Source organism: Cupressus sempervirens, chromosome 8 (assembly GCF_028749045.1).
Source record: "Cupressus sempervirens isolate cs-2001-9-10 chromosome 8, ASM2874904v1, whole genome shotgun sequence".
In the NCBI taxonomy this organism is placed as follows: Eukaryota; Viridiplantae; Streptophyta; class Pinopsida; order Cupressales; family Cupressaceae; genus Cupressus; species Cupressus sempervirens.
The window spans coordinates 665,991,883-666,136,061 of record NC_143125.1 but is presented as its reverse complement, the minus strand read 5'-3'; the positions used below and the strand labels follow the sequence as shown (position 1 = coordinate 666,136,061).

Below are 144,179 nucleotides of genomic sequence, written 5' to 3'. Positions count from 1 at the left end.
TAGTTATTTGATAGTGAGTTAGGGCTAAGTGGAGGCTCGAGGAGAAGTGGTGGTGCGGGGTTGCAAGGTGCGGTGACAGCGGTGGCAGGAGGGCATGTACACCAAGAGCAAAGGTTAATGCAGAGGGAAAGGTTACAAGTCAAAGTGGTGCATGGGAGAGGGCTGGTGTGAGGCATGCGAGGGAGGGTTGGCATCAGCAGAGTGGGGGAAGTTTCATAGAGAGTGGAGGAGATGGATCAGTAGCAATGGGAGTTGGGTTTTGTGGGCATCATCGGCCGATCGATAGGGCCGCAAGTTACAGGGTTTAAACACCAGGAGAAATGGTGGCGTAGGCGGCCGAGGGGCCGAGGGAGTAAGCGGAGGCCAGGGGGTCATGGGAGTAATAGTGGGATGAGACATAGGTGACGTATTAAAAGAAAGGGCAAGTGGTGGTTAGCAAGGTTTGGTGGAGGAGGTGATGGGGGTAGCGCTCGCAAGTGCAACTGCTGGAGGCGTCCGCTGGTGCTAATCCTGCAGTATGAAAAAGCCGACTGTTTAAATATTTTATTTTATATATGTTTTTTTTTTTTTTTTGTTTTTTTTTTTGTTGATTTTTGTACTTTTTTAAAAAATTTATTTTTTAAATATTTCTCTACTTAGACTAAGTTCTAACACCTTTTTTTAAAAAATCTTCCTCCCTATTAATATGTAAATACAAATGATTTTTTTTTTTTTAAAGTGTACAGACAAAATGAAATGAAATGAAAGAAAAAATCCCCACTTTTTTTTTAACCTATTTATCTATTAACAAAGGAGTATTTTTTTTCTATCAGCAAAGAAATATATTCAATGTATATACACTGTTAGAACTTGAAAATAGAGCAATAAAAAATAAAATATAGAGTGTTATGTGTCAAAAAAACTTCCCTTATGCGCTCCAAAGACGATGATGGGCTTTATGGCTCAATTAGAGGCTATTCGTAATATTTGATCTCCAAGTGCTTCCTCAACCTACAAGCTCACAAAATACTCAAAAACACATTAGATAGTTAGTTTGAACCCGTGAGGTGAGTCCCACTGGGTGTGCCAAAATGTATTGTATAAAAATGTAACCAAGCAATAAACACTAAGAAACTAATGACTATTCCTACATGATCATGCAAACCTCAAAATATGGAAGATAAAAATGTAAATAAGCATAACATGAAATCAAAATAGCTTAATCTACTAATGCAAATCTCACAAAATCACCAAGTGGTTGATGATTTCCTTGCTTATGGGATGTGGTTGCTCACAATTCCTGTAGCATAACAATGAGGTAGATAGTGCTTGTATGAAATGAGGAGAGAGCTCTCCTGTTATAGGAAATTAGATGCAATGGACGATTGAGATTAAATGCAAGATGAAGGGCTAGGATCTCTCAGGATCGATGAGGTTTCCATGAGGTGGAGGCCAAGTAGACTCCATGTGGATTAGGGTTTTTGACCAGTCAAAGGGGGAAGGATGCTCACACATATGTGAGCAACCTTTGAGGGTGATAGGTCAATGACTGGTGTAAGAGGTGTGAGAATCATGGCTTCTCACACATGTGTGAGATAACTTGACTCTCGTGCAAGAGGACAAGTGTGCAAGAGGTGTGGAAGGCATGAGGGGTGTGAGAAGTGTGAATGTTCCTCACACGTGTGAGGATTCCTCACACGTGTGAGGATTCCTCACACGTGTGAGCACACACTTAGGATTAAAAGTGGAATTAGCAAGATGATTAGGAAAAGTAAGTGGGATTAGAAAGAGAGTAGGCTTAGAAGGATGGGTTAGGTTAGGAAAGTGAGGTTAGGTGAGGGTTAAAGTTAGGATCCATGTGCTCAAATAAGATTAAATGTAATATTTAATTCCAAGTGGGATTAGAAAAGGATTAATTAAGTAAACAAAGTACTTTACTTAATGGAAGGGAATGGATTAGGATGCAAATGGAAAGGCTAAGATTTAAATAAACCTTAGTTTATTTAAATCAAGGAAAGGAGAATATAATTAAATAAATGTAAATTTATTTAATTAAATGTAGGGTAATTAAATAAATAATAAATATTTATTTAATTGGTCAGCTTAAGGGTATTTGGACAATTTTAGGTGTCTATGAGCTACACATTGTACAAGGATTTACAAACATACAATGAAGTATGCACTCGGTCAAGAGATTTATCAAAGACAATAAATTCTACCCTATTAAAGGATTTGACCGATACATCTGTTAGGATGAACCAATGGCTATTCTCTGATTTGCTAATTGAGATTCCTTGTGTTATAATGATCACCTGACTATGATAGATAATACTTTTTTGTCCCTTATACTTCTTGTAGCCTTCTCCAATTTTCACTTCTACTAATCATATACTATTTTCATTACATTTGGATATGATACAATACATTACATATATACCAATCCAAATTATAACTTACTAGATATGATACCAATCCAAATGATACAATACCAATTACATCATAATCCACAAAGTTGGACCAACTACTATAACTCAAGTTCTGAAGACAAACTTGGTTATGTTTTGATACATGGAAAACACTGTCAACACTCAAAAATCTTTGGCACTCAGTTCAACTTGAAGCTTGGTCCATACTAATCACTTCCATGTAGCTTGAATTCAGTTAATACTGTGTGACTCAGTGAACTCTAAAAAATTGGGTAGCAACTGGATCAATCAGTTGACACTATATGACTCAGACTTAGTCAACACTAGATCCACTTTGTTAACTCTAAGAGCTCAGTAGATACTATTGGACTCAGTTAATACTACGATCTTCTTCACTTATACTAACTAGCTCAATAGCCTTTTTTATGCCCAATTTGCACTGAACTTGGTCTGTAAAGCTCAGTAAACACTGTGTAGCTTGGTAGACAATGCAAACTAACTACTTAGCTTAGTTGCAACTAAATCACTTGGTTAACACTGCAAACTACATGATAAGCTTAGTAGAAATTGTCGAGCTTGGTAGTAATGTAACCAATTGACTAAGTGTTGAGTCACTAATAGACAAATTAACCTTAATGTCAACAATCTCCCCCTTTGGCATTAGTGATAAAAACACTTATCAAAACTAAAGTATGATAAATCAAAATTGTAGGTCAAAACTTCCTTTGCCATAATTCTGTGTCTTTACTTGGTTTTGACTTACATCTATTGTAGCTCGGTAACATAGTCGATTTTTTAATTTTTCAAAATTGCTTTTATAAAGGTATTTTCTTTTCTTATATTCATACTACACTATACTACTCTCTCATATATATATCTCCCTTATATACATACAAATGGAGTATAGTATACTTCTCTATTCATATACATATACACTTCTCCCCCTTTTTGACATAAATGCCAAAGGTGTATAATATATATATATATATGTTAATACCAAAATGTGACAAGAATTCAAAATGTACCTGTTGGACTAACTACTAATGTTCCTCTTCAAAATTCGTGGCATGGCTTAACCACCTCCTATGTTCTATAAGTCTAGTGGTGTATTGAGCATTAACAGGTTGATCTTTTGGCGTAATAGCAACCCTAGTTTGTAACAAGTGATATTAGAGCTTGGTCATAGGTTCAAATCTCCTTGGGAAATGTTGAGGGGGGGATTGTTGTACTAACTATCAACATTCCCCTTTAGAATTTGTGACATGGCTTAACTACCTCATGTGTTCTATAAGTCTAGCGGTTGTATTGAACATTAACAAGCTGATCTTTTGGTGTAACAAAAGCCCTAGTTTGTAACAGTACCTTTAGAATAAGTACCATTGCCTTGTCCCAATTTTCTTGTAGCACCTTGCTTGCATGCAATGCAATCTAAACTTTTGTTGATAATTCCATCATGTGATCAGCTATTGAGAAGTTGTTATCATGGATGAGTGTCTTTGCATGTGCAATATGTTTTTGTAATGCATCCATGTTTGGAAGAATCATGGCTTGAACTTTTGCAGGTGTGGCCCTTATCCTAGCTTCTTCCTTCAATAATTTTTCTTTCAAGTTTTTTAGATATTTGATCTTTGAATAATGTGTAGAACTATGGCTTGGGTCAAGTGATAGCTGATGTGCACTTGTCTTCATGTCTTCATCTATCTTGTATAATTTTTCCTTGATATCCTTGGTAAAGATAGATATATCACTTAACTTGAAAAATAATGACACAACATTATTAATAGATGTCTCTAGTGTACCAAGAATAGTAGCTAACTCTACTTGGTCTATTGCAATTCTTTGTGCATCTTATTCTAACACTCTATTTTCAAACTTCCTTTCTGCTCTTTGAAGTAGCTTTTCCTGTCCATTCAAGTCTTCATTGAATTTGTGGACAATATTTGCTAATTGATTCAAAGTAGCTTGTGTTCCATCAACCTTAATACTCAAAGAATTAACAAATATTCTCTTTATGTCTTCAAAGACTTGGTTTTCTTTCTTCTTTTCTTCTCTAATATTTTTTTGCTTAGCTCTCTTCTTTAGTAATTCACCTATAGAGTTCATTTGATTAGGAATGAGAGTAGAGATATCCCAAATCAAAATAACTATATCCTCATCAAGATCAATAGCTTCATTTTCTTTTCCCTTTTCTTTCAAAATGGTGGAAATAATTTGTTTCCCCTTATCTAGGACTTCAGTACTCGGTTGATATTGGTTCTGAACTATCATTTTACTAGCTATAGATATACTTGGAATAGAAGTAACTGTAAAAATGATGGACTAGCAACAAAAGTTGAAATAGCACTAACAACATGAATACCTTGTTCTTACTTAGTCAAGCTTGATGATGGAGGACCTTGTTGCTCGATAGATGAAGTGCTAGGAACTTTTATCATTGACACATTCAACTGAACAGATTTAGAACTTGGTTGGATGCTTGATTTAGTAGTGTTATCCACAACCAACTTGGTAGAATCTATCTCTAAGCTAGATTGCACTAAGTTTGTGCTTGGAGAGTGAGAAAATGAGGCCATGATTGTTGCTACAATTTTATCTGCATCAATCTCCTCAATACCTTGTATCTCTAGAAGACTTCCTCTAGTAACTTCCCATTCTTCCTCCTCGTCATTAAGATTGACATCATCAAGTTCATCATCTTTTATTTTTATGTCTTCTTCCTCATCTTCTTCATCTTTTTCTTCAACATGAACAATGAAGTCACTAGGTTGATGTAAGTGATAGATGTTATTCCATGTTGTTGTAGCTGACTTCACCACATATTTTATGTCCTTTAACAATATCATGCATGTGTCCATCTTAAGAGTGAACTTTTTCTCATTTTTCTTCCATGATTCTTTCATCTCCTTCTTACTAATATTAGGCATGAGCTGTATCAAGGTCTGCTCAAAGATGTCTTTGACTATCTTTTGTGCATTTTCCCATATTGGCTTTATTACTTGCATAAGTTCATTAGGTTTCTTCTATACAAGCTCATCTAGAGAGTACTTCCATCTCCCTAGATTGGTCATAACAACAACCTCAATCTATCTTTTCTCATCCTCATTCCTTGTCTCATACTTGAGGAATTTGAAGTTTTCCATGCCATCTTCTTCTTTCATTTTGGTCAATATTTCTTGAAGTGTAGGTGGAGATCTCTTGAAAATTATTTTCTTGGCTTCATCTTCACCTAACTTCAATTTCTTTCTTGACTTGGTTGCCCTTCTAGTGAACATAGCAGGGGATGACTTGGCAAGTTTGGTTATGATAACCTTTCATTTCTTCCTAAGAAGCTTGTCTCCCTCATATTTTGCATCTTCTTCTTCTTCATCCTTTGGATCATCTTCTTTAATATCATCACCTCTTCTCTCAGTTAGCATTAGAGGGAAACCTACTTTCTTAGTGCCTTTCAATAACTCTTCTACTCTTTTTCTACATTTATTGACTACTTGAGGTAACTTAATCTCAAGCTCTATTCTTACCTTAACTTCATCATAGGTGTTAAAGTATGTAGCTTTATGATCCATGGGCTTATTTAGCAAAGCCTCTATGACATCCTTAGTGTCATCAATATTAACCTCTTACTCTGGAGGCTTAACCAATGCTACTCTAGGTCTAACTATTTGAATGTACACTTTGTCATAGTCCACCATTAACAAAATATCATCCTTGTAGTCTTCTACAAGCTTCTTCAGAATCTCAAATTTATTATTCATCTTTTCTTTGAATATTTCAAAGTAGTTATCCATGATACTTTCAAAAAATTTAACCATCTTTGCTATATACTGATTAATTTGATACAAAATAGGAACATCTTTCCTCCAAACTATTGTACCTTTAGAAGGGAAGAATTTCTTAACAAAGAAAAATAAACATGTAAGAAGGGATCTGAACTTACATGAGTTATTCTTTGATTATTTGATGCTCTCAATATTCTTGTTGAACTAGTTCAATAGTAACTCGGCAAGATTGAAGGATAATTTTTTCTTCATGACCTTGTAAGAAAAATTGATAGCTTCACATGATACGTTGTTTAGTCTAATTGAACTGTAAATTTTATGTGTAATGATCTAAATGCCAAATTTTAGTTCCATGTCAATTACACTATTAATCTTCATTCCTATTCCATCCCACTCAACAAGAGTTTTTTTTTCCAGTTCTACCTGACCTAGGGTTTTGATTATCTTTGATTTATTAAGCATTGGGAACCCATTTGATTCTATGCATCATTTTCTTTATTATTTGAATAGGTTTCTTTAACCATAACTATCCATTATGTACATGTCTTAGAATATATATCATCCATTTGACTTGGAAGTCTCTTGGCATATGTGATATGTGTATCAATCCCTTGGTTTCCAAATGTTGATGTTCGTGTTTCAATGCACCATCGACACATATTTATTTCTAGGGTTCCAAGTTCCTAGATTGAGAAATGATAAAAATAATAGATTTTATGCATGAATAATACCTTAGGTGGAATTTGTGATTGGGCACTAGCTGGGTCAAGCACTTTTGCAATCTTTGGACTCAACTTGAAGGTTTGTGCCTTGCAATTGACTCCTCGAACTAATGTCTTAGACCCTTTCTTGTTTTTTTTGCTAGAGGATGTCATTTCTCAGTAGGGTTTTATTGGAAACTTCAAAAAACTTCAACAACAAGTACTCAAATTTCTCAAGGGCTCTAAATTCGCTCTTCTCAACTAGCTCTAGAATTTCATGGTGAAATAATGCATTCAATTTCTTCCTTTTAACTAATTTCCCTTTTTCAATCACCATTAATGCTTATTACATACACTTTCTTAGTGAAAAATCTTTCTCCACTCAATTTTTCTTTTAATGCTTGAGATATATTCATAGCTTGGTAGAGTCACCAACATCTCTATAGGAACTACCAACTTAAGTCTGCAAAAATATGTAACTCGATCTTGTTCAGTAAGGTCTTGTGACCCAACCTTGCTCGATAAGGTCTCCTTATTTTCATTATTCTTGGTGATCCCTATGCATCTCAAATGCTAATTGGATTATTCTTTCTATTGGCTAGAACTAATATTAGATTACTTCCTTTGAATCACAATTCTAGTGATCTCCATAGGGAACTAAATTGAAATCATTAAACCACCCAACTCATTGACTTGGCTGTCATTCACTTTATGATTTTGGTATTCATTATCTAGAGATTTTGGTACCCATTGCTACCTCATTTTATTCCTTATATTGTCATATTCTGCTTTCTTTTCATCTTACATTCTATTTGTTTTCATACAGTTCTTGGCAAGATGTCCAAGTTCTATATAGATAAAACATCTACTAGTAGTGTCTCTTTTTCTCATATGATGTTTCACACAATTTGTTCCAATGTGTCCAAATTCACCACAGTAGTGACATCTACACCATGTATTGTAATCCCATCCAAATATTTCTTTCACAACTTGTTATGTTAGGTTCCACTACTTGGTTTTGCATAATGAAGATTTGTGTCCTTCTTTCTTGCAATTGTGACATTTACCTTCAAACTTAGGTTTCTCTTTACTTTCACCTGCTCTATGACCATGCTTATTACAATTGTGACACTTTCCATTTAATTTTTCTTTTCCATTACTCCAAAATTCATTTGATGTATGACCTATCTTACCACAATGACTGCAAGTAGGTCTTTGATTCTTTTGAGCTCCTTGCTGAGATTATTCATCTTCTTCTATGTATCCTATTCTAGCTTTTCCTTTGTGTCTATACTGACTTTACTCATTCAATTGATTCATTCTTTCTTGAGATTTCATCATTATTTTATAGGTTTTCTTTTCAATATTGAGATCATTCTATATTATTTCATTCTCTGATCTTAGATTCATAAGTTTTTCATTTGCATTGGTGAGTCAATCAATGAAGTCTACTTGTTGAAGGGATAATTGATAGATTTTATTGTTCTTTTCTTCTATCTCTTATTTGGCTTTGTCTTTTTCTTTCATGACTTTACATAATCTCATTGATTGGATTTCTTGTTCTCTTTTCAGCTTTCTAACTTCTTCTTGAAGATTGGAATTCTTTTCTAATAGGCCTTTGATTTCTTCATCAGCTTCATCTCATGAATTTATTTTTGGATAATTATCTTCATTTCTTTATTTAGTGTAGATATTGTCATTCATGTGTACTGCAAGATCTTTCTTTCTTTTCAATGATTGAGAGAGTTTCTCCTTTTCTTCCTTTAGTTTCCCAATGGCCAATTCAAGATCCAACTTTTCATTGTCAATAGCCTTATCTAGCATGCATACCTCTATTGCCTCTAATCTTTTCTCAGGTTGTTAAACTTTTAATGTGAGAACCCAAAAAAGATTTGATATGAATTGTTGGAAATATTAGGTAGGAAAGGTTACTAAGAGGGGAGGGGTGAATCAAGAACCAATAAAACTTAATCTTATTTAATCAATTAATCCTTCATATAATATTTTGATCTAATTGCATGCATGAAAGAATGAAAGGAAATAAAAATTCATAGCAATTTGACACAAGATATGTTGACCTAGAAACCTTCCAATTAGAAATTAAAACTAGGGTGGAGATGATACCCAAAAGCTTTAGTACTACAACATAAGTTTAACCTATTAAGGCTTACATTTGACCACTTCTAGTGATCTACCCTATAAGAAGCAATACAGATTGTGACGTCCACCTTGTACAAGGATTTACAAACATACAATGAAGTATGCACTCAGTTAAGAGATTTAGAAAAGATTGTTAAGTATAACCTGTTAAATTATTTGACTCATGCACTTGTTAGGATGATCTAATGGTTGATCTCCGATTTGCAACTTTGGTCTGCTAGTTGAGATTCCTTGTGTTACAATTATCACCTAACTGTGATAGATAATACTTTCCTATCCTTTATAATACTTGTAGCCTTCTTCAATTTTCACTTCTTCTCATCATATACTCTTTTCATACATATTTGGATAATAATACAATATATTACATATATGCCAATCCAAATTATAACTTACTAGAGTTAGCTACAATACCAATTACATCATAATCCACAAAGTTGGCCTAACTACTATAACTCAATTTCTGAAGACAATCTTTGTGATGTTTTGATACATGGAAAATATTGTCAACACTCAAAAATCTTTGGCACTCAGATGAACTTGAAGCTCGGTCCATACTAATCACTCCCAAGTAGCTTGAACTTGGTAAACACTGTGTGACTCAGTGAACTCTGAGAAACTTGGTAGCAACTAGATCACTCAATTGACACAGTATGACTCAGTCAACACTAGATCCACTTTGTTAACTTTGAGAGCTTGGTAGATACTATTGGACTCATTTAACACTACAGGTCTCAATTACCACTATGATCTTCTTCACTTCCACTGACTGGCTTGGTAGCCTCTAGTATGCTTAGTTTGCACTAAATTTTGTCTCTAAATCTTAGTAAACACTATGTATCTTGGTAGACACTGTAAACCAACTACTTAGCTCAAGAACAACTAAATCATTTGGTTAACACTACAAACTGAATGATAATCTTGGTAGAAAATGTAGAGCTCGATAGAAATGCAACCAATTGACTAAGTGTTGAGTCACTAAGAGACAAATTGACCTTAATGTTAATAGCTCTCTATGGAGATTACTAGAATTATGATTCTTGAAGGACATCTAACATCTATTCTAGTTAACAAGAAAAAGATCCATATCAACATTCAAGATGCACAAGGATCACCAATGAAAGATAAAAGTTGAAGACCTTACTGAGAAAAGTCAAGTCGCAAGATCTTACCAAGCAAGGTCAGGTTGCAAGACCTTACAAAGTTTAGAGTAGGTAGCACAGAAGATAGCTATCGACCAAGTAGAATTATCTACTATTCTTGCTATACTTAAAACATCTGTAAATGATGTTGTTTCTCTATTTATAAAGCTAAGTGATCTATCTAAATTTTCTAAGGAAATAAAGGATAAACTATCCAAGATAGATGAGGACATGAGGGAAAGTGTACAATAATTGTCACTTGATCCTAGTTGCAACTCTACAGATTTTGTGAAGATCAGGTACTTGTTAGATCTTTAGGCAGAATTATTAAGGGAAGAAGCCAAGATAAGGGCCACACTTATAGATATTCAAGGCATGATCCTTCCTAACATGGATGCAATGCAAAAACATATTGCACATGAAAATACATTGGTCCATGATAATAATTTCTCCATAGTTGATCATTTGATGGAGCTTTTAGCAGAAGTGTAGATAGACTTAGATGCATCAAAGGTATTGCAAGAAAATTGGGACAAGACAATGACAATCATTTTGAAGGTACAAAGTTAATTCTTGTTACATTTTGGTATTAACTTGTAAATATTTTGTACCTTTGGCATGTATGTCAAAAAGGGAGAGAATATTATTGATAAAAGGGGAGAATATTATCATACTCCAAATATATATATATATATATATATATATATATATATATATATATATATATATATATATACATGGGGGATTTATAATAAGAAAGGAAACACATGTACAAATAGAAGAAAATATGTTTACAAAAGCAATTTTGAAAAATTAGAAAAATAGAGTAAGAGGTTACCGAGTAGCAGCAGCAGACAATAGTCAAAACTGAGTTGAAGACCAAGATTGTAGACATAGGGAGTTTTGACTTGTATTTTGAGCATTAATATTTTTTGTATGATAAGTGTTTTTGTCACTAATTCCAAAGGGGTATATTGTTGACCTTATGGTCAAATTATTTCTTTGTTAGTGACTTAACGCTTAGTTAGTTTCATTGCTACTAAGCTCTATAGTTGCTACCGAGCTTACCATAACCCTAGCAGTATTAACCAAGTCTTTTAGTTGCTACCAAGCTAATCAATTAGACTATAGTTCATGATGAGCTTCATAGTATCTATCAAGCATTTGAGAAAATTTATAGTGTTAACCAAGCTCTATAGTACTAACCAAGTATATTAGTGTCTACCAAGCTCATAGTGTTAACAAAGTGAATTTAGTGTTGACCAAGCCATGCAGTGTCAACCGGGTATCTTAGTATCTATCAAGTTTCTTAGTGTTCACCAAATCATATAGTGCTAACTAAGTTCCTACTACTTGAAGTGATCAGTATGGATTGAGGTTCAAAATCAACTAAATTCCAAAGTCCACTAGGTGTTGATAGTGTCAGTCGAGTTCCAGAACATCATTGAATTGTCATCTAAACCCAAGTTATAGCAATGGGCTGATTTAGTGAACTATGATAATTTTGGTATTATAGCTGACACCAAAAGGTAGTTAAGTGGATTGGTATATATGTAATGTATTATATCATATCCATAATAAATATGTGAACAAAAAAGAAGTAGATGAGTGTGAATTGAAGAAGGCTACAAGAAATATAAGGGAAAACAAAGTTTTATCTATCACAATCAAGTGATCATTGTTATTCAAATGAAACTCATTTAACAAACTAAGTTGCAAATCAGAGATCAACCACTAATTCATCCTAACAGGTGCATCAATCAAATCCTTTAACAAGGTGGAATTAATAGTCTCATTCCAAATCTTCTTAAAAAGTACATACTTCATTATATGTTATAAATCCTTTCAAAAAGTGGACCTTATAGTCCTTATTTCTCCTAATAGGGAAGATTACTAGAAGTGGTCAACTATAAGCTTTAACGGGCAAACTTAATACTGCACTAATAAATCTTATGGGTATCATCCCCACCCCAATTTTACTTTCTGTTTGGAAGGTTTCTAGGTTACCAATATTCTGTCAAAGTGTTATGAATGTTTCATTGCTTTCATTCTTTCATGCATGCAACTAGATCATATTACATGGTGAACGTTTAATTGGTGAATTAAAGTATAAGTTTTATTGATTCTTGATTCACCCCCCTACCCCCCTCTTAGTCACCTACTCTATATTACATTTCCAACACCTTTGTGAGAATTTTCTCTTTAAGATCTAGCATATTTTTTGCCATCAAGCGAGGATATCACACTACTTGCCATTTATCATACTCTTCATTGATGCACATTTTCATCCATGGCTCAATGATGAGGTAGATGCATTATATTAATAGAGATAACATTATTTATTACAAACTCAACATCTACAACATTCAAATGTTGAAAATCCTTATTAACAAGGATTTCCACACATGAGGTGAATATTCACATTTATCTTTATTTCATTTATGCATTTTCATTTTAATTCCAAGTTTGATTCCTCAATCAAGGATTGAACAATGAAATACCTCATCCACCCAAAACCAAAAACAAGATTTTTTTTGCATTGGAGAAGGTTAGCTGAATTGTAAGTATAGATCTAGAAAAAAATTGTTGAGCCATTTTCGAAGAAGTTAGGTTGGCATTGTTATGGAATCCTGAGAACACAATAACATTTCCATCCTCTTCTAGAACATGTTGACATTTTTTACATCTTCCTATGACCCTATTAAAAAACAACATTTTCTATGTTTTTGGTCCTGATCGTGAATTTGTAGATGGAAGTTCTCTCACAAATTCAAATTTGTGGTTTTCAAAGTGAAAGAACACATTCCTCTAGATATTTCAACATGATTAGTTTATCATTAATTTTATCTTTTTTTTCTAGACCTATTTTTAAATCTTAATTGGTTGACTGCTTACATTTAGCACCTAGACCTATCTTACACTTCTCATTAAATTATTTGCACTCATAATCTTACACATCTTTAAATAAAATTTGTATTGCATGAAACAGGATTTCCTTTTGTACATCCTTTATTTTAGCATTAGCATCCCTTCATCTCCTTAGTTTTTTTTCTAATCAAATATAGATTATATGAGGAGTTATATTTTGAAGCACCTCTTTCTCTTGTATTGAATGGCTTAATTTGAAAGTGGATAGTTAAGGAATTCATCTCATCTATTTAACATCATTAAATTCAATGATTCACTTTTTCCCTAAACAAGGAAAATAATAGAAAATATTTATTTCCCTTGAGGTCTCAACGAACATGGTTTTTGGAAGGAAATTCATCAAAACCCTCACTAAAAGTACTATAAAGAAAATAACATTTATTGAAAGATTCTTAGTCTCCAATAATAAATAGCATAAATATTTTCACCTAGAGATGTCAAAATATTTCAATTGAGATGCCAAAATGTTTTAATTTTCTAGTTTTCCTCTTCATTTTCCAAATCATATCTTCTCTTCACTCCTGCTAAGCTTCTTGATTTTTCTATACCTCTAATAAAATCATCAATTTTGGGTACCTTATTCTGCACTCCTCTCTTCTTCAATTTAGATACTTGTTAATTTGATTCATGTTCAATTTTATTAGGATTATCTTGAAGCTCATGTTCAATTTTAACCAATTCATTTTGCATGTTATGTTTTCCTCTTGATAATAGTATTTATTTTCCAAATAGAGCTCAACAATAAGAATATTTTAGTACTTCACGGCTTCCCTCCCATAGGATAGGCATTTATTTATGCTTCTTAGGATATGAATACCATCTAAATAGTTTTGTTGTTTAAATAGTTCAATATTTAGTTTATATAATTCTCCTTTATTGGTGATTGGGGAATATTCCCTACTTTTCAAAATTATTTGTATGATAATAAGATAGTCATCTGATAAAGCTTTTAGTTCCAACTAAATCTTAATATTTCTCTCTTTATTAAAGAGAAAAATGTTTGTATTAGCATAAGAAATGTCTAACCTTCAAGAGACCCTTTCATAGAAAACCAAATTCTCTCTCTCCTTTTTCTAACCATCTAGACATTCAACAAGTTTAGCAGGATTATCATTCTATCCCAAAAGAATCATTCATTTCCTTTATAAGCCCATGGGTTACCTCCTAGCTTGTCATCCTTATTTGTAGTCATGTTTTAAGTCCCCTAAAATAATCCAACAAATGTTGGGGAGGGAAGTTACTTTCTACTACAATAGTCTTATCATTTATTTGTATTTATTAGGAATATATATCGAACATATCTTACATTTTATATTGTCTCTTTAAACCTTTATCCATAAGTATTTCTATATGTTGAATATCTTGTTCTCTTTATGTCATTTTTCCATACAGTGTTGATAAGGATGGCAATGCCCCATTTCCCTCTTAACTTATTAGTATGGAGGAAAGTAGTGTGTTCCCAAATAAGCCCCATATTATTGATAGAATTTTTTCACCTAACTTTCTATATTAGTAGGAAATCAAGCTTCTTAGTTTGATAACATAAAGTCATCTTCATGTATTTTATGTCTTAAGGCCTAAGTATCCTTATGTTCCATCTAATACACTTAAATTGTGAACATCAACTTGTTGTTCTTGAATTCCCATTTCTATACAATCTATCAAAATAATTCATGAGAACATTACATTTCACTTCTTTTGTGAGCTTTTGTGCACAATCAGTTCTCCTAGTAGTTTTCCTATTTCACTTTAACTTCTTTAATGTCAACCATGATGTTTTATTTGTTACCCACAATGTTTACATCCTATTAGGGGATTGGATTAGTTTAGAGTAACTATGACATTTTTGGGATCACAATTAAAAGGATTTTCCTTACAAATCTATCGAGTTGTTATGTGACAATTATATCAACAAAGGGTTAAGGTTGAGATAGTCTTTATTTGTGACCATTATTATATCATTATCATTGATGCAATGATTAACAATCATCTACGACTTGTAATATTTGATATATAAATCATCCAACTTTTTAATCCCTTAAAGCCTAGTGTATTTGAAGCATCTAGCGATCTAAGAATGCGTTCTTGATATAATAGGATTGGATATTTTCTTCCAATTCATCAAGCACCTTCATGAGCATTTTTCTTATGATTAGAGTTATTAAGAACACTTGTCTTTCCCTTAGCCATTGGATCTTCTTTCCCCCCTTTAAAAGGACGTAATTGATCAATTCTTTGGCAATGGAGCACACGTCTCCTATTATCTCTGACTCAGCACCCTCAAATATTAATTCACCATTATTTATTAAAAGTATGTCCTTCCCTTATCCATTGGCTCTTCTTTTTCCCCACTTTATAATGGAGTCATAGATCAAGTATTTGATGATGGAGCACATTTTTCCTATTGTCTCTTAGTTGGCACCCTCAATGATTATTCCACCCTTATTCATTGAAATTTCCTTTGGAATAGATATTTGAAGGCCGTCTAACATTTTCATCATTTTAAGAGTCAATAATAGGATGATGTTGTGTTAGCTCCTCTAAGACCAATGAGACATATGACTTTTAGCCACATTAGGGGTATAAATGTTATTGGGTTATGATACCTTGTGTTATTTATTAATATTAAGGTATTCTCTCTTTAATTGACCATTTGTCTTACACAAGAAATAGGACTTGAGTCCTAAAACTTTAATTTCACATGTGCCAATTTTGTCTTTCAATGATAATTCAAGATTTATGGGTATTTTTACTCCCTAATTGAATGGGATAATAATCCTTGCATTCATACGATAGAGAGAATCTCAAGTATCTTCTATTTGTGGGGTCTTAACAATAGGCTTAAGCGAGGTGTGAGTAATCAACCAAATTTGAACATGGACATTTTCAAACATTGCATCTTGGGTTGGGGAAAAAACAAGAATTCATTTTGATGGACATTTAGGATCCAAACAAAGATTAACCAATGTTCCAAAATTTATTATCTATCATTCTCTTTTGCATGTTATTTTTTTCCTTAAATGTGATAGAAAAAACAATCATCAAAATAACATTCAAGTACGAAAATCATCACTATCAAGACATACAAATAAATAGTTTTGTTTGTTTAGTTTAATTTCTTATTTTCTTAGGGCACTAACTGATATTTTGTTAGAAAAAATCTTAACACCCTAGACAAAAGAGGATTTTTACCTCCTTTAACTTGGTTACAACTATCTACCCCCAGGAAAATAGAGAAACACCTCTCTCTAAAGCACATAGAGAAGCACCTCTCTCTATCTATTGTTTATGTTTCTACCCAGCATGGTATTAAATTTGTGCAAAATTATGAAATTGTTTCAAAATTGGTAAAAAATTATTAAAATATATGCCCCTTGTGTTGATAATTATATTTCAAACTTCATTTAGTTATTTTTAGTTCCTATATCAGTATTTCCATTAAGGACTATTAATGTTTGTAGTTTATGTCGGATAATGTTTCAATATAATTAACTTTATAAGAAATATATATTTTATGATTATTGGTGTCATAATATATAATATGTAAAAGTACAAGTGTAATATTTATATTATATGATACATTAATAATAATATTATATTTATAATATTGTGCTTATTCTATTAACTAATTCTTATCTCAAAATTTTATATTCCTATCCTAACCATATTAGCTTGAACCAACCTCATTATGTTGAGTCATGCATTGGTATATGTGCAAGATAGTACAAAGTACTATCACTATGCTTAGGAATATTTAAATTCCTATCATACTTGTGCATTGATTGTGACTTGGGAGGTTATTACCCTATCTCACCAACACCCATGTTATCACTGGCCCCATCTCTATTTGGTCATACTCCTTAGTGGATATTTGGAGATACTCGCACATGATCAAGTGTACAATATGAAGTGACATGATCAAGCATGTCAAGATACACATTGTTAGCATGAAAATAGATGGTATTCCTTTGGGGTAGTATCCTAAGCATTGGAGAGATCATTTATGATTGACATGTTGCATTCATGATTGTGTTTGTCATTGATGTCAACATAGCAGTATTTTTGTGAAGACTAGTAGCATAGTAAACAAAGAATGAGGTCGTACGGATAGAGAATTGATGATCAAGTCAAGTATGATTCAATACATGTTCAACACTGTGTATCGATGACAAGGTTATGTGTACATGAAGTAAGTCAAAGACATGCACAAGATATACTTGATTTATAGAGAGCAATATACATATAGGGTTCCTAAAGTAGTTTTTGATGCTAAGATTGTATCTCCTAACAGAGATAGAATCATGATATGTGAGGTTAGAGAGTGATAGCTAATAGTCTAATGGTGATGTTAGTGAGTGCACAAGGTCTAAAGTCACACGTGTAAGAAGTTGTAAATATTATGAGTCTATAGTGTCATGTAATTGTAATATAATTAATTATCTTAATATAGTCCTATTATAATTAATTGGAAAACCCTAAAGGCCAACTCATGAATTTTTTTTTGAGGACATGGAATAAAGGAGGGATAATTTCCTTTTGGAAAAGTGTGAGTGGTGAACATATGAAATGTGATGTGTGCGAACATGAGTAGGGTATTTTGTAAATGTGAGTAAGCGATCCAAGGGATTATTGGATGTGAAATTAGTGATCTGGTATCAAGATCAAAAGAAGAGGAGGCAATCTAGTTGATAGGAGAGAGGAAAAGGAAGTACAAGCATAGTACATTTCTATTATTCTACAAGGAATAATACAAAGATCAGTTGGATAGTGAGTTTAGTGATCTTGCTCTTGAAGTTGTTTGGAAAATGGGTCCATTTTCCTTTTACAACTACTAATAGAGTTGGAATCTCCTAAAAAGGATTCAAAATCTCCTAATAGGGATTGATATGTACTGAATGTATTCCATTGGCTCCTAATAGGATCCATCCTCTAACAAGGAACACTTATATTAGTACATCATTTTTTTGGGTACCATCACCACTAGGGTTGTCCCTCTAATCAAGGGTTTTCCTAGTTAACATATCTAGTGTTATTGTGTATGAGTATCTTTTTGTGGTTGCTAATTATATTTCTCATATGGTTAAGGATTTATAAGGTTGATAATTGTTATAACAATTGGATAACTGATTTCAAAACCGTCCCCTCGCCAAGTTATATTATGGACTTTATTTTCTAACAATCAGTATCAAAGCCTCAAGTCCTTGAAGAGAAAGCTTAACAACTTTGGGAGATCGATGGTGAGTTATTTCAAAATAGAAAGACCTAGGTTTGATGGAGTTAACTATGATAGCTAAAAGGGAAAGATGAAGACTCATTTTCCATGCATGGGTCCAAGATATTAGCTTTTGACAAAGAGTAGAAAGAATATTGTGGAAGAAAGAAAGATTGAGGAATGCAATGAACAAGAAAGAGATATGTTTATGTGCAATATGCAAGCTACAGAAGCATTATTGATAGCTCTACCTAAAAATGAATACAATTAGGTAAAATCACTAGAGACATTTCATAAATTTGAAAAGCTTTAGAACCCACTTTTGAAGGAGATAAATATGCAAAAATAGTAAGATTATAGAATTGGATATGTTTGTTTCAAGATGCTAAAATGATGGAAGATGAATCAGTGGGAAGCTATCTTGGTAGAATATCCAAGATTGTTGTAGGAATTAAGTCTTGTAAAGGATCTAAAGAGGACGATGAGATTGTGTGGAAGATTTTGAAAACTTTGATGCTACCATTCAAGAAAGTTGCACAAATGATTGAACCTTTGATACCTCTTAGTTATATTTGTGGACTTTACTTTCTAACACACATCAGCTTTGTATTGTATTGTGTCGTGTGTTAAATCCTTGTTGTCTTTTAATGTGACAATGAGTGAATAGATGTATGTTGGGTCACACCCCTTGTTTTATATCATATATAATAAGGGTAAGTTACCCCTTTCAAAAACACATTAAAATATTCATGTGCAATTACAAAGGAGAAACTCTAAATTTAATGCATACAACAAGCACATTTTATTCAATTTCCTTCATAGTATGTACAATATGCTCTTGCATAGTTAGAACAATCTGGTATAGTGGAGAACTAATATAAAGGATAAAATTGCAAACTAATATCTAAAGTCTCACATATATATATAGACTAAAAAAACCTTGCGCACAATTTAGTGAAACAAATGAATAAATCTTATCAACAAATATAACATGGTATCAAAGCAGGTCTAAGAGATAATCAAATTTATTTATTCAATGCACTCAAAGATTCCTAAAACCTTACATCTACCAAAATGGTAAATGATATGAGACTAGAGGAAAGACTCAAACGTGACTCAAATTTTGTAGGATGCAAATTGTGATTGAGGTTAACTTTGAAGGAGAATGGTCTCAAACAATTCATTGAGAAATATAACCAACCACCCAAAGGGAGTAATGAATTGGATGAATGGGAAAACAATAACACTAGAGCCATGAAATTAATTGTGAATGGTGTTAAGGATCATCTACTTCTCATCATCACAAAGCTAGACACAACACATGAAATATTCAAATCTCTTGAAGAGATGTTTGAGATTAACAATAACACCCGAATTATCACATTAAGAGACAAACTCTCCAACATCTAGATGAATAAAGGATCGACCATTACTTTGTATTTCATGAGGATGATAGGACTAATGATTCAACTCTCTATAATTGGTCACATCTATGATGACAAATAATTAACCATGATAGCACTAAAAGGACTGTCACCATCATGGAAAATTTTTAGACAAGGAGTTTGTTCTCGATCCAAGCTTCCTAAACTTGCTCGATTGAAAGTTAATTGTTTACAAGAGGAGTGTATTTAATGTCTCAAGATGATACTTCTACTAAAGTGATATTTAGATTCTCACAACTCAATTTGTTGAAAGGAAGAAACTTAAATTCAAAGAGAGGAAACATATAGATATTTCTAAAATGCAATGTTTTAGATGTGATGACTATGGTCACTCATCATTTCAATGCCCTAATCTTCTAAATCATCAAGAATCCTTTGCAAGTCAATAATTTAGATAAATATTTAGAGAGAGATATATTCTAAAATAATTTCAAAATATCCATAACAAAACTGAAATATTGGATTAAGAGGGAGTTCTACATTTCCTTATCATCTTTATCAAACTGCAAACTAAATGTGAAATGCTTTCAAAGTGAACTTGGCATGGTTACAATTTTCGAGATGGGGTCTTAGAATACTAAGTTATGTAATATATATTTTACATAAATCTAACTTTAAAATCATATTTTTTTTAATACATACTATAGGAGCTATGTGACTTGATCTTTTCCTCTGAGAATGTTATTGCAGGAAGAGGGAGTCTAACATTTCTTCAAAGGTAATCTTGAATGAGGAGCTTAGATGATTGATATTCAAAACGATTTCAAAAGTCCTTATGAGTAACTATGATTTTAGTGGGCCTCCACTGTGTACATCATGAGGAGGTGATGACTTCCAAATGATCATCACTTGTATTTGGAAATTTGACAATAACTTAATTTTTTATTATGATGGATATCTTACGATGTTTATGCAAATCATGATAGATTATACTTTGCATAGTAGATGTTTATATGGTACTAAAGGATTTGATCAATAAAAATCCACAAAGCCCTCAAACACCTACATGTTAAAAACCTATCACAAAAGAAAAAGACGAGAGGAGGCAGGGGTTTTGCTCTAAAAATTATGAAAATGTATTCTCAGAAATGAAAGATATAAAAACTAATTACAAAAGATCAATCCTTATAAAAGGAGATTGAAACCCAAAAGGGTAACGTAAAAAGTTACAAAGGTTAACCTAAAAGGGAAAATATATTTAATAATTACTAATTAATTATTAAATAGAGATGCAAAAGGAGCATAAAGTAAAATCTTAAGAAGGGAATAAAGAGAATTTAATAAATTAAATTAAATTAATACTTTACTCTAACATGCCCCCTTAACATGAGCAAAAATGCAACTACAAACAATGTAGAAAGAGCAAGGAAACTAAAATGCAATGCTGAAAAAAAACCTGAGTCCTAACAACAAGACCTGATGAGGTACCCAATCACAACTAAATCTCTATGAAATGGAGAAATAGAGAAAACCTAGTGGGAAAAACTCTACTCCAAAGAGAGATAGCAATAAAAAGAAGGAAGGAAGGACTCATCACTAAGACCCTCACCCCAAGCATAAATGCAACTGAAGATACTGCGGGGATGCAAAAGGTTTAGTGAAGATTTCTGCAACCTATTCAGTAATAGGAATGTACTCCAAGCTCAAGGTGCCATCTTGAATGAGATGCCTAATGAAGTGCATGTGAAGCTCAATGTGCTTGGTTAGTTGATGCTCAACTAGGTTGTGTGAAATGTGTATAGCACTCTGATTGTCACATCACAGAAAGGTGTGACTATCAGGAGAAAATCCAAAATTTGTCATCAACTGTCAAAGCCACAAAACCTCTTGACTAGCCAATATGGTTGCCCTATGTTTTTCCTCTATAGATGATAATGCATAAGCATGTTGCTTCTTGCAAGACTATGTGATAAGACTAGAACCAAGACAAAATACAAAACAAGAAGTAGACTTGCAATCATCAATATCACCAACCCAATCTGAATCTGTGATGCAGGAGCATCCAGAGGTATAAGGGCAATCCTGTGTCACCCAAAAAATGTACTTAGCCTTAGTTTTTGTTTAATGTGTTTTCATTTCTGGATACCCATTTGGGTCAAATAAAGGTTCCAACTCTCATAGTTCCACTATCAGTGTTCTAGGATAGAGTATTTGAACACTTTGGGATACATGTAAATGTCAAAAAAATAGGAGTATGTAATTGGGTCATCATTTTGGTGAACTAGAAGGTGTAAATTGGCTAGATGAATGTAATTGTAATTTAGAGCATTCCAAAAAAAGAATTAGGTCAAAATGCCCCACGGTTTGAAAGTTATCAAAGTTTTTCAAGTTCTAGAGACCTCCTAAGAATGCTTCAAAGTCAGGATAGGGGCATTAAATGACCTTGAAAAGGGCCAAAAAATGGGGGATGAGTGAATTTTTTCCATAGGGCTATAGAGAACTTCGAGAGCTTTTCGAAAATGTAAACGGTTTGTCAATCCGAGCTACGGTTCAAAAGTTATGCCTCCCGAAAGTTTGGTTACCATTTCTGGATTCTTCTAGATTCGCGTCAACTTCTAACGCAGCTTCTGGAGCCTTCTATTTGGTCGATGGATGCCAACTAGCACTTTTTAGAATGTATTCCTAGTCCTTAACCCTCCAGCATCTATTTAAGGACATTTCTGGCATTGTAAAAGGCAATTCAGAGTGGAGTTTGAGAGGAGGTACTAAAAGAAGAAATTATCTCCTGATTTATGCTATTGTAAGCCCATAGGGCATGTTTTGAAGTCTATTTTCTCTATACTGAATGTACTAGCTTATTTTCATAGTTAATAAAATTTCCCTTTTCTTGTTGTGTCTATTCTGTGCTTGGGTTGTGTCCCCATCAAGTGGTATCAGAGCTGGTTTTCCTGAGTGTGTAGACAGAGCGCTGACTGTGAGGCAGTTTGCACCAAGACTGTGTGGTTGTGGGTTTGAGTTAGAAGATGCCTCCATGAAGAGAGCATGGAAAAAGGCCTAGAGCTATTAATCTTGAGGAGGTTAGAGCCCTCAAAAGGAAGGTACAAGCATTGCAGGAGGAGCTTCGTAGAGGAACAAATGTGGCCGCAGGGGATGAAAGTGAGGATGATAATGAAGAAGAAGAAATTGGAGTAGAAGGGGAATTTGACGGGGAAGTTTTGAATCAGGTAGAGGAAAGGCTTTTTAGGGCCATTAGTAAGTTTGGGAAAAGACCTACAATTGAAGTGGGTGTATTTTCAAGAAATTTGAAACCAGATGAGTTGATCGATTGGATCAACGAACTAGAAAAATACTTTGAGTATGAGGATATTAGGACCCAGATAGGGTTAAGTTTGCAAAGGCCAAACTGAAAGGCCATGCCAAAATTTGGTGGCAAGAGGTTCAATTGGAAAGAAACAGAAGAGGAAATGAGAAGATCACAAGGTGGGATCGCATGGTGGACAAATTGAAGAAGCAGTTCATTCCTATAGACTACGAGCTTGATTTGTTTAAGAAGATGCATGGGTTAAAGCAAGAAGGAAGATCAGTCCAAGAATATACAGAGGAGTTTTATCGACTCTGGATTAGAGTAGGGCATGCAGAAGCAAATAAGGAGAAGGTTGCTCATTATATCAGTGGGTTACGACCTAGCATCCAGGAGGAATTAAGTCTGGCAAGAATGACCAGCGTTGAAGAGGCATACCAGTTTTTCCTACAAGTTGAAGAGAAGCTGAATAAAAGGTTTGAAGGAAGACAAAGAGGGCACGGTCAAGGAGGAAGGGGAAGCGGTAGGTCATTTGGAGGCCGCAATTAAACCCAAAAGAAAAATGAATATGTGGGTACTTGCAGGAACCAGAAAAATGAGGGTTTCAACCACTCTCGTGATCAAGACTTTGGAAATCAGAGAGGAAGAGGTAGAGGACATAGACAAGGAAGAGGAGGCTTTCGTGGTACCTATTTCCATTGCAATGAAGAAGGTCATCGTGCCTTTGAATGCCCTCAATGACAAGGAAGGATAGATAGAAGGGCTGAGGGTCAAGCTAGGGTTGCTCATGTGGATGAGGATGCACAATCATCACATTCAGAAGATGTAAAAAGAGGAGAGACCTTGGTAAATGAAAGGGTCCTACTAAGTGGTGAGATAGAACCAGGACAAAGGAGGAGTTTGTTCCGTACCAGATGCAAGTGTGAGGATAAATGTTGTGACGTGATCATTGATGGTGGTAGCACAGATAACTTGGTGTCAGAGGAGATGGTCTCTAAGCTGAAGCTCAAGAGGGAGAGACATCCCCAGCCCTATCAGATTGCTTGGGTGACAGATGGTCATAAAGTCCTGGTAAGTGAACAATGTTTAGTGAAATTCAAAATTGGGGGTTACCATGATGAAGTTCCCTGTGATGTTATTCCAATGGATGTTTTCCATCTTTTGTTGGGTAGACTGTGGTAGTTTGATAGGCATGCAGTACATGATGGTCATGTAAACACATACTCTCTAACAAATGATTAAGTTCACCACAAACTGAAGCCCATGAAAAAGGAAGGTGAAAAGGTATGTAGCAATGCTAGGATTTGTCTTGTTGATGAAAGAAAGTTTTTAGATGGCATGAAACATCAGCGTATGTGCTATGCTTTGATTCTTAGGAAAGATAAAGAAGGTAGTAGTGAAATACCACTTGAAGTTTTAGATTTACTAGGTGAGTTTGGAGATATGATCTCTGATAATGCTCTAGAAGGATTGCCACCAGTAAGGAAAATGAGTCATCAGATAGATCTGATTCTAGGAGCTAGTTTGCCTAACAAGGCTGCTCACAAGATGACTCCTACTGAAATAGAGGAGCTAAATAGACAGGTTCAGGAGCTATTGAGTAAGGGCTTGATTCGGAAGAGCCTAAGTCCATGTGCAGTACCTACAGTACTCGCACCAAAGAAGGATGGAAAGTGGAGGATGTGTACAGACTCTTGAGCTATAAATAGGGTAACTATCAAGTACTAGTTTCCTTTGCCAAGAATGGATGATCTTATGGACTGCTTGAGTGGAGCTCAGTACTTCACAAAGATAGATATCAAGAGTGGTTATCACCAGATATGGATTCGAGAAGGAGATGAGTGGAAAACAGCCTTCAAGACCAAGGAGGGTCTTTATGAGTGGTTATTCATGTCCTTTGGATTGACGAATGCCCCAAGCACCTTCATGCGGCTCATGAATGAGGTACTTAAGAAGTTCTTGGGAAAATTTGTTATTGTTTATTTGGATGTTATTTTAATTTTCAGCAAGACTTTGGAAGAACATTTATTGCATATTCGTAGTGTCCTTGAAAGGCTAAGGGAAGAGAAACTGTCAATTAATCTGAAGAAGTGTATCTTTGCAAAAAGGGAGTTAGTCTATTTGGGGTTTATTATATCACCTGAAGGTCTCAAAATGGATCCAAAGAAGGTAAAATCCATCTTGGAATGGCCTACTCCAAGGTCTACTACTGAGGTAAGATCATTTCATGGTCTGGTTAGTTTTTACAGGAAGTTCATAAAGAATTTTAGTGGCATATGTGCACCCCTGACTGACACAATAAGAGGGTATAGAAAAGAGTTCAAATGGACTGTGGCAGCTGTGAGAACTTTTGAATTGCTAAAGAAGAAGGTGATAGAATAGCCTGTGTTGGCACTCCCAGATTTTAGAAAGGTGTTCCAAGTGGATTGTGATGCTAGTGGCAGCACTATTGAGGTTTTATTAAGCCTAGAAGGTAAGCCTATTGCATATTTTAGTGAAAAAATGAATGATGCAAAGAAGAAGTATTATGTTTATGATCAAGAGTTCTATGTGTTAGAATCTAAAAAGATTAATAACCTAGAAAACTAGTGCAAAGAGTAAATATCTAAACTGTGAATGCAAATGATACAAAATCAAAATAGCAACACAGAGTTAGTCTCCAAGAGAGTAATGCAAATGCTAGAAGCAAAATAGCATTAAGAGGATGCAAAAATAAGAGATACAAATACAAACCAGGTAGCATGCTTATATAGGCTAGGAAGAGAGAGGAGGTGGCAACACCAACCAATGAGGAGCAACCATCTATCGGACTAAAGATAGCAAAGTATCTTCCCAAGATAGCTAATGGATGCTCACATGTAGGAAGGTGACACCTCACAACCATTCACCTAATAAGACATGCTTTATTAACCTAAGCGAGATTATTAAAAGTGTAGGAAAAACCTAGCAAAATAGGAAAAAATAAAAAACTACACTAACACCCCCCCATAAGCGAAGCTTAGGTGGATGTAGAAATGGGTCTCGGCAACGAGGCCATGTTAGGTACCCAAGTACAATGCAAGAAGATGCAACCTCTGAAAGCAGGGAAAGAGAGAAAACCACAAGGGAAAAACCCTCCCTCAAAAAGAGGTAAGAACCTAGTGAAGAACTGAAGAAGTCTCCCGCTAGGGAAATTGTCCCCTAAAATAGGAACAAGGAGTGATCATGAAGAAGCAGCATCACTGAAGCATGAAGAACAGCAAAACTCTGTCAAAATGCTGATCTGTAGAACCCCCATGGAAATAGAAGGCACGAACCATCAACCAAAGGAACCTCAATGGAAATAGAAGGCATGAACCATCAACCAAAGGAACCTCCATGGAAATAGAAGGCACGAACCATCAACCAAAGAAGCATAGAACAACAATATAACCTCCCCTTAAGGTAGGTGAGGTGACAGGCAGCTGAAAAGATGGGCCAAAAAATCTCCTACAACACAGGAGCCAAACTCATCGAGAGTGAGGTACAAACACAAATAAAGGCATGTGTCGTCGACACTGCATGAGGAATTAGAGAAAGAGAGCCTATAAGCGGCAAACAACTATCCCCCCCATGGCACTTTATATAATAGTGTGAGTACAACGAATCACAATGATGAAAAGGATCCCGAATCGCAAGAGTGGCACTTTATCTCAGTGCGTTGCATAAAGATGCTTACAGTGAATATCAACAATGATCAGAAAAAACATAAGGCTGAAACAACAGAAGGTAAAGCCCAAAACGAAGCAACTGAAGCAACAAAATTGATCTTCGAACCTGAAACAAACAGAATATCCACCAGAATGCTAAAATGCAAAAGACTGAATAGGATGTGTCTGGAATAGAATCTGGAAAAAAAACCAACATCACTGGAAAGAGCACAGAAAGAGCTTTCCAGCGATATAAAGAAGTCCAAAAACGGAGATCGAAAGCTCAAGATACGCCTCCCAGAGTGCAAAATAGAACATCTGACTTTGATTGCCATAATAGACAACCAAACTATATCAAAACTCAAAAAAACCTATACCAGTATCTCTGTCTCAGAACCAGCTTTTCGACGCTTCTTTCGGATCGGAAAAATACCTCCATATGAAAAAGTTATGGCCAAAAAACCACAAGTAGGTCTTGATTTCAATGCATTACAAACCCTCATGAAGAGCATATGTTAAAAGTGAAACTTGGGCACAATAATCAAGGGAATGAATAGCACCACTGCGATCTACTCGAAAAATCATGCACTTTCAAAAAAAGAATCGCCTCGATATGAGGTCGTATGAGAAAGTTATGATCCTCCGAAGTTTCCAAAACAAGAACTGTGCACAGTCACGGCTGAGAATCTGCAATTTCTGAAGAATTCATGCATGAAAATCAAAAAATAATTCCAATAGTGGATAGAGCACAAAAAAATAGCCAAGTTCATAACAAGAATCATCAAAATCAGAGTTCGTATGAGCAAGAACGAGACATTTGAAAACTGCATTCAAATCTGCGACTGCCAACGGAGAGGGGTATGGCTGTGGCTTTGCATGCTCGATCCTGAAAAATATACAGCTTGCATGCAAAATCTAAAAGATACCCAGATGGTTTTTCGGGGCTGCAAACAAAACCCAGAAAGCATTTTTCTTGCTGATGAACAGAAAATGTTGTTGTAGTGTAAATCAGACACCTTTAACAGTAAAAAATGGCTCCAAAAATCAGAAAACGGCCCCAGCAACCAAAATATGACATGCAAATGTTGGATCAGCTTCTTAAGTTCATCAATGGCATGTTGGAACCTGCAAAACTGATTGAAAACTCCAAATATGCAAGTTGGTTGTCAGATTTGAGATTGAAACCCCAGAGAAAAATTGTTTTTGTCAAAACTTTTCTAATTCTCAGGATCATCCAAAGATGCAAGAGAAGAGCATACTTCATTTTTCAAAAAACTACAATAAAGTTTATTTGCCCCCCTTGAATCTCTCAAATAAGGAAACTAAAATCTACTCTTGCACATAGAAGAGCTCTGATACCATGTTAGAATCTGAAAAGATTAATAACCCAGAAAACTAGTGCAAAGAGTAAATATCTAAACTGTGAATGCAAATGATACAAAATCAAAATAGCAACACAGAGTTAGTCTCCAAGAGAGTAATGCAAATGCTAGAAGCAAAATAGCATTAAGAGGATGCAAAAATAAGAGATACAAATACAAGCCAGGTAGCATGCTTATATAGGCTAGGAAGAGAGAGGAGGTGGCAACACCAACCAATGAGGAGCAACCATCTATCGGACTAAAGATAGCAAAGTATCTTCCCAAGATAGCTAATGGATGCTCACATGTAGGAAGGTGACACCTCACAACCATTCACCTAATAAGACATACTTTATTAACCTAAGCGAGATTATTAAAAGTGTAGGAAAAACCTAGCAAAATAGGAAAAAATAAAAAACTACACTAACACTATGCAATAGTTTAGGCCTTAAAGAAATGGAGGCATTATTTATTGCCAAAGGAATTTTTTTTGTATACTAATCATCAGGCATTACAGTACCTAAATGGCCAAGGTAAATTGAATAAGAGGCATATGAAGTGGGTAGAGTTCTTGCAAAGCTATACATTTGTGTTGAAGCATAGAAGTGAAAAATCTAACAGGGTTGCAGATGCACTAAGTAGGAGACAGTTGTTACTTATAGTAATGCAAGTTGAAGTAGTTGGGTTTGATGAACTCAAGAATCTGTATCCTGAATATCCTGATTTTGCTGAAGCATGGAAAGCTTGTAAAGAGCCTGTTGCTATAGACAGAACTAAGTGGTTAGACTATCTGATTCAGGATGGTATGTTATTCAAGGGCAGTTAATTATGCATTCCAAGGAGTTCCATGAGGTAAAATTTGATTAAGGAGAAACACAGTGGAGGGATGGCAAGACATTTTGGTCGAGATAAGACCATTGCCATTCTTAGAGAACATTATTTTTGGCCTCAGATTTCAAAGGATGTGAAGAATTTTGTACAAAGTTTCCAGGTTTGTCAAGTTGCCAAGGGATTTAGCCACAATACTGGACTATATCAGCCATTGCCTATTCCATCAAAGCCATGGGAGAACATAAGTATGGATTTTGTTCTTAGATTGCCGAGGACACAAAAGGGTAATGACTCAGTATTTGTGGTGGTTGATAGGTTCTCCAAAATGGCACATTTCATTCCATGGGCCACAAAACTCATGATGTTGTCCATATTGCAGACTTATTTTTCAGAGAGGTGGTGAGACTACATGGTCTCCCAAGGAGTATAGTTTCTGATAGAGATACTAAATTTGTGGGGTATTTCTGGAGGACATTGTGGAAGAAATTGAAAACAGACTTGAAATTCAGTTCCACACATCACCCATAGACTGACGGTCAAACAGAAGTCGTAAATAGAAGTCTGGGCAATTTACTAAGATGTTTAGTTGGAGATAAGCCCAAGGGATGGGATTTGATTTTACCACAAGCAGATTTTTCTTACAATAACTCTGTAAAATGGAGTACTGGAAAATCACCATTCCAAATTGTTTATGGAAGTAACCCAAGGACTGCACCAAAATTAAGGAAGATAGAGCAAGGGGAGAGGACAAGTGTTGAAGCTGAAGAATTTGCTGAACATATCAAGCGTCTACATGAGGAGGTTCAAGCACACATTACCAAGATGAATCAAGAGTATAAAACTAGGGCTGATCAAAGGAGAAGACATAAGGAATTCCAAGTAGGGGATCTAGTCATGGTACACTTACGAAAAGAAAGATTTCCAACCGGTACTTACAACAAGTTGAAAATGAAGAAATTTGGCCCCTGCAAAATTCTAAAGAAACATGACTTAGAAAATGCATATGAGGTGGAGCTTCCAAATGGTATTCACATTTCTCCTATTTTCAACATTGTAGACTTAACAAAGTATCATGATGATGGTGCAGATGAGGAGTTGGTGTTAGAGCCATGTCCAATTCTTGTTTCTAAGAAGGAGGAGATAGAAGACATTCTAGATCATCGTGTGGGTAGGAGTACCAGAAATAGGTAGTATGAAGAGTATTTGGTCAAGTGGAAAGGATGGCCAATCGAGGACTCAACTTGGATTTCAGTAGCTAAGGTTTCCCATTTGGGATTTCCTCTACCATTCATAAAGTTACAGAGTCACTTTTCAATCTACCCTGGGTGTCTGATGCAGGAGCATCTAGAGGTATAAGGGCAATCCTATGTCACCCAAAAAATGTACTTAGCCTTAGTTTCTATTTCATGTGTTTTCATTTCTGGATACCCATTTGGGCCAAATAAAGGTTCCAACTCTCACAGTTCCACTATCAGTGTTTTAGGATAGAGTATTTGAACACCTTGGGATACGTGTAAATGCCAAAAAAATAGGAGTATGTAATTGGGTCATCATTTTGGTGAACTAGAAGGTGTAAATTGTCCAGATGAATGTAATTGTAATTTAGAGCATTCCAGAAAAAGAATCAGGTCAAAAGGCCCTACGGTTTGAAAGTTATCATAATTTTTCGAGTTCTGGAGACCTCCTAAGAATGCTTCAAATTTAGGATAGGGGCATTAAATGACCTTGAAAAGGGCCTAAAAATGGGGGATGAGTGAAGCTTGTCCATAGGGCTATAGAGCGCTTCGAGAGCTTTTCAAAAATGTAAACGGTTCATCAATCGGAGCTACAGTTCAAAAGTTATGCCTCCCGAAATTTCGGTTACCATTTTTGGATTCTTCTAGATTCGCGTCAACTTCTAACGCAGCTTCTAGAGCCTTCTATTTGGTCGGTGGATGCCAACTAGCACTTTCTAGAATGTATTCCTAGTCCTTAACCCTCCGGGGTCTATTTAAGGACATTTCTGAGATTGTAAAAGGCAGTTCGAAGTGGAGTTTGAGAGGAGGTACTGAAAGGAGAAATTATCTCCTGATTTATGCTATTGTAAGCCCATAGGACATGTTTTGAAGTCTATTTTCTCTCTACTAAATGTACTAGCTTATTTTCACAGTTAATATAGTTTCCCTTTTCCTGTTGTGTCCATTATGTGCTTGGGTTTTGTCCCCATCAATCTATGAAACCAACAATGTGACAATCCCTTGATGTGCAATGAATGCCATAACATTGTGCACCTATAATATACCTCAAGATACATTTGGATGCTTTCTAATGACTCTCATGAAAATCATGTAAGAATTTAGAGAAAATTCCATCCACAAAGGAAATATCAGGACATGTGTGTGTGAGAGGTACAAAAAACTACCCACAAGCTATCTGTATAGAGTGGAATCCACTATAGGAGTATAGCGAGTGGTAGATGAAACAACACCTGACTAAAAAAGTGTGGGGGTAGGCTTTCAATCAAGCATGTCAAATCTTTGAAGCATATTAAGAGCATACTTTTTCTGGAGTATGGATATCCTATCTGAAGACTAAACAACCTATAGGCCCAAAAAATAGTGCAAAAGTCCAAGATCTATTATCTCAAACTATTCTCTCAATGCTTGTTGAACACCCTATATCATGGATACTAAGCTTCTTGTGATGATGAGGTCATCAACATAAAGCACAAATATTAATAAGCCAGCCCCATGATGTTGAGTGTAAACTATAGGGTCAGAATGACACCGAGTGAACTGTGAAGCAAGCAAGAAGGAATCCATTTTCTCATACCAAGCCCTAGGGGCTTGATTGAGACCATATAAAGACCTCTAAAGCCAACATACCAATGAAGAGTCCTACACAAAACCATGAGGTTGCTCCATATAGATTTCCTCATGAAGCTCTCCATGCTGAAAAGCACTCTTCACATCCATTTGAAAAATTGTCCATCCATGTGAAGCTAATAGAGAGAGTACAAGGTGAATAGAATTCATCTTGGCAATAGGGGCAAAGGTCTTGGAGTAATCAATACCCTCAACCTATGAAAAAACCTTTGCAACAAGATGTGCATTGTACCTATCAATAGAACCATCTACAACATACTTGGTATGGTACACCCAATGGCACCAAACCAACTTTCTTCCTTTTAGAAGAGGAAAAAGATCCCATGTGTGGTTCTTCATCAAAGAAGAGTACTCCTCATCCATAGCCATATCCCACTCTAAGTGTCTTGTCGCCTATGAAAAACTTTGAGGATCATCTGAAATGGCATGACTCAAAAGGCCACTACCTAAAGTCTGAGCACAGGTGTGACAAGAATCTATAGGATCACCTACCAAAGGTATAGCTGCATTAATAGTATCACGAGCCCACTTGGGAACTCGCAAAACATCTATTGGAGGTGGTAAAGGTGGATGAATAATAAGATCTTCCTTAGAGGATGCATAATCTTGTAGAGGAGTAGAGGAAGTACTAGGTAGTGAAGAAGAAGCTAAAGAAGGAGGATCCACTGGAGGATAATGCTCATCAAACTAAACATCTTGTTAAAAAAATACATCTCTAGAATCAAGATCAAACAACATGTACACCTTCACATCCTCAAAGTAGCCAACAAAAATGAGTGGTCAGATCTTCTTCTCCATGGCTTTCCGCTGAGCATCTGGAATAAATGCCCAAGCCTCACTACCAAAAATGCAAGAAGTAGAAATATCAAGTTGTTAGACTAACTACTAGCCTTTCCCTTCAGGCTGCTCTATAAGTCTAGTGGTTGTATTGGGCACCAATAGGTTGACCTTTTGGTGCAACAACAACTCTAGCTTGTAACAAGTGGTATTAGAACTTGTTCATAGGTTCAAATCTCCTTGGGTAACACTGAGGGGGGAATTGTTGGACTAACTGCCAGCCTTCCCCTTCAGGATTCATGACATGGCTTAACCACCTCGTATGCTCTAGAAGTCTAGTGGTTGTATTGGGCATTAATAGGTTGATCTTTTGGTGCAATAGCAACTCTAGGTTGTAACACATGCTTGACATGAGTCCAAGCCTCATCAGGAGTCAATTGTCGTAATGCCTTGTGAGGTATCCAATTCTGAATATAGTTGGCACAATTGATAGCCTTGGCCAAAATGAAGAACTCTTAGCATGAGACTATATCATACAATTGGCCATCTCCTATAATGTCTTGTTCTTTCTCTCTGCAACCCCATTTTTTTTGAGGTGTATAGGGAACAAAGAACTGATGTTGTAAACAATGCTCAGTGCAAAAATCTCTAAAAGACTAATTCATATATTCCCCCCTATTTTCAATGCATATACGCTTGACTAAAAGACAAAACTTCTTCTCCACAAATGTCTTAAATATTTAAAATGAATGAAAAACATCAGACTTGTACTTTAAAAAGTACACCTATGTCCACCTAGAGAATTCAACAATGAAGGTGAGCACATATCGAGCACCTGAAAAAGATGGAGTGGGAAATGACATAAGATCATTATGTATCAATTTTAATGGTGCCTTAGCACATGTGGATCTACATGCTAGAAAAGGATCTTTGTGATGTTTATCAAGTGCACAACCTTGACACACACCGTCAGTACAAGAGATCTGAGGTAACCCAATCACTAGCTCCTGTGTACTCATCTATTGTAGATATCTATAGTTGACATGGCCAAAATGCTCATGCCAAAGCTTTCTCATTGTGTCTTCATGAGCAATGAGAGAAATGCCTATAGAATCAAAGCTCTCAAAGCCATCGAACTAGTATAAGTGAGACTAAAGAGAAACACTCCCTGTAGCAATAACCAAGTTAGGATCATAGAGGTCTGGAATAACCACATCATGCAGTGAGAACTCAATTGTCTTTCTAGAGCCTGAAAGAAAAATTTGAAAGGTGATAGGAGGTTCATAGAAATGGCTACAACCAAGAGAAAATCTTGTAGTGAACCACCTTCTAAAGAGATTGTTCCTAAACCTATGACTAAAAGCTGAGAAGGCTCACTAACTACAATTTGTGTAGTAACACTCTGAGCAAGTGAGGTAACCAAATCAGGTGAGTGTGTCATATGATGGGAAGCTTCAGAATCAAGAATCCAAGAATTTGTAAAAGACAATGTTTATGCAGAAAGAGCATGTCCTTTCCCTATAGGTGGAGGTGGAGGCTTTGGAGAAGCAATACTAAAATGTTTCATGGCCTCCTCTAATGCCTCAAGATGTTTTCAACACGTAGAAACTAGATGTCCTTCCTTGCCACAAAAACTACAAGGTTCACCTAAGTACTTCTTAGTTTTGGAGGAAGACCCACCAAACTTAGAAGTAATACCCTTGTGAGAGGGCTTCCGAGCATCTAGTTTGGGAGAAGGCTTCGATGAACTCTCATTGCCTATTAAATATGACTTATGCTTTAGTTTCTACTTCAGCTTTCTTGTAGATGTCTGAGCTACCAATGCCTTTGTCTTAGAACCAATCATAGTATCCAAATATGTAAGCTTCAACTGCTCTCTAGTCAAGTGATCACAAAAGACCTCAAAAGAAGGCATAAAAAATCTATTCTTGAAAGCATCTTTGGTGGAATAGAATGTCGAAGAAAATATCTAAAAATTCCCTCGAAGCTAAGAGAGAAAAAAATAGATGCACTTAGCATCAGTCTTCGTCTTTCCACAACTATGCAACACGGATCTCTATTGATTAAACTTCATCAAGAATTCATCAATAGTCAAAAAGGAATCCAACATAAGTGAGGTAAGCTATACCTCTATCTAAAGTACCCTAAACTCATTCACAGTACCAAACAAGCCATGAAGCTTGGTCCACATTGCTAGAGGAGTATTGCACCCATCCAAATGAAACTATAGACTATCTGATACATGTATTGCAATCAATCTGATTGCCTTATCCTTTTTTTTTAATGTTGCATGATCTCATAAGGCCTCTAAAAAATAGGTTGCACAACATCTAAACATGAACACAACCCTTTTTATTAGAGAAGTCAAGTCATTGAGGTCTTCCAAGTGTGATAATTGTGAGGGTTCATAAGTTCTAGAGAAGAAGTGGTCTTGACCATTGTTTTAGAAAGGGTTTTTTAAGTTTTATGATATACTGATATAATGTTAATACATGTAGCTTTAGTCTAACATTAAGAACATACGTATGTATATATGCACAACAACATGATGCACACATTGTTATGCATACATGCATACATACATCTTGTTGTACTTTACATAGTCTACAACAAATGAGACATATATATGTTTCAAGATCATTTAGGCATGATCAAGATTATTGTTGTTTCCTTTGATGTTTAGATCATGTTGGTCTCAGATTGGTTTTAACAATTGAATTTCAACACACTTAAGAAAATTCTAAGGTTGAAGTTGAGTATAATATAGATGTCAAGCTACAATATGTGTCGAGCTAGTAGTTCAACAAGTGCCAAGTTATTCAAGTGTTGAGCAAGTTTAAAGTGCTAAGTGAAAATTGATGCTCACTTAGTATATGTGCCAAGAAAATTATAGGAGCTAAGAAAAGTATAGGTGCCAAGAAAGACAGGGTTGCTATAGGAGTCAAGCAAGACAGAATTGCTATATGTGTTGAGCATCAGTAATCAGTAAGTGCCAAGTAACACAGAATCAGCATATGAGTTTATGCCTTCACAAACTCAAATGTAAACCATTTTTGAGATGACTCAACATGAATATCAAAGGATCTAAAAGATAAGATCAAATCTATTACATTTCCTATATAATCAGCATGCAACCAATCAGGAAATGTGGAAAGAATTGAGTAGGAAATATGGATGAATATTCATTGTAGATTCATACCTAACCCTAAGTCTCAAAAGCCTTTATAAGGAGGATAAAACCCCATAGTTCAAAGAGAAGAAAAGTGTAAGAAGTTGTGTGGGAATGCATGAAATAATGCTAGCAAATTTTTGAAGGAAGCAAAAGGGGTGTAAGGACTTATAGGAAGAGAAACACTATAGAATCAAGTTGATCAGAATAGAGCATCAGCACTGTGAATAGAGATATATCAGATCAAGAAGGATCAAATTAGATTGGATAGAACAAGGATCTAGAATCAACAATTGAAGATTGTAAGTTATCAGGTCAAGCTATTCTACTATAGTTTCTAACCATTGTATTAGGAGAATGAAAATCTTATGATGATAGGTTGGTTTAGCAGCCATATTGTAAATCCTTAATAGTGTAACATTACAAGTCAGTGTTTGTAAATCCTTTAACTAGGTCACTTTTAATAGGGTGTAAAGCCTTTAATAGTGTAGACTTTTCATAGGTCATACCATAGATGGTGGTCAAACTTTCTAACCTTAACCAGTTACATATTATTGCAGTGATAAGTTGTGGGTGTCATCCCCACCCCAGTTTTACCTTCTCATTTTGAAGGGTTTCTACATGACCAAATCTTGTGTTATCTATTTTCATTTATTTCTTTACTTTCATGCTAATTAGATATGTTAGATGCATGTGATTGATCTTAGTTAAAAGTTTTAGAGGTTAAAGGATGTTACTTCTGATTCATCCCACCCCCCCAAAAGTAAATCTCCCCACTTGTAAATTCCAACAATTGGTATCAGAGCCAAGTTCTCAGAAGGATAAGCCATGTAACTTGGAGAAAAAGACATAGAAGTGGAAGTCTACAAACTTGGGAAGATCATAGAAAACTAGGAAATTGAGATACATCTCATTCTGCATTCTCTAGAAGAAGCTAGGGAAGAATTGAGGAAATCCTTAAAGAGAAGATGAGAGATTGTCATAGCTAAGAATGATACACAATAAAAGGATATTGACACTTAAAAAGTATTTGCAAATGGATATTCCAAGGAGTTTGATGCAACAATAGAAAACCTAATGGAAAAGAATAGAGCCCAAGCAGAAGAGATCAGAACTCTCAAGCTTGAACAAGAATCTCAAGCCATGATGCTTTGTGAAGTGACTGAATAGAAGAAAAGAGCCATTGAAGATAAGGTTGTGATAGAAGATGACAAGATAAAACTTTCCAATAGATTAGAGGAAAAGTCAATTGAGCTTGCAAGAATTTCCAACATGTAGCTAGACACCCTAAGCCAGATGATGAATGCACATCTTGAACTAAATATTAAGGACATTAAGATATCCACACTGAAGATGCAAAATGAACAACTGCAAAATGACCTAAAAAGAGAGAAGGGATTTCAAAGAGCTTCAATAAACCCAATGAAGCCATCAAGTACTTTGAATAGCTACTGAAATCACCAAGATCTAGCAATGATACTTCAAGGCTAGGATACACTAGCATTGAAAAAGGAGTCATCCAAGACAGCAGAATAAAGAAGTGACAAAGGTAAGAACACTAAACCTACTTGTCATTTTTTTGGTAAAAGGGGACATACCTCTAATGTGTGTAGGAGCAAGAACTCCCATCAGCATGACAAACCTAAGAACATGGGTCATTGTCACAAGTGCAACAAGCAAGGACATCAAGCACACGATTTTAGGACTAGAACCATCAAAACACCAAGATTTGAAGGTCACTACTACAATTGCAAGAAGTATGGACATACAGCTTTTGAATGTAGATCAAATCCTATGTGGATAACTAATCAACCAGCAAGGTCAAACAATCATGGATATCACTACAATTAGGACTACAACACTAGGCATATCTATCACTACTATCAAGAGTATGGAAACATCCCTGAAAATTGCATAAGAACACATTTTATTGGAAACTATAGTGGATGGTCGAGCCAAACTACATGCTTTAGTTGTTTGAAGATTGGTCATATTAAAAAAAATTGTCCAACAAGGTCAAAGGCACCCAACTCAGAGTTCAACAAAGGAAAAGAGAAGGTGGATGTTGAACACATCAGAGGATAAATGAATAAAGCATGGAAGAAGAAAGATGGAAGTAGTACATCTAATGAAGGGATTACTTCACCTAAAGGGTCAAGTGGTCACACTTCATCCAACTAAGCAAAAGAAGGTATGTGGGACAAATATTTAATGTCTTATCATACATCAATTCCAAAGACAAGTAAGTACTAAAGAGGATAGATCAGTATGAATCAAGATACAAAGTTAAAACTTCAAATTTTCAAAAGTGTTGCCAAGTTTCCTTCAGATGCCAAGTAAAGATCTAGTACATGCCGAGTTGTCTGCCAAACTTAGTAGAAGTTGAGTAGTTAGTTGTAGCCGAGTTAGTAGTGGATGCTAAGAGAAGGGAAAAACCAATAGAAATTGAGTTAAGCAGAATTGCATAAGGAGCCAAGTGGACGGTTGTAAATGCACTAAGCATTAAATTCTATGAAATAAGGGTATATGATCACATTTTGAATCATTTTTCACCATCGTGAACAAAAGAGAAAAGACAAGAAGAGCGCAAAATGATTTCCAAGTAGTGGTCCAAGCATTTGAGTAGATTTCAACAAAGAATCAGCACAGCTTCATCAATTTCAAGGTATTTATACTTGTACCGAGCTACGTAGTTCCAAAATTTCTTCATGTTGAAACCCTAGATTGCACAAATGGCCTTTAGTTCTAGGAAATCTTAGGAGAAAGAGTCATTTGAAGTTTAGTTAGTGTCAAATGAAGTTAAGCAACCTGATTTTTGACCTATCCCTAAAGTTGCCTATAAAAATGACCTAGCCAGAATCCTATCTGTAATTCCTCCTAAGGTAGTAATGGTGCAAGATTTTAGGAGATGCTATAAGTACAAAATAGGTGCCATTGGAGACATGGAAATTAGGGAAGCATATGATAGATTGTGTGAAAATAGAGTCTTAAAGGAAGAATTCCAAATCATTGAGAGGAAGGAATTAACTTGTGCCCTAGAGTTCCCTACTATTTTTAAGACTAAATGAATCAGAATTCTATTGAGTAGGATTCATGATGGCATTTTATGGTTAGAAGATGACCTAGTTAAGATATCAAAAAGGATTGTTCACAAGGTAACAGGGTATCCAACCCTAGATCAACCAAAACCCTAAGGAGTGACTCCAAGGAAGCTATTGAGAAAAATATTGGAGCCAAATGGAACAAGAGAGGCAAGACCATAGATACCATTAACGATCCTTTTGTTGACTTTGTTGTCAGAGTCATATCCCACAGGTTTTATCAACCAAGTAGACTCAATAGTGTACCATGTAGTGCAGTAGATGTTGGCTACAAACTTGTTAAAAAGGATCATACTTATGATCTAGCAAAATTGCAATTATAGAAAATCAATGAAAATTTGGGAGCTATAAGAAGAACAAAGGGAGCCTGATGTAAATTTGGTGTAATTTTGATATGTATATTCTTCTATGTAAAAAATGAATTCCCATATTTTAGAAAGGTTAGCTGGAAAACAAACAGGTCCATAGTAGCCCTGGTGAATGAATATATTGAACAACTAGGGGCAAACTTTGAGACACTCATGACTAGCTATTATGAAGATTTCAAGAATTCAATGAAGTAGAGACTTAGGATTCCAATCTCACTTGTGGAGAAGCACACAAATGATATTTGTTTCCTTGTTGACATTGATTACACCTACATTCAAGTAGCCATACCAAGGGTAAGATGGCTTAGACCACTTGGGTATGAGATAAATATTGATGAAGCATCTGCAGCAATAATAGCATTGTTAGCAGAGGAAGTACATAAGAGTGCCCCACATTTTGGCACATCTGATGTACTGAGATCCAAATTGGATATGGATTTAAAGGTAGCTTATATACTTAAGAAAAAGTATAAATTAGTAAAGAAGCTAAAGGCAAAATTTGGAGAAGGCACAACAGAGGCAGAGGAAGAAGAAGAAGATGAAGAAGAAGAAGAAGAACAAGGGCAAGGACCACTAGCAACCCCAAGGCATGGGTGAATATGCTGAAGAAGAAGAAGGTGTTGAGCATAAAGAGGAAGCACCTAAGGTAAAGCACAAAAAGAGGAAAGTACAAAAGCAACCTGCTACATAGCCTAAAGGCAAGAAGAAAACTACCAAGCCAAGCCCAGCAAAACCCACCACAAAAGCAGATACAAGGGCTACAACTAAGGTGGCCAAGGAATAGGAAAAGAAGAAAGCCATAGAGCAGGGAGGGCCGGTAGAGAAAAAGAGAAGAAAATATGTGGCACCTCCAAAATTAGATGAGGAGAGGATTGAATCAGAGGATGCCAATTAGTTCAGAGTGGTAAGTCACACCACAAAATCAAATTTGGAAAGTATTTGTGACAATATTAGAGACAATGCAGACTCATCAGGGCTAAAAGGCATTGATTTTAATAAGCTGACAAGAGAAGAGAAAAACATAGTGGAAGAATCAATTTACTCTATGATGGCTAAGTTCAAGAATACTCCACTTGAACTAGATAATACTATGCCTAAGGAGCTATACTTCATTGTAGAATATAAATGGCATTATTGCCTAAATATGGAGAAGGAACTAAGGGATTCAACATTAGCTCATGTAATGCCTGACCTCACAAAAGGTCAAATAAGCAAGGCAAGTAAGAAACATGGGAGAAAAATTGTACCCAAATATAGAGCCTTCAACATATTGCAAAATAAAATAGAGGATGTTGTGAAAAAGTCCACACAGATGTGGAAATTGATTTATGAGCTGACTACAGTGAAAGAAGGAAAAGAAGATCCCTCTGAGGGAAGAAATAATGATGAGGAAGAAGAGGAAAATGAAAAGGAGGAAGAAGGAGAGAAGAAAAGAAAGAAGATATAGTGGAGAAGGAAAAAAAAGGGGTGATATGGCAACAGTTGAAGAGCAGTAACAAGAATAGAGTTTGCAAGACACACAACTCCCACCACCTCGTCCTCCACATGCAACACCCATAGTTGTAGAGACAATAATTGTGAAGGATGTTCCTAACACCTTTGGTCAGAACATTAACCCATTGACTATAGAGAATCTCAAAAAGATCCTTCACTAGACTAATTTGCAAGCACAATTGTGTACTAATCTAATCTTGGTGAGTGTAGAGGAACTATAGAAGGTAGTAGCTAAGATAACCAAGGAGAAGGTGAATCCACAAGAACCACCTTCACAAACTCCAACAACTACAAGTGGACAACCACAAGAGAAACCAACACAAGATGCATTTGCTAAGGTTGATTCCACAGTCACAGTAACTCCAACTACCGAGGAGCAATCGAAGGAGCAAACAGGACAAAAGGATACCTCTACTCCTATAGCACAAAGTCAAGGTGCACCTCCTCTGATAACTATAATTGATCAAGGTAGAACTAAAGAAGAAAAGGAGGAGAACCCTAAGGAGAAGGAACAAGAGGCAATACAAACATTGTTTAATTTTCCTACTATAGGGACTCCCACTGGAACAACACAACAATTGAGAACTAATGTAGTACCATTGCAAATATCAACACCAGGCTCGAGTTCTACCAAGGTAGCAAGGGTACTTCACTATGGAGATCCTACACTTAATAAGGAGATAGTCATACCAAGCTATGAATATAAAACAATGAACATAGAGTAGATCAATGAAGTGCAAGAGGCACTAGAGAAGAAGAAAAAGCAAGAGATACTTGGGAATGAGTATAGGCAAAGGCAAGCACTAATTAAAATCAAAGACATCTTTCTTGATGCATTCAGCTTGCAAGTACCTAATGAGACAAAGCCCATCATGGAGAAACTATCCAACATAGTGGACCAGGTACAGAATAAAGACCTAGATACCAATGCTAAATTGCTTAAATGGTCTAAGAAGAAATTTTGGATGAAGATAAATGAGAAAATATCTAGTGAAATAGCACTTTCTCAAGTAGAACTAGCTAAAAAGGTTGAAAAGGTGAAAGTAGTACTTGAGAACATATTCTCATTGTACTCCAAATTGTGTGATTCATCATACTTCACACAAGAGACAAGCTAGAGGATATTGATCTTGGAAGGAACCTAAAAATATCTAGCACGTAGCTACCAAAGGATCCAACTCAAAGTGAGAAGCATTTTGCTACAATGCTTCACACACAAAAGGAATTAGTTGTACTCACAGTAGATGAGGCTAACACCAAGGCTAAATTAATATAAAATACAATCTACCATAACCCCTCACATAGAAGTTTTGTACAAAGAGATGGCCTATGCAGAGAATTTCTTGAAGAAAGATCCCAATCTTTCTACATTGGAAGGCCTAGTACACCTTGTAGCAGAGACAGCCATCCATCTTAAAGCACTGGAAATTGCATTAAACAGTTGGGATGTTGCGTTAAAGATCATTATGGAGGTAAATAAATCTTTTTTGGCTAAGTATTCAATTCATTCATAGAACCCTTTGACATAAGTGTCAAAAAAGGGGGAGATTTAATAAATTGGGGGAGATAATAACCCCAAGGTGAGATACCCAAAGGGGGAGATAATAAACCAAAGAGGAGATACCCAAAGGGGGAGATAATAAAAAATTTAGGAGAAATAAGGAGATAAAGCCAAAAGGATACAAAAACTACAAGGGAAGATGTGTGAAAGGGGGAGCAGAAACAAAGCAGATAGAAATAGAACAGACAAGGAAAGGAATGACAAGGAAAAGATAAAGAGTATCAGATTAATTAGCATGAGACAAATTTAGCATAAGGAATTTTGGATACAAATATGGCACATCAGCTCAAGGGGAGCTACAAGTTTTTGAGGTATATAGTCTTCTACAAAATTTTGAACAAGATTTTGAAATTTTGTACATATGTCGAACAACATGTGTATTATACTCATAGGGATCAGATTCATAATGTTTAGTTAAGTGTTTTTGACACCCATGTCAAAGGGGGAGATTGTTGGTCTCAGATTGGTTTTGACAATTGAGTGTCAGCACACTTAAGAAAATTCTAAGGTTGAAGCTGAGTATAATATAGATGTTGAGCTACAGTATGTGTTGAGCAAGAATTTCAACAGGTGTCAAGTTATTCAAGTGTCAAGAAAGTTTCAAGTGCTGAGTGATAATTGATGCCAAGTCAGTATATGTGTCGAGCAATGTATAGGTGTCGAGCGAGACAAACTTACTATAGGAGCTAAGCAAGACAAAATCCTATATGTGCTAAGCATCAGTAATCAGTAAGTGTCAAGTAGCACAGAATCAGCATACAAGTTTGTGCCTTCACAAACTCAGATGTAAACCATTGTTGAGCTGACTCAAGATGAATCTCAAAGGATCTAAAAGATAAGATCAAATCTATTACATTTCCTCTATAATCAGCATGCAACCAATCAGAAAAATGGAGAAAGCATGCAACCAATTAGGAAATGTGGAAAGAATTAAGCAGGAAAGATGAATGAATCTCGACCGTAGATTCATACCTAATCCTAAGTCTCGAAAGCCTTTATAAGGATGATGAAGCCCCATAATTCAGAGAGAGGAAAAGTGTAAAAAGTCATATGGGAATGCATGAAAGAATGCTAGCAAAGTTTTGAAGGAAGAAAAAGGGGTATAAGGACTTAGAGGAAGAGTAGCACTATAGAATCAAGTTGATCAAAATAGAGCATCAGCACTATGAATAGAGATATATCAGATCAAGAAGGATCAGATTAGGTTGGACAGAACAAGGATCTGGAATCAGTAATTGAAGATTGTAAGTTATCAAGTCAAGGCATTCTACTATACATTCTAACCATTGTATTAGGAGAATGAAAATCCTATGATGATAGGTTGGATTAGTAGCCATATTGTAAATCCTTAACAAGGTTGTAAATCCTTTAATACGGTAACATTCCAAGTAAGCATTTGTAAATCATTTAACCAGGTCACTTTTAACAGGGTGTAAAGCCTTTAATAGGATAGGCCCTTCATAGGGTAGACCATTGGTGGTGGTCAAACTTTGTAACCTTAACCAGTTACATATTGCTATAGTGATAAGTTGTGGGTGTCATCCCCACCCCATTTTTACCTTCTCATTTTTTAGGGTTTCTACGTGACCAAATCTTGTGTTATCTATTTTCATGCATGTCTTTACTTTCATGTTAATTAGATATGTTAGTTGCATGTGATTGATCTCAGTTAAAAGTTTTAGAGGTTAAAGTTTGTTGCTTCTGATTCACCCCCCCCCCCCCCCCCCCCCCCGCCTCAGAACTAAATCTTCCCGCTTGTAAATTCCAACAGATCATGGTTGATCTATCCTTTATATTGGGCCACAAATGTAATGATTGGTTATACATTTAAATCATTGTGTTAAGACAGTAACTAATTATGTGCATTAGTTAACCATGAGCGGGTGTGAGAATGAATGTCCATGTCTCCCATGGGAGACATGACCATTCATCCTCACACCCCTTTCATTGGTATTTATCCAATCTACCTGATGTAATCTTGGCATTATAATCTATTAGTGCAAGCGCTCCCAATGGATGAAAGATAATTCTAAGTTTGATATACTTCATTTATGTTATTATCACACTAACATTTGTAGATTCTATAAGTGATTCAAAAGCATTGGTGTTATTATTTGTACCTGCAACAAAATTCTACAATCAATCAAATTTGGTAATAAATTTTACATGGTATCAGAGCTTGGCTAAGGAAATATCGCATTAAGTTTATAAGGATCATATTTTACTTCAAATAACACTCCTCCCTCTCTCTACAAAGATGAGAAACACAATGAGATTTGAACATCACCTTGGAAGTGTTGATAACTTCAAATCTTGGAAACTTCAATTAATGATGTTGTTAAAAGAAAACAAATTAGAATCATTTATAAGAGAGGACAAAGAGGAACCAAAAGATGATCCTAAGAAATTAGAATGGATCAAGAAAAATGAAGACACCATGAAGATAATTGTAGATGTTGTTCAAGACCACATAGTACCTATTGTGGCAAAAACATACCACAGCATATCATATGTTTCAAGCTCTTGAGAATACATTTATAATCAATAGTACAGGCAAAAAAATTTCTCTTAAAAGGAAGATGAATAGTGTAAGCATGAATAAAGGAGAAACTATAAATGCTTTCTTTATGAGAATCACAAATTTGAGAGATCAATTATCTACACTTGGTTATGAGATTGAAAATCAAGAATTATCCTTAATAGCATTAGGACTTCCAAACTTCTGGTAATCCTTTGTACAAGGTATAAGTGCTAGGTCTAAAATCCCTAAACTAGATCGTTGAAGATCAAATTGTCTTGAAGAAGAATTGAGATTAATGATTAAGGGAAAACATAAAACCCTAGATGAAGATGTTCAAGTTCTTAATACAAATGTTCATAAGAAGGGAAAGAAGAAAAACAACAAAAGGGGGAAAAAAACTTCATTGAAAACGACAAATCCAAATAGAAGAAAGATTTGTCCAAAGTCCAATACTTCAAATGTGATCTATATGGACATTATGCAATAAATTGTCCCAATAGATCTAAACCTCAAGCATCTTTTGCAAAATCTAATAAGTCAAATGAAGGCAATGAATATGAGAAATATGCCTTCTATTCAGAATTATCCAACTAAATATCAACCAAAAGGAATACATGGATAGTTGATAACGAGTGTTCTACACAGATCACTAGATATCAAAATAACCTAGAAAGCATGCAAATAGAAATAGATGAAGAAGTTAAAATTGGTGATGATTATGCACACTTTGTAAAGGAATTGGGACCTACACCATAAAATTGAAATCTGGAAATTCTATTCAACTTTCTAGAGTTCTTTTTGTACCAGGTATTAAGAGGAATTTAATATCTATACATGCACTTGAAGATGATGGTTTTAGAATTACATTCATGGGAGGGAAAGTATTACCATGTCCTAAAAATTCAACCATTAAAAAGGCCCTAACTATAGGAGTAAGACAAGGACTTTTGTATGAGCTATGTGCTAAGACAAACCTTGCACTTAGAAGACTAGGTCATATCAACTTTCGTGCCCTAACATCAATGGAGAAGGTAGTAACTAGAATGACCAAGTTAAAACATATTGATAATGAATCATGTAAAGGTTGTGCCTTAGGTAAAACCACTAAAAATCCATTTCCTCATAGTTTGAGCAAAACTAAAGAAATGTTGGAACTGGTGCATTTTGATCTATGTGGGCCCATATATATACCTTCGATAAGATGATTCTTGCACTATTTGATATTTGTTGATGATTTTTCAAGGAAGACATGGATATACCTCCTTAAATGTAAAGAACTTGAAGAGATTAGATCTCTAATTAAATAATTCAAAACTATCACTAAGAACTCCAATAATAACATTAAAATTCTAAGAACAGATAATGGGAAGGAGTATACTTCTGAAACATTTAAAGAGTTCTGCAAACTTACTTGGATTAAGAGGGAGTTCATTTTCCTTTACAATCCTCAACAAATTGGGTTGCTGAAAGGAAGAACAAAACTATTGTAGAAGCTGCTCAAGCTATGATTTTTTATCAAAATTTAAGTATGCCCTTTTGGGCTGAAGCATCCAATATAGTAGTCTATATTTAGAATAGATGTCCTCACTCACATTTGGACAATAAGACTCCTGAAGAAGTATTTTCTGGAAAGAAAACTAACATCAGTCACCTAAGGATATTTGGATGTCTTGTGTATGTCCATGTACCTAAGGAAAAGAGGACTAAGTTAGAACCTTCTAAAAGAAAGGGTATTCTCATTGGTTTTAGTGAAACAATAAAAGGATACAGAGTCTACATACTTGGAAAAAAACAAATAAAACTAAGCAAAGATGTCATCTTTGAGGAAGGCATTGCTTTCAGAAGATCCAAAACCTCCGATGAACTAGGTACATTTGATATATCTCCACAAGATATTCTTGCTCCTAAGATTCAGAGGGAGTTTCCTGAAGAGAATTCAACTGAAACTAAAATCCTTCCAGAGGTTCAAGAAGAGAGTCTTAACCACTCTAAAAGGCCACTTTTGGCAAGAAAAATAATACAGGAAGGAGATGGATTCACAACCCCTTCAAGAACCTTTTGAGAAAGCAAGAGACCTAGAAAATTGACATATAATGCTTTTGTGTGTGAGAGCTTGAATCCTGAACCTTCTACTACTTCTAAAGTACTTAAACATCAAGCCTGAAAAGATGCCATGGTGGAAGAATACTAGTATATGTACTAAAAAATGATGTTTGGGACATATTTCTGAGACCTAAGGAAAAAAAATTTGTGTCTTCTAAATGGCTCTTCAAAGTTAAGTATGTTGTACATGGCAGCATTGAAAAAACATAAAACTCATTTTTTTGCTAGAGGTTTTTCTCAAAAGGAAGGAATTGACTTTGAAGAAACCTTTGCATCAGTTGCTAGGCACACTTTTGTTAGAGCTGTAATAGCCATCGCAACAAGAAAAGGTTGGAAAATACATCAAATGGATGTAAAAACTACTTTTCTTAATGAAAAAATAGAGGAAGAAGTATACCTAGAATAGCCAGAAGATTTGTAACTCATGATGCTACTTCTTATGTTTGTAAATTAAAGAGGGTTCTATATGGACTTAAACAGGCTCCCTGGGCCTAGTATGAAAGTATTGACAAATATCTTTTAAGTCTTGGATTCACCAAGAACGTGGCTGATCCAAATCTATACTTCAAGGTAACCAAAGGTGATATGATAATTCTAATTCTTTATGTTGATGATCTTCTGATTACAGGGGAAGAACATCTCATTAATTAGTGTAAGAAAGATTTGGCTTCTGAATTTGAAATGAAAGATTTAGGAATTCTTTATTACTTTCTTGGTTTGGAACTATGTCAGAAGTATGGTAATATCTTTCTACATCAAAAGAAGTATACTATTGATATTTTGAAAAGATTTGGAATATGGGACTATCGACCTATGTCTACACCTATGGAAACCAACCTTCACAAGCTAAAGGAAGCAAATGTTGAATCCATACTAGTTGATCCCACCTTATACAGACAGATAATTAGGTCCTTGATGTATCTTGTAAATACTCAACTTGATATCTGCTATGCAATGAATGCATTAAGTCACTCCATGTGTGAACCTCGTGAGATTCATCTTGTTGCTTTGAAGCGTATATTGAGGTATCTTCAAGGTACTGTTGGGTATGAACTTAAATATGAGAATACCAGCTTGGAGTTACATGGATATACTGATTATGATTCTATCGAAAGTGTAAAAGACCAAAATAGCACATCAGGATGCTACTTCAGTTTAGGATCAACCATGATTTCTTGGATCTGTAGAAAGCAAGCTTCTATTGCTCAAAGTTCTACCGAGACAGAGTATATTGTAGCAACAATGAGAGCTAGAGAAGTAGTGTGGCTTCAGAAGTTGCTTTCTAACTTGTTTGGTGAACCTATGAAACCTACCACTATTCACTGTGATAACCAAAGTTGTACCAAGTTATCTGTGAATCTGGTATTTCATGATAGATCCAAGCATATAGAAATTTCTTACCACTACATAAGAGACACAGTGGAAAGAAGATCTATTCAATTAGAATGCATTAATACAAGTGATCAAATAGTTGATATTCTCACCAAGGCTCTCCCTAAAGTGAAAGTTGATCATTTCAAAAAGAAACTTGGCTTGATTGAAATGTAAGTTTATGAGATTGAGTCTCAACTTTGTAAATTTTTATTATTTAAATAAAGATGTTTAAAGTGTGAACTCTTTTGTCATATGTGTGACTCTATGACTCAGGGGCCTACCCTATGTTCATTATTTAAGGTAATAATCTTTTATAATGAAACATTGATTATGATAATATAAGGTACGACTTTATTATTATAAGATTAATATCATGATGAATATCATGTGACTTGATATTCATGGAAAATCATGATAGTTAAAAGAGCATGTTGATGGATATCATGTGACTTGATATCTATTGAAGATCAATATGTTCAAATTCATGGTGGATATTATGTGACTTAATATCTATGGATATACCATGATCTTTTATGGTGGATATCATGTGACTTGATATCTATATACACACCATAACTAGAAAGAATGTCATGTGACTTGATTTTCTTATATATATCTTGAGGATATTACTTTTCACATAAAGAACTTATATATATGCACTTTTTCTTCCCTAGCTAAGAGGGAGCATTAATGCATGTAGCTTCAGTCTAACATTACTATGATAAGCACATATGTATGTATATACACATAGTAGCATGACGAATACATTGTTATGCATATATGCATACGTACATGTTGTTGTACTTTACATAGTCTACAACAAATAAGACATATATATGTTCTGAGATCATTTAGGTATGATCGAGATTATTTTTGCTTCCTTTGATGTTTAGATCATGGTTGATCTATCCTTTATATTGGGCCACAGATGTAATGATTGGTTATACATTTAAATCACTATGTTAAGACAGTAACTAATTATGTGCATTAGTTAACCATGAATAGGTGTGAGAATGAATGTCCATGTCTCTCGTGGGAGACATGGCCATTCATCCCCACACCCCTTCCATTGGTATTTATCCAATCTACCCAATGTAATCTTGGCATCATCATCTATTAATGCAAGGGCTCCCAAAGGATTGAAGATAATTCTAAGTTTGATACACTTCATTTATGTTATTACTGCACTAACATTTGCAAATTTTGGAAGCGAATCAAAAACATTGGTGTTATTATTTGTACTTGCAATAAAATTATGCAATCAATCAAATATAGTAATAAACTTTACATATAATAACAAAAATAAATATAAAAATGCCCCCAATAATATAATAAACTAAACCCCAGCTTACAAATAGATTATGTAAATGAGAGAAGAGAATAAAACTCTAGACATGAATCAAAAATACCTAGTACTAAATATTGATGAAGTGACAAAGAATCTAGAAATTTCTCAAGAAAATCTTTCGAGCACTTTTTTCGGAACGAAAAATGGAGCTATAACAAAGAAGCTATGCCTCCCAAAAGATAGAAGTCATCAACAAACTTCAAGTGCCAAAACAAGTATCAATATAGAAAAAAAAAATCCAAAAATTCCTTTTTCATCGTCTCTGTCTCGACACCAGCTTTTCGGCACTTCTTTCAGATTGAAAAAATTCCCTCGTGTGCTCAAGATATCGCGAAAAAAGTGACAAGGCCCTCGAAAGCAACACAAAACTATTATTATTAAATTCTTTTAAAATAATAATTTAAAAATCACAGCCAAGTGTAGTGGCAATGGATCAGTGTTCAGGTGGCTGAGGCAGAGCGCGATAGGGAGGAGCTGGCAGAGCAGGGCCATGGTGACACAGTAGCCTGGGAGAAAAGAAACTGGCATCGAAAACACAAAGACCAACAACTGGTGAGGCACCAATGTTGATGCAGCATTGAAAAATCAGTGACCCCCCTCTTTTCACAAAAAATACCCAAAAAACTCCAGATCCATTTTGTCAAACCCTCATTCTCTTTTTTCTCCAAATAATGAACAAGCTACAGCAAATGTGGCTCTGATACCATGAAAGATTTGATCAATACAAATCTACAAAGCCCTCAAACACCTGCATGTAAAAAACTTGTGACAAAAGAAAAAGATGAGAGGAGGCAAGGGTTTTGCTCTGAAAATTATGCAAATGTATTCTCGAAAATGAAAGAGATAAAAAAAATTACAAAAGATAAATCCTTATAAAAGGAGATTGAAACCCAAAAGGGTAACCTAAAAAGTTACAAAGGGTAACCTAAAAGGGAAAAGTTATTTAATAATTACTAATTAATTATTAAATAGAGATGCAAAAGGAACATAAAGTAAAATCTTAAGAAGGGAATAAAATGAATTCAATAAATGAAATTAAATTAATCCTTTACTCTAACAGGTACACATTATGAGAATGTGTGTGCATACGTTATAAAAAAATTGAGTACTTGGTGAATATCATGTGTTGATATTTTGGATGACCAATACTTATGATATCAAATGTGATATCAAAATAGTGAATATCATGTGTTGATATTTTGCAGGCCATTATTCAAAGTATTTGGTGAATATCATGTGTTGATATTCTGGAAGACCAATACTCATGATACCAAATGTGATATCAAAATGTCAAATATCTTCTGATCAAAGATATTCTTATATTTCATTGACGTAATATATGGTCCTGTGTTTATCCTCCCTAGCTAAGAGGGAGTGTTAGTGTTTGTAGCTTATATCAAATATTGTTTCGATATAATTAACTTTATTAAAAATATATATTTCATGATTATTGGTGTCATAATATATAATATGTAAAAGAATAAGTGTAATATTTATATTATATGTTACATTAATATACATATTTTATTTATACAATTATTCTTATTATATTAACTAAATCTTATCTCAATGTGTTCTATTCCTATCCTAACCATATTAGCATGGACCCATGCCATTGTGTTGAGGCATGCATTGGTCTATGTTAGATAGTACAAAGTACTATCACTGTGGTTGGGCATATATAAATTCATATCATTCTCATACATTGGTTGTGACTTGGGGGCACTAGCTACGGTGCAACTTATTTGCACCATAGAAAATCATGCATATTCCTACCCCTGCCTGAATGATGTGCCCTACCTGTCATTTCCGGACAAGTAAACTTTGTTTATATAATTTTTCATTTTCAAACACATCCTTTATCAAATGTGTTTTAATAAATTCATCTCTTTTATAATATAATTTTTAAATAATATAATATTTAGATTTATGTATTCAATTATAAAATTTTGTATGTATGTGTGTGTGTGTGTATTTATTTATTTATTTATTTATTTATTTATTTATTTATTTCAAAAAAATAAAATTTGATTAATTAATAATGATAAAATGTAAAAAAAAAAGTATTAAAAGTAATTTAAAATGTTAAATCTAATGTAATTTAATAATCACAAAATACTTTAATAATAAAAGATAATTAACTATTGTTTTAGGTTTAATTAATAATAAGAGGACATATAAATATTTACATAAAATATAAAATGTTAAAAATGCCTACATTTAAGAATCTAATTCATTTTTTAAAATAAAATTAAAATTTTTAAAAGATAGAGAATTTTATATTTAAGTAGAAATTATATTTAAAATAGAAAAATTGATAGTAACAATTTGACTAAAATGAAAGGGAAATAAAAATAATAGTAAATTTTCTTAATTATTACTTTATTCAATTTTCAACTATTAAAATCAAGTTTATTATTTCTTAGTCAAATATACTTATTAATTATTTATATTAAATTTTAAATAAATATTTATATTTTCTTTCAATACCTTAGTATCATATTTTTATTTTGGCTCACTTCCTCAATAAAATATTATTTAATATTTTGTTTAATTTTTTTGATTAATAATAAATTAGGCTAATAAAAAAATGAACTAAAATTTTATTTTTGTCTATAATTCTATTCAAGAATTCAAAAAAAAATACACTCTAAAAAAATTTAATTTAAATTTACTTAATAAAAAAAATTATTTTTCACTTCTATTCATTAAATTATTTAATAATATATAATATTAAAAATGCATTCCACAACCACTTTAAATATTTGAAATACAAATGTTGTTCTTAAGTTGAAGTTAAAAGGTAACTTTTTTAAAATCAAATTCAATTTAATAATATCATTATTTTAATTTAATACTAAAATTTTCAATTTTGTTAAAAAAATATATAATAAGTTTTAATACTTATTATTAACAAAATATGTATTCAATATAATACAAGATTATTTAAAATTGGAAGTTAAATACATAAACAAAATGTCAGGGCAAAGGATAATGTACCGTCAGCCTAAACAGAAGGGACAACCATCATTCAGGCAGTGTATGAATTGGCACAGTTTTCTACGGTAGAAATGAATTGCACCATAGTCGATGACATGACTTGGGAGGTTTATCACCCTATCATTTTATCATTATTATGTTTATATTATTCTAATTTTAATTATTTATTATATAAGTTTTTTAAAAATGATTTCAAAATTATTATTTTTAGATAATTTTTATTATTAGGTTTATATTGTGTTAAATGTAAACTTTTAGAATATAGTGATAAAATAAATATGATTTATTTTGACTAAGTAAAATGTTAAAAATAAATTTTAATATATTAATTGAAATGAGAGGTGATATTAAATGATTTTTATATTAAAAAATTATAAAATCTAAAAATATAATTTTAGATATTAATAAGTTAATAAAATATATGACATATAATATATTTATGATGCTTTGAATTTTATTTTATTTTTTATTTAAATTTATTTTCATTTCATATCATATTTTTTAATGAGAGGAGAATTATTTGAGCTGACGTTTCTATTTTTCGTTTTGATGCATTTAGTTTTATTTTGTTTCCACCTTATTTGGTATCTAAAACACAAAAGATTTTTAAAATAATATACTTTTTCTAAAAATGATGTTAAGATTTAATCAACGTCGCATAATATAACTATTACAATAGACGAGTGATTTGACATAAGATCTAGATGAATTTTTTAATTAATTAATTTTTAAAATAAACAATGCAAACTAACAAGAATAAATTATTATTTTTGTATTTTTTATAGACATTAATTCAATAAATTTTATTTAAATATACATTTGTAAAAACAAGCGGACTAAGTTTTTACTTGTCCAAATCTAAGTTTATATTCTATTATAAGAAATTTAAATTATTTCATTTTTCTGAAAAGTAATTATTTTAAATAATATTTAAATTTGAATTATATAATATTAATGAATTGTGTGTGTGTTTTACATTGTCTTCAAATTAATATAATAATTTAAAGACAAAAAATGTAAATGTTAAGACATTATATAAAAGTAAAATATTACTATAGCTTAGTTATACAAATGTGTTGAATAGTGTGATTAAGTGAGTTTTAACAAGTAATATTTTTATATATAAATATTATATTTATATTTAGAAATGCATTGAACAATATCTATTTCTAACACTAAAAATTTGTTAATATTATATTTATTTTTAGAGATACATTGAACAATATCTATAATCTATATCTAACATGTTGAATAGTGTGATTAAAATCATAGAGAATATTTAGGTAAGATTTAACTGGTAATGTTTTTATAAGTTGAAAAATGTATAATTGTTTTAATTTTCTAATTATAAAATGCTGAATTTTAGTTTATGAATTGTATATGTTTTACTACTTGCGTTTTCATAATATTATTCTTACCAAATTAATGTTACAACATATTTGTTATATTTTATAACTTTCCCTAATAGTTTTTGCAATCGACTTTAAACATAAATTTTCATTTTTATTTGCTAATTAATGTTATATAATATAATTTAAATATTATTTTGAATGATTTCCCTTTAAAAAGTTATATTTAAAAATTAAAATAAAATAATTTTAATTTTTTATTAATTATTAATTATTGTTGTTTTGATTGCATTGTTTTAATTTAAAACTAAAAATAATAATAAAGTCATCCATCTCATGTCAAATTGCCCCTCATGTCTATTGCAAGGTAAAAAAAGACAGAAATACGCAAGGTTAAAAAGGACAGAAATACGTATTGCTCATATTATATATGACATGGTAAAAGCCGGTGCAAATATGTTGCACTATAGCCAGTGCCAGTGCAAATATGTTGCACCACAGCGATTGCCTACAACAAACACATTTTACTCAGTTTCCTTCATAGTACATACAATCTGTAAGAACAACAATATGTTTTAGCAGAGAACTAATATAAAGGACAAAATTGTAACGTAATATCTTAAGTCTCACATATATATAAATAAAAAACCTTGCGCATAATTTAGTGCAACAAATGAATAAATCTTATCAACAAATTAAAAAGGACAAGGTCGTGCCTTTTGGGCACTCTTCAATTACTAGCCAGTGTTTGTTCTTGCTCTAGGGACTTCTATGTATTTCTATTCTCAATGTCTTTTTCATGTCTGCACTAGTGTTCAAAATTTCCAATCTCTTATTTCTTTGATTTAGTCATTTAATGTGTTTCTACATAAATGTAAAAAATAAATTCAAAACTTTAATTATGAGTAAAAAATAAATTCAAATATTTTCTTACATGTTAAAAAAAATTGAAAGTGTTGAAAAATATAGATAAAAAAATACATGATTCTACAAATTGTTTCCTTCTTTTTTATATATCTTCCGTGTTTTACTTTCTAAATGTTATCTAGAAATTTATTATTTATATTATTTCAAAACACTCTCCTTAATAAATATGGAGTCCATTATGTTATGTTCTAGTCATTTTTTGTAATGTAAGGGCAAGTCCTTATGCAACTTTTTAACATATTTTGGCTAGCACCCATTGCTCAATTTTTAGTTCCTACCAAGGTAGGTAACTATTAGATTCATTACATGCGCTTATATTTATTTTTGTCTAATTGATATTTGTATATGATATAGTTTGATAATTTTATTATATTTATGAAAATTTAATAATACAAATTATTTACAATTCTATTGTTTCTCATAAAAATAGCAAAAAATCTTAATAAATGAAATGGTTGTTCCAGCTATTAATTATGATTCACCAAAGTCATGACCACTTGGAAAGGATGACGGATTAAAAATGACAAGTACAATTTGTGGATACTTTGCATCCTGAATATGCAAACTCATTCTTATAAATTGTAAAATTTAATGTTGTACCTTGAACTTTTATAGAATTTTTTGTAGTCTTAATTTTTTATAAATTAACATATTTATTTTTCTTAATAATATTTATATGTTTAATTTATTAATATTATTATTATTATGTTAGTAATTGTTATATTATAATATATAAATAAAAACTAATGATTTTAGAAAATATATTATATGGTTCTTATACTGTTTTTAAATGTGTGTGTAATGTTACAATATTTTTTAATAAATATATAATCTATTTATTTGAAGAAAATTCTTTTATTAATATAATTAGTATATATGTTAATAATAAATTATAATTTAATTATAAGTAAATTCAAGGATTAATAAAAATATAGAATATAAATATTTTTAATTTGAACATTTCAACAAATTGTTGCTACACAATTAACAATTTTAATTTGTTTTAGATTAAGAACATGATACCATTCACGTGTGTCTATTTTATTAAATTTGATATATATTAAAAATATACTATATGTTATCTTAAATAAGCATCCAACTAATGATAGATTGGCTATTCTTAAAACTAGAATTAAATTCTTAATGTAAATAAATATTTTCTTAAAAGTATTTGTAAATTTTTTTTGATGTATATTACAAATCTCTTCACAATAAGTTCTTGAATAAAAAAATCCAATTCATCATAGTTCACCTATTGAATATATTTAGGATTACATTTATTTTAATTAATGTAAATCAATTCATATAAACACGTAAAATCTAATCTACAATCAACAAATAAATCTCATTAATAATTATTCATTTTTATAATTCAAATAATCTAAAAGTATTATACTTAAGGAAGGAACTTCGACCTTTACCTCCATTATTTTCTAATCTATCTTATACTTCTTTTAATGCTACTACTTTATGGTCAAAATCATGGAAATATTATATGCAAATTACAATAGATACTTTATATAATTGATAATTATGGGCATAGTAAGTTTTTTTTTTTTTTAAAGTGAAACTATAATTATAAAATAATGAGACATGTTCTTTATTATATACATATACATATACATATGTATATATGTATGTATATATATTAAAATATTAAATATATTATATTTTAAAAGAGGGGTAAACTTTGACCTGGAGCTATGAACTAGTAAGGCCACAAATGGGGGACCTCATCCCCATTAGATTTGAACCTTGATAGCAAGGATAACAACTCAACAACTTAACCATCACAACATGCGTCTATTAATCTAACAATAATAATAACACATAATAATAATTAATCTAACAATAATGATAAAAATGAATGATAAATAATCTAAACTTTGGCTAATTACCTATCAAAAAAATAAATATATTATATTATTTAAATATATATAAATTATAAGATAAAATAGAAAATTCTAATAAGTTATTTTATTGTATTATGTCATCATTGTCTTAGAATTTTAGAAATAAATACAATTGGACATCATAAATAGACTTAATGTAACAATTAATCATGACGCTAAACTTTATGTATTACATATTTACTTTCTATAAATAATATTTTAATAATACCTAATATTTTATTTTTCAAATCTACCTTTACCTCTCTCCATCTCTCTAATCTATTTCTCTTTTTGTCTTTCCTTACAGTATATGGTATCTTCCTCCCTCCATTACCAGCCCTTATTATTCTTTTTCTTCAACCTAATCTAAATCATAAATGAGCAATTGGCAAGAATTTTGAGCTTGTGTCACTTGTTTTAAAAGGAATATGTGGGGTCAGTGGTCCCATAAGTAATTACTTTGGGGCAGTGATAACATTTATTTTTTCATATAAAATTTGAAAAAAGAAAAGAAAAGAATAAATGGAAGGAAAGAAATTTGTCGAACCACATTATTTTTCCAATAAACGATTGTTGTTTATTTCTAAGTCCAATATTTTTCAATGATTAATAGAAAAAGAGATCATTTTATCATTTCCAGTGATTTGAAAATTTGTGGTTTTTTATTAAAAAACACAATTTAAACAAATTCACTTAAGCAACTGTATTGGAAACATAGCGTATAGTATACCTTAATCATTTTTATCATTTTTGATGTCTCTACTAAGTTATGTTGGTTAAGGACCAGAATGCACTTTCAGCTAAGGATGATTACTAGCCACGAAGGAAAACCTTAATGCATAAAGGAGGCCTTTTGATCTTGAAATTGAGTGGAGTTGCCTGGCATTGGGAAAAGTTCGCTTTGAATGGTGTTGAGCTTTATAATGCAAGTATTTCCCCAATATATGCAAGTTCCGACAACGACGTCTAAAACCTAAATTAAAACATAAAGCTTACCAAGGGGACACTTAGTTTTTTTAATGTCCGACTTGGTAAAGCTTTACGTTTTAGTTTAGGCTTTATCCAATACCAAGTCCGACCATTCATTTGTAGGATGTTGTCAATAGTTCGTACAGTGTTAGAACTAGAATTAGAGTTAGGATTAATAAGATTTAAGAGTTACAATTAAGGAGTTAATCATAGTTAGTATTATGATTAGGGTTACAATTATGATTATGGAACATGTTGAGATAATGATTGAGATTACATTTAGGAACATGGTTAGTTCTATTGTTAAAATGAGGATTTTACTGTTAAGGTTATGTTTACAATTTGAATTATGATATTGTATTAAAAAAACTACCTTCATTTCTCTAAATATCTCTTCGGTGTACCTATTGCACCTTATAAGGTATGATTGCTATATATATATATATATAAAGATAAAATAGAAAATTCTAATAAGTTATTTTATTGTATTATGTCGTCATTGTCTTCAAATTTTAGAAATAAATACAATTGGACATCGTAAATAGACTTAATGTAACAATTATTCACAATGCTTAACTTTATGTATTACATATTTACTTCCTATAAATAATACCTAATATTTTTTTTTTAAATCTAGCTTTACCTCTCTCCATCTCTCTAATCTATTTCTCTTTTTGTCTTTCCTTACATATTTGGTATCTTCCTCCATCCATCACCAACCCTTATTATTCTTTTGCTTCAACCTAATCTAAATCATAAATGAGCAATTGGCAAGAACTTTGAGCATGTGTCACTTGTTTTAAGAAGGAATATGTGGGGTCAATGGTCCTATAAGTAATTAATTTGAGGCAGTGGTAACATTTATTTTTTCATATAAAATTTGGAAGACGAAAAGAAAAGAACAAATGGAAGGAAAGAAATTTGCCGAACCACATTATTTTTTCAATAAACAATTGTTACTTATTTCTAACTCCAATATTTTTCAATGATTAATTAAAAAAGAGATCATTTTATCGTTTTTAGTGATTTGAAGATTTGTGTTTTTTTTATTAAAAAACACAATTTAAACAAAATTCACTTAAGCAGATGCATTGGAAACATAGGGTATATTATACCTTGATCATTTTTATAATTTTTGAAGTCCCTACTAAGTTATGTTGGTTAAGGACCAGAGTGCACTTTCAGCTAGGGATGATTACTAGCCACAAAGGAAAACCTTGATGCATAAAGAGGGTCTTTTGATCTTGAAATTGAGTGGAGTTGCCTGGCATAGGTAGAAGTTCGCTTTGAACGTTGTTCAGGGTATTTCCCCGACATATGCAAGTTCCGATGGCAACGTCTAAAACCTAAATTAAAACATAAAGCTTACCAAGGGGACATTTGGTTTTTTTAGTGTCCCACTTGGTAAAGCTTTATGTTTTAGTTTAGGCTTTATCCAATACCAGGTCTGACCATTCATTTGTAGGATGTTGCCAGTAGTTTGTACAGTGTACTGAATTAATTGAACGTTGGGCTATTTGCTATTTGTAGGGCATGTGTGCCCATTGACTTGGCATTTCCAAATAGTAGTAGTAATATAATCATTGTTTGAAGTCCGAAGTGGAATGAGAGATGATAACATATACTACATTTATTATTCGTATACTATTTACTCATATTGTGATAAATACAAGTACATATCATTCAATATACACATGTATGCTAACATCAACTCGCACGATTCTTGAAGAGTTTATTGAGTTCAGGACAGAAACTTACAGTACACTTTACATTCCATGCCCCCTTTTTTCTTCGCCACTGGATGCAGGGAAATAATGGATATCATATACTCTTCTTGATTTCTATTTTACAAGTTATTCCAAAGGAATACGAATTAGAACTGTGTAAGACCAATCTCCTAATCTGAATGCATGTCATGCCACTTTGCTTATAGAGTGAACTGAAAAATCATGCTACAAAATTATCAATGCAAAAGGGGGGTTACATCCTTTGCAAAAAATAAATTATCATAAACAAGGAAATGAAATGTAAGAATCAAATCCGGTAAATAACCTTACATTATACAATGAAAGATCAAATTTATACACTAAGAGTGCACTAGCTTCTTTTGACAGGATAGAACTTTTATACTAGCATAGGTTCCCTCTTCAGTGTCAATCATCCGGGTGCTCCATCCCATTGCCTTTGCAATTACTTCAACTTTTGCTAAAACTGGCCTAGTATCTCGAAGGAATGCAGATCCACCCGGACGCATAATGCGATCCATTTCTAACATAATGTCTGCTATGTTACATCTGTGAAGAACCAAGCCATAAAAGGATTAGACCAGATATTATCAGAGGGGATTGTGCATTGAAAAAAACGAAAAAGAAATTGTGTTTACCTTTTCTCCTCAACAGAGAATAGACCAGATGCATGTAAAAGATCGTAGGTTCGTGGATATGTATCAAATGCCTCGCACCTATCAATAACACAAGTCACCACTGTTGTTATACAGCATCAAAAATGTGAATGTGATTTTTAAACCGGTCCTCATCTCAAAAGATATTTTTTGGGACAAATATCTATATTATCATGGAAACAAAAATAATAGCTGCCACACTCAAAAGATGAGAATGTTCATGGACTTATAAAGTAGAAAACACTTTTCCCAAGTCTGAAAAATCACTATGTAGATAATCTATACGAATATATGTGGAATCTGACTGAAGTTTGAAATAGATAACATAAAACAAGGAGGAATAGAAACAGTACCAATCATGGGCAACTCCAATCAGCCCACGGTCATAAATCAAAGGCAATGTATTTGGCCCACTTACAGGAACCACATTCATTACCCAGACATCCAGATTCTGGTCCAGTACAGCTGCAGCAAATCTGAAATAAATACAAAAAGACCAGCCACGAAGAGTGTTTCTTAACTTGCATCAGTATAAGCCATGTCCAATTCTCTGATCAACATAAACCATTCTACTGAACACAGAAAAGTAGGGAATTAACCCTAGAAACTACAATCAAGTTCTCAAAAAAGCGAAGTAGAATACCCTCCAAAGCCTGCCCTCATATCCATCACATTTCTAAAGTGCTGTCTCTTCCATCCAAGGCCACGTAAATAACCTCCCACAACCATTTTCCAGTAATTTGTTTCTGCAGTATAGATTTCCTTCTTTGCCATAAATCCATCTAGTTGGACTGTCTCCAGTCTATCTGGTATTGTATGTAATCTGTCTGGCCAATTTGACAAATTTCCTCCAAATCCATTTTCAGGTAATCGTGTGATACAAGCTTTCAATGGTACATACCTGCAAAAAAGCATATCAAATTGATAGTTAACTTGATGTTTGAAGATTATGTTCCTTTTTAAATTTTCCTTGTTTCTCTTTTAAATTAATAACCCTTAATCAAGATAATGATTGCATTATTATTACAAATATAAATTTAACACAAAAATTATAATTTTGATTACATAACTTGGATTTTAAATTCATAATGTTTCTCTCAAACATCCTTTAGGCTCTGTTGTAATTCTTCTTTCAGAAATTCAGCTGTCAACCTTTGTATAGACATCTTGTTGGTAAACAGATTTGTCACTTAGAAAGTACCTAATTTGGCCCAGTGAAATGTGTGGCAAATCAATTTCTCCAACAGTTGGATAGGCCGTTGGTATACGGCCTTCCTTTGCATCTAGAGGGGCAGCTCCCTCGTAAGACACAATTTGGATTTTTCAAATAAAGATGCAGTCAGACTTAAAAGATTGAAAGAAAGCTATTGATGACGAATGCACCAAACGACTTCAAAGCTTTCGATAAAACAACTTAAACCGCCAATAAGAATGATTAAGAACTACACTTGAAGGCTAGCATTAGCTCAGTGATGATTTGATGGTTCACTAACATCTACACCATACCATGAAAACATTAATTACAACAAGAATTAACACCCACAGTTCAGACTTTGTAGAAAAGAGAACACAAAATGCACTTCCTTTTATTTCTTTGCACCAAAAACATAAGAAAATTTGCTGATTAAAAGAGCAAGAATTATACAAACTTTCCAAAAAATGCTTTTCTATCAAACTTCAACATAAGTGTCCCCTTATTTCCAAATCCCAAAAAGTCCCCTATTACATGAGAAGCCTTGTATTTATAGGCTCTAGAAGATAACTACGTAGAAGCTACCCTTTCGGGTTCCCAACTACCTCAAAAGTTAGAGTTTGAGAATTTGGAATGTCAGTCACAAACAATTCTAACTTTTAGAGGGAAAATCTTAACTTATGAATCACCATAAAGTGACACCTGTCACCTTACGCAAAGATAATTCAAAAGATGCAATTTTAAATATGAGCACATGATTGACCTTGTTGAGGCAGATTTTTATCTCTATATGCCCTACTGTTGATAACCATTTGAAGATCTTCTTGAAGGTAGCCATTGTCTGAACTTCTCTTTTCTACATAGAAAGAATGAGACTATGCATTGAGCACAAAAAATTGATTTCATATGAAAACCTCTGTATTCATCTTATCTCCTATATTATCTCGTTCCTTGATGTGACAAATCTCCGCAACAATCATAGAACATGAGTCAGTGCCTTGTCCATGCTTTATGTTTTGCACATGCATTCCACAAATGTTCTATCAAACAATTGACCTGCGACTGCCTTTTCATTATTAATTCACCTTAATTTATCTCCACGAATTTATCCAAGCATTTTGGGTGCAAATACCACTTATGAGGACCAAGTTCAAGTTTGATCGCATCATTCACCAATAAATTGACATCATGTCCATATTACTTCTGCTTGCATCTATGTTCATTAAGAACATCACATTCTTTTGAAATTATAATGGTCAGAGCTTGACTATATAACTTTAACGACATTGATCATATTGAAAATTGTTACCCGTTGAGCACCAAATGCTGAAAGAAGAGTATCCACATGCCTTTGGAGTGTTTTGGCAAACAATTTATATGCCTCGACCTCTGACATGTCTCAACCAATGTTCCATCTAAATTCCCAATCAGCAAGCCCATTAAATATGCATTTGATCGAACATTTGGCATGTATAAGTTTTGGAGCTTTTGCAACTGCCATTATTTATAAATAAGTCTTTCAATACCTTCATGAACATCATTTTAAAACTTCCACTATGGCTTGAGCTTGAAGGATGGGACAACTATCATGTTTGATCTGTGCACTTTTTCATGGGCTTTATATTTACATCTATATCTATGACTATCACATTCACCGATCCACACATGATATAGAGGCGATGCTTGAAAAGAACTGTGGATCTTGGCTCATAACTAGATGCTCACAATTATTCCATGAAAAAGAATCTAAAATATATCTCCATGTCACCCATGCTTTGTAACTCTAACCATCTCACTCAATGGAAGTACTCTTTCAAACACGTCACATATAATGTCTAATAAATGGAACATCGATGGATAAATGAATGGTGGTAGACTGACATCCAATTCTCATAGCCTCTGTATTTGGATAATCATTTAGTTAAACATGTAATGTGCTGCCTTGATGCTTCCACATTCACAATGACCAACTTTGCTTCCATATTTCATCAATGTTGATGTCGGCCTTGTAATTGTGGTCATTAGATCACGGCAAAATACATTTGTGTGTATGTGGAAAGAGCTTCATGAGAGAAGCTAATACTATGTTTCTATGTGCATGAGAGCTTCCATGAGATGTGATCTCCTTCGGAGACAATTAGACCAACATATTTCCATGTCAATTTAGTGTGCATATTGCATATCTTTGGGAAGCTTTTTCTCACACGATACCTTGTCTCTACATCCACTATGGCATATGTGCTCACACCAGCATCTTCCATGTTATATATTCAAGTGCACTAACATGGGGTGCGCTTAGAAAAAGTTGTGGAACTCAATCATATTCAGTTATTCGAGTTTTCAAAGGATTCTATGACATGTAATTCGCACCCGACCCAAATCAATGAGTTCTTTCCATTACAAATGCTTTTCTTTGCCAGACATTTTGTTAAGTAATTTCTAGCAGTGTTTAATAGGAAGAATCCACCATCATTCTGCTTTAGCTTGACCTTGAGAAATTCTACTGGATCGAACAATGATTCCCTGCCTTCACTGCTTCTGTATGAGGTTTTCGGAAAATGATTTCAATCTGCTACCCTTGCTTATGTGTTTGTGTGAATGCTATCAGAAGAATCATGTTCCATATCCATGATGAATGATGATTTTCCAAATATATTCTGGAAGCAATTCATATGCTTTGCCTGTCCATTTCAATTTTGTTCTACCACCACAATTGCATGCATCTCTGCCTATTTTAGTATCTAAGTGGGTCAAGGCACATCTGTCAAAGGTTCATGTGTTTGTGCATATCTTTCCCCATAGGTATGTCTATCAACCAAGCATTTCACATTCTTCTTTGGGCATTCTGTCAAATAATGCGTTGCCTTCTTGCCAATGTAAAAACAATGTTAACATTGCCACTCTCTGTCAAAGCCCCAATTTAGATAAATGTTGGAGTGATCATGATAAAGAGCATGAATTTGAGCTCCAGACTTTTGCAATTGCATTGCGACAAAGATTATTAAACTCAACCATCATACCACAGCTCGACCATTCATAAACCTTTGAAGCAGGTCTTTCCCGCTGGCATCACTTTCTACCAAGGTCACCGGGAGACGGGGAGACTTTGAGGTCTCCGGTACTGGTACTGGTACTGGTACGGCAATTTTTCAAATAGGAGACGGGGGTACTTGGAGACGGCAATTTTTTTTTTTTTTTTTTTTAATTTTTTTTTTTTTTTTTAAATTTTAATAGTTTAAACTTAAAAGAGTCTAATACTAAAAGTAAATACAAAATTTCAAATTTTCAAAATAGTAATACCGTAAGACTAAAAGACTAAAGTAAATAATAAATTAATAATACTAGTGTTGTCACATTAAAAATTAAAATAGATTCATAGAGTCAAACTATCAAAGATTATAATAATAATAAGCGGTCAGATACAGAAGCACATTACTGAAATAGATTTTAAAACCTGACAAATTGGCATTGCTACAAAAAATTTGTGAAAATTATTGAATTATTCAAAATCGATGCATGCATAAAGACACACTTAGGATTTCTATTTTCTAACTAAGAGTTAGGATTGCTTAGTTTAAGAGGGAGTAAATCATTTTGTAATAGTGTTTTTTTTCCAGTTACACAGATTCAAATAACAAAGATTCCCATATTGGTACTAGGATATTGCCAACAGCAGATAAACAGGTACGAATAACAAATACGACTTATACATCAAATTGAAACATGATATCCTCTTGAAAAAACAGAAATATGGGACCAAATACATTCATGTTAACATACATAAAACCTCTAGTCTATCACTGTTATCGCTGAGTCTTTATCAACAAATAGATGCTTGGTTTTCATGAGGAATAATACTATTATCAAGCATTTGCATATCAGATTTCTGTAACATACGTAATACTATCTTCTAATGCACTAACAACAGTTTTTGCACCCTAATTCCTCAGCCGCATAAATTTATGTGATTTGGGATCTTTACTGCAATCCTGCACAGCTTCCAATATGTTGTCTTAGACTTGTATCGTGTTCCAGTAGGTGACGTACATCACCAAGCAGTTGTTACAAAATTCATATAGTACCTTAGATTTTTGCATTAAAAACATTTAAATGAGGGCTAAAATATATAAAATTATTTAATATTATATTTTACATTTATATTTTATCAGGAGACTTCGGGGAGACTTCACTTTTTGAATTAGGAGACGGGGAGACTTCAGGAGACTTCGTCATGAAGTCTCCAACCTTTTTTGAGGTCTCCGGAGACGCGAAAAGTCTCCGAGACGCGTCTCGGTCTCCGAGACGCCACTTTTAGGGGGGAGACGGGTCTCCTGGTAACCATGCTTTCTACATAGCCTGTCAAAAATCTCTTTTTCATGGCAAGGCTTGATCATTTGAACACCATCATACCAATAAGTTTTTATAATTGAAAAGTCGAGATGCAAGATTCACCATCAGTATATTCCCCTTCATGCTTCAAGGTATTCCAAAGCTCCATATGGTAGTTATTCATAGTTTGGGTTCAGGTTCAAAAGTTCGGCTTAGGATGGGGCAAAAAGTTTAGAGCGGAAACTAAATCTAAATCTCAACACAAACTTTTGCAAAGTTTTAGTACAGGGAGAGAGAAGGTTTTAGTAAAGATTGAGAGAAAACTTCTAATACATAGAGAGGAGTTTTAGTACATGGAGAGAGAAAAATTTCGCAGAGAGAGAAGGTTTCAGTACAAGAAGAGAGAAGGTTTTAGCATTTAAATTTACTCTCATTCCTGAACTAAACTTTCTTTTAACTTCTTGGGTAAATTATCAAGATAACAAGTCTTTAAAATGATAATAACTTAGGGGTTTTCATACACTAAATAAGGGAAATTAAGGGGTTTTGTCCTTTGATTTCTGATCTTTGAGAGAATGTGTCCTCTGATATCAGATCTTTCAGAGGTTTTGTCCTTGGCTTGTTGAATAATTTGGAAGGAAAAATGTATGATGTCTTCACAAAATAATCCTCCTTTCCTCTTGATTTAACCCGAATTAATTTTTATAATATCATTTATTCTCCTGAAGTGTTCCATTTATCATCCTCCCTTAAGGAAAGCATAGGAGAAAGGAAAGACTGCTGCAGTAAAAATAAAATTGTATTTGAGGGACCTTACAGATTAAAAGCAGTAAAAGAAAAGAAAAATAGTAAAATACCCTTGGTTACCCTACATTAAATGTTACTAATCTGATTTTAATTACCCTTCATTAGATGTTGCTAAATTGCTAATCTTATAGTTAGTCTCAGATTATTGCGTTAATGTTATTGTTTGTTTTAGAGCATATACAGAAATAATAAATATGCCATCTTTCAGATTCAATAACTATCACAAAGTCCTGACCAGCGAAGACAGGTGGAGGTGAATGCACTTATAAAAATAATTCAAAATCTTTCCCCAATTCAACAAGTTTGCCAAATTTGTTGAATTTACATTTTTAATGCTCCAGATCGTATTACTCAAAAGGATGTATTTATTCGATGTGCTTACATGTAATGCACAAGTTTTAGTTGTTGACAGCACAATGAGTTCAAGTACATGCCATCAAGAACAAGTTAGTTTCTGTTTGTGTTAATTTTAGCATCAAAAACTCAAAATCCTGAGGCAACAGTTTGACAATCAGGATTCCCTTAAAACCAAATCACATGAAGCTCCTTCAAATCCATCCTACACAACATTTTTATGCTCATCAAGGACAACACTGAATAGGAAACAGTACAATCATTTGTCAGTTATAGACCAACAAGAACACACAAGTTCAGTAAAGATATGCTGCATGGCAGAGAAAAACCCTAACAACCAACAGTCGATAAGATGATCATCTCTTAAGTGCAATCATCTTTAAAAATGCATCATTTTTCAGTTCTCATTACAAAATATATTAACAATTTGAAACCATATTTTTTCTCTACCTATTAAAACATTATTTGACCAATATTTTAGGATTGTGCACAAATGAGTTGGAACAACTAACAAGACCGTAGTGATACAGAACATGCATGTGATGATTATCTTTGTCCCACATGTTGATCTTGATTCTTTTATAGTCTGAGAACATTCCTGGCATCTTCATCTTAAGAGAGTTGACATTTATAGAAACAGCTAGCATCGTTGGCTTTTCTCTAATACATATAAGTACTGGAAATTGACCTTATTAAGACCATTGTTGTAGAAATTAGTAAAAGAAGATCATGCTAAACTAAATCCGTGCTTTAATACATACTTAATTCCCACTCTCAATTTATTTACCATAAAATATCCAAAGGTGTTTTGTTGCTTACCAAATATTGTCAGGGTCATCCTCCACATTACATAAAGGAGGTTGGATTTCTGCATCTCTGCTAACATAACAAGTGTTATTGACAGGTTTTTGCCAAATTGCAATATAACCCTCTTTCTTAACAAGCTTCCAGCAGATTCTTGCGGCAAGATCCTCCATTTCTACAAACATATATAGAACATAATTAACAATATTTTAAAAGCTGGGGAAAAGACAGTAGAAACATCATAGGCATAGCTAGTAATTGCAGAAATCTTACTATAAAGTTTACAGTTGAGTTTCTCTAACAAGATATTAGTATGTGAGAGAACCATATTTCAAAATTTGGTAAGTCTGAAACAAGGGGAATAATATTACACAATGCCAAAAATTCAGGAGATTTTGGGCAAATTGTTATATAAAAGCAGCTATACCAAATGAGTATATACAATATGAGTATTTAGATATTAAATAAGATATAATGCAAGTTCCAGATTGGTATCTAGTAGATATAGAAGAAAGCGAACTTTTAACCAAAAAGACAAAGGGTGCACAAGCTGAAACCTTGTTCTTACAAGGTAAAGTGTTAATCAAAAAAAAAATGCAAACCTGGTTCAACAGATTTTGGGTGAATTGTTATGAAAAAAGTGGCACTAACAAATGGCTATATATATATATATATATATATATATATATATATATATATATAGAGAGAGAGAGAGAAGAGTATTTATTGAATAAGAAATAATGGGAGAAAAGGACATAAGCTTTAAATCGAAAAGAGAAGGGGTGCTAAAGTAAAAAGCTTGTTCTAAAAAGGTAAATATTCAAACCATTAAGAGTTAATTCGGTTTAGCTACATGCCCTCCACTTTTTGAAAGCCTTCAAGCACTTTCACGTTCAAATAGCAGAAAATAAGATCTTAATAAGTTGATTAGGAATATTCAATAGTAAATGTTCAATAATATCTTGTGTTGATTACGTCAATCTTTAGACTTATGTTGACAAAGTTGAATACTTTCATAGTTATTAGCTAAGTCACAAGGTTTGAGTTCGAGTTTGAGTTCAACAACTATAAAGTTCGGATGACATTCAGCAAGGTCCAAAAATTCGACAATAAATTTGCCTTGTATAATTTTCAAAAAAAATGTAAATATATGATCCTTTCTAAAATTTAAAAAAAATTACTTTATTTTACTTATTTACAAATTGATCAATAAATTATATTAATAATAACTAAAATAAACTCTTTATTACAATATGATTTTTTTGTATTTAATTTTAGATTGACCAGTATATTAAAATAATACTAAATATTAGATATTGAAATATCAGTTAAACTTTTAACTTTTAAATAATAAATAAACTTAAAGCGATGTAATATTAATAATAATAAATAAACAAATTAAAACTTTAAAGTATAAACATTAGTAACTCTAAAATAAACAATAAATAAATAAATGAAATTGAAAAACCTATAGTAAAATGTAAAGTTTTATATACATTGAAAAACTTTAGAAATTTAAAACCAGCTCTATGCAACCACTGCCCTGTCCGCAAGCTTTGGCGGAGAGTAAATGACTTCGGCAAGTAGTGAACTAGCAAGTTTTAGTGACCAACGCCAATGCAAGGGTTTTGAGCAATGTCAAGCCACGCATAGGGGTTTCCACCATTGAAGCAATCACCAACGAAGCAACCACTAAAGCTAACACCAACAAGAGACCCATGGAATGATAGACAATTGCCAAGAACACAGTGATAAATTTTGCCCTTGACCACTTTTGCTGTACGAACTTGATGCAAACTTTTTCGAACTTTAATATTTTTTTATACATTCGCCGAACTTCTAACCTTATGCCCAAAATTCGGCGAACCTTGTCACACAAGTTATTATGTGTTGTGAGAGTTTCAAAGGCTTCACGTGGTACCACATGCCTATTTAACCAATCAATCTCGCATTAAATTAATCTGAAGGAATTCTGCATGCCTTTCCATCTAAGCCTGGCTAAGCAGTCGAGTGTCACATAATTTTTATCAAACACAGATTAACGATTAAGAGTTTCCATTTAGTAATATGTTATACTGGAGTAAAAAATTAATAGGTGATTCATAGACATTTGTAATGTATATCTGGAATCCCTAATAGATATTTTCTCAATCTCTCAAATAAAATCTCTAAAAGTTTTAAACAAATGATTTCATACAATATGTTTCAGATTTCACTAGAAAAACTCCATTAAATAACCAAATAAAGTCTCAAAATGTTATTGCAATAAATCTCCAGCATAAAAACATTTTCAAAAATAATCTTTCATTGAAGTTCTTCAACAAAATGGCCAAGAAATCCAATAGGAGATACCAACTATAGCAAGATTGGATAACAACAAAGATAAACTCGGAATACAATGCGAAAAACCTGCACGATGTCTCCAACCGACAATGGGTTTTCGACCACTATCCAAGCTTGAGGGTTTTCGTCCTCTCACCTGTTGAAAGCTTAAGCTTTTGAAAATAACTCTCTAAGAGGGAAAATGAAATCCACATCATAAAGCCAAATATGCTGAAAATGAGGTTCGTCTTCCCTTTTTAAGCACAAACACGTGACTCTTCACATTCCCTTTTTTGTTTTTTATTTCCTTTTTAAATTAATGTGTTTCCCAATGAGTGATAAAGTGCCCATATATAATCAAGTGACATTAACAATATGAACTTAAAGTGCCCATATACAATAAAGTGACATTAACAATATGAACTTAAGTTATAAAGTCGCGTTATAATAAATCAATTAAATCTTCAAACATTATAATCTTAGATCAGATGGATATGGGTATGCATGGTGATTTGGAAAGGTTTTGACAAGACACTCCTAGTCTAACCCTAAAATGCAAAGAATGTTGATCCTACTTACTAAAAACTGTAAGTGTCCAGAAACCCCATTGAAACAACCCCAATTGGCCAACAATTGAAACTACCTAGGCCAAAAACTTAACAGACTCAACAAAATGTTAAGGTTTAGTAGCTTCAGTTGGATAAACCCATGAGACTAAACTGAAGATATGTGTGTGTGTGTGTGTGTGTGTGATATAATATATATAATTAAATAATAATGAATAGACATGGGACATGTCTCTCCATGTCTTATCCACAATATAAGAGAAAAATCACTGCCCTAAGAGAAAATATACTAAAGAGGCAATGTTATACATTTGCAGCAATCCTAATAAACCAACACAAAATACTTGGTTATCTCACAGAACCAAAGCAAAGGCTAACAGCACAATGAAAATCACTAACCTAAAAAAAGGGAGATGACAATGTAGGTAAACAGCTTGAACTCCATTACTAACCATCTCTAGCCTTCTTTAATAATTTCATTAGTGATTGGAAATATATTTACATTAGTATAAGGTGTCATCTCTAGTATTAATTTATGTAATTATTTTATCAAATAGGGTAAAACTTATGCATTTGTTGAAGAAATTGGGACAAATTTGAGCAATCCATGACCTTAGATCGAGCAATCTTTAAGGATTATATAACAAAGGGAATGAAGGAGAAGACTGCAAAAAGTAGAACACTTAGCAAAATACAACCGTATGATTTCCAAGTCAGAGCCCTTCTCTAGACCATAGTCAAGCTGAAAAGGTTGAGACAACCTTCTCTAGACAAGGGAAATTGGACAATGAAAACAAAATCACACACTCCTTCACAAAATCATATGAGTGTAGCCTTTGGGGCATTAAATGAAGTTGTCAATTAAAGAAGTTGTGCCAAGGATGTGTGAAAACACTAAAAACAAAACATGCATGCAGAATGTTGAAGCCAAAGGAAGAGTTGAGAATTCCTCTGTCACTGAGTGTGAGATTCCGTTACAAAATCATATGAGTGTAGCCTTTGGGGCATTAAAAGGTTGTCAATCAAAGAAGTCGTGCCAAGGATGTATGAAAGTACTAAAAATGAAACATGCATGCAGAATGTTGAAGCCAAAGGGAATAGTTGAGAATTCCTCTATCACTAAGTGTGAGAGCAACCTCAAACCATCCAAACCAAGAACCCAAACAAGAAAACTATAGCTGGTAGGTCTGCATTCGAATGAGACCATGCTAAGCCCTAGTGAAGAAAAGAAGTTGTCCAAGTTTAGAGGCAATGCCTTGAAGGATCTTGTACAACATTGTACATTTTGTAAACAATGTGGACAACAATTAGGTAAGATGATTAAACAAATTTGCTACAATCGTTTCCAACCACCTTGGAGGTGTAGCAATTACAAGTATTTACCAAGCCTCCCAAATACATAAGGAAGAGATTAAAGAAGGCCTTCAAAAAGAGTTTAAATTGTTTCTTGATGAAAATAATGGCAAAAATTTACAATAAGAAACAAGGTAAACACGAAAAAATGTACGAGCTTATAATTGTAGGCTTATATAATTGCTATTAAAATTGGAATACAACCCATTGATTGTCTAAAATGTAGTGGTTAATTACAAGTCTACTTTCATTGTCAAGAAAAAGATATAGTATCGCCCTCATCTTATTTTGAATCTTACAATTGCACAATGGACATAGGAACTGAAGATAGATTGTCCTTGGCAATAAAAGAAAAACAAAGATGAAAGCTTAGATGACAATAGTGAAAATGAATTGAGAATGGTACAAGCACTTTGGAGGCACATTCTTCGAGTGATGAAAGAATTAAAGGTGGAGAGAGAAACCAACAAACAACCTAATGAACTATGGTGTACTAAAGGAAAAATTGAGAGGCACAATAGAGGTAATTATCCTAGAAAGATGTTTTGGTAGATTTTCTAGGTTCTGGATCATCTTCAATAAAGGTGTGCCCACTCAATTTGAAGACTACGAGTACACAAAAATTCTTTATGTAGGGAGAGCAATCAACTCCATCATAGCCATAAAATGCATCTCCAACAACCATCAAAATCAAGGAGGTTGAAGCCAAATAAAGTAGGACCCCAAGGACACCCTATCATACAATGTAGTCTCAAAGTCTCGACATGGTAGTGAATGGGGACAATTTGTGAGAGATTTCCAGAACAAGCTGGACAATGTAATTATTGTGCAAACATTGTCGACTTAAAGGTCGTGAACACATACATATGTTTGAAGCAAAAAGATAGTGTCAACATAATTAATTTCAAGCATAATGAAGCACTAACCATAATCCCACCTAAGCAAAGAAGGCTATGTACCTAAACCCATGCATAAAAAAAGAAAGGCTTTGTAAAGCAAGACTTGAAGTGGAGAATGCAATGGGTAATGAACGATGCCACTCAAATGTGGATGGACAGTAACAAATCAATTACAATCCTAAAAAAGTATTACAAGGCAAGTACTATCATACCAATTAAAATAGTACATTTACTACAAGGTCTTTTTGAACTTTGAAATGCTATTGTGTTGGGGATAACGAGATGGTGCATGCTATGACCTATTTATGTGAGTTTTGTTCCACTACAACATTCAAAGTAAAATACTTGATGTTTTGAGGATAAACACTTAATCCTCTCTTGATATAAGGTCAACTCTTATGCTAAGCTTGCAAAGTAAGACCATTGAATGACTTCACAATTCCTTCTTAATCGTGGACACACACTCAGTGAAATAATATGATTTGTTGGTTATCACAAAGGGGAGTATATTATTCATTCAATTGATATCAACTTTTTCTTGTATAGATTTGGCTTTACAACCTGCAACAACAATATAGTTTTGATCTTCAAACCTTTCCAGTTCAACTCAAACTTAAACTAGCTAGCTTCTACTCCTAATTGTGAATGCAAGGAACCATAGATGACTTGGACACTACTAGATGTGATCTCGCCAGCAACTCCACCCACCTAGTGCAAGCTTCTAAGGAACACTCGAATAATTTTCAAATCAATATATCCTCTCTAATCTCATGAAATGGATGCAAACTAAAGATTCAGTGTAAATTGAAGTTAAGTGCATTCAAACATTGACTTACCACACAAAGCACTCCTATCATTAACAAAAGGTTACCGACCCAGATTTGTTTGAATCAAGTAAATAAACATCCACAACAACCTCCATTTAACTAAACTACTTCAACATGAAAAGAAATATACTCCAAGTGAAAGATGCAACACTTCAAAGCAGTATTAAGCAATTTGCCATGAAGAACCAACAATAAATTATACACTACTTTAATAGCATCATAGCAACAATTTGATCAAGTCTCTTCCTTAGCTAATCTATTCTAGTCTCCTACACTAATAGCTGTCTCTCACTCTAATCTACAAAGCTCATCCATTACAAATGAGAAGGACTTGGCCTTTTATAGCAAATCCATTATAGTGAATGGCCAAGATCAATTCAAGATCAAGGGTGGAGATTTCATTGCACAAACCCTAATTGGGGTTGCAAAATTTACAACCAATTACATGAAGCCACCAATTAATGGGCCAATAAGAAAATTACAAAGATTTTTCCAGCCAATGAGAATATAGGACACTAGGCATCTGATTGATTATGCTTGAGATGGGAATTTTCTAATTGAAAGAGACAACAAATTTCCACCTCGTCATCCTTATCTTGTGCTTGGAATCTTGGCATGTAGAAGGTGTTTGTTAAAATTGCAAATATTTCTTGCTCAATTGTTAGAAAGAAACTTTTGATTAACTTTTCAACACTTTGGGGATGAAGCTGATGGTATATGCTTTCAAATTTATTCCCTCAAATCCCCTCCATCCCTTTGAAATTTCCTCATGAGCTTGCCTTGAATCATTTGCATCTTCATGAACCCAAGAACTTGGATCTTTCTTGATCCTCCTTGAAGATGTCCTCATCTAGTTGGATCATCTTTGCTTTCCTATATTTCCTCTTGATTTCAATTTGAATTTGCAGGTTGATAGCTTCAACATGAATCTTTCCTTCTCGCTTGAGTCCTTGAGCTTGAGCCATCTTCTTGTGGCATCTACTTGATTTTCCTCTTGCATTTTCAAGCTCAGCCATGACATCATCTGCATCTTTTTCTTTTCAAAATAAGAAAGAAAACTCTATTAAGTTTGTGAAAGAAATCTGAAAATAAAATCACAACACTAATGAACAAAATGGATTTACTTATTCAAATTAAACCTTTCTATCTTCTTGCAATGATCAATGTCTCGAATATTTCTAGAGGCTTGGAAGACAAAGTTCTTGGATGGAAATCCTAAAGTGAGAGGATCTCTACAATGGGAATCCTCTGGTCAGAGGATTTCCACAAGCATGATTAAAAAACTCGTACCAATTTCAGCCACTTAGAGTTATAATTCCTTTCTTCTACAACTCTCTGATCTACCCATTTGATTTGTCTTTCATTTTGCATGAGGTTAATAAGGCTAAACAGAAAGGGGGAAAATCCAAGTTGGGTGGTGGATTATTGTGGTGGGAATCTTCTAAAGAGAAGATTTCCATAGTGGGAATCCTCTCATCAAAGGATTTCCACATGATTTAGCTTCCCCTTCAACAATTTCCAACACTTCCCTTGTTATCAATCAATTTCACCTAAACTCATCATCCTTGACCTCTAACACTTGCTTGGAGTCAATTTTGGCACAAAGTAAAAATGGTGTAAATTTTGGATTGAGAGGATTAAGGTGGTGGAAATCGTCTCGAGAGAGGATCTCCATCGTAGGAATCTCTATGGAGAGAGGATTTCCACTAAATACGATTTATCCTTTTCCTTCAATTGTTTTGAACCTTTCTCTTGTTATCATTAAATCTCTTCTGAGCGGCATTCTTAATCCTACGCTCAGAGGATTTTCACAAAGCTAACTTAGCGTTTTGTTACCTAACATCAAAAACTTTATCATTGCCAATCAATTTTGCTTCAACTCAATATCCCTCACCTCTAACACTTGCTTGACATGAGAGGAATTCGTGGGTGGAAATCCTACGCTCAAAGGATTTCCACCAAGTTAGCTTAGCATTTCATTGCCTTATATCCTTCCAAAACTTTATCATTGCCAATTAATTTTGCTTCAACCCAATATCCCTCACCTCTAACACTTGCTTGAAATCCATTTTGGTACAAAGTGAAAAGGGGAAAATTTGGGTTTGAGAGGATTAAGGTGGTGGAAATCCTCTGCATAGAGGGTTTCCACCAAACATGATTTCCTTGATATGCCATTACCCAAAACTTATCCCATTTTGGCCTTCCTTTAACAATTTCTTGTTCCACTTTCCCTCTTGCTTAGACCAGATTTGAACACCATAGGGGGTACTAGAATTGAACACATTGTTTAAAAATTATTAAAAATTTGTGTCTTAGACCAGATTTGAACACCGTAGGGGGTACTAGAATTTTGGCCTTGGGAGGATTAATGTGGTGGGATGTGATAACCCTTTTTTGGAATAAGAATCAATAATACCTAACAATAATAATAACATGGTAAAATCACAATGACAAGCAACTAAGATGATGGAATGAATAACATTAATTACTAAAGGAATATTGATATTAAATATATAGAACATAAATTGGGTAAACTAAATTAATAATATAATTAATAAATTATTAAACAAATATCAAAAGAAATAAATATCAAATAAAACATAAGCAAAAGAACATTAAAATAGAAACAAATATTAAATAATAAATATAAACAAATTATTAACCACAGCTGAGCAGCAAGATTCTCAAATATGGAAAGACCTGTGGAAAGGTCACGTCACCTGGGACTCACCCATATAAATGAGTGGGGAGGGATATATGAATAAGTGTAAAAATAATATATAACCACAACATATATATAAAGAATGACTTGCAAGGTGGCAAACTCACCCTATTAAAGTGGTCATGCGAATGAGGAAAACAACACAACATTCATGGCACCAAAAAATACGAAGTGACAGCATGGACTAAGTTAAAAAGGAAGAATATGCATCCTATGTGGAAAGTAGGAAAAGTAATAGAAACTTTGAAAAATACGAATTTATAGGATGAGCAGGCCATAGGACTTAAAGTGGTCAATACCAAAATAAGGAACTTTTCAAGGTATAGGTATGTTCCTGAACTTTAGTAATCCCACTTCATTTATATATTATCTTAAATAGTTTTGGACTATAATTTACTTTTGGAAGAATTAGGGAATATGAGAATCAATTAAGAAATATGATGTGGAATATTGAAAACATATTAATTAGTAGTTACATGTATTTGCAATGGTAAATTGATATTATGCATATACGAATATAAATCCTCCAATGTACGAAAATTCTACAAGAGTGTTATTTGATGTTTTGATATTATTAATATTTAGAATTTAAATCAATCTAAGAAACGATATTTAAAACTTTGATATTATAAAAATTCAAGTAATATATTTTAAGAGATCAATGTAGTTCTTTATTGGAGAAGTACCTTATCAAGCCTCCATAGTGCCAGTGTCGAAATGGTTCTCAACTCAATATAAATGGATTAGTGCTAGTATAGCGAATGGGATCGTCCTTATAAATGGCTAATCTAGAATTAATGAAACCTCATAGTGCCAGCGCAGGAGGTTAGTAGAATCTTCACATAAATGGCTATTGTGTCAGTGCGAGAGTTTAATATAACCCTTGTATAAATGGCTAGATGAGATTGTAGTGTCGATATGAGAGATTAACATACTTTCCCTCTGACCAACACCATGGAGATTGGTGTAGTCCTTATTATGTTAGTATGAGAGATTTTTATAACCTTCATCTGACTGGCATGACTAGGACAAGTGTAATCCTCATGTGCTAGAATATTGATGTCAACATATGTGCCTTGGATAGAGGATGTCCTGTCCAAGAAGAATCATAAGAGGTGCACTCCAGAGAAGACAGTGGAATAACTAAGGGTTAGGAAACCAGATTTGCAGACGTCTTTATGGTTGGGGTTAAGCTAGAGGATAGACTAGTATGTTTAAACTTATTATTGTTGAATTTTGACATCTATTTTGCAGGTATTACTTGTCCCAAGATAAATCTAATAGTGAGGGCATTACATGGGAATCCTCTAGAAAGGGGATTTCCACCAAACATGACTTTGCCACTTACTCCGAAAACTTGCTATCTTGCCTATTTATTTTCAAGTTGTCATGCCTTGGCATGATCTTGAATCAATTTTGAGTCATCAAGAATAAGAATGGAATTCCGAAAGAAAGGATTTCCATGATGGGAATCCTCTGGTCTGAGAATTTCCACCGAACAAGACTGCAATAATTATCCTTAGGAAAAATAATCAGTTTGTTGCCTTAGTAAGGATCTCCAACAGCCAAATTTTCACATTGCTTTGTCTTGACGCAAAATCTTGAGAATGGGAAGAGATGATAGCTGGTAGAAATCCTAGAGTTAGAGGATTTCCCTCATGGAAATCATCTGATCATAGGATTTCTGCCGCCTTCCAAATTTGCTCACCATCCTTCTATCTCCCAAGCACGTAAACCCTTTTCTCTTAGACTAAAACTCTATTGCTCCACCTGGACTTAGGCTACAAAAGTACCTCAAAAGAACATCAAAACCCTCCCACAAACCCCGGACAAATATTACTTCCTAGTAGACCAAAATTGTTCAAACTCACCCTTAGACTTGGAGACTTGTAAATGTTGCCAATTGAAACCACCTAAGACAATGACTCCTACTTGCTAAAGCAAAAAGAGGGGGTCCTATTTGCAATGGGGGATGTTGTGAAAACCCCACAACATGACCCAACTAGAATATAGTGAGAATGGGGATCCAATGATCAAACATTTGTTATCAAGTGACCAAATGATAAATCCAATATTATTGACAATTAACACAAGCAAGAAATCAATGGTGGTAAATATGGAGATCAACAACAGGTAATCATTGTGACCCAAACATTTTTGTTGAGATTTGTGGTCATTTAATTAAGGAAGAAAGTGAATAATGCATCCCTAGGTCGAGGTTGGCTTGAAGCAACCAAGGCTGTTTAGAATTGGAAAAAAGAATACAATCTCAATTGAAAACAAGGGTCCAATGCATGTAGCCACAAGAGAGGAGGCAACATCCTCTGACATGTCAAATTCACACCTCAACAAATAATGGATAGAGAAACATAACCAAGGAAACAAATTAATGATAGTGTAATTGATTATCGCTGTCCTTAGTTGTCACTAAATCTTGATCTTGATTTATAATTATTACTGTGTTGTCCATATTATATGCTTAGTTAATCTGTTATATAAAGGTTCATTAGAGAATTTAATAATCTTTGCATAAATGAATGCAGAGGAGACTTAGCCAAACGCCAACCACGACATTCTTCCTAGGGAAAACAAAATGCCTACCTTATTTTTGCTCCAATAATCGATGAATTACATACTTTTGACCCTTGTTTTCAATTACATACTTTTAACCATTATAAGCTATCGTTGATTAGAATTGGAAAATGAATACAATCTCCATTGAAAACAAGGGTCAAAAGTATGTAATTGGTTAAAAGCCAAGCCAAAGAGAGGAGGCAACATCCTTTGACTTGTCAAACTCACACCTCAACAAATAATGAATAGAGAAACATGATCTAGGTCTGATAAGTTGAATGGAAAAGGGATTTTGGAACTGCAATTACATTCATGCTTGCAGAAAGAAAAACTCTTTGTGGCTTATTTCACTCATAAATTCAAGAAACCATGAGAAATTTTCATCAACTTGTCATTTTCTCAAAGCCACAACTCTTCGTGAGAACGATTAAAACTTATTTTGAAAAGTTGGACAGTTTGTGTGCTAGATATAATCCATAGGTTGCAAAGGACAACAAATGCAATAAAGGTAGCCAACATTGCCAAAGAATGCAAAATTACTAACAATACATATCCAAGTGCATTGAAAAGCTTAACTACAAGTCTTAGCTATATTAAAAATAACAACTGCATTATCATGTTCAACTATAATCATACAGCAAAATAAGTACATTCTACAATAGCCTTATTTCTCAGTTTGCATTGCAGCCACCATCCTACACTTTTACTACATGACATCCCAAAGGACCACACCATCTAGTTTGACATAAATTGATGAATTGCGTACTATCATACGAGAATTATTGCAATCATACAATATCAATTGAGAAAGGGTGTGTGCATTGACACAGAGAAGAAAGTGACTTTCAAGTTTCAACCATGTGGCCAGTCCGCTCCCTTGATATTGTATGGCCCTTACATGCTCCCTTCACTCTATGTTTCAGGCAGAATCACTTCTCCACATCGTACAACCCCAACATCATCCTCCAATATATGACCATTCTATATATCTTTGCTTGTCGTGTCTGACAAGAACTCTAAAGCAGCTCACAGTGTATCATGTTATCCTATTTTATCCACATTGTATGGAAAAAAATTTCCCTACTTGATATCTTACAACTTGATTGTACAACCATTCAATTGTCCCAACTAAAATCTATACTTGAATGCCATTCTCACTAAAAATCTACTTATTCTAAAAGTTTCAGCGTGAATCAGAAAAGGTCTCTTGGTTGAATGGCCCAAAGCAATATTCACATATTGGCATACATCAGTTAAACACTCCATAGTTTGTGCTTTTGGCATTGTCAAAATTGTTTTTGCCTCTTAAAAACTCACGAAAATGATGTGTGTCACAAAAGTCTATGTGATATTTAGGTTTTAATTTGGACTTCGCAATAGGAACTTTGCCCTTTGACCCCATTAGGGGCATTGTTCTAGACCCCTACCAAACTCATTTCATTTGCCAAGTACTCTCATGACAAATTTGCAAAGTAGATTTCCAAGTTTTTTTTCAAGTCCTTGTCTACAATCCTGTGTTCAGTTTGGAAAGTTCTCCCTAATGTCAATTGATGTTTACTTGTTGTCTGGAGTAGCAATTTTCTTTTGGGGAAATGTAGTTAATTTATATGTTTTGATCAAATTGGTTATCCAATTTGTATGAAGTGTTTGTCAACTTTGGGTGGAATAAACATCAGTTAGTGGACAGTTGTGTTCCTCTTGGCAATTGTTTGAGTTCTTTAAATAGACTCTGTTATTGTTAAGGAAAGTAGTATAATCCAGTCAAAATGACTCTAATCTTAGCTTATCATCTCCTGTCTTCTTCTACAGTAATTAAATATGTGAGTAACGAAGTAATAATCGTGTATGTATTGTAATCTCTACTATTTATTCATCTATTCATTTTATCAAAAAATGACATAAATAGCAGCCATACATTTTAACATTTTTGAATCACCCTTGCTACACCCTTGTTAGACAGTAGTTCTTTGTAGAATCAAAGCTAGATGCTTTATCAAACTCATTGGGCATAATAAACTAATAAAGATTAAAGTTGGTACAACTAAGGAAAATCAGAAAGCAACAACTAGCTCAGGCCAGACTATAAATTCCTAAGATTTACCCATTAAAAGACTATAAAATATTTAAAATATGTAAATATATATGTATGTATGTATGTTTTGTTATTCATAAAATATATAAGAACATAAAGAATTGGTTGATATCAAATATTAAATAAATATATTTTTTAAATAAAAATCTAGAGGAATCTTGTTCTTAATCTTGAGATAGGCAAGGCCCTCAACAAATGTTGAGCCCTTATAGTCGATTAAGGAGTCATTCAATCATGGGTGAGGGATAAGTCAATTGTCAACCTTGGTGACCCCCATTGTAAAGTAGGGTAGTTTGTGGTTCCAGATTGTTGACTTGAGAAATGAACAGATCATGGTGAGTTTGTGGAAGAGTATGTTACCTCGCACAAGTTTGCTTGCATCAAGATATATCAAAATGCTCTCTAATCCAGGCACTGAGATGTCTGAAGGATATATGTTATTTCATTTTTCATTCAAATTGTATGCTCATTATGTAGAGAATGTAGAGGAAGGCATCTGAGAACAATGACACAGCTGCAGAAAATGTACTTCTGTTTTTGGCATTTTTTCCTTCTAATTTGACATTTTAATTTTCCCTGCAGGATTCAGCCAGGGCACAGCCCTGCCTCCCTAAACACCATGTGGCTGCTACTGCCGCACAAGATCCTAGTGTGAGGAACCCAGTATATATTGCATTACGGATGAAAGAAAGCTAAAGGCAGGAATTTGTGAGTCTCATTGCCAATCAACTTCTGATAACGAATATCAGTTTGCGTCTAGAAAGAATTGCCCAGTTAAGAGTGTCAATAACTGCATCCAAATCTCTTAGCCGGTCAACTTCGATATACTAAAAGCAAATGAGCACAAATGAACTTTCCGCTATCTTCTAATCATGCTCTTCTTGCTGTTCTTAACCATTGGAACATGCAGCTATAAGTAAGCTGACATATAGCATATTAACAAAATAAACTAAAGATATCCATCCTGATAAAACTTAAAGCATCTATCAAGTTGATTTCATTTATAAAAGAAAAAAACTTAGTTTCAAACATGACACAGGATATCAGTAAATCATCCACAAAATTGATTAGTTGACTATTTGACAATCAAAAGAACTTTCTTTCTTCTTCCCCATCTTCCTGAAAATGATATGAAGTAAGAACAGATACAAACATACAACTGTGATTTCAAGGGCTGTATCCAGATGATTAAGAACTTGGCATACTATATAACTAGTTAGCACATTGTTAATACCCATGGTAAGTTCTAGGTTTACTTTTTAATTAAAAAGTTTAATACTTTGGAGTTTGGAGCATTGCCGAGACTCCCTATCTCTGCCAGTGGCAAGGATTTCCCCGGGTGTGCAGAGCAGTGGGACCCATTGGGGGTATGTTTCTGGGAGATACGAGCAGGATAACATGGTCAGTGCTTTATGCAAAGGGTATGGTCTACTCTTCAAATTTCCACCCCATTGGCCAATTATGGATGTGAAGGATCCCTAGGTGCCAAGGTCAGCCTATCTTGAGATCACCTCAATCTATCTAGCACAGAAGCAACATTCAACTTGCTTGTGTTGAGGATATAGCTAATGTTCATTCTGAACGAGGATAAAGTTCATTTTTTGAGTATGATTCTTTCTGATACAATAGGCATTGAACCAACTGAACCCTAGTTGAATAGTAGAGCCCATCACCCTTGAAATAGGTTAGGGTAAGGGTAGCAAGGAAGATTCCAGCAATAGGCCATTATAGGCCATTATAGGTAAAACTTCCAAGTTTATTGTTGCGGTTTTCATCTACAGTCTGTTCTATGACTATTACTTTGTAAGGAGACTCAAGTGCGGAAACAGCTTCCTACACTAATCCCTTAAGGATAGTATTGTGCAAATTCTATTTTAATCCTTACAATTTCAGATTCGATATTATGTAAACAACAATATTGCAGTCAACCATGAATACAGAAAACAGATGGAGAAAGAAAACATTAACACAAAGATATGCCGGTGGGGAAAAACCTTTTGGTAAAACAACCCCACCCCTCCAAAACCTGCACAATGTATTATCTTCAACACAAAGGTTACGATACACTTGCAATGCAAGTTCTTTCAAGACACGGAAGATGAATCCAATCGCAGCAAAACACTACCAACAATACACTTTCACTCTCTCCTATCTGCAACCCTAAAGTCGCTTATATAATGCGCTTTCCATTTTAGGGCAACTTCCAAAGAAGAACCGTATTAGGGTACAGTACTCAATGACCATTTGCCACATGTCTTACTGTCTTCACCCATTATCATATCTTCCAAAGATAGCTCTTACATGTCATAGGAATCCATCATAACCATTTCAGCCATGATTTCCTTACACACAATTCAAGATGCCGACACATGCAAATGGAGTGACACATCAACATGCCAACTAGACATGTACACTCACACTTCATTACATTATTTGAAAAAAATAAATTTACAAAACAAATAATAAGAATAGGAATTATCCAAGGTTGAGACACCTTATTCCTAACACACTTTACATCCACATACACTTACAGCTATCCAACCGTGCCACTTCTTTCCCATCATGTCTTTACATTCTCCACTATATATATATATATATATATATATATATATATTGGTAGAAGGCGGGCTCCAAAACGCTATTTGAAAGTATAACAAATTATTCATTCATTGCTCAGTGATATTATAACATTGACACAAGGAAATCAATTCAAAAACACATTCTCCATGGCCATCTGCTGTACATGGTACACAAACATATCAGTCATCTTTTTAATCCTTATAATCTCCTGCAAATACTTGTTAAAATTCATAATCATTCATGTGATGGCAATAATAAAAGATCAAAAGACTTTATATTAAAGCATAAACTGTCTGTTGTCAAACCTCCTCCATTGTGGCTTTTATCTAGTTGTTAGTGGATGTTTTGTTACCTAAATTTCAAATGTCCAATTGTCTCCATAAACCCAAAAGAGATGTAACAGAATGCACATAATAGACAGATGAGACAGAGTACACTGACCCATCTTTGAAATTTGGAGGTACAGATCTCTCATGTAAGAAATGTAAGGAATAAAGAACCAAATGTTTTTAAACAGAAAGCAAACGTGTATGATTATATGTATAAATTTTTAAATGACCAAACTAACGATCAGTGAAAATGAAAAAGAAATATAAATGAAACAGTTCACTTGTAAGAAACAAAACCATAATATGAACAGGGAAGAGTAATCTTGCAGCACATATGACTGTTATTGAAAGATAACACATTGCGTAAATTTGAATAATATTTGAATGTAACCCATAAAACACATAGAAACAGGGGCCCAGCAGCACAAAGTTTCCATCATATTCATACGTAGAACAAAAAGATCAGTCTTTTTCATTACAGATATTAAAATCAAAAAGTACCTTTCTTTACAAAATTTGTTTCGTGCTCCTGCTTTGGCCGGCTCTTTTGTTTATATGCTCAGTCCCATAAACCCTTATGGTTTTTTGTTGGACATTAATATTATTATCTAGCCTTATCTTATCTTATCTTCTTCTTTCTCCCCCCTCCCCTTTTTACATCTACACAACTTCTATATATAGCACTATGCAAGGGTTACGAAAAGAGACTATAGGCATTTTGTTATCAAGAAAAGTAACGATTACATTCCCTCTAGAGCGGTCTCCATGTCTTCTTCATCTCCTGCTTCAACGCCCTCCTCTAGGTTTACATAAAGCAAACTGAGGAGATCCATCATGAAATCCAGGGACCTATAATCTTTCAGGATGAAGCCAAATTCCACATTTTCTCTCTCTTCAGCTTGTAAATGTCACTCTACTAACGGGTGGCGGTGGTCCACAAGTCCTAGGCAAAGGTGTACAAGTTGGAGAGGATAGTGTATTGCTCCTCTATTTCAATCTCCCAGAGCTCAGGTTGGAGCACAAGTTGAGGGTCATTGTGATTGTATGCTTCTGGCAATGCAATTCCCATCTTCGCAAACGAGGAATTTTAAATTGATGAAGTGTGCAAGATGATCGCTTGAAGAATAAGGTGGCCAAAGATTACATTTACAACAAACAGAATTAACTCATTAATGTAGTTAACACAATTTAAATTAAGTTTTTGTACGACACCACCTCATGAAAAGACTTAATTTTACTATTTTCGAAAAACAAGCTCCTTTTGAAAGGTTGCCTCTAAATTGCCTCATTTAATGCAAAGTAAAGCCATAATGTCTTTTTCTTGGGGAACTCATCGGTAGCAAACGCTTGTCGAACTTTCAATTACGAACTTTAGATAGCGGGCGATTGGGCAGCATTGTCGTCGAGTCGCAGCAACGCATAAAGCTCAAAGCGAGGTCGTGACCTGCAAGATTATTGCAAGCATTGATTGGGCATCATTGTGAGTTACGAAAAGGGGCAATCGAGCGACTTTGACGAATGAGAAGGAAACTTTTGAAACTAAGAGGGTTCATAAATGCAGCTAACACTAGCTCTAAATGGGGATGAGGGCTGAAAGGAAGAAGAGAACCGAAAAAGAAACAAACTAGCACCTTATCCATTGGGCGAAAGAGTCAAAGCGAGGGAAGGCAAATGAAAGAGAAAGGCAACAATGCATGCAAAAACAAATGAAGGAAACACTAAATAAACACAGTTGTACAATTTTTACAAGGCGGAGGAAACAAATGACCTTTAAGTGAATTCATTCACTAGTTGCGAAAAGGATGACCCTTTCCTCCACAACGCCTTGTGTGCACGCGAACTGATCTATACAAATGTCAACTTGGCATCCTTTGTTCTAACCTGTTTGAACTAATTCCTATGAAGTGTCCTTGAATGTTGACCCTCATTTTCCCAAATAAAGAAATAATGTGTAAGCACGTCGAAGTGAATAACCTCTATAAGAGAAACATTATTCTTCACAACTAGGAGTCGGTTCTCTCGTGCCTCTGTCAATTTTTCTACAACAAAATTGTGTGTGCAGCTCTTATCAATCATGGGATAAAATCGCTAATGTGGACGCTCATTAGCCTTATCATTCCCCAAATAAGGTTGCTCCCAAAAAAAGCTCTATTCATGGTTATCCCAAGGCTGACTTTGTGACTTTCTGAGGAGCAAGGCTTGCAAGAGATGGTGATTGGTGTGTGATGGGATCTTCTTTCTACACACACATAAGACTTCATCTGTGGTCTCTGGTTTTGGAATTTAGAGGTTTTCAAATAATAAAGCCGTTGCTTTAGACATTTCAAAATGACACTGGTTGAGAATCTTCGACAGGCTATAATTTTGAGATTCTCAATTTCAATTATGTTTTTCTTTATAGAGCATTCCAGCAAGATTAAAGCACCTTATCAGTGTACGACTGATTTCTTCCAGGAATTAGGAGGCGTCTTGTTAGAGAGGCTCATTTAGTGCCGAAGAGGAGTCTCTTTGAAAGGAATCACTAGCCAAAGAACATAATTATGGGGAAAGGCATGCACTATACAAGAACCTTGAAGCCAAGAAAATCTATTAGTGGATGTTTTGTTACCTAAACTTCAAATGTGCAATTGAATCTATAAGCCCAAAAGATATATAATAGAACGCTTATAACAGACAGATGAGATGGAGTACACTAACCCATCTCTAAATTTTGGAGATACAGCTCCCTCATGTAAGATATGTAAGGGATAAAAGAACCCAAATGCTTTTGACCTGAATGAGAAGGTGTATCAGTATGCGTATAAAATGACCAAACCATCAGCAAAAAGGAAAAAGAAAATATAAATGAAACACGGTTCACTTATAAGAAACAAAACCATAATATGAACGGGGAAGAGTAAACTTGCAATGCATATAATTGTTTTTCAAAGATAACACATTGTACAAAATTGAATAAATTATAATATATGAATGTAACCCATAGAACACATAGAAACGGGGGTCCAAATACTGGCAGCACGAAGTTTCCATTATATTCATGTGTAGAACGAAAAGATCACAATCTTTTTCATTACAGGATATCAAAGTCAAAAAGTGCCTTTCTTTGCAAACTTTTCTTATTTTCTTTCCCCACCCTTTGTACATTTACACAACTTCTTTATATAACACTATGACAATTATAAAAAGAAACTGTAGGCATTATGTTATCAAGAAAAGTAACAATTAGATTCCCTCTGGAGCGATCTCCATGTCTTCTTCGCCTCCTGCTTCAACCACTTCCTTTGGGTTTATGTGGAGCATATTGAGGTCGTCCATCATGTAATCTAGGGCCCTATCATCTTCCAGGATGAAGCCAACTTTTGCATCTTCTCTTTCTCACTTCAACTCATAAACGTCACTCTGATAACGAGCGACCGTGATCCTAAGTTCCCAAGCAGCGATGTACAAGCCGGATAGGATGTCGTTTTACTCCTTTCTTTCAATTTCCTAGAGATCAACTTGGAGCACAAATTGAGGGTGATCATGATTGTTTCCTTCTAGTAGTGGAATTCCCATCTTAGCAAAAGAGGAATTCTCAATTGATGAAGTTTGCATGATGATTGTTTGAAGAATAAGGTAGCCATAATGTCTTGGGGAAACTCACCAATGGCAAGTGCTTACTTGCCAAAATTTCAAAATGTGAATTGGATGTTACCATCTTAGGAAGCAAGCGACTAAGCAACATAGCCATCGGGTCGCGGGGACATGGAAAGCTCAAATCAAGGTCACCACTTGCAAGATTATCGCAAGTGTCGACCTCTTAAGGTTGTGGCTTCTGTCAGAATGATTTTATCATGAGATACCTTATTGATGGTGAATCATCTTTAAGTTAAATATCTTGTATATATAATATATATTATATATGTAATATAATATATATTATAAATTATATGTTATTATTATATAATAATATAATAACATATTACATATATGCTTAAAGATGAGTTATACATATGGTTATTTATATTATTAATATATATTAACTAATGATGATTAACTATAGAGACATGTCTCCTCTCATATTTATGAGTCTTCAAATTTGCATTTGAAAGACATCAATCACATTGGCAATGTTACTACATTTGCAAAAACGATCCTAGAAAAACAACATGGTATCAGAGCCAAACTACAAATGTTAGAAGATAATACCTGAAGATTTGACAATAATAATTGTGACCTATCGATTTATTGGAAAGACAATCAAGTGTTGTTTGATTGTCGTTGAATAGGGGCCACACACATGCCATGCTTGGACTGTAAGTCAGAGAGGGGCCAATTGGGATGTCACGTTGACAGGAAGATTGCAAGCACGACAGTGATGCCTGTTTTTAAGCCACAGAACCTATCATTTCAAACAAGGTTGATCATTTTCATATGGGTGTCGTCCTTAATGAAGATTGGAACACAACCTACATTATATCTGCGGAGGCACCTCTATTTGACCAGTTTGGCATCGCTTTCACAAAAGACGTGCACTGGCATTTGATTGTACGGGCAGGCAAATTGTTCAGTTTGTAGAGCCGACATAGCCATGGCTTTGGTTGACCTAATTCAGCCACCCGACGGCAAGCATGAGCAACGTCACAAGATCGAATCTCAAGATCGGAGTGGGATTTCAGAGTAGGGGAATTGTAGTACTACAAATTCATTGAGTTGTGGTGAGAACGAGTTGGGGAATTCTCAATGGTATCGTCGTTTTGTGTAGAATAGGCGCATGAATACATTGTCAAGGGTGAGATTGTATAGAGTTGAGCCTATGGATATTAGTGGCATCAATGGGCATCCTTTGGAGGATGTTGTCGTTGATCTATTTCCAGACCAATCATTCTAATTTTATTTATAATCTATTTGTATATGTGTTTTCACTAAAGCGGGGATGCAAAGGCTAACTACTTGAGTGCAAGAAAGGTGGGCCATGAGGAGTACTAGTTGAGCAGCGATAAAATGGTGGAGAAAGTGGATTTGAATGAACTGACACACATACAAGATGGTAGGTTATGGAGAGACAGAGAAGAGAGGGCATCTAGCATTTGGCAGTTCATTATTTTTCACATTTAGCAAATGCAAAGACTCTATTATTAATCTCGTTGTGAACACTGGTACTCCTATCAAGGTGGCCTTGCTATTAAGTCACCATGCTCTTGGAATTGACAGAACATCTTATTTCAAAAGAGCTATTAATGCCAACATAATTATACATGAATGGGACAAAACTTAAAGGTATCATATTACATGGCACATAGTTTCATTTAAATAAATACCGAGGAAGACATTGGTGGAGTTGTCAATCAAACTTCTAAAGATATGATATATTATTTAAATTTTATCTAAATAATATAAATCAACAGAAGTGTGATCGTAATTATTCATGCTTATGATTATTTATTAATTCATTTGTATGGATACATACAAATGTACATTTATGTAAAATAGTTAAGAGGCTTATGTAAATGATTATCTAAATTTGATATTATTATTATAATAAATAAATAATAGGAAGAATATTTCACAAGAGAAATAGTCGATGGTGTTAGTATGAGAAGAGATTGATAATCTCCAACTAACATGATCATATAATCTCTTCTAATGAAATAATTAATGTAATAATTATTTTTTGCTACAATAAAGTCTAATGGAATGAAAGATTAAATATTGATGTGTAGACAAGTATTTATTTGTATTTCTATAAGAGCTATTTTGCCTTGATCTTTCTTCTAAGAATGTTCTTGCAATAAAAAGAAGGGAGATTAAGAATCGTGGATGAGTTTAAGAAAATGGAAGGACATGTTTGCTTATACTATTAAGCTTAATGAATGTTTGGAGCTCCTATGGATGAAAAGAGCAAGCTAGAACTTAGAAAGAAGTCATCAAATTTGATGTGATGCAAAAGTGTTCAAAGATATAAGAGTGAAAATTTTACATTGTGGGGGGAATAATAACCAATGTTTCATTCCCACTTGAACCATCTTTAGTAAGGAGATGTTCCATGACCCTCATGGGCAAATAAGTACTCATTTGAGGATGTTCTTGCGGGAAAAGAAGGTTGGTACCTTACACATGCTATCAAATATTGTGTAGATGAGAATTAATTAGTCATTTGATGATCACGATAAAGTGAGGATCTTGAAGTGAATATCTTTAATGATTGAGATTATGAGTATCCTTCTACATTAAGAGAGAGTATGACACTTCTCTATGAGGAGAAGTTCTAAGTGAAATTCCTTGTAATGTGCTCTCCTCTATAAGAGAGAAGTCTGAAGTGAAAATCCTTGTTCCACCCTCTAGTTGCAACTATGGTGGTTCATGGTGGATATCATGTAAATTACTACATGATGTTGTTATGATATGTAATGAAAGGTGACGATCTTTTATTGACATATATAATCAAAAGGTAACCATTATAAGATGACGATCTTATAAATGGTAGACCTATTATCATGACAGACTTCATTGAATTGTTGTCCCAGAGTGCTAGAAATCATAATAACGAACAAACAGAAGGTAACCATTGTATGGTGGCGATCTTATAAATGGTAGACCTGTTATCATGGTTCTTTGGGCCGGATTTTGCCGGACACCATGATAACCAACTTGTTATGGTTCTTTGGGCCGGATTTTGTCAGACACATATAGACCACACTTAAGGTGGTGTTTTTAAAGTTATGGAAATTGTTTCAATTGTGTGTCATGAAAGGTGAGAAATTTAGACTCTGTGTGAATTGAATATCATACTGAGATGATATCTCGTCATATTCTTGAGAGCATTGTGTGTTCTATAAATCCTCCCTAGCTAAGAGGGGTTGTTAAGGTTGTAGCTTCTATCGGATTGATTTTATCATGAGATACCTTGTTGATGGTAAATCATCTTTAAGATAAATATCTTATGTATATAATATATATTATATATGTAATATATATATATATATTACCTATATGCTTAAAGATGAGTTATACATATGGTTATTTATATTATTAATATATATAATATATTAACTAATGATGATTAACTATAGACATATTTCTTCATAAGACATGTCTCTCATATTTATGAATCTTCAAATCTGCATTTGGAAGACATCAATCACATTGGCAATGTTACTACATTTGCAAAAACAATCCTAGAAAAACAACATGACCAAGCAACATCACGAGTTATGGAAAGGAGCAATCAAGCGACTTGACAGATGAGAAAAAAAGTTTCGAAACTAAACGGGTGCAGAAATGCGGCTAACACCTAGACAACCCAACTTTCTTTTCAAACTGTCAATAATCATTCCTGTGCAACAACACATGAGTTTCAATGATTATGGAGTGCCCATTCAAGCTTTGTATCTATCAGTGGTTTTGTATGTGTTCAAACCAATATAAAGTGATACCTGCCAATCTCTGTTAAAACTCAGAGACCCCAACAATAAATGAATATGTCCAAATAACTCTAGCACATGAAGACTTCCCAAATACCAAGGACAAATGAATATAGTATTGCATAACTCTAGCACAAGAAGACTTCCCAAATACCAAGGACAAATGAATATAGTATTGTATAACTTTTCAAGGCAAAAGGCTATATTCACTATGTGCATATATTTTCTCATGAAGAAATAATAATGATCAAATCTTTAATACAGGTTCCCCACACACATTTAGAATGTTGATGATGGCACATTCAATCCACCATATTACTTCACCAAACTAAGTGTGTCCTTTCCAAGTGAACAAGAGTTTTTTTAAGTCTTTGATTAGATATCAGGAATCTTTGATTAAAATTCCTGACATTAATATATTGGGACCCGATAATAGACTATTGATAGATCTCTGTAAGCTATCAACAAACAAACAAATATATATATGCTTAAAGAACGACTAATAACTCACTTTATAGTACAATCTTATTATACTGCTGTGTTTATCTTTCGACATTAATGACAAATACAGATCAATAAGTCTAACAGTAGGAGGACTCTTTGGGTTTCTTTCATACTACCTAGGCTCACACTCTGTTTGAGACGGACATGACAAAAGCCCTTCCGACAGATTTATCATTGCAATTTGTAAATGGCATTTGACTGCAACCTATAGATTATGAATGAATCTCTTTCAGGTGCGAAGAATTTTTCAGACAAGGCATGTTGCTACAAACTGTGTCGAGAAGGAATAGCACACACAATTGAGTTGGTGGAGGGAGGTTTCCCCTCATCGTTATTCAGGGAAAAAAGAAGTTATTAAAAAACCAAAGGATGTTAAGGTAAAGGATGTTGAGAATCAGCAGGGTTCGGATCCTGAAATTGGAAAGAAAGTGGAATGAATGGAAGCAATGTTGAAAGACAATGGTAATGTTGGGTGCAGCTCAGGGATGGAGAAAAATGATAAACAAGAGTGTTCACAGAGCATGAAAAAGGGGCCAAATTTATCATCTGAAGCTTCTGGAGGAACAATGACAATGTAAAAAGATAATGCTGGCTGATGCTCTAGTGCGACAGGAGAAGAAACAAATAGATCCTTCCAGAACTTAGTTGGGGGAGGGAGGCTTTCTTTGGAACGATTCACTGAGATGCAGCAGGAGCCTGTAGAGTTGAAGGAGGGTTGCAAAGCAATGAAGGGAATGAGAAATAAGAAATTAAAGACAGAATGATTTTTCCATAAGCTCCTTCAATCATGGGCTAAAGACGGAACAAATAGGTATAAATGAATTTCATGACCTACTAATAGGTCACTGCACCTGGGTGCCTTTGTTTTGATGGGAGGTGGATCCCAGTTGTAGCCATTCTTGGTTCAGGCTAACTTCAAAATCCCAGGTTTAATTCAATAAAAATGGGTCCCCTTTAATCCGCTTTTACCAATTTTAAAAAAAAGCATTGTAAGTTTTGTATCACAACTAGCTTAGTGCTTAAACCAAAAAAGAAAATGAAAAAATGTGCCTCTTCAACTAAACTTAAGATTCAAATTTAAACATAACTTGTGTGCAAAAGACAACCATTGATAGTACTGACTCAAAATATACTGTAGTTCATAATACAAAACTTCACTGAAAGTTTTTCTCCTCCAATTACTGTACCTTTCCAAGCCTCTTGTTGAATTGCCTCATGTTTGTACACTGGCTGGGCTGCCCAGGCAAAATAGCCTCCAGCTCTCAACAAACGATTGACCTCGAGCAGTAAAATGCCTCCTGTGTCACAAAAAATGATATTTCAAAAATTACAGAAAACACTTGAACTGTATAAATTGAAACTGCACCAGAAGAGGTAACTTACTTTTTCTGAAAGAATCAAATATTTCAATAAAAAGAACCAAAATAACATTGTGACTCCACTATGGAATTTGTTCAAGCAAAAATAGACTTCCATATCTGATTTCAATTTGGTGTAAGCTGTGCTGTTTTTTCAATTCTCAATAAGTATAGCAGATTACCTTAAAAGAAATGATCCATGGTTGCAATGTCATGAATGCATAGCTAAAGCAATTCCACATTACATAGTTTCTTCAGAACAAACAGCTGTCAAGTGACTATTTGACAGACAACGTGAACAATGATACACAGAAACAAACATAGCATAGATAAATCGCATTATAGTAGACTCACTGTAATGTCTTCAGTATTCATAGGCAAGAGCCTACAACGCATCGGTAAATTGCGAGCCTCTCATTAGGGAGGTCTTGGGTTCGAATCTACTCGCGACTAACACATAATAATAATTAATCTTAACAATAATGATGAATGAATAATAAATAATCAAGGCTTCAACCGATTACCTATCAAAAAAAAAAATGTATTCATTATTCATAACTCTATTTTACACAATCTTCAACATACTCACACATAACTGACAACTCTGACTTCATTTACACCCCACCCCACTCCCCCCAACCTCCCGGCCCAGTACATAGGGAATGAATACCACATATATCACTTGATTATGACAACTGGCAGGTGAGCTTACCATAATAATCAAGGATTTAGGCACATGATTTTGTTCCTTAATAGGTATACCCTACATGTACAACTCAGAAATTATCAATATCAAAAATTATCTACAAGCTTCTAAAGAGAACATTCCTTTCTTCCAAATTTATTAAAATCTTTTAAAGTAAACAAGAATTTAAAAAATAAATCAGAAATGACACCAAATGCAAAAGGGAAATTTATGCCCTATTTCTGTGACTCTGATTACTTATTTGTCCAAATAATTAAAGATTTCAAGTTATATATGTAACAAAAACTACGAGTATTGGACTGCTGTCATTAGTGTCAAGAAGGTGAGACATTACCATAGACAAGTTGTCATTGATATTAAAGGTGAGATGAACTACTGTCATTAATCTCAAGGTACATAAGCAAGATCATTATTATAAGTAGTATAGTTGATATTTAAGGAATCATAGTAGAGATATTTATGAGTAATGGTTAATGAGAGAAGCACAACTCTTAGAGAGAAGCATATAACAAGACATCTATTTAACAATAAATTTTGGGTGTTTTTAAGGATAATACTGTTGGTCTAGTGATAGATCAAGTGGATAATACTGTTGGGCAGATTTTGTGTTTAAACAATATCACGATCCTGATCCAATCAGTACGAAGAAAAGCTTTATTTCCAAAAGAAAATGACATTCAAAAATGATAATGATCCAACCAGTATGAAGAAAAGCTTTGTTATTTGCAAAGGAAATAACATTCAAATATAGTATGAATAACAGCGAACAAAGTATGACAACAATTGTATCTGCAAGGAAAGACGAGACAAGTGATTACTCTATCAGCATATGCCACATAAGCTTTATATGATCGATTTCATCAGCAATTGTATGTCAAAGTAAATAACATAAGATCAATATATACACAACATCGACTTTAAATAAACATGGCGGTATTATGACTCTGTGAAAGAAAGATGAAACAGAGCTGGGCAATGGAATTAAAAGGTTGAATCTGAATTTTGTGATGACCACAAAAATCATCCAAGATCAGTCATTGAGCAAATTAGTAAAAACAAATTTATCAAAAGCAGCACAGATTATAATCTCAGAAGCAATTAATCATTATAATAAAAGCATATGTGCTTTAATGAATGGTGACTTCATAAATGACGACACTGTTAAGAGTAAAACATCGATTCAAATGTTGGTGACTTCTTATGCAGTGTCAACTATTTTCAGTGACATATATTATAGAGTAGCAAATATAATATGGACAAAGCAGATCCAAGGGTTTTAGCTTAAGTGGTTGAAGCAATGAGATCTTATCGTGTAGACCCTAGTTCAAATCCCAAGAGGGAAATCTTTGTGGGATTCTAAGTTGAGACTCTTGGTCTTCCATTGGTTATATTTGTCTCATTGTAAAAAGGTAGATTCTAAGTTGTGACTCTTGGTCTTCCAATTGTTGCTTCTAATGTGGTTTCTCATAAGAAGCTCGAATAACCTTGTAAGTCTCATGTTGTTGCTTGAATGAGCACAAGATTTGTAAATGATCTTCAATATTTATAATGGACAAAGAAGGTCGATGAGAATATAATATGGAGATAACACGGACACAGACAGCAATCTAATAAAATGATTAATTTATTTGAGCAGTGACTATATTAAAAAAGCAAGGCATTTGATGGTAAAAGTGCAATAATTAACATTGCAAAGAATACGATTAAAGATCACTCCTAACATGAATAGTGATCTTCTAAAGGATCAGGTCATCAAAGAAAATTACCACACAACCTTCTCAAACTTGTGCAATTAAGAAATAAGTGGTAACTAAGAATGCCAGCTAAGAATATCGGCGAACAGCTATTCTCGCAATTTTGAGCAGCCCTTTGAAGATGAATCACAAATTTTTATAAGATACCTCCAATGATTTTTTTTATTTTTTTTAAATAAAAAACAAATTTCTGGAAAAAATTCCAGATCAAAAGAGGTTCGAATTTTTGTAAGTAAAATTGCCAAATTTTATGAAATCCCATTGACACATTCAAATATCACATTATGGTAAATTGATATTGTACTAAACAGAGGAGATGAAAGCTCCTTATATAGATTTACAAAGACAATATTTCTATTATGAAATAATCGTGAACTATAGACGAAAATAGAAACAACCATGAATAATTATGAAACAAAATACACACGAAATTCAGGAAATATGTGTGAAGTACATATGGAGGATTAATGCTGAAAATATAAATCAGACAAGGAGAGTTTCTATGATCAATCATAGATTTATGACAAGACTGTGAAGCCTAATTGCGGATATATGGGTAGAATTTGCGGATAATATTATCAGAATTATATCCATTCATTGATCAGAGTTGCAGCAAATTCGTGAAGTAAGTTTGTAATCAGAATTTGTGCCAACATAGTGAATCCATAATCAGTTGAGATGGCAACATTGTCAACGTGGAATTTCAGATTTAAGTGAAGTTGGTGCTTTGCTTTTAGGGGTTGGTGCCTCCTGTAGGTCTGTGCCTACAAATTGGGGGAGTTGGTGCTCATAAACTTAGGGTTTGGTGCATACTAAAAAGTCTTGAAAGAATTATATAAAAGCATATTTGCTGTAGCTTTCTCCCATTCGAATTTCCGTGTAAAATAGTGTGTTATTGTGTTTTAATGTGCAAAATTGTTAAATTTAGTAATTGATGCTATTGTTTTGGTAATGTTCATTATTATACTAATCCAGCTATGCATCATGGGTTGCATACATGACATTTGAGAAAATGTAAAAGTTGTCAAATTCAACCTCTGTGAAGCAATTCCACTGAAAGAACTCCAATTTACTTCTTAGGTTGTCTACAATTGTATCATTTTCAATCAATATTAACAATAACAAGGTCGGAACTGTGATAGAGATTCCTTGCTGAATATTTTTGACAACCTTCCTCAATTGAGCGGATTTCTCATTGAAATACTCAAACATCTCCTTTTGCATAATTATTCGGCTATACAAACAAATAAAATCATACACTTCTCCTTCCCTGATCATTCCACCATCAACCAACATCTGTTTGGAAGTCTTCATTAGTGAGATTACTTGATCCTAATAAATATACGCACCATCACCCAACTCATCTATGCATTGTATCTTAAAAAGGATGGTCAATGCCCCTTCATATATCTACACCAAGTCTTCAACAAATTTGTATGCCTCCCTCTAGGTGCTTTGAATCCAAGTTTCTGCATTTTGAAAAATCTGCCTGATTCTCTAAATACCTTCCACCAACTCGGTTGGAAGAACTCTAGGAGGAACAAGGGCTTGACTTTCTTTCCTCACATGGTGGAATAAACTATTAAGATATTCACACAGGGCCATGTTCTCACTTTGCAGTTTTTTATATTTATCTTCCATCTTCCTCATCTTTTTTTCAATGTTTGCACAAAATCGTCAAATTCTAATAACCCGCTCTTCAGAGGCATGTCCCAGATCACCTACGTCATGTTGTACTCATCTATAGTACTCTAATTCTTTAATTTATCAACTATAAGTAAATGAAATGTGAAGTTCGGGATCAATATTTACCTCTAATAAACTTTGCAAACCTTTTGGGCTTGCCTTTCCCTCTTGTTCAATTGACTCAATTCAAAATCTCTTGTAAATCAAATGTCAGGTCAAAATTCTTTCTTGTCACATTTTTGCAGCCTTTGCCTAAACCAGTCCAAGACGATGGCAAATTGATCATGGACTAACAATTACTCTTGTTCTAATATGACCCCATGGCTCTCTTAGGCAGCAGCCCCTTGTTCTCTATCTCTTCCTTGGACAAATTCTTGAAAAGAATTGATGTTTTTTTTCTCTGCCCAGCATTGGCTCATTCATCTCATCTTATTGTGGCATCCTTCCTCTACTCGTTTCTACCTCTTCCCTTGTGAAAGGGTTAATCTCCTACAATCTTGGAGTCTGACTAGGAGATGAGTTGTTCTTGATCTTTGGTTCTTTTGTTGGGGTTCTTCAAATGAGTATTGATAATACTTTTCGGCTACACCTCTCAAAAAATACTCTTTCATTTAACTTGTTGAGAACTCTCATAGAACTTCACCCTCTTTAATTCTCACTTCTAAGGGTTGTCTTGGTCTATTATCCTGGAATGGTTGATATCCCATCAACTCGTATGTTAAGCTTTTCTTAGACACTCTCAACTTATGATCTAATGCTAAACCCACCATTTTGTGAAATTCATAACTAATCAAATATTGAATCAATGTCTAGTGCTTCCTTCCTAAACCAATCATATGGCTTAAAGTCTTTTTTCTTTCCATGTCAAATCTAGACTAGATCAAATGATTCGAGATTTATATGATTTTGCACGCTCTAACCAGGCTCAATGGCAATTTGGAATACATTCTCCTTTTAATTTTATTAGCATCCACAACATTGACCCAAAATTCCTCAAGGTGCACCTTGTGTTGATATTTCAAACCCACAAAAAATATGATATTTTTATATCGATCATAATCCATTCCTACTAGAAAAGTGACAAACAATAGATATGTAGCTCCTTGATTTTTCGACTACATGTAAACAAGAACACATCTTAGCATCATCTACTATGTTGATTAGCAATTCAAGTCCCAACTTTGTATTCAGCTTCTAAATTTTGTCATAAACTATCAGTTGCATGGTGCCCTTTAGCAAGACCATCTTGTCAATTGGATACCTTGGGAGCTTATATGTTTATGAGGACCTGATACAATAAGAGGCTCTCTGCAACTCCCAACCGAGTCCACTACACGTAAATTTGGGATGGATGCAGCCACCTCCTCACTAGAACCATCATCACAACCTGTAGGTATCAACTCATCACCAACTGCCATAGTAGCGAGTTGAACTAAATCTACAACTAGTAAAGTTTGTACTCAGCTCAACTCCACAGCAACTTCCTCGAACTATACCTGTGACTCTTAAAGAGCCAACTGGGTGCTCTTCGTATCTTAGAAGTTGCCTCAAGCTCATGAGCGAGATCAACTCCCTCCTCTTCCTCACCCCACTCGAGAAGGTAAACCATGTTGGCTAATAACTATAAGTAATTATGTTTCATGATTCTCACAGCTTCTTGTAGTGAATGCATCTCTGTCAAGGAAAAGTCAATACCACTGTGCTCATTCGACATAGAAGCACCCCAATCAAATATAGCTAAAATATGATAGGCAACATAATAATGGTCTAGGGTTTTAGCAATCTGACTATCACTCACCTTCAACTACTTGGTCACTAGATGTCTCTGAATACCCTAGCTCCCATGTAAGCTCTCTGACCCACAATTTGCATTGTGAAATGGAATTGTATCATCGTTCACCTCATGACAAGTAGCATCATGTATGCCATCATCTACATGCACATCAACAATTGAGGTAGTACTACTGACCTCAACAAATGACTTATCTGAACTAGTAAAAGTTGTCACTACATTAATCTCCTCAAACCTATCATTAACAAATGAATCTTACGAACCATTTTCTATAATCTGATATGACAAATTAGACTCACTACAAAATAGGTCATCCTCATTGATAACTTCAATAGTCCACATTAGCAATATCAATATCTTTCCCTGTAAAATCTCTATCATCTCATGTTGGTGCAAGCATGACTCACTGCTGTCATGAAAATCAGAACCATTATGGCATGAATCTACATCATATAACTCATTTCTAACACCAAAATCCTAAGTATCAAAACTAGGGAGCTCCGTGCAACCATCACCTACACATGGAAAAGTTGTTATTTCCTACATAGGCTCATCATTATAATTATTGCCATAAAAATCAATGACTAGATCGTAAATGAAATGATAGATGTATCATAGACGTAATACTACAGACTGAATCAACGACATAAGATTTCTACATCGAATCAAGATTCCTACCGGTGCAGTGGTGCATTTGTGTAGAGCTATTAGAACTCATATTTTCCATGTAATTGTCAAAACTAACACACTTGTCATTTGAGTCAACTCATAAGGATACCAACAACATTCTCCACACTCACCCTATCATCAAAACCATCAATAGGCTCAAAAATAAGATTGTTGTTATGAAAATCAGACCTTGTATGACTAACATTTTCATTACTACCAATCGATGTAATGCTGCCATCAATGGTAGCTATCATGTCATCAGCATTTTCTTGGTTACTAGCTCCTGTCTCATGTAAATGTTGGGACTCGATGCAACTATACGCGAGCAAATTTGTCATAACCACATGCTCCCAAAAAGAGCCTCCAACATCACACATATAAGGATTACTAACTGCCTCATTGAGAAAAAGCCCACTACCTAATGATTGTTGGCTAATGAAGCTACACCTGTACAATCCTGCTAAATCTCTTCTTGTTTTCTCTATGAGATAGACTTTCTAAAAATGGAAGCCATATACCTTGTTGTATTGTCTATTGTTGACAGAATTGAAAGCAAAGCATTCCTCCTTTCCTGATTTTGTCTAAGCTTTTCCATTCTTTCCATCATGGCATTTGTTTGCTTCCTCAAAATAGCCATGCCATTCCTCCTTTCCTGATTTTGGCTAAGCTTTTCTATTCCTTCCATCATGGCATTTGTTTGCTTCCTCAGATTAGCCATGCTATGAAATTGGTTTCCATGTTTACTAGTCTTCTTTATTTATCCATAACTGAAAAAAATAGAGTGTTGATTACTCATCAACCCCACAAGCTGGCGGAAAACCACTGTAAGAACTCTCTCTAGGTCCTACCTTTGTCAAACTACTAACTGCTTTTTTTTATAAATAAGCATTTCCTTGAATTTTAAAAAAATGTTGTCAGGCAAGATAATAACTATGCATATAAAGGAAATTATGAACTAATTTCCGAGGAAACTATGAACTAATTTCAAAGAATTGAACCAAATGCTTTTACTATTGAGAGAAATCATATACAATGCATGAGGAAATTATTTATTAAATTCTGAAATTAAATTGCGACTAATTAGGAACCTGGCATCCAATCACACCACCTTGAGTTTGCTAAGTAAGATCTCTAAACCAAAGTAACAAGAATCGGAATCGGATCGGAATCGGCAAGGCCGAATCAAATCGTGAATCGGCCATGAATCGGAAAATTTAAAAAACCCTTGAATTTTAGTGAGTAACTTATTTCATAAACCCTTTATCGCTGATTCGATTCACTGATTCACAAAAAATCGTTTGGCTTGAATCGAATCGCCGAATCGCGTGAATCGCATGAATCGCCGTGATTCTTGGAACTATGGTCTAAACTATTTGCCAAACCCTCTAAACCTTGCCTGCTGCATGTAGATGATTGGCAATTGTCTATAATTTCAAACGCAGACCTCTAAGGGCTGCAATCTACATCCAAATCATCCTGAACACTTTGCTATTAAGTGCTTAAACAAAAAAACAACTTCCTCAAAAATTGATCACCACATAAGCTCAAATGATGGTTGTGAATTAAACTGCCTCCAGCACACTTCACTGGCTGACTAAACAGCAATTCAAAGTGCAAATGCTAATAAGAATTCTCAATTCTTGTTGACTGAAAAAAAAGATGAAACCCTCAATTCCACACCAAATCAGCAAATAATAACAAAATGCATCCATAATAGATTAAATGATATCTGAAACCCCCTTTAATATATTTAATTTCTCCTTTAATTTACTTTCATTTCATTTCTCATAAAGCAACTTTATGTTATAATTTCAAGTTGACAAATAAAATGTCACATTATTAAGTAAATTCCCCCATTACTCAAAAATTAACCTTTTCACCGATATACGGGTATCTCGACACACAAGATTCATGTTTCATGAGCCCCATGATTTAAAACTTTTCATCTTGATTCCAACAAGCTACAACACTAAGGTGCCCATTAAACAATTTCAATTGAAATTACAACCTTAGTAAATATAATTATATTATAACCAATAGTGTACCCAACTTGCAAAAATAGCCTAACAACACCGGATTCAAAAACATGATAACACAAGAGTGATCCCGACGATAAAAAATGTAATGTCCCCTCATAAGCTTCGAGCCAGATAGGGAGAACTATTAAGTGTTCTTTACCTCCTTTCTTTGCACTTAATAAGTTGATTTAAAATGCAATATCGCAATAAAGCAAATCTATAAGGAGACAAATCAATTAAGAAAGTTGAGGGAAATAAACAAGAGGCAGGTCGGATGATTCCCCATTTGGAGTGACACCTGGACATGTCCACATTGCCTATGAAGTACTAAAGTCAGCTACTATAACAAGCACTCCAAGTGCTCCAATTATACCAACAACGTGGTAGAAGGAATACAAACAATCAAGCAATACCCCCAGGAGTCTATTTGAATGGTGGGGAGACTGGAAACAATAGGGAGGAATGATTTTATGTTATTGCAAAGTTTCGACAAAGAATACTATAGGTATTCACCAGTAGTGTTGTTTTCAAGACTATGACAAATCCCCAAAATAGCCAAAATTTCAAATAGTTTCAGTATTGTTTTCGATGCAGTGGCTAGGATAACAAGAAGGATGGTGGGAAAAAATGCAGACATTCCAGCGGAGAGTTTTTTGGCAAGAAGTTGGAAGTTGGAAACCACCGAGTTTGAATGTTGGCACGACCTCTGTATACCAGAGCTTGGCCAAGTTAGCTTCTTCGGTGATACACATAGCCCCCAGGAAGGCGTTGGAACCCAATCAAGATAATAACCTTCTCGCTGTCGAGACGTGAAAACAAGGTTGGATACAAACTGTGCAAGTACTGACGGGAGTTGACTGCATATTCAATGGCAAGGAGAACCATGGTTTCTAAGGCTTGACAGCAAACCAAGGGATTGAGGGGGTAAATGGTGTTGAAAGGGAGTTATTACAAAGGGCAGTAACAGAGTTTTGTTGTATTCCTAGAACAATTTGCACGAAAATCGTGAAGCAGATATAACCTTGCACGAGGTGTCAACACAGAGCTTTAAAGATCCTTTTGCGGTGGGCAAGAATTGACAGGAGTTTGCAAGTGGGAAAGAAACAATCGAAACGAGCCGGTGAACTGTATCCACGAACAACTCCCTCACAATTAGACATAATTTCATCTATGAATGCCTCGACACACTAGTGCTAACAAAGCCTCGTGAATCCCTTTTTGCATTTCTAGAACTAGACAAGCCAGAGGCAAGGTAATGTGCATCCAGTTTGTGCTCACATTGTAATTGCTCTAGTTTGTGGAGATACATTTAATTATTGAAGAAATATCATACTGTTATTTGAATATGTGTTGAGTGCGTTGTTATAAATGTCAATATTTAAGAGGACTTCTTGTTGGCCTAGATTGTGTGTCATCTGTATAGACTTCAAAACCGTGGGTGAGAACTAGGTTGGGTGGGAAAAGAAATTTCAGCCAATAGCGTAGCCACTACAAAAGATGATGAATAATCCTAATTGGGTGACTTACTAAATATAGATGCTCCCTCCAAGAATCTTGAAGCCCAAACCAAAAGTCATATATAACATCTAAAAGCATCGCATAACTCCTCTAAATCATCTGAGCTCATTGGAATCATTTGTTGACTTATTATAAAGAGTAAGTCCTTCAACAGTGCCAAAACTCGCAACTGGCCACTAGAGAGTTGACTAACTACACAACAAGGTCCTCTAGTCACCAGTATCAACCTACAAGAACCCAATGATAGGTTAAATCCATTAACTCTGATGCAAATAAAAAATGGGGACATACATTTTTCCCTCCCTAAAATTGCTTGTCCCCAAGCAATCTCCACTGCAAGGAAACTCTACTGAACTGGAAATCCAAAGGAAAACTAGGAAATATCCCACATTGAAACACAACTATTGAAGCATCAAAATAACCAACACTGCATAGAAGTGACAACAATCTGTCTATCCAAACTCTGCGCTCTGAAATTGTGCATCAAACCAAATCTTGTACATAATAATCATAAATTAAACTGCAAATAAACCACACCATGTACATACTACAAAACTCCTTAGCAATTCCAAGCTAGAATCCTGATGCACATAAAGGATCCCAAAACACACTAGAAAAGTGTCTGATAAAGTATGTCAAGATCCCAAATCTTGAATCCATGTCAGCCAAGGTAAATAACCCACGACATCAATTGTGCCAACATGATTCTGACATAATCATGCTATAGAAAGTGAAACAATCCATTGGAACCCATCCAACCTGCAATGCTAACCATGTCTCCACCTGGATCCCAATATAGACGAGGCTCGCATGCATCCATCACAAGAAAAATAAGGATATCTGGCAACATCTAATAAACCAAACCTCCCCATACACTCTACCAATCCCACATGAGTGTGAAATTCAACAAAAAATGTAGGGAAAGGAACTCCCAAGGGTGTGTGTAGTATAACCAAGATACCCATCCTCTGCGAAACCACAATGGATGTCCTGACTCCACATGTAGCCTCTTGCTAAATTGCAACAACGCTATCCCCTAAAGATGGCGTAAACCCATACCATGAAGGATGGTATGATCCTGAAGCCTATCCACATCAATGCATAACCAAATCCTCAACATGTGGATCGAAAGAGAATGATGAGCACTCCTCACTATATAGTTACGGTAAAAAGCTCTGATCATTTTCAATGGTTCGTCACTAATAACTCGCAGATCAAAAGATAGCTCCAATATTTGACACCAAACAACTAGTTGGGTAGAATCTCTAGTAACCCTTTTTTGCAAACCCAACCACGGAATCTCTGTGAGGAAGCATCATAGTCAGTTTCTACCATCGCTCCCACTAAGCATTGGATTCCACAAGAACCTCGGACAAGAGTACCTACAATGACTCCAAATGGTCCCTACCACAACTCAAGACTCTCAAGCAAGTATTCTATTGCACATGTTGTCTATGCATTGTACCTAAAGTGGTACAAGTGAAGCGTAACAAAATTAAACCTATACAAGATGTTGAGGTGAAGGTAAAAGTCATGAATATCATTCATGTAATATACCCTTTTTGTAAGAGGATTGAAAAATAAACAATAATAATAAAAACTAAAACATAAAATAATAAATTAAATTTAAAATATAAAAGAATATAATTAAAATATAACCTATTTAAAGTTTCGTTAAGTTTAATGAATGGTAGAAGAAGACTTCATTTGAAAGGGGATACCCATACTATTTTAAGCTGAGCCTCCAACCTGAAGGGAGCAAGCAAAATAAGGAAAGATTAATGGAAGAAAAATGGAATGGGAAGAAAATTAGGAAGTGACTCTTTCAAAGGGTTGCAAAGATGAAGGGTTGTGACCATTTCAAAAGGTAGTAATTATGAAAGGTTGTGACTCTCTCAAAGGGTAGAAATGATGAAGGTTTATGACTCTTTTGACAAGGTAAGTAATCATGAAAGGTTGTGATCATTGCAAAGGGCAACGAGGTGAGACTCTCCCTACATTGGAAGATATAAAGAGAAGAAGGAGAATGTTTTGTTTGAGGTCATCCAAGGGAGATCAATTTGGGGAATAATATATTATAGTCGAAGACGACAATGAAAAGTGATAACTCAATTCTTATGAAAGATGGTGACACTTTCGCCAAGACAGTATAAAGGAGAATTCATTCCAAGTGTTGTAGGATTGCTTATCATATTCTTTCCATTATCCTCAAGATCCAAGATTGTCCCTATTTTTAAACTCAAAATCTTGCACCTCACAATCTTAACCCTTGCAAAGATTATTACAAAAAAGCTATTGCAATGAGATCTTTACTGTAAGCCCTAGTCCCCAAAAATAAATTAGTAGGGCCTATTTGATGGCATTCCAATAATCCTTACCTTCACCAACATTGGCATACCATGGAGAGAAACTTTTAACAAGATTTTCCATATCAACGAAATGGTGAGACCCTTGAAATGACATGGAAACAAGTGTTGAGGCAAAATGGACCACTCTCAAAGATTGACCTTAATTGGCAAGAATTTTTATGTTCCCACTTATCAAAGGTAACATAATTGCTTAATTGTTAGATTAAGCAGCTTCAACTTAGTAAATCCACATTACTATGAGAGATGCATTATTGTTAACCTTTGCAACTTGTGAGTTATTCAAGTTCCAAATGCAATCATGGAAGGAAGCAAATTCATAGAGCCAAAAATGAAGCAACAAGTTTTTTGTCTCCTAATAAATTTTCTTTACCAAATTTTCCTAAGGAATTCTTGTGAAAGATAATTGTCTAACTGAGGAGATCAATTTTCTTTATCTTTGTGAAAATAAAATGCCTCGAATATGGTTGTACAAGGATGATATCTCTTCTCTAAGGTGGCCTCTGAGTGTACGCCCAATATTATAAAGTCATTCAATTTATTATTATGTCCATATATCACACAAATACTCATGCTATCATTGCCAATGACTCTAGCATAGATTCAACCTCAAATGCAACTTTACAAAAGTTATAGGGCGAATTTGTTAAGCCAAAGAATAAAATGTTTCAAGTAGCCAATTTTGATTTTGGGTAAATGAGACAAGACACAAACAAAAGAAAATATTTCTCCAATCATCCTTGACAAACCTTAAATTTGCAGATTTGTCATCCAATTTAATAAAAAGAATTAGATTTCTGCAAATGCCTTTTGTATCCATTAGATATTTAGTTAATGATGCTTGCAAATAGAGACGTTAACTGTGTGGAATTAAAGTTTAATGTGAAACGTCAGTCACATCTCATATTTTGAGCATTTAGTTATCTTAATAATTAGTCAAACATCATTCCTAATAATATATCAATTGTCAGTTTCTCTTGCAATTGCCATCAGAAATGCCAAAAGCATGTATATGCATATTTCTAAAATTAGAGTGTGTTATATCCATTTTTTTAAATAGGATTTAATAGTAAACAATAATAATAAAATTAAATATAAAAGAACAAAAACATTTAAATTATTAATATAAAAGAATAAAATTTAAACTTAACTAAAATATGGTTAAGTCTACCAAATGGTCAGAAAAGCATGAGATGAAAAGTTGTGACTCCCTCAAATATGAGAGATAAAAGGGAGAAGAGAACTTCATTTGAAAGGAGAGAAAGAAGAAAGTAAAAGAAAAGGTATGAATTGGAAAAGAATTAATAGAAAAGAAGTGACTCCTACAAAAGGCAGTAGTTGTGAAAGGTTTGTGACCATTGCAAAGGGGTGGGCATCATCAAAAGGTGTGACTTACCCTTCACTGTGGAAGATACAAAGGGGACAAAGTTTCATTCAAGGAGTGACCAAGGGAGATAAATTTGGGGAATAATATATAATTTTCGAAGGCAACAATGAAACATGGTGACTGAAATCTTACAAAAGGTGGTCATCTTTCATCAATATAGTACGAAGGAGAAATCATTCCAAGCATTCAACAATCACTTATCTATCATCAATCACCAATATATCAAATCAGCACTTATTCAATCATCTCTTGTCACTCCATGAATTCCACATTCATTCAATCATGATTACTATTATATCTAATCATCGAATCAAAGGAACTCATTCAATCGTCCATCAAAACGGCAACCAATTCTTACAAAAATTCAATCAATCTATATTGATCATTCAAATACAGATCTAGGAAAACAAGAAATGAGGACTTGGATTGAGTTATACAGTCTTCTGCATTGTACCAGTAATTTGGTATGAATGATTATTAGTATATGCAATCTAAGGATAATTAACATGGATATTATTATGTGATCTTTTATATGTAGAATACAGGCAATAATATGTAATACTTCATACGATTTCTGTAATCAATCATGGCAGGGATAATAGGAGAATACAAGGAGGTGAAACTGTTATAGGTCCTCTTTTAAGCACACCACCTCATGGTAGTGAGGGAAACTCCCATGACACCAAGGTGCCAAGGCGGTGCAAGGAGTGCCCTGCCCTTGGGCTTAGAAGGGATGGACATTCCACAAACCCTACTGTAGTAACCCCAAACCCTTACCATAATTGACCATTAAGTTAATGAACTCTGATTATAAGGAAGATAAGGGTAACAATGGAAGAGGGGAACACCGAAGGGATATCTCAATAGGTACACCCCCTCATATGAATGACAAAGGGCCACATGGTAGCCAAGAGAAATGATATCGACTCTTGGGCCTGCGGTAGAGGGTCATTTAAGGCACCCAGATATGCTCCTTATCCTAGCTCTCCTTCTATGGTTGAACTCCATCAATAAATCAGATGTATCTTATGATTAAATTAATGTTCCTAACCCTTGAGGTCTATCCTTTTAATGTCTCCAATAAAGAAGATTTAATTGAAGTATTGTGTTTGAACGATTTCCTAACATGTTGCAGGATCTCAACCAAGTATATGATGTTACTATTTCTATTCACCTTCTTGTTCTACTTGGAATTTCTGACCTAGGGCAAAAACTAAGGCATTTGTAAAAGGGAACATTACAGAACAGAATAAAGGAGCAATGATAACATACCATCACGAGTCCAATTGATTCGACAGCGAGAGCAGTGAATCACATCAAAAGCCTGACTTGGATACAGAAGGCGGTGTGTTGCAAATGCTGCTACCATAGCTGGAACACCTCGCTCAAGAGCAAATTGGATCTGATTTTCATGAACATCCTTGGGAGCTATGGAAAGGGTCAACACATTTCGAGAAAGAAGGGCGGCTCCAAAGCTTGCTACACCACATCCTACATCCAAAGCAACCCTGGTATGAACACCAAAAGCCAGATCAGGAACCATCTGCAAGGACAGATAACAAAACAAAACTACTCAGGACTCACTAAAGAGAGATGATTTACAATTTACCTAATACAACCAGAAATGCTTTGAAACTGAAAAGCAATATGTTTAACTGAGGGAATTTCAAGAAGAAGAAAAATCCTAAGAACCTGAGCCATCTGATCTATGTAACTATCTGCTCCATGTATGAATTGTGTTCCACCTCCAGGGAAAGTAAATTTATCTCCACGCAATTCAATCCAATTTTGGCCACCTTTATCTTCCACCAGTCTTGTATGCGGGACATTGCTATACCAGACCTGAAAATGTATGTTGTAAACAAACAAAAGATGCAGCATTTATCAGTGAACCAAGTACAGGTAAACTAAAAGATAAATTGTGATCTTACTTTAGGTAAGGCTCCATCATCACAGATCTCATTTACACAAACATACAGTTGAAGCAGTTTAGCAAATAAACTTGACAGATTATAGTTCTCATGACCCATGTACATCTGGGTGGCATATATAAAGGTACTCGAGCAAACCACTATGTAACCATGGTTGAATGCCACACTACATAAGTAGCCATTAAAGATGAGTCTAAGATATTGGTATCGAAAAATCCCCAATAATCAGATGATTGATATTTGATTTGATGGATTACAAATACAACTGTTTACTGGTGTCCATACAGTGATTCCATATAGATGTGGACTGTTGTTGTCTATGTTAGCATTAGATGATGATCAGTAAGAATTTTTGTCCTTTATAACAAAACAAATTAGCATGTAGGACCTATCACAGTGGTGGGTTGAAATATCAAACATGCTTCGACTTTAAATTCATTGCAATGTACACCAGTGGAGTTGTTTTCTTTTTTCTTTATCTTTGGAAACAGTGCCAAGACAGTCCTTACTTGGTATGCATGAATTAAGCCTTGACATTAAAATTGTATGTGTGTGTGTGTGCGGGGGGCGGGCATCCTTCCATGGTTATCATACAGTTGCATATTTGTGATCTTCTGATTCATTTCAAGTCATAAGAACTATATACTAAATACTCTAACTTTTAAGCCTTCTGACATGAATGCTATAATGTCAGCTACAATATCATGTGTTCCTTCATTGTCCCTCAGAAATAATATTTCAGCTGGTATTCCTAACCAAAAGGACGAATCAGTCAATAATTTTTATAGTTATATTAAACATTTTTCTTGCAAACAGGATCAGAGATCCACAACATATTGTTCTAAGCTCTTGGTGTTTCTAGATAACCAGCTTGTCTAAGAATCATAGTCACAACAGAAAAGAAAAATAAAGAGAAGATTTTACTGACTCTTTGTTTCCAACTGAAGATAAATTGCATCAAAAGTGAAAAACTTTACTGGAATTGGTTTCTGGCCAACATGTTGTCATGCTCTCCTCATTGGTTGGGTTGACCAGTTTAAGCACCCTCGTATTTAATAAATAGATAAAGAAAGAAAATTTTGAACAATTAAAAAAAATTTGAGAAATCAGATTTACAGAGTCCATAATGATTATTAAGCTAGAACTTCTGGATTACAATGTGTATGATTTATTTGTATCAACATTTTGGAACAAATTCCTTGATCCATCATTAGGATAACAAAGAAAGTAGGAAGATTGCAGACAAAAAAAGAGATATAAAGGAAAGGAGGGTTAGTCAAGAAAGCACAAAAAACAAGTAAAGAAATAAAAAACTGATAAAAACGAAAAAAAGTCAAAGGAAATAGAAGATATTAACTATAAAGCAGATCATATCATAAAACGAATGCCACTAAGAAAAATAAAACAAAAAAAACAAAAAAGAATAGAGAAAGAAAATAAATAAAAACAATACATAAATTATTATAAATTAATTAATTTCATATGCATACGTATATGTCTATATGAATAAAAATAAATATAAAGAAAATATAAATATGTATAGACACCCACACACACACAAAAACATGAATACATCTACACAAACATGAATGAATATATGCATGCATGTGTATATAAACGTAAAAAAGTGTATATATTGATTGTTAAATCTCCAGAACCTTCAGCCAAATGAAATACTCTTTCTTCTCCAAACCTAAGTCATTTGGCTCCCTTACTCCTCCCCCTGCCACCCTCCCTTTCATTGGAGGCATCTCCAATAAAATATCCAAAATCCTCCTTAATAAAAGGCATTTTATTGCACCTCTAAACCTTTCTTAACCTTACAAATGTTAAAGATTGTAGCTGCGATAGAGATCTTTATCGTGACCGTTAAGGTCATTTTGAGCTGAAGAAGATTTTTATGATAATATTTGAAATAATATTATATCAAGAGACAATATCATGCGAATAGACTTGTTTTTAGAAATTGAAGAGATCTCCAGTAGTGTTATGAAGAGTTTCATGATTCTTTATATAAATGACATCAAGTGGAAAGCATTGTACTTGAACATTTTTATTATCAATAAACGTGATATTTTCATAGTGTGGCTGGGTTTTTCCCTTCAAGTGGAAAGGCTTTCCAAAGATAATCTCATGTCTTTTGTGCACTTTTATACTACCTTTATTGTTATTTATCCTTATTTTCTGGACAAAATATTAACATGGTATCATAGCCAGATTGGATATCAGCATTTAAGGAAATCTCTTTTTCATTTGTTCTTGTATCTGTGTTCTAGGCTATCTATAAGTGTTGAAAATGAATAGCCGTGGTGGAGATCTTTCCAGAATTCTGAGTATCTCTGCATTCTTCTTGGTGTTATCTTCTTAAGATCCATATATCATCTTGCCAATGTGCTCTTCTCTATCTCTGCAAATATAAATGATAATCATTACACTTCCATCAGCTGAGTGTGGTGAGATCCGAAACTCTGATCTAGACATTTTGCAGTTGCAGGGCAGCAACAATTAGTAGGAGGCATGTATGGATTTAAAGCGCAAACATTTAATATTCATGGAGGGCATTTGGAGGCTGTTATACATGAGTATCGTTCAGGCCTCTTTACAGCGGCAGATTGCAACAACTTATGCCAATGTGAGATTCTCCACAACATCCAAATGCATCTCCCTGCCACAGACTATGGCCCCTACTTGCAGAATGATTACTTTAGTTCTCCTTATGCCGTGTGAATATGTTTCTCCCCTTTATGATGTGGCAGTGTTATCTCTTCTTATGCCGACAACATTCCTTCTACCACACCATTAAGGATTATCTCCTTGGTAACGACAATGGTTGTAATGCTCTTGCACCCGAGATTTTTCAGAGTAGCATATTGCATGGTGAAAATTCTTTAAGAACACTGTTCGCACTAGTTGCATTTGTGACTAAAGTGTTGAGGACGATACCTTAATAGACAATAGAGTTAGCATATGGATATTTTTAGTAGAGAAGAAGACGGCAATGTCTATTACATCCCATATTTTGTTTGAATTTAAAATGTTCTATATAGCCATCGAGATTTCATGTGAACTCAGAAATGGTTGATTAAATTGGTTATTCATTATGATTTCATGTAAACTGGAAATGATTGGTTAAAATTATTATTTGTTATGATTACATTAACTGCATTTGAATGATTTGGAAATGTGCTTTCACCATGTTATTTTCCCTTGCAGGTGCACAACAAAGGTGGGAAAGCATTTACAGAGAGGGAATAAGGCATGAGCACAAACCTGCCACCAAGTTTGTCAAGTATTCGTCTAAACTGCATTGGCCAAGGTAAAACAAACTAGGGATGACTAAATAATGCCAAGTGTCCACTATGAGCTAATTAGGTCATCTAAATTATAAACATGTAAATGAAAAAAGAGATGAGATTAATACCCTAAATTGGATACTAGATGTTCTGCATTTCCTGTTGTCGGATGTATTATATAGTTAATACCCAGAGTATTTATGTATTCCTGTACATATAAGATATACATATTGTTGTGAGGTTTTCACACAATAGCCCCAAAAATTTTGGGGACCCCCTTTTTCGGTTGCCTTAGCAAATTTGGAATGATCCAGAGGTTTTCGCTTTGGCATTTTACACCTTGGACGCCTTCGGGCCAAGAGGGATGTGATTTGATTTGTTTTTCACCCGATGCTAACTTGATTTTCCGAAGCATTTAATTTTATCCTTAGGCCAAATAGGTTTCAAAAACAATGTTTTTCAATGGTTAGAACGATATCTGGCAAGATAAAATTACAAATTTTGGACTTAGAAATTTTTTTAAAAAATTCAATATAATTGTATAAGCTTGAGCATTTTCAAAATAAATTTTGGATTTAGTTGTTTTGGAAAATCTTGAATTTTTTTGATGAAAGGAAAATTTTAATAACAAAATTGCAAGGTTGCATGGGTACGTGGGTACGGGAACGGGAACGGGTACGGGAGCGGGTACGGGTACGCATATTTTTCAAAATAGGGGACGGGGGTACGTGTGTAAGCCTAATTTTTTCTATATAATTAATATTTTATAGAAAATATAAAAATCAAAATATCTGTCATGAGTCATGACATTGAGCATTCAAAACAAGAAATTTGAAAATATAAGCCATAAGTCAAATATATATATATATGCTATTGCTGAATGTTTAAAGTATTTTTCATAATTGGGGATGGAGGTACTTGGGTATGTCAAACTTAAAAATTACACTTTTATATTTATAAAAAATCTGATTTTATGAGTCATGACGATGGTTTTTCAAAACAAGAAAAGTGATAAAGTTTGCAAATGTAATGTACTGTTTTCAGTTTCAGATTTGCTATATGTTTGAAATAATAATACATAATAAATGCTTAGATGCATAACAAAGAAGGCAGACTTTAAACATGAACAAGAAGATCCTAAACCCTATGACAATGACATATTGCAAATGATAAACTTTTAACTTGAACAGTGATAAAGTTTATTGTTAATGAGTATCAAAGTTTCAAAATGATTTGGTATTGAATTAAGTTTGATAAACAACAAGCTAATACAAAAACAAAAAACCAAAAAAAAAAATCAGAATCTTAATCAAGGTCCTTAGCTATGATGCTCTCCACCGAGTACCCGGTACGTGGGATACGTGTACCCGGTACTTGGGTACGTGGGTACGAGTACCAGGGGTGTGGGTACGAGTACCCATGCAACCTTGCAAAATTGTAATTGGAGTTTGAATTTCGATTTTCGGGAAAAGGATTTATTTTGTTAAAAAAAATTGAAATTGGATTAAATTGCAAAATCTCATTAATTTGGTTGAAATTTTGCCTAGAGGATTTCTAAAATGTTAAAGGAAATTGGTAATTTGGAATTGAATCGATTTTAGCTTGCTAGATTTGATTTTAATGATATTCTAATTGTCAAAGCGTTGTTAAATGAAAATTTTGGCATCTCCTAGGCTTTCCTTGTTTCTATTTTGCAATTTATGATTAAAACTGACAATTAAATGGGCCAATTTCACTATGGGCTAAGTAAATTTAATGTTGCATTTAAATCTGGGCCACTAATTAAGGGACTAAGTTAATTTTGTTTTCCCTCCAGGCAGGTTGGCCCACTTGGAGAAGTAAAAAGTTTGGTATAAGAGGGGCTTCCCCTCCTCTTATTTTCTCATTCCTTTTTCCTCCTCCTTGGATGGCAATTTTTTTCAAAGGGTAAGCAAATTGCAGGCTTGAGTGATTTTTGGGACAGATTTTTTCATTTCTTGGCGGCATTTTTCTCCTTATTTGGGCGAATTTCTACTCTAGAGCGTCTTTTTTAGCAGATCTAATTTTTTCCAGCTTGGGCGATTTTTGTTGAGTCTAATTTCTCCATCCTTAGCAGCAATTTTCTCCTTCCAGAATTTGGCAATTTTATTTGAAGAGGCTATATGATTTAAGGTCTGATTTTTAGCAAATGTGGACAATTTCAAGGGAGTCGAAGTTTTGATTTTTGCTAGGGCATCATTATTTGCAAGGAGGATTGAAATTTCCGAGATCTGATCCAAACTTGAAGAGGGCCCAGTTATTGGTAAAGGCAAATTTAAGGTAAAATTCTATTCATTTTTAGAGGTGAAAATTAGTTTTAAAGGTGGATTCTATTCCTTGTTCTTGCTTGGTTTGTTTCCCTTATTTTCTTCTTGCACTCATCATCCACCACTTCATCATTCCATTGATAGGTAGATTTCATGATAGGACATTTGGAGAGGCAAAAATAAGCTAGACCACCCTAGGATTGAAGTTGGGAGATATAAGTGTAGTCCATCCTAAGGTAATGAAGAGGCAGAAATAAATGGTAGTCCCACCCCTAGGATTGAAGTTTGAAAATTGATAAGTGTAGAGATAGACCTTGGAGAGGCAGAAATAAGCTAGATTACATCGATAGAAAGAAGGTTGAAAATTAATAAGCGTAGTACATATCATTTAGAACAAAAGGGCAGAAATAAGTGTTTAGGATGGAAGATGTTAGTGTAAAAAAGAACCAAAAAGGAACGAATACCAAAAAAGACAAGGAAGACATACCTAAGGCCACCTACTTCTTAAAAGTGAGGAGAATAAGTGGTACCAATATCGGCACAGTGAACATAGAACAATTGAAGAACAGATTTAAGGAAGGACAATCCCCCATGGCAAAGATCTACAAGAGTGGAATTGTCCATGCGACGGCTTTTCCTCCTACCTTGCCTTGTCCAAAATTGGTAATGGAATGTGCATTCCAATTCGATATTGTTACTAAGTCCATCATTTTTGATGAAGGGAAGAGAGTGTTGGCTAACATCAGTGGACAAGTGGTTGAAGCAGTATTCAATATTCTCCAACATAAAGGCATGACAGTGGTAATGATGGATCGGGCGGCCAAGTTATTTCAGAATAATCAGGAGGCTTATCTCATTCATCTCAAGCAGAATCAGTTACATGAAAGCAAGAAGGCAGTCACCAAGTTGTCAAAGCTCACCAAGTCAAATTTCAAGCCGGAGTATGGTGACCTTATTGTGCTTCTCAATCGGATCATGGGCATGGCTCAAGGTATGCAATTCAAGAACTGGATGTATTACTTTATTGATGAAATTGAAAATGGAAAGAGAAGATTTGATTGGGCTAGAATTATAAATGAAAATTTAGAGTTGCAACTTAGGATAGTGCAAAATCAAAAGCAATTCTATATGGGATCCTATCTTTTCTATCTGATTGTGAGATTATATGAAAATCCTGGATTTAAGGCCTTAGGAGTGATTGGCAATGAGCTCGGGCAATGTTTGGTGTATAAGTGTTATCCACAGCTTCATTTGCACAACACCAAAGATTATAAGATGTTTTATGACCCCTTTGCCATGAAGATGGTAAGGATATTACAAGGGACACCTGCTAAGAGGCTCTCATTGGAAGCGAAAGCAAAAGTTAAGAGGCTCTCATTGGAAGCGGAAGCAAAAGTTAAGAGGTATGGGAGTTGGTTCATCCAATTTCCACAATTCACATATATTAGTATAGTAGGAAGTACAGCTTGTCCCAAGAGACTTCCAAGGTACCCACCCGACAAGATATTTCTTATGGAGTTGGCTAGGCAACTTGAGCATTATGACAAGATGATGAAACTTAAAGGTGAGACAAGGATTACCTTCTCATTTGGAATAGTCAATGATACTTGCCCCAATCCTGTCACCTTTGCAACTGTGGAGAAAGAATTAGAGCGATATCATCTAGGATGGTATAGACCAAGACAAGGATTCGATCCTAATGTTCTTATCAAGACAGCTCACGAAAATACATTCAAACATATTCCTACTATAAAAGATTTCTAGGCTAATGCACGAGATGACTTTCATGTGATAAAGCTAGCTTTCTCAAGATTGTCAATGAGCATGATAAGGGCAATCAAATGGAGACACCTTGATATTCCCGATCAGCTGGAAGATGAAAATATGCTAAGGGAAGATTATGATACAGTTGATGGAACAGAATTGGGTCCAGTGGATTGGGATGATCATCAGGATCCTTCCTTAGAGGCAGTTACAAGGACAGTTGATCTACGCACCGAGTCATGGTATAATGGGAAGTTAAGGCAATTACAAAGTCAAAAGGTACACATTACTTATGAGAAGATGAAACCAGAGGAAGGTCTAGCAGAGTCAGTCGGATAGAAAGGTGAAGGCAGTAGCCAGCAACAAAGAGTAGTTAAGAGCAAGATGAGAAGTTTGGAGGTTAAGAAAAGTAAGGAACATCAAGAGCCTCCAGCAAAGAGATGGAATGCAGCACCATCAAGGGAGAGCATAATTGAGGCTAGAGGCCAAAAGGATAATACAAGTGGATAAGGGGTCGCGGTAGAGGTGAGTTCTGATTCAGAATCAAGCGGTTACAGCAATAGTACCGAGTACTCTCCTCTCTCACAGAACCAACATGGAGATGATGTGACAGTCACTAGTGAAGAAGAGGATAGGCTAATTGATATTGAGGAAATAAGCCAGGCGCTTAGGGCCATTGGTGATACTTTGCTAGTTGAACCAAATCCAAATTTGGGGAGATGCAATGCACCGCTATGGTTAAAGAAAATGCTTATGCTAAGAGGCGAGGTGGTGACTGTCTGAACAGTTGAAAATATTCAAGGGTTAGTGGAAAAGGAAGATAGTGAGAAACAGAAACAAACAGCAAAAATGGTGGCAAAGATTAATCAGGAGCAATGATGAGGGTCATGGAAAGGTTCAGATTGCTATACCAAAGGTTAGCAAGGCAGTGGATGAAATTGTAGCCCAAGAATATGAGATAGTAGAGCATAACTTGGGAAGAATCACAGATGACATGGAATGTGAGGAGATCCACAAAGGCATGGTTTCAATTAGAGAAAGGTCGAGTAAGGCAAACGAGAGGATTGTAAAGTTGGAGGCTGAAAACAAGTATTGAAGAGATTGCCAGCCTATCCAACAGTTGCATCAGGCAGCTCTTCCACAAGATAGCGGAAGCAATGTAGAAGAGATATTGGCTCAGCTGCACGAAGTCAATGATTGGATCCATGATATAATTCAAGAGGGCCAAAATTTCTTGCCTTCCTTTATCTCAGCATTCAGGTCATTGATGGCTATTAGAGACAAATTCAGAACATTCGAAGGGGAGTGGAAGGATTTCCTTCCAGTCAAGGACTTAGCCATTCCCAGGCTACATGCAATTATCGAGCTACCAGAGAGATATTTGGCGAGAACCAAGTTGGTAGATGGAGGAACGAGTACGATGGAGTCTTGGTTTGTTGCCTTGACCATCAAATTAAGGATACTTGAAGAGATACGGAATGAGATTGCACAGCACAGCCCAGGCGTTGACACTTCCATTTCAACCATGATGAGTGACGTTGGGGTTGCACTTGATTTTGAAGATATCGGAGAGGAGAACGTCAATGAGACAAAATTTGGATCAAGATTGGATGAGTTGGTGAAGGTTGCCATCAAGAAGAAACACTTGGGCATCCTTGCCTCCGTCACTGCCTTTATTAGATATGTGAAAGAATATGAGAGGGATCATGAGAAGACAGTGCAAGCAATGAACAACATGATGAATTCAACTAAAGGCAAGATGAAACACGCGCTTTACCCTCCCATGAAGGAGGTCAACGACAAGCTAGCCAAGTTCATTGCCTTGGCTAAAAAGATGAAAGAAAAGGGTAGAATTATATTAGAGGATCATTTGATGTAAGCCCAAGTGGCAATTTCTCCTTTTTTTTGGGTAGGATAGGTGTCTGACTCTAATTGGTTACCATTCAGGTGCCTTCTCATTGGTTGCCACTTTTCTTTTCTTTTCATTGGTCCATTGATGAGGTGGCATCTTCTCACTGGTTGATGGGGTGGTAACCCTAATTAGGGCTTCTGGGATTTGATCTGGATCATTGATTTTGCCTCTTAATCTCTATCGTTGGTTGTAATTTTGGCCCCTATATAAGGCCATTTGCTCTCATTTGTAAACGGTTGAAGAAAATTGTTGCTTAAGATAATACCAAAATTGCTTCTCTTATCATTGTTGTGACTTGCATGGTGATAAGAACACTTGGTGTTATTGCATGGTTTCTACTTCCAATAGTTAAAGTTAGAAAGGGTTGAAGAAAATTGTTGCTTAAGATAATACCAAAATTGCTTCTCTTTATCATTGTTGTGACTTGCATGGTGATTAAGAACATTTAGTGTTATTGCATGGTTTCTACTTCCAATAGTTAGAGTTGAATTTCATTGAAGTTGTTAAAGTAGATATTATTTCAAAAAAGTTGTTAAGAGTAAGAGTAGATGGATTGTTACATGGTGATATTAGTGATGTTTGATAGGGATCTATAAACTAGGCCACTAGCATCCTAGCGGCTGGTTAGGAAGCCTTGCATGGTAATCTAGTCTTTTTCCCTTGAATCATTGCATCTATGGAGGTAGAGATACTGGTAAACTTTCATCAGATTCAATCCCTGTCCATTTACTAATCTTTTCATTCATAGGAGTAGGGTAAAGCAGCAAGTAGTTGAGTAGTTGGAATTCATTCTTAGAAAGTTAGAAAAGGAGAAGCATCATTGGCAGACACACCCTCCATCATCAACATCAACATCATTTGGCACTGGTATACATTGCAAAGCTAGATTCATCACCATCATAGCAAAGGTCCAACATCCTTGAATGAACAACATAAGGCCGCCTACGTGATTAACCAGCAAATCACATTAATATAACTGAGTTAGTATCCACAGGCGTAAAGAACATTGGAGTTTTTTCTCATGTCTTCATGAGTATTTACTTCTCAAGAGAGGGATTGAGTGTTTGATATTCCATATCAAGTATTCAATCGCTATATGTTATGTAGTGGTACAAAACTTACATCAAAACATATATATGTGTGCGCATATATAGATGTTATATTCTTAATATAACATGTGTGTGTGTGTGTGTATACACACATATATATAGTAAAAAATATCACATACAAATATGTAAGTATTGCAAATATTATTTATATAATAGTGCAAGTGGAATTATTTATTCAAGAAAAGTCCATCGGTCTTTATATATCTTTTTATTTATTTCTTCTTGACCCTTCATGTTTCTTCCAAGAATACATGCCCATCAACAAAAAATGTAACCTTCATATGCATGTCACTGCCACCCTCTTTTTCTTCTTGCCTACATTGGCTGACCATCCTTCTATTTATTTTTCTGTTGCAGTTGATTATGCTCTTGCTCTCAAAACTTTCTAATTATTATTACCAATCTGCAATTACATGTTTCCTTGAAACATACATTAGCAGCTAGCAGAAAAGCAGAACTGCAATACCAGTTTAAAGTTCTCAATTGAGTTACTGATCGGCCACTTAATTAAGAGATTCACATTAAGAAGTCCTTGTATCAGGTTGTTTCTTCTTCTTGTATTGATTAATGTTGTTTCCTTGATTATCAGACAAAAGATTATAGTCATAGTTTCATCAGTCAATTCAATCAAACCCTGCTTCTTTTGCTATGTGATACAAACTAGATAAAGAATGTTATAACAGTTGTTCCATGAGCACTTCAGGCCAATAAAGGCCTCTGATTATACAATGATTTACTTCTGATAACTCAATTCTTTATGTAAAAGAAAGCGGTGGAACATACATCTAATTTAGTTGAAACTACTTGAACTATCATCTATAATATCCATTTAGCTCTACCACACAAAGAGACCAACAAAAGCGGTTACCCTTCCAAAGACTAAACCCTTGAAAACATCTTAGGTATGGTTACCCAGAGACCCCTCTCCAACCCCTGGAAACGTGTCTTGACAACAGAGACATGTCTATAGTAAAAGAGATGTTTCCAGTAACTTCTTGAGCACAAGGTTCTTTTGGCTGCCGTCTTCGAAATCTCCTGACCAGAAACCGACCTCTCTTGCAAGAAATCTTAGGGCAAAACATATTGAAAGGCAAAAAAGGAAGGAAATAATTAAAATAAGCTTGAATAATGTTTCATGGTGACATTTTGAATGAGACAAAAACCAATGCAAACTTACTATAATTGGATGTACTAACGGTGTAGAATTTTTGAGAGGGATATAAACAGTCGTATGAATGATTTCCTGTTATTGTAATGGTCTAAAATAGAAATTACTTTACTATTTATTGTTCTTGTATGACTGATTTACTGTTCTTATTTTCAGAGTTCTATGTTGTGATAATTAGCCGTACCAGTACCAGCCTTTGACGTCTCCAAGTACCCCCATCTCCCTGTAACTATGGTCTAATGACATAGAAGATTGTAGCCAGAAACAGAGTAATTATTGTAGCCTTTATGTAATGTGAAATCTCAGCACAGGTTAATTCATAGTGCATGTTTAGAACTGCAATAATGCATTCCATAAGGAACAAAAAAGCCCTCTATTTTACTGGAGAAATATGTTTATGTTTGATTACTTATAATGTTCACTATTTTCGTAGCTCTATAAATGACAGCCTGAGCATCTAAATACAAAGACCTGATAACTTACCCAGATAGTAGTCTCTTTAGAACCTGAGTTGAAAGAAAAAAATACCTATGTAGTACTGCAAGGTTATCTGGATGGATGCTGGTATGCCTCACTTGGACACATCCACGGTTTAGCATTTATTGATGCTAAAGATATTTTTGAGAATCCCCAGATCAGCAGGACCTTATTTATTTATGATGAAACCGTTACAACCTTTAGTGTGATATTTGGATGCATATAGTTAGTGAGTAAATTATATGAGCAGTTGAGCCCTGCAAGTCACCAGCTCAAAATAAAAAATAAAAACAGGAATCTTGTAGCTTATTAGTTTCACAAGAATTTGAAAGAACTAATTGTGATTTTCTTTTTGTCCAAAGACAACATGGTGCAGGAGCAACATGGAGACCCCACACCATTTCCTTCAAGTTTGGTGTGTAAGTTAATAGTAGGATGTTATTTAATGTTAGAAATGTGGTGCAGTCCAATCATGTTGATTTGAAGTCATTTGTTCATGTTTTGGTCACAATAAGGCTATGTTAGCCAATTGGTCAAACTGGGTCAACGCCAGTCAAAGGTCGAAGATTCTTCAAATTTAGGAATGTGATGAAATTTTAGGTCTTGGTATGATTTGTGACCCATTGATCATATCTGTTTGGGTCCCATTTCGTTTGGATTGAAAAATGCATTTGCAAAATTGCAAAGTTGCAAAATTGCAAGTTTTGCAATTTCTTGAAGGTGAACAGTCACCTTTTGCTTTGCTCATGGAGATGCCTTCATGGAAGGTAAAAGGCCATCTGGCATGCTTGTAAGCAGACTGAGGAAGACATTTGAAAAGGTTAATGAAGAATGTGACTATGATTATGGTGGGAAATCCGCATTGTACTTACCAGTAAGCTCACTGTTTCTTGGCATTTTACTCATACTTGCCTACTTGTCGTTAAGGATGGATAAAGGATGCTTTGCATTGCATTTTATCCATTGTAGTTACATTAATACAGTAGTGTTGTGAGGTTCTCACACCATCGCCCCAAAATTTTGGGGACCCCCTTTTTCGGACCGCCTTAGCAAACTTTTTTTTTGAAGTTGTCCAAAATTTTAATTCGATCTTTGAAAATTCTAAGTCTCGGACACCTTCAAGGCCAGAAGGGAGAGGGCTAGATTTATTTTCACCCGATTTCAACTTGATTTTCCAGAACAACCAATTTCATCCTTAGGCCGAACAAATTTCAAAGAACAACACTTGGCAGGATAAAATTGTAAATTTTATACTTAGACGATTTTTTTGAAAATTTGGATATAATTGTATAAATTTGAATAATTTTCAAAAAAAAAAAAATTGTTAAATTTAAGTTTTTTGGAAAATCTTGAATTTTTCCCGGTGAAAAAATTAATTTTATGATGATGAAATCAAATTGCAAAATCGATTTTAGACTCTAGAGAAATGATTTTATTTGTGTTAAAAAATTAAAATTGCTTAACAAAATCGATTTGAATTGAATTGCAAAAATTGGCTTTAAATGGATTAAATTTGCCTTGGAATTTTTAAGTCTTTAATGAAATTAGTAATTTAATATTGAAAAAATGGCTTTTGGCTAGCCAAAATTCGATTTTTAATAATATATTAATTACTAAATCATCATTAAATGGAAACATTTAGCATCTTCAAGGCATTATTTACTTTATTTTTGCAATCTTGGTCTAATTGGCAATTTAAAAAAAGTAAATTTCATCTTCGCAAAATTAATTTTGGGCTCAGCATTTAATTGGGGGCCACTTTTGTGTTCTAATTAATGTTTTTTTTGCTCCCAAGGTCCTAGTCAGCCAGCTAGGAAGAATAAGCAAATGGGGTATAAGAGATAGCTCTCTCCCCTTATCTCTTCATTCCTCACTCCTCTTTGGTGCTTAGGCGATTTTGACTAAGAGCAGATTTGCTCTTCCTTGAGTGATTTTGCAAAAGAAGATTGGCATTTTCTTTAGGCGAATTTTTCCAGGTAGGGCAAATTGGCATTGTGTTGGCAATTTTTAAAGATAATTTGAAGCGGCTCCCCATGCTTGGCGATTCATTAAGAGCAGATCTGCACTCCCCATACTTGGCAATTTCCTTCTAGGGCAGACCGCTCATGATCTAAGTCTGATTTTATTCCAGATTTAGCAATTTTTGTCAAGAAGAACATCCTCCATATTGGGCGAGTTGGATAAAAACAGAATTTCCCACTTTTGGACGATTTTTAAAGGCAGATTTTCATGGTGTTGTCGATTTTTCCTCTTAGGCAATTTGGATCTGCACTTTCCATTCTTGGCGATTTGTTGTGGCAAAAGAAGACATTTTCAGAATTGCAAAGTTGAGGGGCAGATTTGTTATGGTTCAAGTCTGATTTCATATTTGCTAGAGGGCTGTGATTTTGAGGTCTGATCTTACATCTTCTACAGGCTGCGAGTTTCTCCCAAGGTTGGAGGATTTTTGCTTGAAGAAGAAAACAAGGGGTAAAGTCTGATTTTTGTGGCATGCATGGACAATTTCAAGAGGGCCAAATTCTAATTTTTTTTAGCTAGGGCATCAAGATTTGCAAGGAATTTGAAATTCTTGAGTCTGATCCTAAATTCCAAAAGAAAACCCGACTATTGGTAAAGGTAACTTCAAATCATTTAGAGTTGAAAGGGGTCCTTAAACGGATTTCTCTCTTTCATTCTTGTCTAGTTTTGTTTCTCTTGGTTCTTCTTGCATTCATCATCCACCACTTCATCATCCCATCCTAAGTTGAAGTTTGAAAATTGATAAGGATAGAATCCATGATAGGACATTTGAAGAGGCAGACATAAGCTAGACCACCCTAGGTTGAAATTGGGAGATATAAGTGTAATCCATCCTAAGGTAACAGCGAGACAGAAATGAGTGTTAGTCCCACCTTAGGTTGAAGATTGGAGATTGATAAGTATAGTGATAGGACTTGGCGAGGCAGAAACAAGTGTAGAATCCATCAATAGAAAGAAGATTGGAGATCGATAAGGGTAGTCCATATCACTTAGAAAGAAGGGGCAGAAATAAGTGTTTAGGATGGTAGATGTTAGTGCAAGCAAGAACCCTAAGGGAACAAATATTAAGAAAGACAAAGAGGATATGATGCCCAAAACAACTTTCTTCTTGAAAACGAGACAAATAACTGATACCAGTGTCGGTACAGTAAATATGATATAGATAAAGGAAGGACAATCCCCCATGGCAAAGAAGATATACAAAAGTGGAATTGTACACTCAGCAGCTTTTCCTCCCACCTTGCCTTGTCCAAAATTGGTTATGGAGTGTGCATCCAGGTTTTATCTGATCAGTAAATCTATCATTTTTGATGAAGGGAAGAGAGTGTTGGCCAATACTGGCGGACAAGCAATCGAAGAAGCATTTAACATTCCCCAGTACAAGAGCATGACAGTGGTAATGATGGATTAGGCAGCCAAATCATTTGAAGATAACCAGGAAGCTTATTTCACACATCTAAAGCAGGATTGGCTACACGAGGGAAAGAAAGGAGTAACCAGATCATCAAGGCTTACAGTGGCAGACTTCAAATCAGAATATGGCAATCTCATTGTGCTTCTCAGCCAGATCATGGGCCTAGCTCAAGGTATGCAATTTGAAAATTGGATGTACTTCTTTATTGATGAAATTGAAAAAGGAAAAAGAAGATTTGATTGGGCTAGGATCATAAGCAAGAATCTAGAGTTACAACTTAGAACGGTACAAAACCAAAAGCAATTCTACATGGGATCCTATATGTTTTACCTAATTGCTAGATTGTATAAAACTCTGAAACTTAAGGCCTTAGAAGAAGTTGGCGATGGGCCAGGGCAATATTTGGTGCATGAATGCTATCCACAACTTCATTTGCACAACAACAAGGATTACAAGATGTTTTGTGATGCCTTTTCCATGAAGACAGTAAGGGTATTACAAGGGACACCTGCTACGAGACTCTCATCGGAAGCAGAAGCGAAGATAAAGAGATATGGCAGTCGGTTCATTCAATTTCTGCAATTCACCAACATTAGAGTAGCAAGAAGCAAAGTTTGTCCCAAGAGGATTCCAAGATACCCACCTGACAAGGTAGTTTTGATGGAATTGGCTAGGCAATAGCATTATGATAGAATAATGAAACACGAAGGTAAGACAGGAATTACCTTCTCATTCGGAATTGGCAAATGATAGTTGCCCCAATCGGGTCGCCTTTGCAGCTACGGAGAAGGAATTGGAATGGTATCATCTAGGATGGTACAGAGCAAGGCAAGGAGTCGATTCTAATAGTCTTATCAAGGTATCTCATGGAAATGCATTTAAACATGTTCCCACTATAGAAGACTTTTGGTCCAATGCCAAGGATGACTTTCATGTGAGAACGCTAGCTTTCTCAAGATTGTCAGTGAACATGATGAGAGATATCAGATGGAGAGGCCTTGATATTCCCGATCAACTGGAAGATAATGGAAAGGTGTTAAGAGAAGATTATAATATAGTAGAAGGAACAGAGTTGAATCCGATAGATTGAGATGATTATCAAGATCCTTCCTTGGAGGCAGTTACAAGAGCAATTGATTTGCATACCGAGTCGTGCTATAATGAAAGCTTAAGGAAGCTACAAAGTCAATGGATTCCCCTTACTTATGAGAAGATGAAGCCAAAGGAGGGTCCAACAGAATTAGTCGGACAGAAGGGTGAAGGAAGTAGCTGACAACAAGAAATAGTTAGAAGCAAAAAGAGAGCTTTGGAGGTTGAGAAAAGTAAAGAACATCCGGAACCTCCAACAAAGAGATAGTACGCAGCGCCATCAAGGGAAAGTATAATTGAGGTTAGAGGCCAAGAAGATAACACAAGTAAACAAAGGACCGCGGTAGAAGTGAGCTCTAATTCAAAGTCAAGTGGTTACAGTAATAGCACCGAGTACTCTCCTCTCTCAGAAAATCAACGTGGAGATGACATAGTAGTTACTAGTGAAGAAGGAGATGGGCCAATTGATATTGAGGCAATAAGTCAAGCACCTGGGGCCGTTGGTGATGCTTTGTTAGTCGAACCAAATCCAAATTTGGGGAGATGCATCACACCGCTATAGTTAAGGCAAATGCTTATGCCAAGAGGCGAGGTAGTAACTATCCAAACAGTTGAAGACATCCAAGGATTAATAGAAAAGGGTGATAGCGAGAACCAAAAACAAAAGGCAAAAACGGTGGCAAAGGTAATCAAGAGCAAATTGCTATACCAACAGTCAAAAAGGCATTGGATGAGATTGCGGCCCAAGAATATGAGATAGTGGAGCATAATTTGGAAAGAAACACAGATGACATGGAATGTGAGGAGATCCAGGAAAGTATAGCTTTAATTAGAGAAAGACTAAGGAAGGCAAATGAAAGGATCATAAAGTTGGAAGCCGAGAACAAATATTGGAGAGATTGCCAACCTATCCAACAGTTGCACCAAGCAGCCCTTCCTCAAGACAGCGGGAGCAACATAGAAGAGATATCAGCTCAGCTACATGAATACAATCCAAGATGGGCGAAATTTCTTGCCTTCCTTTATCTCGACATTCCGATCATTAGTGACCGTTAGAAACAAATTCAAAGTATTTGAAGAAGAGTGGAAGGATAGTTGGAAGCTGAGAACAAACATTGGAGAGATTGCCAGCCTATCCAATAGTTGCACCAGGCAGCCCTTCCTCAAGACAGCGGGAGCAACCTAGAAGAGATATCAGCTCAGCTACATGAAGTCAGGGATTGGATCCATGATACAATCCAAGATGGGCAAAATTTCTTGCCTTCTTTTATCTCGACATTCCAGTTATTAGTGCCCGTTAGAAACAAATTTAGAGTATTTGAAGAAGAGTGGAAGGATTTCCTTCCAATCAAAGATTTAGCTATTCCCAGGCTACAGGCATTCATCGGGCTACCAGAGACATATTTGGAAAGGACCAAGTTGGTTGATGAAAGAGGATTGAGTATGGTTGAGTCTTGGTTTGTTGCCTTGACTACCAGATTGAGAACACTCGAAGAGATACAGAATGCAGTTGCATAGCACAGCCCAAGCGTCGACACTTATATTTTAACCATAATGAGGGACGTTGGGGTGGCACTTGATTTTGAAGACATCAGAGAAGAGGACATTGATGAGACAAGACTTGGATCAAGAGTGGATGAGTTAGGAAAGGTTGCTATCAAGAAGAAACATTTAGGCACCCTTTCCTCCCTCAATGCCTTTATCGGATTTGCAAAAGAGTATGAGGACCATGAAAAGACACTACAGGCAACAAACAGCATGATGAAATCGGCTGAGCTCAAGATAAAGCATACACCTTGCCCTCCATGGAAGAAGTCAACGAAAGGCTAGCTAGGTTCATTGCCTTAGCTAAAATAATGAAAGAAAAAGGGAGATTTATATTAGAAGATCATTTGATGTAAGCCCAAGTGGCAATTTCTCTTTCTTATAGGGTAGGACAAATGTTTAATTCTGATTGGCCACCATTTTAGTGCCTTCTCATTGGTTGCTACTTTTCCACTTTTTTCATTGGTCCATGGGTGAGGTGGCATCTTCTCATTGGTCGATGGGGTGGCAACCCTAATTAGGGTTTCTAAGATTCAATCTGGATCGTCGGTTTTGCCTCTTTATCTCTATCGTCGGTTGTACATTTTGGCCTCTATATAAGGCCATTTGCTCTCATTTGTAATGGTCGGAGAAAATTGTTGCAAAGATAATGTCAAAAAACGATTTTCTTTCTCATTGTTGTGACTTGCATGGTGATTAAGAGGTTTTCATATTGTTGCATGGTTTCTACTTCCACTAGTTAGAATAAGATTTCCTTTAAAGTTGCTAAAATAGATTTCATTTCAAGCTGTTAAGTAAGAGTAAAGTAGATGGATAGTTGCATGATAGCATTAGTAGATGTTTGATAGGGATCAATACTAGGCCACTAGCATCCTAGCGGCTTGTTGGGAAGCCTTGTGTGGTAAATTAGTTTATTTTCCTTTGAATCATTGCATCTATGAAGGTGGAGCCGCTAGTTAACTTTCATTAGATTCGATCCCTATCCATTTGCTAATCTTCCATTCATAGGAGTAGGAGTAGAATAGCAAGTAGTTAGGAGTTAGAAATTTTGAAGAAGAGAGTTAAAAAGATACCAGTCATAAGAACATTCACCCTCCACCACCATCATCTTCCCATCAACACCATCTAGCATTCACACCAAATCACCATCTCCATTATTCCATTGAAGTCCAAGTCATCCTCAAACAAACAGCGTAAGGCCGCCTACGTGATTACCAACAAATCACATCAATATGCTGAGTTAGTATCCACAGGTGTAAGAAACATTGGAGTTATTCTCATGTCTTCATGAGTATTAACTTTTGAGGAGACGAATTGAGGACTTGATATTCCATATCAAGTATTTAATTGCTAATATGTTATGTAGTGGTATAAAAATTGACAACAAGAAGTAGTTTTGTAGAAAGTTTGTGCTCTGTATAGAATCTTGAGATTTTTGTTTTCATTTGACTGTAACTAGGGTTTGTTTCAGCGGACTAACACCTTAGAACCTCTGCAACTATGGAGTCACACGGAGGAGAGGGCAATAGTCATGTGAATCATATGTTTTTGCATTCAAATGTTTGGTGTCCCATCTGTTGGTTCCCAAAACCACAGATTGGAAATCCAAGAGCTCGCCACTTCTTCGATAGGATTTCTCAATCAGTTCTGGCCAAGGAATGGGAATACTTCTTGATTCCCCTACACTTTAAGCTCCACTACACCCAAGTGGGTAGACCTTCACCTCAAACACTAACTCTTGGTTCAAGGTCGGTTGAGTGAGATTGTTACTTGTTTCATTTGTTGCAATTCTCATATCCAACCCTTGCATTGGTATTACTTGATTATTTTGTGAAGTTGGTTGTGCCCACACACGGGCACATGCATGTGTGTATGAAGGGATCTTGAGATATCCGAACTTCTAGATATAGGTCGGTTGAGGTATTGTTCATTTGGGAGTTGGGTTGAGAACTTGCATTGCCTATGGGCACTCATCGTGTGATGACCATGGGTATGTAGGGTAGGCAATGGACTGGCTCCTATCGTGTACCCCAACCTGAAAGTGGCTGACAAGGTAACATGAAGAGGTTCTAACAAGTGATAATCAAAATTAATTAATGGGAATAAAACTTAACGATAAGATAAGAGATACTTGTATTGTATGTGGCCTACCGAGGAGTTGATTTACCATACTATGCAAGGGCAAGGGTGCATGGCCTCTGAGGGAGTTGATGTTATCGTACAAGGGTGCGTGACCTCCTATTGGAGTTGATGTTACCACAATGGGTATGTGGCCTCCTAAGGGAGTTGATTGACCATGCCAGTTTAGCTTGGGCTTTCCGATGTCAAGTGACTTACACTCCACTTGAGTCCCTACATAGTTATCTTTAGTGGGTCTGACCAGTGACCTGATGTACTACATTATCTTCATGATACATTATCTTCATGATCATATAGATGTTGGTATCATACTTGATTGGCATGTGTGTTAACCATTGGTGATTGTCTTATGTCATTGTCATCAGGTCATTATCTCCATGAGCACGGCAAGTGTGGGCCTACAGGTACCACGTGGTTGGGAGGTGTAGCTACCTATACCACTCCTAGGGACCGATGTACAAAGATGGTCTACTTCCAGTTTGAGGCCAGTGCTAGATATTCACTTGGTACTTCTGTGTATCCAAAGTACGTTCGTCTATACTTGTTTTCTTAACTGTCTCCATCTCAACTATTCTTTGATTTAACAAACTTACTTTAGTTTGCAAGTTAGCACTCAATTTAGACTGAGTTTCATAAGCACTGAAAACATGCTTAAACTTTGTCTGTAAATCCTCATGTTCTTTCTTGCACTCTTTGACCGCCTTATCAACATATGAAACATGTTCTTTCATTTATGTTTTACTTTGGATGCCTTTGATATCGTGTTTAGATGATGATTAGTATGTTACTTGATGCATTCCTTTATTATGATGTTGTATCCTATTGCTTAGCTGAAATTTCTTACCACTGCTTTGGATTTGTGATGTTATTGGTAGATCAGCATGTTAGATGTTTCTTAATTCATGTGATATTAATGTATGGTTATTGGTAAGAACGATCTCATTTGACAACTCCAACTATCTTGTTTGCAATTTGAGATTCATGCTTGGGGGTATGGTTAGGGCCCTTGAGGTCTCATGATGCCATTATGGTAGGGAGGAAACAAGCACAGTTGTATTGAGTTGGTTATTTCACATGTGTGTTCTTTCCCTTTCAAAGGGATGATGTTAATGCTCTTTTTGTATATTGATGATATGGTTTAGATGGATAGATGTCTTTGCTTCAACGTTCTAGTTTATTAGGACGATTTGATCTTCTGGATATGTTTTCAAGTGTTTACTCCTCCACTATGGTGGTTCCGATACTCCCCAGTGTGGAGTTTCTAACCCTACTTGCTTTTTGAATTGGCCATTTGGCCTTGTGAGTAATTTTGGGCAACCATTTGCTAGTTCTATGCAATGTTGTCCTTGTATCACACCTCTTCTTGCAAATTATCATACGATATTGGAAAGTATTGTACTGCCTCTTGAAGAATGTTGTACCATACTGAAAAAGTATCATACGAGCACTTCGTGTATTATCGTACAATACTGAACAAGTATTGCACTAGCATATAAATATCTAGTGTATGGCCATAGTGGAAAAGTATTGCACGAGATCTGTGAGAAAACCTGCTCAGGCATACAGCAGGTGCTTTCCAACTTGTCTGATGTGTTGTAGGTGTTTTGGATACCCTTTTGGGAGTTCTTGCTTCCTATAGTCAAGGGATGTATAAAATATATCTTAAGTATAAGAAAGAAGGAAGAGGAGAATGCCAACAGAAGAAGGAATAAGGAAGAAGAGAATGCCAACTTATGATATATTTTATATATATGCAACAATTCATTTGAGATAGGTTCCAGCCCTCTTCAAGTTAAAGATGAAGATTCTAGAAAATTTAAAGGCTTCAAGAATTCAGACAGCCAAATTTCACGGCTTCAAGATTTTAGGCTTAGCCAAATTTCATAGTTCAGCATTGGTCTTCCAGCATGGAGTCTAGTAGATGAGTGGATGTAACCTTGAGCCCTCGTCTTGTGTATGACTGTTTGAGGGTCTCTGCTTATTATTCTTGATTATGTTATGGTTATGGTTAGTTGCAAATGGACTTGTACATTTAACCATGCTAGGAACTTTTGCCTTGTGCTTAAAAAGAACATCTCCTTTGGGTATTCTCATGATTCATGTGACCTTTGGTTTGTAAGTTATGATTTAGCGCTTAGGGATCTTTGGAAGTGTTTGTAAGACTTCCGTCGGTGTAGGTGGACATATGAGTTTAGCAATGTTCACTATTTTATTATCTTGATTAGATGTTTCATTCTTGTACTTGGTTACTTTATATATTGTTGTTAAGTAACTTATCTTTAGAAAAAAAATTATTCAGTGCATGTTTTATCCTTGTGTTCCAAGGATCTCCGGGCGGGGCATTACAAGTTTGGTGCAGCCATAAGTGGGGTTGCAGAAATAGGTAAGTTTGTAGTGATAGGTGAAGTTGTGAGCACCTATACTCAAACTACTTGATGGTCTCAACCTTTAGGAGACTTGGGAAACAAATCTCGTCTTGGCTTACCCTTGTTAATTGTGACCTTACCTGGTCAAAGTCTTATTCTACTTGCATCACAACCCCAATACTTTAGGTATGATAGTCAGAAATCAAAACATTTTACATTCGAAATTTCCACTTGAGCCAATATTACTGGATTACAAATTGCTATTTCCAGACAAATGTCTTAAATAAGCTATTTCATACTGGCAAACTGCATCTCATCCCTCCAAAAAATTCCCTAGATCAACTCCAGGCCCAGAATATTTTAAACGCATGAGAGTAATCTCACAAACTCTTAACATTGCAACCTGCTTATCAGATTGAAAATACTGAAATTGATTGCACCATCCAAGGAACAAAAGTAAGAATGAAAGACATTATATTACTGTGAAAGGAACATCATGCGGCATGTGGTTTTGTAAAATATGAATACAAAACAAAATCCATTTTCTCTAAATTTTTGGCATATGTCATGGAGTATCATGTTCAATGTTATATATTTTCTGTGCAAAATTTTCATCCCTTTTTCTTATGAGGAATGATTCCAGATAAGAACTTAAAATAATAGGAATTACTAATAATTAATAAAGAACACAGCACTCAGAACTATTAACATTATTATGATAATGTCCACAATTAACCAAAGCAGACCAGAAAGAGTATGCAACATCTCCGGAAGCTCTCTCAAGAATTGAAATTTTAATAAATGTGTCATAAGAGATATGTGACACCTCCATAAGTTCTCAACGTAATCACAGGAGTATTAACAAATAACAAAGTGGGTCATGTATGTGCAGTGTTTCCAGAGACTGTCAAGTGTAATTCTATTAAGGTCCACAAAGCAGCCTATGAAGTATATGTAGTGTTCGAAACGTCACTGTAGTGCCTGCCTACAAGTAATCAGTGTAGGTCAAAATAAGATGCAATGTTACAGAATTTTTCACTGTAAGTATATCAATGTCCATAAACAACCGAAGTACGTCATAACGATCGTACACTATTTCGGGACGTTTACCATACAAATATATTAATATTCACGAAAAAGCAACCTAGCTCGAGGGACTCAAGCAGTTAAAATCCTACAAAATTATAGAGAAAGTTTGGCCGGCTTACGTTCCTCTATGCAACTACATTCTTCCTAATACATTACAAATTTGGCGAATCCAACAAATATTTGTATATTGTAGAGATGTTAAGAAATTTGTTGCTAATGTACTCATAGTTTGGCGAATCCTACAAATTTATTACATTACAACAAAGGTACCTCTTTCTTTATCATTGAAAAAAAAACTCATATGCCTGGTGTACTGATTTTTTGAAAGTGAGCAAATTTGCGAATTAGCTTTCTGGAAATTTAGCCATTCTCAAATTAGAGCCGATATAAAATAACGACATACCTCGTCACGACTTTTAGGCCACGGTATTGGAGCCCTGTAGTGCTTTGGAGTTGGAATAAGGCAGCGCAATCGTAAAGCTGGGTCAGGGCAGCGCCGCTCAAACCGCTCCCCTTTCTCCGTAGAATTGAGCTTCCTGATAGCATCCACGTTGTCAAGGCATGGAATGTACTCACTCATGTTTGCAGGACAGCGATCGAATTTTGGAACACCCATGTCTAAAGTGGTAAAACTTGTATCATTATTCGGCGACCCATTTTCCAATGGTTCAGACGTATTCCCCATTGGATCAGAATCAAGATCAATGTCATCACCATCATCATCAGTGCCGATCTTGAAATCGGTCTGCATTACCCCATCAGGACCCAGGACGCCTAGAGTGGTGGAGATCGGAGGCGGAGGTGGAGGCGGGGGAAGAGGCGGAGGTGGAGGCGGTGATAGAAGCGGGGGAGGAGGAGAAGGGGAGCGTAAAGGAGGGGTAGGGTATGGAGGGTTTGTGGTAATGTTTAAAGCTGAGAGGTCATAGTTTCGAGTCGCATTAGGGACAAGGACAACAGAAGGAGATCTGGAGACATAATTGGAAACTGTATCGGAATCTCGAGATGAAGCACTAACAATTAATACCTGATCATATTCAGTTACCCAACGCTTGCCTAGGAAGAAGCAGCCGGTGAACACAAGGAGAAGGGCAAAGATCTTTAATGTCAGGGGCTTCTTGAGCTCATCCACCTCTTTCATGTCTTCTCCCTTCTTTTGCTTCTTCCGCCTTTGCTTTTGCTTTCAGACTGTATTTCTCAAATTTGTTTCGCATGCATAATGTCATCAGACCGCGAGATACCAAGTGTTAAGTACAAACTCGACACATTCATTTCCGATTGTATTTATGATGATAGATGCAGCAAATATCAATGTGGCAGAAATATCTCATTGAGCTTCCCTCCTCGTTCGAATCTCCTGAAGCAATGACGGTGGTACAGAGAGTGAATTTCAGTGGTCGATTGCAAATGCATTCGTTTGCTTCGCTCGCAACGGGTAACTGCCTGATGATAAGGACTTTCAAGAAAATTTTCAGCAACAAATTTTGGCTAAAAATGGGTTGTTGAAAGCTTTAGGCGAGATTTGCTTAAAATGATCGTATGTGTTATAATTTAGAAGTTTTCTATGTTGAAAATTATAATTTTCAAATGAGAAATATAGTAATAGAAATATGCTAATTATATGGTAATATAAATTATAAATCATTATCTATATTCTACATTATTATCTTAAAAAGTTATATATATATATATGAAATTCAATTTTGTTCATCTAATTGCATTTTTTTTTTAAAATCTTTTAATGCTAAGACTCAACATTATAAAGATAAAGTTGTTCTATCATTCTTATCAAGTTTATGCCACTTATTTATAAATTGAAGATTAAGAAGATAATAAAAATTATATCTTTAAAATTTATAATTAAAAGAAAAAATAAATCACAAGTAAATAAGAAGTTAATGTTAAAATGAGCTTAAGGTGACAAATTCCTCATAGTTACAAGGTAGAGTTTTATGAAGAAATGGAAGACCAAGCACTTTGCCAAAGAATCATATTAGTGTTATGACCATATTGGCCTTACTCATATCTATGATGATCTCAAAGATACTAAGATTAGATATTTAGCTTTTAAGATGTCTTTGCTACCACTTAATGTAACTATCCTACATCTCTTGGTGTAAGGTGCTAGTCTCGTCAACACCAAAGTCCAATCTATGATGAGTTATAACCAATTATTAAGGGTCTTCATAAAGAACCATCTATTTTATGCCACATTTAAAACTCCTAATATTTTTAGTCTCTTATTTATTATCCATACATCTACGTCATATTGTATGTTTCCCTAGGGAAATTTGATTCTTAAAAAGGAAAATGCAAGCCCTTAAGGATGAGGTGTTGGCTCTTTTTTGGGATTAAGTTTGTGATAAGGGGCACTTTTACTCATAATATGTTGGAACATGGTTATTGTGGAGATTATGGAGTAAGTGGTAAATGTAGTTGTGCATAGTTTTAAAATCTGTGATCAGTTAAAAGTCGTTCTTATTTATAATTTGATGATGAGTTATATTCATTTATCATGTTTCATGAGTAGTGGTTCACAAGATCTCATCTTTCATTAGAATGTATGGAATAATACTCATGAAACATGGGTCAATGATTTTGACTCCAAACTACATAATTGATAGCAATAGCATAATTTGACTTGTTACTAAAAATATCTCATTCTTATCATGTAATCAAGAGTTTAATAGGTCGTGGGTCATGGGTCCCCTTTTATGGAATAAGATTTAAGTGTGGAAGTCCAAACATACAAAGATATATAGAAACACAATTATCCTACCATCTAATTAACCTAATTTGGCCCTAGCTTTAAACTTGATATTTTATATCAAGCAACTAATATGCCAATATTATATTGTTTTAGACTACATAAATCATCAATAAATGTATGTATTACTATTGTAATACTGTTATTAGTTTAGTAATGTCATGGTGTGTATTTCATTGTAAGGGAAGGGACTCAATATTAATCTACAAAGAAAAAAATTGAACCACACTGAAGGGTTGTTTAATCCCTCAAGGATTTTATAGCATGTTCTCCATTTTAAAAAACCTTTGGGAATTTATGACCTCAAAGTTTTCTCTCTAGAAGGGTAATGTGTGTAACTAGCATTAACTATGTAATACAGGTATTTATAAAATAGAAAATATATGGACATGATGTAAGGGCTCTCTAGTCAATAACATTAGCTCACTACTTAGGATATACACATGGATCATGGACAATAGTGTGATGCAAAAATATCAAGTATGTACATGGTATGAAAATATGTACTAGAAAGATTGTAAACAACAAGGCACAATTGTTGTATACTAAGTATTATAATTAAAAATAAAGAGAAAAATGTAAAGAATAAGGAATTAATTGAAAAGACAAAGGAAAGGAAAGAAATACTCACAAGAGTCCAACAAATGAAACCTCTGGAGCATCTCCCCTTTGTTGTACCTACATGCATATGATTGGAGGAAACATATTGAGGTGGTTGTGATAAGATATCTGCCATGGTTAAACCCTCATTTGATGTTCTCACCTCCACAGAGAGTGGGAGGGATAGATGGAAAAACATACAGACATAGAGATGGATGGATGGATAGATCAATTATCATAATATTATTTTATTCTTACATCAACTAGTAATGCATGTAATTACACAATATTTGTCTATCATCTTACAAAAAAATGCATATTTAACAAATTTTAGTTTAACACTCTTTTTGTAATGACCTACATATGGAAAAGTTAACATAATCCATAAATTACACATATTTAATCATTAATTAAGGAAACCTACTCAAACATACAAAACAATATAGACATTAAATTGCATTTTGATCATAGGTCAAAGAAAATGATCCAATAATAAGGTGAAGCATAAGTAAACAATATCATTTACAAGAAAATACAAGGCCAACTAAAACAAACACATAACATATGTATCATGAACACAACCCTGACAAAAATGTCTAACATATAGATAGCCCTCAAGCACATCATGAGAAAGACCATTATTAGATAATTTTTCCACCCAACCACAAAGCTTTATGCTTCTCCAAAATTATCCTTAATGTGAATTATACTCGACCCTCCATTAGAATTCCTAGAAATAGTAATATAATGGGAGTAGCGGAGTATATGTGGCATTATATATCTAACATTAAATTGTACACACATAAAATCTATGCATATAATATCATGATACATAATATAGTAAGAAATACAAATATTTCAAGAACTTTGTCCAAATCATCTTTTTGTCTTAACTATCGGTAAATAAGTTTAAGAAGTTACTTTCACTTCTCTGGAAACTTATCCAAGTCTATGTCCCTTCATATTTTGAATCATCCATAAATACTTAAATACTTTTGAGAGACAAGGATGCAACCATGCATATCTTCTTGAAGTTAAGATTCACCTAGCCACACAAGCACAATGGCAATTACATGTCATAAGTAATATGGAATGTAAGATAACGGAACAAATTAGTTTCTACTAAGTAGATAAATGCAAAATTATTTAATATAATCTATTACAAAATTTAAGATCGGCATAAAGGCGTGAAGGATCTCATAAATTCCTATAGGTTCATCTCTCTTACATTTATATTAGTCTACTTAACAAGAAAATGATTCTTCACTCACAATGATATGCATACCTTTGTTGGTTAACAATTTGTCCACCTATTAGATTTTATAACCTGACTCTTCGATACCCAATGATTTGGAGGGACAAAATGATGTGTACTGCCTGCCCTAGTTCACATTTTTGTTATCATTGTCGAACTCTTTCTTGGTGAATTTTCTATTAATTAAGTCTAATGAAAAGATTTAATTAATGATTTATTTTAATGGAAATTAATATGATATTTTAATATGTAATTTTAGTTAATTAATTAGGAAATTAATTAAATAAAAATAATTAAATTTGAAGATAAAAGTTACAAGTTTAAAGTTGGAACGTGACAATAATTATTTAATTTAATAATAATATTTTAGAGTTTATTTTTCAATAAATGCTAAATAATAATATTATTAAAGTTAATAAATATTTTTATCAATTAAGTTTTGAAAATAAATTTAGAAGTGGAAAAGAAATTAATTTATTAAAAATTTCATGACCACTTGATAAGTGCATGAGATTTAAAATTAATAAATTAATATTAAATAAACTAATGTGCATTATTTTAATACTTATTCATATAGGAGTATGTGAACTCTTGTAAGTTGTCATGTTGACAACACAGGAGTTTGCACTCTAATTATGCAAATGTTGGCTACACTTAGGAGTTAGCACATTATTTGAGCACATGGTGTCTACAACATTCTAGACACCTCATCATGTTTATCTTCTTATCGTGGAAGATATGTGCTTAGTTGTCATGCTTATCTCCTAGTTCTTTCTAGACACATTCTAGATCCATCTTAGAGGCCTTTATATTCAAGCTCTCCTAGTGTGTATTGACAAGCTCATATGCTTCTACATGCTTTTACATGCTTCAGATAATAGCGAGCATTCTAGGTGCTTCCTGAGGGGTCTTTATCTTTAGGCACTCCTAGTCACTTTGGGGATTTGATTCTTGGAGGAATTGTGAATGTTGGAGAAGGAAGAAATTTTTGGATAGGGGAGGGATCTAAGAGGATGAGCTTCTCTACGATTTTTTGAGGCATAGCGAATTAGCATCAGTGTCCAGGTAGGCACTCATGATTATTTCCCATATTTTTTTACTCTCTCTCTCTTCCTATCTTAATCGTGTCTACCAAATGTCTATTAGAAAATATATTTAGAATGTATGCACAGATCATAATCAATCTACATTGTGTTCACAAAAAGTGATAGTGGTATTTTGTCACAATGTTTATAGTCACAATTGTGTGCTCTTCAAATTCTAGAAATTGGAAGTATTAATGGTCAATAATATTTGCAATTGACAAATTGACTAATAGAGAATTGAAAATAAAGATGGCTACATATTAAGTCGTGGATATGTATATCTTAAGTGGGATTTTTTTTTTAAAAAGAAAGTATTAGGCTAGTAAGAGGGCATAGAGCTCGAATAGTAGAAAGATATATTTAGATGTTTGAACAAGACAAAATTAATCATCAGTAAAACAACTAGAGAGGTCTCCTTATCGACAGAAGAAGTAAACATTTTCTAATGTAATAGTTGTTTGCAGGGAGACCTTGGTTGTTGTTGATAAAGTATGGTGATTATTTTTACAAAACTAAAATAATAAGAGGATAAAAAGACATTACTAATAAATATATTTATTTTATAAATCTATGGGCAATGTCGCTATGGTATTCTACTGTTTAGAAATATGATCAGGAAAATAGGTTCGAGTATCAAATTGTATGGTGCATCAGGTTCCTTGCCAGTAAATTTAGTTACTCCATATTACAAACACATAAAAAAGCATGCCCAAATGCAAAATGTTGTTGTAATTTAGTGTTCTAGAAAACCCTAATTCAAACAACTTTTCTACCTGTCTCAACAGAAAATATACGTTTCATTCAATGGAAATCTAAATTTCCAATCAACTCATAATGAAATATTTTCTTTGGGTTCCTTGTTAGTGAGATGGAAGAATTTTGGATCCAAAACCATTGATAGTCAAATAGGAAAATTAAAATACCCATGCAATTGAAGATACAGAATAAACTAAGAATAGTGAATGCATAAAACCTAGCAAAGATTTCCCAGCAAGATAAGCATTTAAAAAAAAACTACACATATGTGAAAGGAACTGCAGCTACGTGATAGCAACCATTGTGTAGAATGCTTCAATGAAACACCGTCAATCAAGATCTCAAGGAAAGTTGCCCTCACCTACTATTGGTATGATATTGTATCATATTGATTCAACAATATAGCTAGCCATTAAACGAATAGGGATCTAAATGAAGTCATGAAGGAGATGTTCACCTCTCGTATCGTTGTATTGTGCCTCAAAGTTGGATATGGAGGCAACCATGGATCTGATGCGAGGAATGCAACCTACACAATCACGGACCGCACGACCCTTCAATTAAACTAGCAATCTTTAACATATGTGTCAGGTGGTATATTTGATATGAAGTTTTAAATTATCATAATGTTTGGTGAGAAAGTTTTATATTGTTAATTATCACCACTCTTTACACTTGTCATTACTGTTTGTACTTTTGTGTTTAATCTGATATATGCCAGTACCTCCAATGATGATAACTTAATGATTCGCAATGCCATTTCTGCTCACCAATCTATACAAATTTTTTTATCAAGCCTAGCTTTATGATTTGTTAGTGATTTAATGCCTAATTCTCAATTTGCATCCTTCCATAGTGGCTACTATTGGATCTATTATCCCTGTTGTGAGTGTCTTCAGCACGCCTTGCAATTTAAATACTCAGTGCTCATTTTTACGGATTGTCGACGCTATGGATATCAACATTTAAAAAATAATCAACATCTACTCTGCAAGATTTCACGCAGCTTTGATGTATTTTCCTGGAAGTGTAACCAACGTCAAAGTGATAATGAGTGCATTGTAGTTTGATAGTCTTATTAAATTTGTATGAAAGGCATCCAAATTAATTTACTGAAATGAACGGATTTATACTAGAGAAACGTTTATTATTTATATTAAAATATTTGTTTATATATATATTTCCACCCCCTTGTCGTCGACATTGTAATAAGCAACATTCCTTGCCGTTAACACAATCCTTGATACCGCAGCAATGATCTTCATCAAGGCAATCAAATGGGTTGTCACAAAGATTACCATCGTAGGGGAGAGTAACATTATCGAACGTTGTAGTTCTATCATTGGAATTCCAACCAAATCTAGAAATCATTATTGTAACATTATCTTGAGTTCACGTGATTATTGCTTGGACTGGTCTCCCATGCATTATTGCAGAGATTTGTGGATGTAATCCAAAATATAGAGATCATCAGCACATTATTTAAATAGTTGTCCCAGCTGCCTCTGATTTACCAATCAGCTTTATCCACTACATAATTTGCATAAACAGTACCATGCATTCCCAGCATCTCCAAGCTTCTCTCATCTGATGATGGAAAATATTCCAAAACCATCAAAGTACTAGCCACTGCCTGTGTAATCAACAAATTCTCTGAGTTCCTAGCGTGCATTTAAATTATATAACAATTTATCGGCAGCTACTGATGTACATGACTGATCTAATGATGGTTGGGGCCTATTTGAAAGCAACTATGCAGCTATTAGTCCAACTTCAAAATCTGAATATTAAATAAGGTTGCACAGCTTCAATCAAGCTGGTGGACTTTAATAAAGCTTTGTATATTAAAAGTTTGATATAAATTTATAAATTGATTGAGATTTGAATATGATTTGATATTAAATTATTAATAAGTTTTATATGAAGCTTATTGATATTTAATAGTTTCATTAATATACTTTAGAAATAATTATTATTATAAAATGAAATTTAATAAGGTTGTTATGTTATTGATAAATATTATTTTATCAATAATATTTATTAATAAGATTTTCATATTATTTCTTGATTATAAGAGCTTTATTATTTATTAATTTAAATGATAATGCATTTAAATATGGTTTAATTTTTAGTTAATAAAATTATTGATAATTTTATTAATTATTAGTAACTGATTATTGTTGGGATATTGATAAGTTGTTAGATTTATAGTCGTTAATTAATTTTTAATGGTGTATATAATTAAGTGGAAATTGTAGATTTATTATTAATATTGTAATTTTGTTAGATTGGAACTACTTATTTAATTAATAAGATTAAATAAGTAGCTTGCCTCTAGAATATTTTGGAGAATTGATTAAATCTAGACGAGTAATTGAGTTTTTATTTAAATCTGAGAAATGACTCAATCTATATAGATTTTTAATATAACTTGTTATTATTTATTAACGAGTTTATTATTAATTTATTTGAATATTAATGCATTGGAATATAGTTGATTTTTAATTTATGAAATTATTGATTGACTGATAATCATTGAGTTAATAATATAGTAATGTAATTATTAATTAATTTAATTAATTATAGAATTAATTAAATTCAATTGATAATTAAGCCGTGCCATGGAGTTTTAATTGATCTGAATATTGATAATAGCAATTTTAAGGAAATTGTAAATTATTCTTTTGAAAGTTGATAAGTATTATCCTAATAATTTGAATAATTGGAGATGCTTCTGACAATTGTTAATAACATTGATTTTAGTAAAACAATGCAAATAGTTTTATTAAAAGTCAATGGGAACTAGTTTAATGAATTAAATAAGTAAATAAATATCTTTTGATTATTTTAAAAAATTGTTTTAAAATAATGGAGGGATAATTGTATGCTTGATTCGATGAGACTAATGGGTTGACTTGGAGATTAAACAATGAATCTTATACAATTGAAATATACTTGAAATGAAAACTAAAACCTCATATATGGCTTAACTGTGTGATTGTAAAAGAAAACCAAAACATGTGTTTGTATCTTGTTTCTCTATTATATCTGTGTTTTGGGGTTTTTGGGTTGACTAGATTGTTGACCAGTTATAGGGCTTCTACCAGAGGCTCAAGGGTTATGAGATGTGATGTCATGCTGATGTTATTTGATCTCGATCTTTTTAAAACCCAACCATGGTAATGTGATGGCATGCTCTATGATGTGTGTGGTTTATTGAGTGTTGTTGCTTTCCAGTCTTTCTGTGTGAAGCTAAGGTGCATGTATATGAGATACTTGACTTAACCATTTTTGAGTCATCGATCAATTATACTTGGATTACTTTCCAGTCACCTTGATGGGACTGAAGTGTTTTTATTTTAATCTTGATGATGTCATGTTGTGACATGTTTTGACTTGACCCTTTTGGGGTGTTTGATCAATACTACTTTGAGATACTTTCTAGTTGCTCGTTAAGAATCGATGGGTATTATGATTTATTCTGGTTGCTCGTTGAGAACCAATGGATATTGTGATCTATCATTTGATACTTTTTAGTTGCTCGTAGAGAACTGATGTGATTATTTTGATTATCTTTATGATGCTTTCTAGTCGGTTGTATAGGGATGAGGTGATCATGTGATTTGTGATTTCATGAGCCTAGGGTAGGTAATCTATATGTAGTGTCGGGAAGTGGCTTGCAATGGGTGCCAGGGCCCTAAGTGGCTGCCAGGGTAACTCATTGTAAGTTGTTTAACAAGTGAAAACATTACACTAAATGGGGATTAAAATAAACCTAATAAGATAATTGTATGTTCTTGCCCATGCATCGAGTGCTAGTATAGACTAGGATGGGAGTAAAGAGAACACTTGGTTGTGACCTTGCATTCTGTAGTATGCCTTGTTAGTACGAGAGGATACTAGTGGCCGCATAGGGATCACTAGGGGGCCAGGGTCGATTGAGAGAGTACCAGGGTAACTCTAGCGTGATTCATGCAATGGCACTTTCCCGCTTACATAGTAGATTTCCTATGTGTCTTTGTGTGCCTCTGGGAATTAGATGTCATTTTGTGTTAGAACCTTTGAGTTAGTATACTTTTAGGATTCCTAGACTTAGAGAGTATTTGTATTATGTGATTTGTTATCCTATTTGGGGACTTGAGACTATCTCCTCCAGCGCATTCTTTGTTGGCATTTACCTTCATTCTGTTCTTGGATCATTATGATAGATGTTATATCTTATGATGGATGTTATCTGCTAGCACTTTTCTTTATATTGATGATTAGCATGTGATAGATGATGTTATCTACTTGTAGGATCATCTTATGCTTTATTCTTGCATCTTAAATTTCTTTATGCATATGTTGTAGCATGTTAGATTTCTTTCTACATATGTTGTAGTATGTTTTAGGAGTGACATCCCTACTATGATAATGCCGATGATCTCTTCGGTAGCTTGGGATGTTACACGTGGGCGATGGCTAGGGCCCATGATGGTCTAATGATGCTATTGATAGTTGGGAGGAACCACGCACTTAGATAGTTGTGTTTTATTATGGATGATTATCTTTTACGATGATTGCTATATATTTATTGATGGATGGATGTATCATGTATATTATGGTTCACTTACTTAATTGCACTTATATCATGGATTCGATGTGGATGATGCATCTTTATTTTTACATATTTATATTCTTTTAAGCCTTTCATACCCTCTAAAATGTACATCAGATGTTTGAGCATTGCAAATTTAAATTGCCAAGAGGCATTCAAAAGAAATGTATATTATGGACTTTGGACTTTTCATTATTCTTTCATGTGGATGTGGTAGTTGTTAGACTTAGTTTTAATTAAATTAAATGTGACTCAACGTCTTGGGATCCTTAAGGAATGTAACCTATTATGTATACTTCCAGTTGACTGTATGTTATTGCTTCCGCTACTATGTAGTGATGTGTATGATTTTCTTTCTTGATTTTAAAAAAAAAATTCTTGGCAAACTTAGTAAAACTTTAGGTTAATTATTTTGGATCCCTTGGTGAGGCATTACAGGATGTTTACCAACGAATGGGCCAGTGTATGTATTCTATTAGTTCCATTTGAATTATTAGGCATAACTCCCTATTATTTGAAATGA

The 144,179-nt window shown here is 34.5% G+C and overlaps 1 protein-coding gene across 2 annotated transcripts; it reads right to left on the bottom strand.

Annotated features, from left to right (window-relative positions):
- Positions 1-59,386: 59,386 nt before the first annotated feature.
- LOC149544213 (putative methyltransferase PMT12) lies at positions 59,387-134,113 on the bottom strand. Of its 2 annotated transcripts, XM_089798728.1 has the most exons (10): positions 133,003-134,060; positions 108,692-108,841; positions 108,272-108,542; positions 92,933-93,043; positions 67,590-67,749; positions 60,732-60,989; positions 60,442-60,564; positions 60,071-60,148; positions 59,745-59,981; positions 59,387-59,639 (listed from the first exon to the last, which is right to left on the bottom strand). In XM_089798728.1, the coding sequence occupies exons 1-9, from the start codon at positions 133,735-133,737 to the stop codon at positions 59,774-59,776; spliced, it is 2,094 nt and encodes a 697-aa protein (XP_089654854.1). In that variant the 5' UTR covers positions 133,738-134,060; the 3' UTR covers positions 59,387-59,639; positions 59,745-59,773. The 2 variants fall into 2 exon arrangements, with proteins under 2 accessions (XP_089654854.1, XP_089654853.1); XM_089798727.1 differs by having other exon boundaries at positions 59,387-59,981; positions 133,003-134,113.
- Positions 134,114-144,179: the final 10,066 nt, after the last annotated feature.

Bases quoted from the DNA above. Each gene is read 5' to 3' on its own strand.
- LOC149544213 (XM_089798727.1), bottom strand. From the start codon at position 133,737: ATGAAAGAGGTGGATGAGCTCAAGAAGCCCCTGACATTAAAGATCTTT. The intron at 60,565-60,731 runs GTATTCTACTTC...TATTTATTTCAG, and splicing joins ATGAGGGCAGGCTTTGGAGG to ATTTGCTGCAGCTGTACTGG. The intron at 59,982-60,070 runs GTAAACACAATT...GGTTCTTCACAG, and splicing joins TTCTCTGTTGAGGAGAAAAG to ATGTAACATAGCAGACATTA.